The sequence below is a fragment of the Oryctolagus cuniculus genome, chromosome 12 (genome assembly GCF_964237555.1).
Source record: "Oryctolagus cuniculus chromosome 12, mOryCun1.1, whole genome shotgun sequence".
In the NCBI taxonomy this organism is placed as follows: Eukaryota; Metazoa; Chordata; class Mammalia; order Lagomorpha; family Leporidae; genus Oryctolagus; species Oryctolagus cuniculus.
The window spans coordinates 101717263-101850828 of record NC_091443.1 but is presented as its reverse complement, the minus strand read 5'-3'; the positions used below and the strand labels follow the sequence as shown (position 1 = coordinate 101850828).

Genomic DNA, 133566 nt, shown 5'->3' with positions numbered 1-133566 from the left:
CGTCTTGCACTTCAGTGTCAGAAGGGGATTGGGGGCCGGCGCCGCGGCTCACTAGGCTAATACTCCACCTAGCGGCACCGGCACTCTGGGTTCTAGTCCTGGTCGGGGCGCCGGATTCTGTCCCAGTTGCCCCTCTTCCAGGCCAGCCCTCTGCTGTGGCCAGGGAGTGCAGTGGAGGATGGCCCAGGTCCTTGGGCCCTGCACCCCATGGGAGACCAGGATAAGCACCTGGCTCCTGCGTTCGGATCAGCGCGGTGCACTGGCCACAGTGCACCAACCGTGGCGGCCATTGGAGGGTGAACCAGCGGCAAAAAGGAAGACCTTTCTCTCTGTCTCTCTCTCACTATCCACTCTGCCTGTCAAAAAAAGGGGGGGGGATTGGGGAGAACCCCAAAAACACAGCACACAGATCTTCAGCTCCAGCCCAGGGGCACTCAGAAGACAGTTACGGCGTGGCCTACGCATCGGCTCAACAGTGTGCATGACCCAGTGCAGCAGACAGATAGTAGCCAGAGAGTGACTTCAGGTGAGGAAGGCAGAGCAAAGTGAAATGAACCAAAGAGGCCAGCAATGCGGTTCAGCGGGTAAAGCGGCCGCTTGTGACACCGCCGTCCCATATCGGAGCTCCAGTCTGAGTCTGGGGATCCAGCTCCCTGCTAATGCACCTGGGAAAGCAGCAGAAGGCAGCGCAAGTACTTGAGCCACGGCCACCCATGTGACAGACCCGGATGAAGCTCCCGGGTCCTGGCTTCGGCTTGGCCCAGCCCTGGCTGTGAGGGCATTTGGGGAGTGAACCAGCAGATGGAAGATCTCTCTCTCTCTCTCTCTCTCTCTCTCTCTCTCTCTGTCATTCTGCCTTTCAAATACATAAATAGAACTTTTTTTAAAAAGGTGAATTTAACCAGAAGGAGTTTGCTGAAGGAGGTCACTCTCCAGCAAACACACACACACACACATGCACACACGCGCGTGCACACGCACACACACACATGCACACAATGCACGTACACACACGCACACACGCACGCACACATACACACATGCACACACGCACGCACACACACATGGACTGCCCGGCAGGGGGGGAGGCTCTGGGAGGAACGTGGAGGACGCAGAAGGCCCACTCTCCTGCCGGTGCTCTCCCAAGGGAGGCTCCTCCCCCGAGCAGGCTGAGGCACAGCGCCCTGCCCCCTCTTCTCTCCGCTGGCTCCCCAGGGAGCCCGGTGCTACATCTTCACACTCCTACTTGCAATCTGAGCTGTGAGCCCTGCACACGCAGCCGGGGGAATCGCATGCGTGTGCGTGTGCATCCTCACCTTTCAGCGCGTTCCGATCAGACACTGCCCAGCGTGGCCTCTGCTTTCGGCTCGGCGCCGGGGAGCCTGTGCCTGTCTCAGGGCCCAGGGCTTCTGCTCCAGGGAGCCCGGCCACGCACTGGCAACAGACGCAGACGATCGGGGTTTGTGTGGCCAAGATGCCTCTCCGAGGCTCCATTTCCTGACTCCTCACATAAGACGATAATGATCAGTGTTTTGTTCAGCCTGGATCCTAAACTCTAACAAATGTCAGTTGCTTACTGTTTTCCAAACAAATAAATCCAAATAAAACGCTGCTGGGGCCGATTTCAAGCAAACATTTCCTCTACGTCCTGGGAGGACAGCGTGGGCATATGAACCCTGCCCCCCAGTGCTGTTTAGTTTAGATGTTTAAAAAGTGTATTTATTTATTTGAAAGGCAGAGTTTCAGAGAGACAGAGAGAGAGACAGAGAGAGAGAGATATTCCAACTGCTGGTTCACTCCCCAAATGGCCACAATGGCCACAAGGGCCAGGGCTGGGCCAGGCTGAAACCAGGATCCCAGAACTCCCTGCAGGTCTCCCATGTGGGTGGCAGGGGCCCAACTGCCTGAACCATCTTAAGACCACAGCTTTCCTAGGCGCATTAGCAGGGAGCTGGATTGGAAGTGGAGCAGCCGGGACTCGAAACAGCCTTCATTCTGGACGCCGGCATCACAGGCAGCTGCTTAACCGGCTGTGCCACAATGCCGACCCCACTCCTGCTAGCCATTGAGCACTTACCCCATGCCAGGCATCATCTCATTTTATTCTCACAAGCACCCACCTGCTAAGTTGTTATCCTTACAAACAAGGCTTGGAGCTGCGAGGTAACTTGCTCAAGGTCAAGGTACAAGCCTGTGCTTCCTTGGGGAGACGCCTCCCATGGAGCTGTAGTTCTGAGCAGAGGGAGCTGGGGGGGGGCAGGCCGGTCAGCCCTGCATGCTAGAATACAGACGGCCCGTATGTCCTCACCTTGGACACTGCTCAAGCCAGGACTTGGGCTCCTCAGGGGTCAAGAAAAACCATAAAATGATATAAAGGAGACAGGGGGTGCTCCCTTGCTCCCTGCTGACTGCCTCTTTTTTAATGTCCCTCGTGGAGGTGCCGCCAGCGTTTGCCTGCGTCTCGAGCGCCTGCACGGTGTGAGATGCCCACCAGGTCCCAAGCTGTGGGTTCACCCCTAAGTGCCCAGAAGCAGCTCGAACCTCCACAGAAAGCAGGCACCTGCTCCCCAGAAGGCCACATCACCTGGGGCTGAAATATATATCTTCAGGGCGGGAAGTGTGGCACAGCTGTCAAGTTGCTGTGCCTGCACGCGGTTCAGTCGGGACGCCTGCGTTCCATATTGTAATACCTGTTCAATTTCTCTGGTTGCTCCACTTTGTTTCCAGCTTCTTCATGTACCTGGGAAGGCAGTGGAAGATGGCCCAAGGCCTTGAGTCCCAGTAGGAGAATCTGGAAGGAGTTCCTGGCTCCTGGTTTTTATTTTTACTATCCAGTAATTCTCCCTCTGTTCTTCTGCCTTTCAAATAAATATGTTTAAAAATCTATATCAGGGGTCTGTTTCTGTGGCACAGTGGGTTAACACCCTGGCCTAAAGTGCTGGCATCCCATATAGGCACCGGTTCGAGACCCTGCTGCTCCACTTCCAATCCAGCTCTCTGCTATGGCCTGGGAAAGCAGTAGAAGATGGCCCAAGTCCTTGGGCCCCCGAACCCACATGGGAGACCCAGAAGAAGCTCCTGGCTCCTGGCTTCGGATCGGTGCAGCTTCGGCTGTTGTAGCCAATTGGGGAGTGAACCAGTGGATGGAAGACCTCTCTCTCTCTTTCTCTGCTTCTCTTCTCTCTGTGTAACTCTGACTTTCAAGTAAATAAATAAATCTTTAAAAAAATCTATATCAGTGGCTAGCACTGTAGCATAGCAAGTAAAGCAGCACCCTGCAGTGCCAGAATCCCATATGGACGCTGGTTCGAGTCCCGGCTGCTCCACTTCCGATGCAGCTCTCTGATATGACCTAGAAGATGGCCCAAGTCCTTGGGCCTCTGCACCCGTGTGGGAGACCCAGAAGAAGCTCCTGGCTCCTGGCTTTGGATTGGTGTAGCTCCGGCCATTGCAGCCATCTGGGGAATAAATCATCGGATGGAGGACTCTCTCTCTCTCTCTCCCTGCCCCTGCCTCTCTGTAACTCTTTCAAATAAATAAATAAATCTTTAAAAAAAATCTGTATCAAAGGCCTTGAAGTTCCTGCTCTGCCAGCACTTGGGCCCATGTCTGCGTCCCTGCGCCTCTACTGCAAGGCCCTAGAAATTTCTGTTTACGTCCACTTGGATACTTCCCACGGGCAGACCCAGCCACAGCCAGCCATGGCACACAGGCAAGAAGGTACATTTTACTGCAGAGCCTGAAGAATGCAATTTGGATTCTCAGCCAGAGTCACCCCACCTTCAGATGGGGGTGCAGCAGTGCTTGGAGGACCAAAGCCAAATTTCACTCCAAAGACAGCTCGGATAGGGACAGTAGATCCGGGATTGCCTGGGGCTGGGGTGGGGGAGGGGCTGACAATGAATGAGCATGGAGGAGCCTCTGGAGGTGATAATGTTCTTTTTTTTTTTTAATAAATTTTTTGAAAGATAGAGTTACAGAGAGAGAGAGAGAGGGAGAGACAGAGAGGGATGTCTTCCATCTGCTGGTTCATTCCCCAAATGGCCGCAATGGTCAAGGCTGAGCCAGGCCAAAGCCAGGAGCTTCATGTGGGTCTCCCATGTGGGTGCAGGGGCCCAAGCACTTTGGCTATCCTCTGCTGCTTTCCCAGGTGCATTAACAGGGAGCTGGATCAGAAGCGGGGCAGCCGGGACTTGAACCGGCGTCCACATCGGATGCTGACACTGCAGACAGAGGCTTAACCAACCTTCTATTCCACGGCGCCAGCTCTTCCACTAGCCTGTGAATCACCCTTGTAGGTAATTCACAGAGAGGATTTCACTTGGGTGAAACCCCAGGGGGACCGGCCACGGAGCACAGGTGAGATCTGGGCCTGGGAATGCGGAGGGGCAGGAGTTGAGGAAAATCTCCGTGCGCAGACGTGGATGGTGGATCGCTGAGTAATCAGCCTCCTGCCGCGCATCTTGGAAAGATGACAGCCCTAACGTCAGGGAAGGGGCCAGGGCCAAGACTGCCCGCTCCCTCCTCCCCGCGGCGAAAGAAAAGGCTTTCGGGCGCCGGTCCAGAACCAGACTGATTTTAGCAGAGTCAGAGATTAAGAGTAAAAGCCATCGTTTCTTGCTTCCAGGAATCCTCTAAAAATCTATTTGGATTTGTCAATAAATTCTCCACAGGATGAGTGCTTGCAGCTGGAGAGAGACGTCAGGGTGACACTGGCGAGGCCCCCGGGAGCCCTCAGCACCACAATCACCAGCATCTATTTGGAAATGGTGTAAAAAAATAGAACACTCTTCGTGCCTCTGCCTCCCCACCAGCTTCTGTCCATTTCCCCCTCGCTCTCGCTCTCACCCCCTCCCCCTCGCTCTCGTTCTCACTCCCTCCCCCTCACCTGCTTCAGCCTGCTTGAGAGACAAAGCTCAGGAGGCACTCGTGTTGGATACAAGCCCCAGGCCCCAGCGCCGCCACCGACCCCAGGGAGAACGCAATCCTCTCTTCCCACCGATGCCCCCGGGGGCCACGTCTGGCTCTGACCTGGAGGGCTACTTAGGGAACCGTGGCCTCTGAATGCCTCCCCAGCTCAGTCTCTGGCCCACAGTCCTCGGTGTCTCCTACGCACCTGCCAAACAGAATTGAGTTTTGCCAGGAGCAGAACCTGCGTGTCTCAGGCCGTCTTGGTCCAGCGGGAGCTGGAGGCATTCCTGCCCGCGTATCCGCTGAGGGTAAGCCTGGCTGAGCCTTCTGGTCCAGCACCAGCCCCGAGTGAGCGGAGAGAGGGTTGCGGGACCAGGTCTTTGCTTTGCCTTTCATCTGCCACAGCCGACTGCATTCCCCAGGAAGCCCCTCTCCGAGCACTCGCTAGCGAGAGTGCTAGGCAGGCTGTGTGTTCTTTTTGCGTGCCGCAGGTAGTAGCAGCACACGGCCTTGGCTGGATGTAGCGGCTCCGGGAGAGAGCACCACAGCGCTGTCGTGTGCCCATCCGTACAGGAAGCAGGCAGAGGAGCTGCAGATATAAAAGGATGAGTCAGTGGCGCGCAGTTCAGCCCCGATCGTCATTTGCAGCGCATCCTCAGGTTCAATGTCGCGGATAATTGTACTGTTTGGCTGGGAAAGCGTCCTGTCCACCTGTCAGAGCCCTGCTGACAAGGTCACCAGCAAGGAGGACCTCCTCCCAGGCTCCAAAACCCAGGCCTCCCCTTCTCTTGGGCTGTCTCGCTTGGTCTATGGACCCAGACACCCCTGAAGACCCTCCCACCCCAAATGGCTGCAACAGCCAGATCTGAGCCAGGCCGAAGCCAGCAATCAGCACTTCTTCCTGGTCTCCCGTGTGCGTACAGGGGCCCAAGCACTTGGGTCCATCTCCCAGGAGGATCCTCCCAGGCACATTAGCAGGGAGCTGGACTGGAAGTGAAGCAGCCAGGACTTGAACTGGTGCCCATATGGGGTGCCGGTGCTGCAGGCTGAGGCCTTAACCCACTGAGCCACAGCTGCAGCTGCATGCTGACGGTTCTGTCCTCCTCTGCCCACGGCAGGAGGACTTGCGGGTCAAGGTTGAGGAGGCCTTGCTCGGAACTCTCGGCTGCACTTGACCGCTTCTCACTCCGAGGCTCATCCCGTGGACTGTGGCTTTAACTTCACCTCCATGAGTGGAAGCTCCCGCCACTCAGTCATGCGTTTGGGCTTGTTTGTTCTTCTTCTTCTTCTTCTTTTAAGATTTATTTACTTATTTTTTAAATATTATTTATTTATTTATTTGATAGGTAGAGTTACAGACAGTGAGAGAGAGAGACAGAAAGGTCTTCCTTCCGTTGGTTCACCCCGCAAATGGCCACCACAGCTGGCGCTGTGCCAATCTGAAGGCAGGAGCCAGGTGCTTCTCCTGGTCTCCTATGGGGTGCAGGGCCCAAGCACTTGGGCCATCCTCCACTGCACTCCCGGGCCACAGCAGAGAGCTGGACTGGAAGTAGAGCAGCCGGGACTAGAACCGGCGCCCATATGGGATGCCGGCGCCGCAGGCGGAGGATTAACTTACTGCACCACAGCGCCAGCCCTATTTACTTATTTTGAACAGAGTTACAGAGAGAGAGGGCGAGGCAGAGAGAGAGAGAGAGAGAGAGAGAGAGAGAGATTCCATCTGCCGGCTTACTCCCTAGATGGCCACAACCAAAGCCAGGAGCCAGGAGCTTCCTCTGGGTCTCCCACATGGGTGCAGGGGCCCAAACACTTGGGCCATCTTCTACTGCTTTCCCAGGCCATCAGCAGGGAGCTGGATCAGAAGTGGAACAGCCAGGACTCGAACTGGTGCCCATATGGGATGCCAGCATCACAGGTGGCGGCTTTACCTGCTGCACCACAGCGCCGGCTCCCATGGGATCAGTATATTCCGCTTGGCGGTACTCTGCTGCCCCATCCAACAACCCCAGACCCCCTTTCGTCCTGCTGTGTGCTCTGTTCAGTTCAACAAACGTTGATCGCATGTGTCTGGCAGGCGCCTTCCTCAGGCGTCAGGGAAGCAGAGGTCCTATCCTATCTAAGTGACTGCTCCTCTATTTAATTTTGCAGGATTTAGTTTTAATGTTTGCTACCCAGTAATTGTCAGACTCCCTGAAGCCTTAGCTGTCAGCCACTATTCTCTTCCTGGGTCCTCTCTAAGCTCATTCACGACTATGGTTTCGATTTCACAATTTTCAAATACTGCGTACGCGGGGCTCTGACTCCATATCTCACCCGTCTCATTTATGCACATAATGTCTCTTTGTTTCCTTGAAACACACATCTATTGTAGTGTCGGTTAGTGGACCTCAAAAGGCAGGCGTGAACGGGGAAGTAGTTTAGTAAGGTGTGGTCTACCAGTGCAGTGCGTTTTGATGAGCTGTTGAAATGCTACAACTAGAGATCGTGTTTGTGCTCCAAGCATGATCTTATATTGCCCCAACAAGAATCCCTTTCTTTCCTAATCAGGAAAAAAATAAGAGAGCAAACCAGCAACCTGACCCATCATGTCTTAGAGGGTAAGGCTGCCTCGTCAACCCCCCAAAATTTCTCAGACTCCCCCACGTGAGAGCTCTCCTTCTCCCCTTCTCTTAGCTTGGCTGTGAAAGTAGCTGAGATTTTTTTTTTTCCAGGCAGAGTTAGACAGTGAGAGAGACAGAGAGAAAGGTCTTCCTAACGGCCGCCATGGCCGGCGCTGCACCGATCTGAAGCCAGGAGCTGGGTGCTTCCTCCTGGTCTCCCATGGGGTGCAGGGCCCAAGCACCTGGGCCATCCTACCCTGCCCTCCTGCAGAGAGCTGGACTGGAAGAGGAGCAACTGGGACTAGAACCCGGTGCCCCTACTGGGACTAAAACCCGGGGAGCCAGCACCGCAGGCGGAGGATTAGCCAACTGAGCTACAGCACCAGCCAGATGGTTTTTTTTTTTTTTTTACAATTAAAAATTTTAGCTGAAATGCAGAGTGACAGAGAGGGAGAGACACAGAGAGTGATCTTCCATCCCCAAATGGCTGCAATAGCCAGGAGCCTGGAACTCTACCCAGATCTCCCACGCTGGTGGATTCTCTACTGCTGCCCCAGGTGCATTAGCAGGGAGCTGGATCAGGAGCGGAGCAGCCGGGAGGTGAAGTGACCCTCCGATATGGGATGCCGGCATCACAGGCAGCAGCTTAGCCTGCTACACCTCAACACCGGCCCCAGCAGCTGAGACCCCGATCAGCCTCCAAGCAGGAGCCTCTGGTTTGCCTGGACTGAGTTTGCCCAGGGAAATGACTGTATGTGCGCCAAGCCCCTGACACGGTGCGCGAGGCACAGCCTGAAGGAATGGGCTCTACGCAGCTATGGAAACAGAAGGCTCCTTGTGCTCTGTTCTGGAATGACCCCCGTGATCTGTTAAGTGAACACACACAAACACACACACACATACACACACACAGGCTGAAGGCAGAACGGCGTGTGTTAGAGTCTACCCTCTGGGCACAGAAAGGCAAAGAGCTGTCTAAATTTCTGACTACGGGAAGCTGGGTGCCCCTGGAAAGGGAACGGTGCAGTGGGGAAGAGTGCTGTGATATGGGGAGAGATCTTTCACTGCAAAGCCTTGTGGATTTTAACCCTTGTGAGTGTTTTAGTGATTAAAAAAAAAAAATGAGACCGGCGCCGCGGCTCAATAGGCTAATCCTCGGCCTTGCGGCGCCGGCACACCGGGTTCTAGTCCGTGTCAGGGCATCGGATTCTGTCCCGGTTGCCCCTCTTCCAGGCCAGCTCTCTGCTGTGGCCAGGGAGGGCAGTGGAGGATGGCCCAAGTGCTTGGGCCCTGCACCCCATGGGAGACCAGGAGAAGCACTTGGCTCCCGGCTTCGGATCAGCGCAGTGCGCCAGCCGCAGCGGCCATAGGAGGGTGAACCAATGGTAAAGGAAGACCTTTCTCTCTGTCTCTCACTGTCCACTCTGCCTGTCAAAAAAAAAAAAAAGAAACTCAAAAAATATGTTGATCAGAAACAATGCATAAATGCATACAATATTAAGTTGAAAAAAATAAGTTGACTGTATTTGAAATATTCAGAATAAGCAAATCTATAGTGACAGGAAGGAGGTTAGCGCCATCTTCTACTGCCAGGGAGGGGGGCCTGGGGAGTGACTGCCACTTCAGGGTATGAGGTTTCTTTTTGGGGTGATAAAAATGTCCTGGCACTGGAAAGTGGTGGCAGCTGCATATGATTTTGGATGTTGTAAATGCCACGGAATTGTGCATTTTAAAATGGAAGCCGGCATTGTGGTATAGTGGGTTAAGCGGCCACCTGTGACACCAGCATCCCGTGTGAGCACCTGTTCGGGTCCTGGCTGCTCCACTTCTGCTCCAGCTCCCTGCTAATGCACCTGGGAAAGCAGCAGATGATGGCCCAAGTGCTGGGCCCCTGACACCCATGTTGGAGATCTAGAAGAAGTTCCTGGCTCCCGGCTGCAGCCTGGTCCAGCCGCAGCCACTGTGGCACAGCGTCTCGTGGGGAGTGAGCCCGCTGATGAAGATCATTCTTTCTCTCTGTCTCTCCCTGTCTCTCAGTAACCCTGCCTTACAAACAAATAAATAAGTACATCTCTGTAAAAATTGGTCAAAATGGTGACTTTTATGCTATGTGAAACTTACTATAATCAGAATGCATTTGAATGGGTGAACTCATGAATACAACGCACATATTTACAAAAGCACATGAGCTGGGCCAGCGCCGCGGCTCCCTAGGCTAATCCTCTGCCTTGCAGTGCCGGCACACCGGGTTCTAGTCCCGGTTGGGGCACTGGATTCTGTCCCAGTTGCCCCTCTTCCAGGCCAGCTCTCTGCTGTGGCCCAGGAAGTACAGTGGAGGATGGCCCAAGTGCTTAGGCCCTGCACCCCATGGGAGACCAGGAGAAGCACCTGGCTCCTGGCTTCGGATCAGCGCGGTGCGCCAGCCGCAGCAGCCATTGAAGGGTGAACCAACGGTAAAGGAAGACCTTCCTCTCTGTCTCTCTCTTACTGTCCACTCTGTCTGTCAAAAAAAAAAAAAAAAGAAAGAAAGAAAAAGAAAAAAGAAAAAGCACATAAGCTGTCTCTGCTGGGTGGAGATAAATGGGGAATTCCAAACACACGCGAACAGGGAACAGGGGCGGAACCAGAGCTCACCCAGCACCAGGCTCAGCAATCGGCGACACCAGCTAGTCTGACTCCATTTCCACCCGGAGCCACTTCTCCTCCTCAGGGGCTGAGTTATTTGGAAGCAAAGTGTGCATCTCTAGAAGCTAAAGACTCTTTGTCTAAAGTCTCTTATAATACCTCATCATAGCTGCAGACTTACCTTACTCCTTAATGTCGTCAAAGAATTGTGTGGAAATTTCCCAGATGAAGTCACAAACCTTTTTAGAGTTGATTTGTTGTCTCGTCGGTTCTTTTCATTTTTTTTAAACATTTAAGATTTTCTTCTTCTAGAAAGATTTATTTATTTGAAAGGCAGAGTTACAGAGAGAGACAGAGCGCTTCTGTCTATTGGTTCACTCCCCAAATGGTTGCAACAGGGCCAACTCGAAGCCGGGAGCATCTTCTGGGTCCCCCACATGGGTGCAGGGGCCCAAGCACTTGGGCCATCTTCCGCTGCTTTCCCAGGTGCATTAGCAGGGAGCTGGATCGGAAGTGGAGCAGCCAGGACTAAAGCTGGTGCCTATATGGGATGCTGCCACAATACCAGCTCTGGTTTTTCTTTCTTTTTGTAAAGATTCATGTATTTATTTGAAAGGTAGAGCAACACAGAAAAAAGGAGAGACAGAAAAGGGGGGAGGGGGCTGGCACCGTAGCACAGTAGGTTAATCCTCCGCTTGCAGTGCCAGCATCCCAAATGGGCGCCGGTTCGAGTCCCGGGTGCTCCTTTTCCCATCCAGCTCTTTGCTGTGGCCTGGGAAAGCAGTAGAAGATGGCCCCTGCACCCACGTGGGAGACCCAGAAGAAGCTCCTGGCTCCTGGCTTTGGATCGGCGCAGCTCTGGCTGTTGCAGCCATCTGGAGAGTGAACCAAAACCAACGGAAGGAAGACCTCTCTCTGCCTTTCTCTCTCACTGTCTATAACTCTATCTCTCAAATAAATCAATAAAAATATTTAAATCTTAAAAAAAAAATAGAGAAATCTTTCATCTGCTGGCTCACTCTACCAATGCCTGCAACAACCAGGGCCAGACTAGTCTGTTTTTGTTTTTGTTTTGCCCTTTTTTTTTTTTCAAGCAGAGTTAGAGAGAGAGAGAGAGAGAGAGAGAGAGAAAGGTCTTCCTTTTCCGTTGGTTCACCCCCCCAAATGGCCGCTATGGCTGGCGCTGCACCATTCCGAAGCCAGGAGCCAGGTACTTCTCCTGGTCTCCCATGGGGTGCAGGGCCCAAGCACTTGGGCCATCCTCCACTGCACTCCCGGGCCACAGCAGAGAGCTGGACTGGAAGAGGGGCAACCGGGACAGAATCCGGCACCCCGACTGGGACTAGAACCCAGAGTACCAGCACCGCACGCAGAGGATTAGCCTAGTGAGCCGCGGTGCCAGCCCCAGACCAGTCTGAAGCCAGGAGCCCAGAACTCCATCCTGGTCTCCCACATGCGTGGTGAAGTACTGAAGCCATCACCTGCCGCCTCCCGGGACGCAGCAGCAGCGAACTGGGTCAGCTGCAGAGTAGCCAGGACTTGATCCAGCACTCAGATCTGCGTTGCAAGGAGGGCGTGGCTTAACTCGCTGTGCCTCGAGACCCCACCCAAGTCCGGTCTGAGCCATCAGGAGACCCTGAGCAGTGGAGACGCCTCTCTGGAGACGACTGTGGTGAGACAAGATGCTGCTGGAGTTCTGTTCCTAGAGGGTTTCCGAGCAGCCCCTCTGCCCGCCGCGTCCGCTCCGCCGTGCCGTGCCGCAGCGTTCGCCAGCGAGACGGTGCCACCCTGCTGGGAGCCGTCCAGGTCCAGCCCCAGGAGTCGCTGGGTTGTCAGCCTCCCGGGACCGCCGGGGAGCAGCGGGGCCCGCGTGGGCACCACAGGGCGCAGCTAACATCGCCTTCCAGAAAGGGTGAGGGCTGACCTTTCTTTTCCCCTCCACCTTTGAAGATCTTTTGGGGGTTTCTAATGCACTTGTGAACCGCCCAGGGTTGGCCTGATTTTTGCCTTTGCCTCCTTCTCCGCATTTCACACCCCGGCTCCTACCTCTCTGCCCCGCTCCCTGTGCCCAGCGTGCTCTGTGCTCCAAGACAGCCGCAGCTGAAGTGCTGGGCAGTGAAGCCCGGAAGTGGGCTGCGGAACCCCCACTGCCCTAGGGCGCAGTGCCGGGATGACCTCAGAGCAGATCAGGAAGTGCCTGCCTCCAGTCTTCGTCACTGTCTTTGAGACGAGAGACCAAGACTGCCCGTTTCATAGATGAGACCCTTGAGGTACAGGGACGTTAGTTAGCTGAGACTTGTAAGTTAGGGGAGCCCGGACCCACAGTCGCTGCTCAGTGAACCGCTGTGCCCTACTGCCCAACCCCAGGAAGCGATTTTTGTGGCTTTGGAGAGCTGTACCCCTGAAGGGGGAGGTACTCCCCTGGGATCAAGCAAAGTAGCAACCACGTGCTTCTATTCATTTCTTTTCAGACTTATTTATTGATTGGAAAGGCAGAGAGACAGAGAGGGAGAGACAGAGGGTAAGGTCTTCTGTCCGCTGATTCACTTCCCAAATGGCTGCAACAGCTAGGGCTGGGCCAGGCTGAAGCCAGGAGCCAGGAACTCCGTCCTGGTCTCCCCTGTAGGTGGCTGGGACCTGCTGCCTTCCCAGGCAGCACCCCCTTATGGGATGCAGGTGTGGCAAAAAACAGCTGCACCTGCAAGATCCTTGTGGGTCAAGCTGGCTCTGGGCATTAGCATTCTGTATTTCAGCATTTCCTAAAATGTGTTCTCTGGAGAAGAATCCACGCTTTCATTGCGAATAAATTCACTATATTTAGAAAACATAGTACATCACACTCATTTCCTAAGTCTCCACTGACAGGTTTAAAAAAAATAAAAACAGCAAAGAAACTGATTTCACTTGCCCAAACCGGTGTGGCGTGGAACCGCCCCCTGCTGTGTGACACCTGTTGGTGCCCCACGGAACTGGTGCTTTGTGTAAGCTTTCTGGAGTGAAGACAAGCAGGCCCTGGTTCAGAATTGTGTTTTAATTAAAATGAAGCTTTACCGGCTTCTTCAAAAGGAAGACAGTCCCGAATCTCTAGCCAAAGGGCACCTGTTGGCCTGCGGGATGGCGGGGGGAGGGGGTAATTTTTCTGCTTCCACTCTCCCCTCAGCCGGCCTTGTATCAGAAGGGCCCCAAGGTGAAATTTCAGCTCTGACAGTGACTGCTGGTGCCCAGTGTCCAGCTATGAGCTTCCCAATGTAGTTCCATAAAATGACCCAGCTGCGTCTAAAGGTGGAATCTGATGTCACCAGCTCCCGGGAGACACTCCCCGATTCACACCTGGCTGCTGGGTGCCTCACTCTTTGTTCTAAATTCAGACTACATCTCCATGTCCTCCCTCTGTGTGTGTGTGTGTGTGTGTGGAGGCAGCCAGGGGCTGGGGCTGCCAGCACTTGGGATTATCCAAGGCCTTCGACAGAAAAGGTGGAAGTAAGAGGCGGCACAGGGGTGGACACTGGAGGAGGAAGGGCTGAAGGAGCGGACGAACCAGAGGCCTGTGAGGGCTGGCAAAAGCAGCCCACGGCTGGGTGGCATACTGGGTAGAGGGGCTGCTGGTTCGAGTCCTGGCTGCTCCACTTCCGATCCAGCTCCCTGCTAATGCGTCTGGGAAAGCAGCTGAGGATGGCCCAAGTCCTTGGGCCCCTGCCACCCATGTGAAGACCCTGAAGAAGCTTCTGGCTCCTGGCCTAGGCCTGGCCCAGCCCTGGCTGTTGCAGCTATTTGGGGAGTGAACCAGTGGATGGAAGATCTCTTTCTGTCTCTGCCTCTCTCTCTCTCTCTCTCTCTGACTGCCTTTCAAATAAATAAATAAATAGAATCTTAAATAAATAAATAAAGCAGCCCATCAGTGGGAGCAGCCCCTGAGCGCTGGGCCAGCCCCTCCTGCTGGTGGAAGTCTCCAGGCCCCCCTCTCCCTGTGTACCACCCGTGAGAAGTGCCCCAGGCACCGAGGAAACCTGCAGATTCCTACATTGCACTCCAGAAGTGCCCCCAAGGCCTCACGGGCCGAGGCAGTCGGGGAAACACTCCAATGTGCAGGGGGTCTCAGTGGGCAGGCCCCGTGCATTCTCCCAGTGGTTCTGTTTCCCACCAATGAATGTTGTAGTTTGATGTGGGACTGCAGGGGTCTCGTGTCATTTCGGAAGACAGGTTCTTTGGCCTCTCAGCTCCTGTGGCCGTGGTCACATCTTAGGCCTGATGTTGGGCCCCAGTGAAATTCATGTATGCCCTCTTTCTTCTTCCTGGTCAGCCATGCCCTCTTGTTTTAATAAGAAGTGATTTTCAGAGGCCATGTGCAGCCCCGTGTGACGCCGGCATCCCAAATCAGAATGCTGGTTCAAGTCTGGCTGCTCCACTGCTGATCCAGATCCAGCCAGTGCACTTGGGCAGGCAGCGGAAGGTGGCCCAGGCACTTAGGCCTCTGCCACTGCTGCGGGCTATCCGGATGAAATTCCTGGCTCCTGACTTTGGCTTGGACCAGCTCTAGTCGTTGCAGCCATCTGGGGAGTGAACCAGGGAATGGAAAACCGATTCCCGCCCCCGTCACTTTGCCTTTCAATTTTAAAATATAATAAAGAAGTGATTTTTAAAAGCGGGGGTTCAACGGGCTGATATAAGAACAACTATGTTGCCTTTCATGTTAAATCTTTTATCTGTTCCAATTAGCCAAGAATATATATATATATATATATATGGCACATACTTTGTAGAGAACCAAGAACCAAAAGTTAGCTAAGTAGGTCCCTACTTTCTGGACATTAGAAAAAAAAAAAAAAGACCTCGATTGGGTTTGGGACAATGAGGAGTCTCTGAGCACAGTAGCACTGGGAGTTGTACCATGCTGGGTCTGGGCATCCTGCCCCTGAACTTGACACTCAAGAGGTGAAAATGGGAACTGTGTATATATACCTCACCTTAGTTAGCGAAACACAGCTCGTTCAGGAGACCATACGGCCAAGAACCGACTGAGGAAGATGTCGACGAAGCGTTAATCCAGCAAACGTCACGGCGCAGGTGAGATGAAAGTGATCTTGAGCAAAGCCCATCCGACATCAGCCGGACAGCGTCTGGGACGGTTTTGAAGGTGAGAAGGAAGCCCACGAAAGACACGGCAGAGGCACAGAGAACAAACCGATGTAACAGGAGGCAGGTTGCTAAAAGGAAGCGTCTCCCATCCAAGTACTACCCAGGCCTGAGCCTGCTTAGCTTCCGAGCTCAGGCACAGCGCGTTCAGCGTGCTACGGCCCCGTAGACTAAGAGGAAGGGTCTGTGAGAGAGGTGACCTTCACACGGCCATCCAACGGGATGTGGGGAGTGTTTGCTGGGGGCATGAGGATGAGGAACCACACAGAAAACAGCAAAGAGGGAAGTCTCCTGGGTGGGAGATCAACCGGCATCTTGCGTGTGTGAGCAGAGAGGAGCCGTCCTGGTTCAGACGTGTGTCTGGGGCCTGTGGTTGTGGCACAGTGGGCTAAGCTACCTGGGGCGCCTGCATCCCATCTCAGTGCTGTTTCACGCTCCAGCCGCCCTGCTTCAGACCCAGTTTCCTGCTGATGCACCTGGGGAGGCAGCGGAAGGTGGTCCAAGTGCTTAGCCCCTCCACCCATGTGGGAGACCCGGATGGAGTTCCTGGCTCCTGGCTTTGGTCTGGCCCAGATCTGGCTGTTGCAGCCATTTGGGGAATGAACCAGTGGATGGAAGGTCTCTCTCTCTCTCTCTCCCCACCCCTTCCTCCCATCCTCCCTGTCATTCAACCTTTCAAATAAATCTTTCAAAGGAAGATTTTCTGCAAATTGTCTGACATGATGGACAGGAAACTCTGGAAGGCCCTGAGCCTTTGCTGTTGGAGAAATGTTCAGAAACGGCCATCTCCTCGGGGCACTCATTTTTGGACCAACTTCCCATCATGCATCTCTGCCCTGCACAGGAGCTAGGAAAGAGCTGGAGGAGGGAGTTTGCAGCAAAGGCCAAGTCTTATTGAGGAGCCCAGCACAGGCAAGGGCTTTTGTGCACTGCATGGAGCCACAAGCCCGCCAGGAAGCTGCTTGCAACCAACCAGTAGTTTCCGGGAAAGGTGTTACCAGGGGGACTCCAGATTTGCAGAACTTAGCACAGCTGGTGGATCAGCTGGGCCTTGTTGGAGGGAGAGATTCTAGGAACCAGAGCCACTGGGGCCTCCCAGATGGGCTGGGGAGAGAGTGGGAGTGGGGCTGCGTGCCTGATAAGCTCGCCGTGCCAGCCAAGCCATCTGCGGCAAGCCTGGCACGTAGTAGGCGTACAGTAAATATTTGCTCCATCGACGCGCATGGAAACCCCACTCGTTTCTACTTTGTAGGGCTTGTTTGTTTGTTTGTTTGTTTTCGCTTGCCCTTCGTTGCACTGGCAAAGAATTATTTCATTTTTTAAAATATTTTACTCAATGAAATCAGCCTCCCTGTCCACCGCCCGGTGATTCTATCTCCAGCTTCGTCACCTCCCTCTGCTGCTCCAACATGGTCCTCCTGCGCTCAGATACCAGCTCGCTGATGGCTCCCAAGTCTTCCTACAAGCTCTACGCCTGTAATAGCCAACCGCCTACTGGACACCGCCTCTCGGCTGTTCCTCAGATTCCTAGTTCTCAGCATGTGCACCTGCACTCATCAACGCATCCCTCTGCCTCAGCCACTACTGTCCCTCTGGGTTCCACATGCACGTCCAAGGGAGGTACCAGCCATGCCCAGGGTCCCCAGTTGGAACTGTCCACACCACGCACGGTCCAGCTTCCTAAGTCATCACTGGTCTCGTTCATGCACTCAGACACCATTACAGGAGTTCTGGTGTCAGGGTTACAGGAGTAGTAGCAGGCATCTGTGGCTCCGGTCACTAGGGTCTGCGCCAGCTTCTCATGTCTCATGACCATGAAGAATGAGGCACACGGATAAGGAAAGGAGCGAGCAAACTCTCAGGCAGCCAGCGGGGCCTCCTCTGCAAGGGGCTGCATTTCCCACAGGGCTGCTTGCTCCACGCTGCCTCTCAAGATTCCCTGTCTCAGACTTTTATGCAAACCTAAAGCAGGAAGTTCTCCCTGATTGGTCAAGGTGTATGCTAATGAGGTGTTCTACGGGAACCAATCAGGGGGCTGGCATTGGAGTACTCTGTTTTGCACAGAAGTTTGTAGAGTGCTCCACCAGGTCCGTTTGGCAGACGAAACATCGGAAGACTACATTGCACGTTTCTCGCATTTCCTGTGCCTCTCCCTCGGCTGTTGGAGAGTTACATCACGTGTGTTTATTCTTTCCCATCCAAGGGTCCCTGGAGTCCCTATCAGCATGACTGTGGAGTCTGGCCTCTCCTGTCTGACCTTGACCTACCTCAGCTCTTCCAGATAAGCAAACAGGTGCCTCTTTGTTCTGCTGCCAGTCAGAGGCAAGCAACCCACAGCAGTCCAGAGCCTCCCAGTGAGGGCCGGCAGGCTTTAGGACGGATTCTGCCCTGTGCTCGCAGGAGGTGCCCCATCCCTTGGGCCTCCTGAACTCCTTGCATTTCTCACTTCTTCTGTGGAGTCCTAAGTTTCACGAAGCCTGGCCGGTGTGTGCAGGCGTGTTCCTGTCTGTCCCCATGGCTCCCAAACCCTGGTGGCTCCGGGGTTCACAGCTACTTCACTTTGGGCACTCTGAGGCTTAGAGCGGTGGCGAGGAGTTTAAAGGATTACTGGTGCCTGGGCACCCCCCCAGACCAATGAGCTCATTCTCTCCAGGGGTGGGGCCCTGGCACGGGGCCCCCTGGGCGAGGTGAAGTTCAGCCAAGGTTGAGGACGGTTGGTTTAAAGCATGCTTGTCCACACTCCGTGCTGCGTCCCTTCAGCGCTGGCCCTGTCAAACTCTGCTCCAGGAGTACATGAACTTGGACTGACTCGGTCACATCCTCAACCGCCTTTCGCCCAACAGTTCAGCCATCGGCTCTGTGCCTGGCGCTGGGAGACAAACCGAGCTACTTCCAACACGTTTGAGGAGAACAGAATTCAAAGACGCTTCTGTACAAAAATAAATAGATAAATAAAAATCTGTGCATATGCGGGGTCTTCAAAAGGTTTATGAAACGCATACACTATGGAAAAACGCATGTCTCTCAAACATTTTTTGCACCAAAATAATTGTAATGCTGTTTTCCCCAAGCTTGTTGAAGCACCCGTGTATAGCTTTGTGCTTAGAGCAGGCGTCTGTTTTACTTTGGCAACCACTCTTGTATCTATGTCCTTTTGTTTTTCCATACCTTTATTTCATTAAATATACATATTTATTTAAGATGTATATACGTAAGATTTATTTTATTCGTTTAAAAAGCAGAGGGACAGAGAAAGAAGAGAGGAGAGAGAGAGAGAGAGAGAGAGAGAGAGATCTTCATCTACTAGATCACTCCCCAAATGGCCACCATGGCCAGGGCTGGCACAGGCAGAAGTGAGGAGCCGTAACTCCATCTGGGTCTCTCCTGTGGGCAGCAGAGGCCCAAGTCCTTGGGCCATTTTCCGCTGCTTTCCCAGGCACATCAGCAGGGAGCTGGATCGGAAGTGGAGCAGCCGGGATTTGAACCATATGGAATGGCTCCCATATGGAATAATAATGGTGCCCAGTAATGGCCTTACCCACTATGCCACAGCACTAGCCCCTGGTCCGATCTTTATATCACAATGTGCTCATGTCACAAAGATTTTTTCTCTGGCTGCTTGGCAGATACAAAACTCACCACCAAAAAAATTAATTTTTTGTACATAAATCTTTGATCTATTTGAAAATTATTTTGCTGCAAAAGTGAAATAGGCATTATTTTTTTCATATGGCTACTGAGTTGTCCCAATACCAGTGTGAACATTTTGTCCACTTATTTGGAGTGCCATTTCAAACAGTTTCCCGGCGTCTCAAACTCTATTTTTGGTCTGTCTTAAATGTTTCCCTCATGAACGTATTCAGGTGCCAGCTGTAATCTTTCAATATTCCGATTTTGCAGATTATAGCTATTTTTCTATATAAATGTTAGAATCAACTGGTCCAGTTCCAGAAATAAATCTGTTTCTTAAAGATTTTATCCATTTTATTTGAAAGGCAGAGCCACAAAGAGGCAGAGAGAGAGAGAGAGACAGAGAGAGAAAGTCTTCTATCTGCTGGCCCACTCCCCAGATGGTCACAAGGACCAGAGCTGTGCCAATCCGAAGCTAGGAACCAGGAGCTTCTTCCTGGTCTCCCATGCAGGTGCAAGGGCCCAAGGACTTGGGCCATCTTCCATTGCTTTCCCAGGCCATAGAAGAGAGCTGGATCGGAAGTAGAGCAGCCAGGACTCGAACTGGCACCCATGCGGGATGCCAGCACTGCAGGCAGTGACTTTACCCGCTGCACCACAGCGCAGGCCCCAAATCTGTTATTTTTATCAATTATTATTTTTATTGATATTGTTGTACACTTAACCTTTTTCATTAGAACTGATATCATAGGTTGACATTTCTTGGACATGGTGTGACCTCTCATTTGAAGCCTCTTGTGTCTGTATTTTATGCTTTTCTTCATGCAAAACCATCTCCTTGGGGCCAGCGCTGTGGTGTAGCCAGTAAAGCTGCTGCCTGTGATGCTGGCATCCCATATGGGTGCTGCTTCAAGCCCCAGCTGTTCCACCTCCAATCCAGCTTTCTGATGATAGCCTGGGAAAGCAGTAGAAGATGGCCCAAGTGTTTGGGTCCCTGCACCCATGTGGGAGACCTGCAAGAAGTTGCTGGCTTCCAATTTCCAACCAGCCCAGCTCCAACCATTGCAGCCATCTGGGGAGTGAACCAGCAGATGGAAGATTTGTGTGTGTGTGTGTGTGTGTGTGTGTGTCTCTCCCTCTGTACTCTTTTAAATAAATTTAAAACAAAAATTAAAGTAGAGCTAAGGGCTGTGTGCACACAGTTCTTGTGTTAAGAACACAGAAAACCTCTGACAACCACAGCCAGATGTGGCACTGGAACAGGTTGAAGATGGGCAGAAGACGGGAATCTCAGAACTCCCTGCCAGACGGCTGTGTGCGGAGGCTGGCGACGGAGGCAGACCCTCAGGAGCGGCTGCAAAGACTCGAGTGTCCCCAGATCAGTGCCACCTGGGGAGCCAGCTTCAGTGCCCACCGCGCGACCCTGGGCAAGTTCCTCTGCGGTTTGCCCCAGTCCTGTTCCCGGCACGGTCCTCTGTGAAAAGCCGTCTCTACGCCTCACCCCAGGGCTGCTGGTGGCCCGGATTAAGCCACCTGGCCCTTCTGTTCCCCTCATCACGGTGGTGGGCCAATCAGACACAGACTGACTCAATTTTTTTTTTTTGGACAGGCAGAGTAAGACAGTGAGAGAGAGAGAGAGACAGAGAGAAAGGTCTTCCTTGTTCCGTTGGTTCACCCCCCAAGTGGCTGCTACTGCCGGTGCTTCCTCCTGGTCTCCCATGCGGGTGCAGGGCCCAAGCACCTGGGCCATCCTCCACTGCCCTCCCGGGCCACAGCAGAGAGCTGGCCTGGAAGAGGGGCAACTGGGACAGAATCTGGCGCCCCAACCGGGACTAGTATCTGGGGTGCCGGTGCCACAGGTGGAGGATTAGCCTAGTGAGCCGCGGCGCTGGTCAGACTGACGCAATTCTGAGACTGCAGTTTGAGCCGCTTGGCCTGGCAAGGGGCATCCACAACCTGGATGCCCCCCTCCCCGGGTGCGCTTGCAGCCGGCCGGCTACTCATCTGCTCACCTGAGTTCCACCTGTGCCTCCGGAGTTGGCTTTTGCTGGGAGGCGGCCGGTGAGGCGCAGCCTCCATTTGAGGTTGCTGTACTGTTTGATGACGGCCCCTGCCCCACGCAGCCGCAGCTTCCCGTCCGCAGCCCTGCGCTGCAGGAGCTCCCGGCTCTTCCCTCGGAGGCTCCCACACTTACTGGGGGCTCCTCTCCTTCCCTGCTTAAGTCCTCCTAACATTTTCGCACCTCCAGTCTATGCTGTTCCAGACCACTTTCCCCACTGCTGCCCGAGGATCTAAAGCACAAATCTGATCACGCCGTCTTCCCACTGTGAGCTCCCTCTGCATCAAGGCCAAACTGCTTAGCACAACCCCAAGGCCTTCCGTGATGCCGTCTCAACCTCTCGTCCCTGCCACTTCCCGCCCATGGATGTTCCTCTCATTCCAGGCACGGGCCACGCCCTCCGATGCCTGCTGATCTGTTTGCTGGGAAGGCCTTCCCTCCTAGACATCAACACCTTCCCCAGGGGCAGAGAGAAAGATTTATTTATTTACTTGATGGGTGTGTGTGTGTGTGTGTATATATATATATATATAGAGAGAGAGAGAGAGAGAGAGAGAGGGAGAGAGAAAGAGAGAGAGAGAGGTCTTCCATCTGCTAGTTCACTTCTCAAATGGCCACAATGGCCAGGCCAGAGCTGAGCTGATCTGAAGCCAGGAGCCAGGAGCTTCTTCCAGGTCTCCACATGGGTGCAGGGGCCCAAGGACTTGGGCCCAAGGACTACTGCTTTCCAGGCCACAGCAGAGAACTTGATCGGAATAGAGCAGCTGAGACTCAAACCGGCGCCCATATGGGATGCAGCTATGCCACAGGCCTGGCCCCCTCCCGGTACTTTATTCACAGCTCAGCCTCCTTACCTCACATCTGTGTTTGAGGACGTGGACTGGCAGAGTGAAGATTAAACAAGCGGATGGATGCTGTCAAAACTCCCCAGGAAGATGGACTGAGGACAGCCCTGGAGGGAAAAGGCAGAGGACTTGGGCCTGCGGGAGATGGCTCACAACTCCCCTTCCCACCGGCAGGGCCTTGGCTGGATTGGAATCAGAAGGGGCTGGGGGTGGTGCCTCCATGTTGGTCTGGTAGTATCTTTTTTTTAGATTCATTTATTTGAAAGGCAGAGTCTCTGCCTCTCTCTCTCTCTCTCTCTCTCTCTCTCTCTCACACACACACACACACACACACACACAGAATATCTTCCTTCTACCTGCTCACTTCCCAAATGGCTTCAATAGCCAGGTCTGTGCCAGGCTGAAGCCAGGAGCCAGAACTCCATCCAGGTCTCCCACATGAGTCCAGGGACCCAAGTATGTGGGCCACCTTTCCACGCCTTCCCAGGTGCATTAGCAGGAAGTGGGACCAGAACCGGAACCCGTGCTCCTAGAACACGATGCCAGCCTAACCCGCTGCGCTGCAATGCCGCCCCCTGTTGTCATCTTCAAGAGACAGCGACTGTCTTCCCTGCCTCTCAGGGGCCCTGCAGAGCGATCCAGAGGCATTGGAGGGGTCTGGACACAGGTTGGCCCTGTGTCACGTGACAGAAAGTACAGCTGCAAAGGCCAGAGTTTCAGAATCCTCAAACTAACTCAATTTTTTTTGTCTTTTTTTTTTTTTTTTTTTTTTTTGACAGGCAGAGTGGACAGTGAGAGAGAGAGACAGAGAGAAAGGTCTTCCTTTGCCGTTGGTTCACCCTCCAATGGCTGCCGCGGCCGGCGCGCTGTGGCTGGCGCACCGCGCTGATCCGATGGCAGGAGCAGGTGCTTCTCCTGGTCTCCCATGGGGTGCAGGGCCCAAGCACTTGGGCCATCCTCCATTGCACTCCCTGGCCACAGCAGAGAGCTGGCCTGGAAGAGGGGCAACCGGAACAGAATCCAGTGCCCCGACCGGGACTAGAACCCGGTGTGCCGGAGCCGCAGGCGGAGGATTAGCCTAGTGAGCCGCGGCACCAGCCAAACTAACTCAATTTTAAAATGCTGATTATGTAGATACCACTAGGCTCCTACTAAGTCATGAAAAAGAGAAACTCTTGCCCAAGTTCCACCATGATAGCCAGTCATAATGAGAACTGTGATGTATTCAGAATTCACTGTGTCAAAGACTGAACTAAACATTGGCAGGGGGATCGCACTGACTCAGAGAACTGAGGCCGAGAGCTGGCATCCCAGACAGAGCCAAAGGCAGAACCAGGACGTGCGGCAGGGCTGCCTGACCCCAACACGTGAGCTTTTACTCCCTATGGCTTCTGCCAGCCTCATCAGCCACTCCACGGTCTACACTTCCAGGCTTGTCCACATGTACTGATAGTATTTTTAACATAATCACAGCATAGCTGTAACTTGAAATTATTTTACAAACTGGATTTGATAGCCTGGTACACATCCACCCCATCACCAGGGCCTCTGGAGTCTCCCTGGGAAATCCATCTCCAATCTGTAGTCCACTTCCTTCCATCTCTGCCCTTGAGTGTACACCAGAGCCTTCTGCCTGGTCTCCCTGCTGCCCCTCATGTCCCCTTCTGAACCCTGCCCCTCCCAGGAGCCAGAGTTGTTAAACTGGACATTGGACCTTGGAGTTCCTGAACCCATCTGCAGGTTCTCGGAGCATTTGGATAAGACCAAACCCTTCACCGGCTCCAGGCCTAGCCACCCGTGTGCCCTGCTCTCACGCTGGGCTGGGCTCACCGCCCTCTGACCATACCGGCCTCCTCCCAGGCTTCAGGTCTGCCCCTTGGCCACCATCTGGGGCACCGCCCTTCCTCGGGTGGTCCCTGGTCCCCCAGGCTCTCCCAGAAGAATGTCTCTTTGTCTCCAACATCTCTTCCAAGAGATCATTCCTGACCATCCTTCCTGACCACATTAGATCCCTTGATTCACCCAGATCACCATTTATTTGCTTATTTTTAAAAGATTTGTTTATTTGAAAGGCAGAGTTACAGTGATCTTCCATCCATGGTTCACTCCTCAAATGCCTGCAACAGCCAGGGCTGGGTCAGGCCGAAGCCAGGAGCCAAGAGCTCCATCCAGGTCTCCCACGTGGTGGCAGGACCTGAGCACTTGGGTCATCTTCTGCTGCTTTCCCAGGGGCTTTAGCAGGGAGCTGGATCAGAAGTGGAGCAGCCAGGAATCAATCCAGCACTCATATGGGATGCCAGCATCGCAGGTGGCAGTTTAACCTGCTATGCCACAACACTGGCCCCAGCGATTTATAATTGTAGATACACTTGTGTGATTATTTGCTTACTATTTCTCGTACGACCTTGTAGATTCATGATGGAAAGACTGTCTGGTTCTGGTTCTTGTTTTGTTCTTCTTTAAACATTGATTTATTTGAAAAGCAAAGAGAGATTGAAGAGGAAAATGAGAGAGAGAGAGAGAGCGAGCGAGCAAGCTTCCATCTGCTGGTTCACTCCCTAAATGCCTGCAACAGCCCATGCTAGGCCAGGCTAAAGGTGGGAACTGGGAACCCAATCCAGGTCTCTCAAATGGGTGGCAGAAAACTTGACCCCTTGAGCCATCAACTGCTGCCTCCCAGGGTGTACATTAGCTGGAAACTAGACAGGGGAGTGGAGCCAGGACTGGAACCTAGGCACTCTGAAATGGGAAGTTGTGGGGGGGGGGTCCCAAACACCTGCCCCGAATGTATTTTGAGGAACACCCATTCCCATATGCCCAGCACAGTTCCAGAGACACTACCTGTTGATGGACTAAATCTCTACGATCCCATGCGGTCTTCACAAATACAAGCTAATAGCTGCACAACGCCTGGTGGTTATCCATTCCTCACTGGCTGTAAAAAGACAATCGTCTCAGACACGATTGAGAGAACTGACCTTTCATGATTGGCAGAAAACAAGGTTTGAAGTCCCTGGATCAGCAATACCAGAAACCCAAGCACACCAATCATGTCACGATCCAGGCACCTGGTGAGCCTAATTCTGCTGTCGAAAGGAAAAAATATATAGATTACAGGTTTTCAAATCAATGCAGGAGGTTTGTGAGCAGCACCGCTTTCAAAAATAGAACAGAACAATGCGGGCACTGCAGGTGAGGATTGTTTTTTGTAACTTTTGTTCCCATTTTACATCCGTGGAGAGCAGAAACACTTAAGTGGCTGTAGCACGAAACACATGGGGGTACTTCGTTGGGGGAAAAGGGAATAAAAAGATAAGTTTGTTCAGGCACACAGCACGGGGTGGGGGGCATACAAAATGATCAGCTTAAGCATTAGCCTACTATAGATTTATCGGATTTCTGGTCCTGCCTGTGGTTGCCTTGGCAGGTCCGGACAGAATGATCTCGTGGGTCTTACCTTGCCCGCGGGCTGGACATTCCAGACTAATTTTTGGTTGAAGGAAAAGTTGCCAATATGGCCCAGAGAGCCTCTGCAGCCCCTCTCACCCCATCTCCTCTACCGTTAGCGAATCTTCCATCACCAAAGAGCATTTGTCACAGCGAGGGAACCACCCCCGGCACATTGCTGTTAACCAAGACCCAGCCTCTGCTTGGATCTCACCGGTTTCCCTTCGTTCTGCTCTGAATCCAGTCCAGGACGCCACCTGGCACTCAGCTGTCGCTTCTCCCTCGCCTCCCCCAGACTGGGGCGCTTTTTCAGTCTCTCCTCGTACCCGATGACCTTGGCAGCGCTGAGCAGTCCTGCTCACCTGTTTTGCGGACTAGCTCTTGGTTTGGGCTTGCCTGATGTGTTTCTCCTTACTAGACTGGGGCTAGGGGTTTGGGCAAAAACATGTCACAGGTGAGAACCACCCTTGCTGCATGCTCTTGGCAGGAGGTAACGACACACCTGCTGAGGCTAGCCTTGGTCACGTGGGTAAGGCAGTGCGCACCAGGCTTCTCTCTGTAGAGTTACTATTTTTCCCTTCCCTAGGCTCTCCTCCTTGGAAGCCGGTCACTAAGACCCTAAGACCAACCTACCCTCAGGTGGGGGCAAGGGTGAGTGAGTGACTGTGTTGGTACTGGTGTCGAACTGGAGGGCGGAATAGCTACACATACTATTTGGGCTTTTTCTGTAAGAAAGAGATATCTCTTCTCCACTTACTCGTTTACTCAATAATTTACATTAGTGTGAACCCAGATATGTTTATTTGATGCTTGGGGTTATTTATTTTGTTGCTCAAATTGTTCCAGCTTTGGCCATTAGAAGCTCTTTCCACTGTAATACCTTCCACCTGCCCCATCCTGGTTGTGTGTGTGTCTGTGTGTGTCTCTGTGTGTGTGTGCCTGCATGTGTGTGTCTGTGTGTGTCTCTCTGTGTGTGTGTCTGTATGTGTGTGTCTGTGTGTCTCTGTGTGTGTCTGTATGTGTGTGTGTGTCTGTGTGTGTGTGTGTGTCTGTGTGTCTGTGTCTCTGTGTGTGTGTGTTTTACCACTTTCTTTTTTCTGGTTCTACATTCCGGACTCATCTTGTGTTTTCCCTGTCCCAGACTGGAATCAGCCGTTTTCCCAGGAGCCAGCTTCTGAGGGGCAAGACACCAGCCACAGGCCACGAGCCTGTAAGTCACAGAGGGTACACGGCGCTTCTGCGCTCAGGATGCTGGGAGAAGGAGCGCTGAGAAAGCAGAGGACGGGCACACGTGCAGCTGCTGCCCATGTCCTCGGTCTCCCAGCCTTGGGTATTCAAGGACACTTCAACAACTTTGTGAGAAAACAGAATTAGGGGCTGGCGCTGTAGGTTGGGCCTATGCCGGCACCCCATATGGGCACTGGTTGGAGTCCTGGCTGCTCCACTTCTGATCCAGCTCCCTGCTAATGCAACCTTGGAAAGCAGTGGAAGATGGCCCAAGCGCCTGGGCCGCTGCACCCACGTGGCAGACCTGGAAGAAGCTCTTGTCTTCAGCCTGGCCCAGGCCTGGCCCTTGCAGCCATCTGGGGAGTGAACAAGCAGATGGAAGGTTTCTCTGTTTTTCCCTCTCTGTAACTCTGCCTCTCAAATAAATAAAAAAATAAATTTTTTAAAGAAAGAATAGAATTAAATTGAAACCCATGCCTAGTTTGGTTTTTTTTGTTTGTTTGTTTGTTTGTTTTTTTCTCATAGTACGCATTTTCCCATGAACTTCTGGAAGACCCTGCTTAGCTCTCTGGTGAGTTACCCACAGGCACCTGCCCTGCCCTGGCTGGAACACAGAACCACCTCATCCAACCTTCCATACCTGGCGGTCAGACTCTGGATGCCCCTGCTGCCCCAGCGAGTGGCAAGCATCCCAGGTCCCCAGGCTTGTGTGGGTCAAAGTCGGGCCTCCAGTCTCCCGGGGGCACCACCGCCCTGCCCACTCGGAGATCTACACAAACACCACCTAGTATTTCCCCAGTGCCTCCTCTCTCGCAGGCCAGCTTGGTGGGTGTCCGTGCCCCGGGGCAAGAGTCCCTCAGCCCCTCTGGTCCTCCTCTGAGCCGCACCTCTTCCTCTCCAGGGCCAACTCCTCCACTCGGGCCCCTCCTCACGGCCCTCTCTCAGGACCATCGCGGCCGTCTCTCCAGGAATCTTGAAAGGTCATCTCCCTTGACAACTAGGGCTGTGGACACCACAGGGATGGCAGACTGTCCATGGGAAAAGGGTCGCTGGCCTTGGCTTCCATGGAGGGACCCTGGAAGGGGAATGAAACGTCCCTGGCCCGAGGCCGTGCCAGAGTCTGGCTGTGCCGAGAGGCGGGACCAACCTGGGCCAGAGCTGGGGTGGAAGGATGGGCGAAGAGGTCATGCCCCCCCGGGGGGGTGGGGGAGACAGCCAGAGGTGGGGGGAGGGGAGAAGGGACCTCTGTGTCCAGATCTTGTCTGGTCCATCCTTGCCCCTCTTCAGCTGGGGGGAGGGGAGAGAGCCCGTGTCCCCAGGGACAGGCACGTTCATCACAGGGCATCGGACTTCACACGGCTCCCACTCCCGGCATCGCCCGCCGGCCGTGCTCAGCAGCCGAGATGATTCACCACCACCCCTGTCCCGCCTCCTCACCTCTCTCGCCACGGCTGAGCGGGCACAGCCTCTCCTTCATGGGAACAGAAGGCAAAGCCGGCTCAAGGGCTTGGGGGCACGAGCTGGCCCCCTTGGAGCCCAGACGGTACCCTCGGTTCTCCTCCACCAGCACAGCTGGCCCCTCTCCTTGACAGCTTTCCCTGGAGGACCCCAGCACAGGCCTGGCCTTGGGGACTCAGCCATGATACATAATTTCCTCTCGGAGCCTGCCTGTGAGTTCCGCCCCGGCTCTAAACAGACTCACCTGTGCATACAGACCTTGGCTAGTTCTGTACAGCTACGGCCCAGGGCCATTCTTTCTGGCAGGTGCAGGAAGTGGGGGTGCAACCATGAGCCAAAGACAGCTTCCTAAGAGCTTGCCTATGTGTCTGGGAGCCAGCACCAAGGCTGTGGTTCTAGACACACACCATATCACAGTCTTGAGAAATCCAGATGCCACAGCCGCATCCACAGCCTTAGGTAAGGCTTCCAGAGGAAGTGAGAGTTTGAGATCTGGAGGAGGAGTGGAAAGTAACTAACCAAGGGAGCTGGGGAGACAGACAGGAGGGAAAATCTCCCCCCAGCAACACAGCAGCCGGCACAACAGGGAAAGGAGGACCAGCCTGGCGGCTGGAGCGCACCCAGCAGAAGGAGGGTGGTGGAGGAGACAGCTGGAGAGGGCTGGGCCCCATGGGGCAGGACCTGGTGGGCATGTTCTGTGTCTTTGTTGGCATCTCAATGGCAGTGGGAGGTACGCCACTGCCGGGTGACGAGATTGCGTTTGTATTGACCAGTGTGGAGCACAGATGACAAGGGGCTGGTTCCACAGTGAGGTCACTGGAGGTCACCAGGGACCAGTCATGGTCCCAAAAGAGGCGCAGGGCTGGCTTGTACCATCCTGTGATCCTGTGGCTGGGGGAGGTCAGGTTAGCCCCAGGGCCAGTCTGTGTGCTAGGGAGTCGGGACCTGCTACATGCAAAGGGCATGAAGACACCGCTGCCCCCAATCCCAGCTTCCCTTGCTCTAAGAATAGAGCCCCCCTTTCCCCCAATTTGGGCGCTCCCATCTCATCTTTACCCAGCCCAGCTGCAGGGGGCCGGTACCCTAAGCCACCTAGCCCGGGAACCGGTAGGACGACAAGGCCATGCCCAGCTCGGATTCTGCTCTCACTGGAATTGGTGACCTTGGGCAAACCTACAAACCCAAGGCAGCCCCCAGACCCCCACCCCAACCCCCCCCCCCCGCCAGCGGCCAGCGGCACTTCCAGCCTCGCCGGCGGGACGCTCGCTGCTCTGCGCCACGCCCCGGGGTGGGCACGGCGCGGGGCGCGCCCACGCGGGCCGGGCCGGGAGGCGCAGGGGCTGCCCGCGCGGAGGGCGGCGACTGGCGGCCGCCCCGGCCCCCACGCACGCCGCTGCGCCCCTTCGCCTCTCCGCCGGCCCCGGGCCCGGGGGTTACGTAAGGGGCCGGGCGGGGAGCCGGGCAGGGAGGGCGGCGCCCGAGCGCGGCCGCCCAGCCCCCGGCGGCCCAGCCCCCTCCCGCCCGCCTGCCCGCCCGCGCCTGGCGGCGGCGGCGGCGGCGGCGGCAGCAGCAGCGGCGGCGGTGGCGGCAGCAGAGCCGCGCAGCCCCGCGGAATGGAGCGGCGCCGGGGCTGAGCCGGGCGCGCACGGGCCCCGCATGTGCCGCACGGGCAGCGGCTGCCAAGCGGGCGGACAGCGAGCGCCAGAGGCCCCGTCGGAGCGGCCGCCGGAGCAGCACCGGAGATGGGGTGAGTGAGTCTGCACCCCGCGCGCTCCCCGGGACGGGCTGCGGGGCCGAGGCTCGCGCCGCTGGGATCAGGAGCTAGCTCCCCGGGAGCTAGCGCGCGGCCGGCTCGGAGAGCCTGGAGCCGCCCGCTCCGGCTTGCAGACCCCGGGCAGGGGGCGGCCTGGGCGCGGATCCTGCGCTGCGAGCCTTGGGCCCCGGGCCCTCGCTCCCCCACCCCGCGGGGCGCAGGGACACCCTGCGGGGACTGGTGCCCGGTGCCCGGCGGCCTCAGAGCCTCGGCCGTTCCACGCTTCCCCGAGTCCCCGCGCCATCAACTCCCGGGCCTGTGTCGGGGAGTGCGGGAGGCAGTCGGTCGTTCTGCACGCTTGGGCTTCTTAGCAGCAAGATGGAAATCGAAGTTTTCCTGGAAAGGGAGCACAGCGGATCATCTCCGCGCTCCGGCGCGGACGGAGGGCTGGTGGGGTCCCGTGAGCCCCGGGGAGGCTTCGGGCTCTGCATCAGCTGGGCAGATGCTCAGAGGGAAACTGAGGCACCCCCATGGAAGTGAGTAACGCCGCCGCGTCCAGAAAGTGCCCGGGAAGCCGAGAGAGATGTCGGGGAGCCCGAGCAACTCGTGTGAGCGCGCGGCGCCGCCGTGCCTGCCACGCTCGGGGAGTGGCTGCTGTGCCCACTTTGCCCACGAGGAAACTGAGGCCCGGAGGAGTTGGGCGACTTTCCCCCGGGGCTGAGCAGATTGTGCAAGACGGGCGACCCTTGGTGCGTCAGAAGGAGAAGCAGGGCCACCCGCCCACCCCCGGACTGTGCGCCGGCCTGGACCTGCGCGTCCCCTGCTGCCGAACCCAGCGCTTTGCACACAGTTGCTGGCAGGACCTCCAGACTTGTGCGCGGTGGCCTGAGCTGGCCCCGCGGCATCACCCAAGTGTGAGTGAATGCCTTTGGGTCAACACGAGCTGGACATGGCCCTGGACGGGGTGGGGCCAGGGAGGTAGGTAGCCAGCGCAGAGGGCGCCTGCTGGGCACTGGTGCCAGTCAGGGGGTTGCACACCGGCCATACGGGCAGGCACCCCAGCTGGCAGGCAGGTGTTTTGTCTTTTTTTTTTTTTTTTTTTTAATAACATTCCCCAAGATCCCTGAAGAAGTAAGAAAGGGCCCAGCTTGGAGCAGTGGGGACCTTTGAAGCCCCCGGATTTCATACTTTTAAAAGAACAGTGGGAGGAGAAAAACTCGGCCCTGGTAGTCTCAAGACAGAGAGAGAAGGTATATGGTGATTTTAACTCCCTGCCCCTGCCCCCACCCCCAACCAACGCAAAAAGTCACCTGGCCACTGTTACGTGATCAAAAACAAATATTGAAGCTCGTGGCTGAGATCACCCAGCTCGGGATGAAAATGTTTACTCATAAGGGCTTCAGGAAGATGTCAGAAAATCATTTTTGTCAGTGGAGGCACAGGGAGGAGCAGCTTGGGGGTTTTGTTTAAACACAGAAGTATCTTTGCTGTAATGTAACATCACCCTGTACACGTGTATTACTCACTCCTTGTCAGCCAGGGCTGGTGTGTAGCTCCCGCCCACCCCTGCTGTATTTTTTAACACATCCACTTCTCGAACGCAAGTGAATGAACTGTACCCGGAGAGGGAGCTGAGGGGCAGGAGCAGCCTGGAGACGGAGGAGGGGGGACCGAGCCGTTCCAACCGAAAATAGAACCAGTGGCGTGGTTCTGGAGAGTGGTGGAGGGTGGAGGGGGAACAGCCAAGAAGGCAGCCAGCGGGAACCCTTGGCGTGAACCCACAGCGTGTCCACTGCAGAGGGAGGCAACACCCAGACCACCTGCGTGGCGCTCTCCTCGCCTAAAATCCCTTCACTGCCCTTTAGGTGTTCCCTGTTTAAGGGTGTGGCTCCCACGGACTTCCTGCTCTTGCTGTTTCCTGCTGATTCTCTTCACATTCCCCTCCTCACCCCTGCACCCTCTCCCCACCCCATATACCCCTCTTCCCATCCCTGCACCCTCTCTCCACCCCATGGACCTCTCTCCTCACCCCTGCACCCTCTCCCCACCCCCATGCACCCCTCTCCCCACCCCCATGCACCCCTCTCCCCACCCCTGCACCCTCTCTCCACCCCATGGACCTCTCTCCTCACCCCTGCACCCTCTCCCCACCCCCATGCACCCCTCTCCCCACCCCTGCACCCTCTCCCCACCCCCTGCACCCCTCTTCCCACCCCCATGCACCCCTCTCCCCACCCCTGCACCCTCTCTCCACCCCATGCACCTCTCTCCTCACCCCTGCACCCTCTCCCCACCCCCATGCACCCCTCTCCCCACCCCCATGCACCCTCTCCCCACCCCATATACCCCTCTCCCTACCCCATGCACCCTCTCCCCACCCCTGCACCCTCTCTCCACCCCATGCACCCCTATCTCCACCCTATGCACCCCTATCTCCACTCCATGAACCCCTCTCCCCACCCCTGCACCCTCTTCCCACCCCACACCCCTCTCCTCACCCCTGCACCCTCTCCCCACCCCCTGCACCCCTCTCCCCACCCCATGCACCCCTCTCCCCACCCCCATGCACCCCTCTCCCCCCATGCACCTCTCTCCTCACCCCTGCACCCCTCTCCCCACCCCATGCACCCCTCTCCCTACCCCATGCACCTCTCTCCTCACCCCTGCACCCCTCTCCCCACCCACACCCCTCTCTCCACCCCCTGCACCCTATCTCTACCCCATGTACCCCTCTCCCCACCCCCTGCACCCCTGCACCCTCTCCCCACCCCCTGCACCCTCTCCCCATCCCCTGCACCCCTCTCCCCACCCTGATGCATGCCTCTTGCTTCTCTTGCCGTGGACAAGAGCCGCCGACCCAGGGACCCCCCTCCTGCCTCCAGTCTAGTGTGTGGCCATCACCTTCTCTCCACCGTGTGGCTGGATGGCCAGCCCTGCCCCCTGTCCTCCCAGCATCCGCTCCTCCTGGGGCAGCCCCCTCGCACCTTCGCAGAGAGAGTGCGCCTCTCTGTCCCAGCCTCCATGCTCTGCAGGGACTTCTGCATCTGTGTGCTCTACCGTGGCAGCCACCAGCTACCCGTAGCTGCTGGCACCTGCAGTGTGGCCAGGGACCTGAGTGATTAATTTGGATTTTGATAGCCACCCAAAGTTGGTGGCTGCCACATTAGCAAGCACAGCTTTAACTTCTCACATCTCATATTTGTTTATTTATTTATTTGTTTGTTTGTTTATTTAAAAAGCAGAGTGAGAGAGAGAGAGAGAGAGATCTTCCATCTGCTTGTTCACTCCCCTAATGGCCACAGTGTCCCAGCTGAAGCCAGGAGCTAGGAGCTCATCCAGGTCTCCTATGTGGGTGGCAGGGGCCCAAGCACTTGAGCCCTCTTCTGCTGCCTTCCCAGGCGCATTAGCAGGGAGCTGGATCAGAAGTGAAGCAGCCGGGACTCGAACCCGTGCTCTGGTGTAGGATTGCCACCCAGCTGGCCCCAGCTCTCCCTCCAGCCTCCATCCTTCTGCTTCTGGTCTTCGTCTCCACCAACTTTCCCCTGGAAACTTGGCGAAAGCTGTGTCCAAGCCCGGTGTCTCCCTTTGCTTGCACATCCTCCCACCTGTTTGTCCTACCTCTGCCGTCTGGCTGTACCCCCTCCTTCTCCCCGAGACCACCAGGTGACACATCGCCCTGTCTGCCCTCACCTGTCTGCGCCGCTCAGTGGAGGTCCTCACATCTCCCCTCTCAGCTCTTCGGGCCCCCACGCTCTTGGCTTTCCTCTTACTTTCCAGATGGTTCCATGCTGGGTACCCCTTGGCTATTTAGCTCCAAATGGTGGGGTATTTAAGGCCCCGTCCTGGTTTGCTTTCTCTGCCAGTTGTGTCCTTCTTGGGCATGGCACGCCAGCGCCAGCCCCTTCCTCCACCTCTTGCCTTTAGAACCACCTATGGAAGCAAGGTGTTTGAAGGAGCCCAGCGCAGGGAAGCGGTCAATATTTAAGGAAACGCCTCTTACCCTGATTTGATCATCACAGGTTGTGAACACGTGTGGAATGACCACACAGCACCCCATAAATATGTACACTTATATGTCAACTTAAACATTAAATACTACCTCTGCTGATGGCAACCTCATTTTTATTTCCAGCACAGACCTTTCTCAGGGCTTCTGGCCCTTGTCCAAACAAGGAGCTCTTTTAAAAAAAGATTTATTTGAAAGGCAGAGCAACAGAGAGGGAGAAACGCACAGAGAGGTCTTGCACCTAGCGGTTCACTCTCCCAGCAAGGGCTGGGCCGGCGCAAAGCCAGGAGCCGGGAGCTCCATCCGTGTCTGCCACGTGCATGGCAGGAACCCAAGTCCTTGAACCATCAGCCATCACCTCCCAGGTGCGTTAGCAGGAAGCTGGATTGGAAGCAGAGGCCGGGCTTGATCCCAGGCGCTGTGATGCGGGGCGTGGGTGTCCCAGGTGATGGCTCAACCCCCTGTGCTGCTACGCCGGCCCCCACGCGTGGGCTCTTGGCATTTCTTAGTTCTCCCCTTCCCTCCTCTTGCCTGGCCCCAGTCAGCGACCCCACCGCCCACTCCTGTGATTCCTCTTCCTCCCACCCCCACATGGGGGCTGTTGGTTTGTCCCGAGGGCTCTACTTCTGGGACATAGCCGGGGTGCACACACCTCCCTGCCTGATCCTAGCTCCCGCTCTGGTCCTGGCCACCATCTTCCCGGCAGCCTCCCTGCTTACTCTCTGGATCCGTTCTCCGTCCCGTCTCCGCACAGGCATGGAGTGACTGGTTTTGACAATCACCAGTCGGATTGTCTCCCTCTCCTTAGCCCCTCTTCAGTGGGGGAGATGCTGGCCCCTGCCTGTGCCCCCCCCTGTTCTACCAACACACCCTCCTCCTCCTCCTCGCCTTTCCTTTCACTGCCTGGCTGGTGTCCTTGAACTTGCCCTCTGCCTGACCTTGGCCCTACGAATACCTTCCTCCTTCTCTCCCTCCAGATGTCAGCATCAGGGTCACCTGCTCAGGTGTTTTCGTGGTTTTCCACAGTTGCGCACCAGTGCCCGTCTAAGCTCTGTTGGCCCTGCAAGGGTAGCACCTTACCCGTCCCACCAGTGTCTCCCAACTCCTAGCCCTGGGTCTGGCCCCTAATGGGCCACCAGTAAGTTTATTGGATTGAGTTCATGCATGGTGGGGAGGCCGTCGTGGTGACCCCTGGGTTACTCTCTCTAGAGCCCACTTAACTGGGAGACGCAAACATGGAGACAGACATGAATGCTGTTTGCTTTGAGTGCTAAAGCAAGTCGTTGGTTCGGCTTTTATTGTGATGTTGGAGAAGCCTGGAACGATGGTTTTCCTCTGCCTGCTACCTGATGTGGGTGGTGCCTACCGAAGGTCCCTGTGCGACTGTTGGGCTTCGTCTCGCCCACTTTTGTTCAGCTGGGATCACCTTGCAATGTCCAAATGCCACAATCTTGGTGATCTGACACCGCGGGCCGCCTTTCAGTAATCTATACCGATTAGCTTTCTTGCGATGTCCATTCCTTCTTCAATTTTCCATTCGTCCCCAATCACTCCGCACCCTGCAGATCTTACACAACCTGTAGGGTTTTTCTTGGGGAACTGCATTAACTAAAGTACAAAGGCACTTCAGGAAGTTCATGGAGAATGCCTGTTGTGACAAACAACATGCATTTCAGTTTCAAAAAACATTTTGTTTGAGAGATGGCAGGGGATGTGGGGGAGAGGCAGAGAGCGAGCAAGCCAGCCAGCATGCTCTCCCGCCTGCTAACTCACTCCTCAAATGCCCACAACAGCTGGGCCAGGCCAGAGCCACCAGCCTGGATCTCAGTCCAGGTCGCCCCTGGCGTTGGCAGGGGCCCAGGCACTTGAGCCATCACCTGCAGCTGCTTCCTAGGATGAGATTGAAAGGAGGCTTGGATTGGGAGTGGAGCCAGGATTCGAACCCAGGCACTCAGATACTGGATGTGGGTGTTCCCGCTGGTGGCTTAGCCGCTAAACCAAGCTCTTACCCTGATTTTCAAAATAGTTTTGATTTTCTGGTACCTTTTGAAGTCCCCTCGTAGATACAGTTTGTCTGACATATTGAGGTGAACTTGTCTTTCTTGTGATCCTGTTGTAGGGATTTTTAAAACTTCAGTTTCTTTCTTTTCTTTTCTTTTCTTTTCTTTTTTTTTTTTTTTTTTGACAGGCAGAGTTAGACAGTGAGAGAGAGACAGAGAGAAAGGTTTTCCTTCCGTTGGTTCACCACCCAAGTGGCCACCACGGCCGGCATGTCGTGCCGATCCGAAGCCAGGAGGCAGGTGCTTCTCCTGGTCTCCCATGCGGGCGCAGGGCCCAAGCACTTGGGCCATCCTCCACTGCACTCCCAGGCCACAGCAGAGAGCTGGCCTGGAAGAGGGGCAGCCGGGACAGAATCCGGCACCCCGACCGGGACTAGAACCCGGTGTGCCAGCGCCACAGGCGGACGATTAGCCTAGTGAGCCGCAGGGCCAGCCAGTTTCTTTCATTTTTAAATAAGAAGCACACATACACACACATACACACACAGATAGAGCTTCCATTTGCTGGTTCACTTCCCAAATGCCCACAGTGGCCAGGGCTGGGCTGGGCCAAAGCTGAGAAGCGGAACTCCCACATAGGCGGCAGGGCCCTAATTCCTTGAGCGATCACTGCTGTCTCCCAGGGTCTGCACTGGGAAGCTGGGCCAGGGGCCAGAGGCAGGTTTCAAGCCTAGGTACTTAGATACAGGACGTGGGTGTCTCAACCGCTAGGCCAGATGCCCGCTCCTGAACTTGACTCTCCAGGGTTCATCTGATCCTCTCTCTGTAAGGTGGTTGGCATCCAGAAGGGCGCAGGTCTGCCCGTGAGCTCCTTCCCCGTGGAGTTTCTGTGTTTACAAGGGAGAGAAGCCGCAGGCACAGCATCTGTGAAATGCTGTGAGTTTAAACAACACATTAGGATCTGTTTGGGGAGTTCTGGGCAGACGTCCTGCTACGTCTTGGTGGCCAGGAGCCCCCTCCTTATCTTGGATGCCCATCTCCCCGAGTGTCTGAGCTGGAAAAATACACAGAGCTTGGAATAGGGGAGGCGCTAAGTAAGGATGCGTTGAGTGATCAAGTGAACGGGCATGAATGAACACCGGCTTTGGGTTTGCTGTTTTTCTTTGTGGAATATGTGGTTCGTCAGATCATGGTAACGCACAGGGAGGGGGCTAGGGGATGTGGAGGCAGGAAGATGCAGGTGGAAGACCTCACTGAGAACCAGGACGCATCAAAGACCTAAAGGAGGAAGGGGAGTGAGCCGAGTCGGCATCTGAGGGGAGAGGCGCCACGAAGGCCCTGGGGCAGGAGCAGCAAGGAGACCAGGTAGCTGGAGATGTGGCGGTCAGGGAGGTGGCAGTGGCCGGCCCATGGCCCTGGGTTGAGTTCCGGTTTGGGGAAATGCCAGCATTGTTGGAAACAGCGCAGGAACTCCTGGCCTTGAGGGTTTTCTGGGGTGGAGGCGGGGGCACATTGGCTGCTTGTGCACAGTGCCTTGAAGGAGAGCCCCAGGCAGGCAGGGGGTGTGTTTTTTATCTAAAGGAATCCGTGTTGGTGTGAAATTATTAGGTTTGTTTTCTGCAGTGGCTCCCCGGGAGCTCAGAGCCAATGCGTGGTCATCCTTGGCAGATTTGTCAGATCTCTTCCTCCACCTCTGATTTCTGTTTTAATACTCGTTTATTTTCATTTTATTTGAATCGTGGAGAGAGCAAGAAACAAAAAAGAGATCTTCCACCCAAATGAGATTCACTCTCCAAATGGCTGCAGATAGCCAGGGCTGGCTCAGGCTAAGCCAGGGGCCCAGGACTCAATCCAGATCTCCCATGTGGGTAGTGGTGGGGGGACCCACAAGGACTTGAGCCATCACCTGCTGCCTCCCAGGGTGTGCATGGGAAGCAGAGGAGCTGGGACTCGACCCAGGGGCTGTAATTTGGGAGGCAGGGGTGGCACGCCGGGACTTGACCACTGCACCTTGCGCCCGCTCAGTTGTACGGTCCCACCTTGGCTTTGCCATTACCCTTTCTCATCTACCACTTTTTAAAGAACAAAGTGAAGATAGCTTTGCTTTTTTTTTTTTCTAATTATAAAAAATTACATGTCCCTCTAAAAAAAAAAAAGTAGCATCATGGAGAAGGAAGTGAAAAGTCCCTGGCATCCCACGTCCTTAGGGGGAGCCCGCAGCAGCGTGTGTGTCTGTGTGGCCTCCCTTCAGTTCCGTGTGTCTCTGTGGGCCTGGCTGTCTCTCTGCAGAGGACGGCTCCACTGTTAACCCAACGCAGCCGTCTTTTACATCTGTTTCGTAACCTAATTTTTCGACTTTAAACATCTCGAGTGGACAGCTTTCCATGCCCATCACTATAAAAAGACTTCCTCCTTGAAACCCACACCTGCCTGGCATTTGCTGTTTTGCTCAGGTTTCTGCATCTCTGTGAGCCTGCTTAGCTATATCCTTGCTAGAACAAGACAGGTTTTTTTTTTTTTTTTTTTTTTAAGACGTTTTGACAATTCCTCAGAGCCGTTGTTTACCTTAAATGCATTACTGAAAGGGAGACATGGGAGAGGAGAGCAGGACCGCGAGGAGGAGCGGGTAATTGCTGGGGCCTGTGCAATTTTGCGTGAGTCACCGCGCCTTAGTGCATCTTGGTGAGAACAGCGAGGATCCTTGGCGGTTGCTAGGGGTGGATGGCTAGACCGGGGCCCCAGCTGCACACATGGCCTCTCCTTGTTTGGAAAGAGCAGGGCAGAGCTCTGTGCTCCAAGGCTTGGGCCCCAAGGTTCCCTGTGGGTGAAACACACCTGGGAGGCTGCACCTGACACCCCCACCTCCTAGGAGTGCCCTGGCCAGAGGCTTGGCAGGGACCATCCCTGGGAAAGGCTCTTCTGGTCCCTGCTTTAGTTGCAAGGCACATTAAGACAAAACAGTGAAAGAAACAGGCAAACCTGGGTAAAGCCGGCGAAATGTCGCAGGACCCACATAGACATCCGGGACCTTTGGAGTAGGACCTCCTTCCTCCTCTACCCCCCTCCCACTTTGGTGCCTGGGGTGGGGGTGGGGCAGTGCTTCTTCTCCATTTCCCAAGAAAAACCTCTTCAATGCTTGTGACAGTGGGCAGTGAACAGATTTCAAAGAACCGACAGAGAAGGGGGCAAAGGCATTTTTGGAGAAAAGCAGCGACCTCTGGGGTACCAGATCCTGATCTTACAGGATCCCGAGGTTTTGACTACCCATCTTGTTTTGTTTTCCTCGCAGCGTGAAAATAAACTGAGCTGAACGGAGCTCCAGGATGGCCTGGGGCCCGAAGCCGCTCATCTGCCTTGGTTCTGCGTTTCCTAGGCCTTGCCCACGCAGCCGCCCCGAGCCGAGTGGGGTGGGGGCGCCCGGGGCACACCGAAGGCTCCCGTGGGTAGCTCTGCCACCAGGGTGCTGTTAGTCATACGGTGCCTGCTCTGCTCCAGTTTATTCAAATTATATTTCAAATGAGCTCGTTAGAATAAAAATACGCTTGTGGGGAACACATTTAGACATTTGTCAAAGACTAGAGAGATTTTTTTTTTAAACATTTTTATTCGCGAGTCTGGTTTGATAGTCGTCTTCTTAGGATTCCTCCCGGGAGTTGGGGATGGTGGCGTCCCGACCATGCACAGACGAGCCCCACGGGAGGCATTGCCAGGCATTGCCAGCCGTGAGAGCTGGGCGTGAGCGAGGCCCTTGGTACAGAGGTGTCTCCCGGGCAAAGGAGGGCTGGGCTGGGTCCCAGCGGCATGGGGAAGCCCACAGGCCCCCTTCTCTGCCCGCCTCGGGAAATCTTGCTTCAGCCCCGCCGTGGGAGGTTGTCTGAGCCCAGGCTGCCTTGAGGCCACCTGCGGCTCTGGTTGTAGGTTAAGGGGTGGCGGTGTCCACAGGGACCTAATTAGGAAGAGGGCAGACCCCACTGCCTAGGCCTGGATCCCTTTTGCGATCGTTAATTGGGGAAGCTTTCCCTTGGGGTCATTCAGGTAGGTGGAGGAAAAGGGGGGTGCTTTGGCCGCTGTGGTCCTGGGGGAGGAGGGGTGACGGAGAAGGTCCTCGTGGGGAGAAGGAGCAGGGCCTGTTCCAGAATGTTCCAGAGGAGCCCTTGGTGGAGGTGGCACCGAGCATCCTCCAGCCCAGGTGGTGTGCAGGAGCACCCTCAGCCTCCTTCACGGGGGGCCGCTGAGCACGGGCTGCCCATCCCCGCCAGGGCCAAGATCCACCTGTCGGGGTGGCCACGTAGGACAGGTCGGACCCCAGCCCTCCCGGTGGCTGTGTGAGCTTGGATGGGTCATTTCCTCCCTCTGAGTGTCCCTCTCTGCTGAGGGACGGACCTGGTTAGATAAAAAATGTGTGTAGAGCGTTTAGCACAATGCCCGACACATAAGCACTCCATGGCCAGTTTACTGTCGTTGTCATAGTTTCTGCTTTGGGCGGCAGGTTGGCCGGTGACCCCTGGGGTACCCGCTGGAGCAGGTGGTCAGGGCTGAGTGCTTCCATCCCCTCTGAACCCTCCCAGGCCACCCCCTGAGCCCTCGGCTGCTCCGGAGCAAAACCTCCGAGACTACCCAGCACGGGGCTCCCAGCCTCACCAGTGCCAGAGCTGGCTCCCTGGCATCCGGTGGCTCAGACAAAATGAGATCTGTCCCCAAGACTCTCGGCTGCTACAGGTGGAGGAATGACACCAGCTAGAGGGCTGGAGAGATCAGGGGAGCCACCCCTTGTAGGCCAGGGGCCAGCGCTGTTGCATAGAGGATAAAGCCGCTGCCTTCAGTGCTGGCATCCCATATGGGCACCAGTTAGAGTCCTGGCTGCTCCACTTCTAATCCAGCTCTCTGCTATGGCCCAGGAAAGCAGTAGAAGATGGTCCAAGTCCCTGGGCCCTTTCACCAGCGTGGGAGACCTGGAAGAAGCTCCTGGCTCCTGGCATCAGATTGGTGCAGCTCCAGCTGTTGTGGACAATTGGGGAGTGAACCAGCAAGTGGAAGACCTCTCTCTCTCTCTCTGTTTCTCTGCCTCTCCTTCTCTCTCTGTGTAACTCTGACTTTCAAGTAAATGAATAAATCTTAAAAAAAAAAAAAAAAAAAACAATGGCCATGGAGAGAGGCGAGTGTGAACCAAGGATAAGGGGTTTCTACCCATTGGACTAGGGATTTGTGTTGCTGATCTTCATTTGATTGTCCTGCCTTCATTCATTCATTCCCTCATTCACTCATTCAAGAAATGGGGTCCATCTGCCTTGCGTCAGGTGGTTAGTCCTGCATCAGAGAAAGAGGCCTGGCCTGGGTCATGGGAGGCAGTGGGCTTGGAGGGGCACAGGGCAGTTGGGGTGGGAAGCAGGAGCCTGCTGTAGCGTGGACGTCAGTCTCTTGGCGGTGGAGGCACGGCGTCAGTCGTGGGAAGAAAATGCTCGCTCCAGAGTTGGCGATGAGGAGCAGGGTGGGGAGTGAGGTTGTGGGACAGAGACTGGTGGGACACAGGCCGGGCGACAGGTGTTGAGAGCAGAGACGGAGCAGGGGTAGCGTTGCCCGGCTGGGTAACGGATCTGATACAGCCTCCAGGAAGGTGCGAACCATGGTAAAAGAGAAGAAATACAAGTACGGACTTCGCTGGGGATGAGTAGCGAGCTAGAAGCGCTTTTCTGTGTAAGGATGGTGGCTGAATGCGGACACGATTGAAGCCGTGGGTGAGTGAGAGCTTGGAAGGTTTGCCGTGCTGTCTGGACTCTCAATCTCCTTTGAGTCGTAAGCAACCCCCACTCCCGTAGCTGGGGGCTGGAGAGATTCAGGCCCTCAGCCAGGATGTGGCAGAGTTAGGGATCAAGCCCCAGCCTGGAGCCCCCGGATCAATGCGGGAGCAGGGCCCACAGCCCTGGATCTTTGGGATGAGAGGAACGGAGGGGCTGGGCGTGGCCAGTGCGGGTACTTGGAGACCGGCGGCAGTGATGTTGACTGACATGGGGAACAGAAGAGGAGGTGCAGCTTGTGGGGGGAGGGGGGCAGTGATCAGAGTAGTTTTTTTTGGGGGGGAGATATGGTGAATTTCCACTCATGGGGGCTGTCCAGCTTGGCAGGGGATGGAGGTTGCTCTCTAAGTGAGCATTCAGCCCTAGCAGGCAGCAATTAGGGGGAGAGTCAGAGATACAGACCTGGGAGCCAGCACCTCGGAGATGTGTTCGACCACCCAAGGAGAGAGTAGGTTAAGAGACAGGACACAGATGGGCGCTGGCGAAGGAGACAGCTGAAGGGCAGGTAGAGAAGCCAGCGAGCGAGGCTGAGAGGTGAGGGGACGCAGAGGAAGGTCGGGGGAGAGAGGTGCGGAGGAGGGAGGGGAGGCTGGAAGTGGAGATGTCCTTGGCTGGGTCAGAGGCCTTGGAAAGCTTAGAGGAGGAAGCCCGGGCACTCAGATGCAGTGGGGGCAGGGCGCTGGGGCACTGATGGATTTTGAGGGCAGCCTCAGGTCTGTTTGCAGGTGAGTTTCACTTAGGGAGTGCGAGTTGGGGGCGGGAATCCAGCGTTTGGGGGCGGGAATCCGGCGTTTGCGGGGAGGGAAGGTCAGCTTGAGCGGGAGTCAGGGCAAAGGAAGGTGTTTTTCAACTTACTGTTTTATGTGTCGTTTAAAAGGCTTAATGCCGCCACTGCATAAAGAGTTCAAGGAGACCACAGCCTAGCAAGGGCTACGCCCAATAATCAAAGGAAAAGACATTCAACTTCACTCATGTAAAATTTTTTTAAGATGTATTTATTTATTTGAAAGAGTTACACACAGAGAGAAGGAGAGGCAGAGAGAGAGAGAGGGAGAGAGAGAGACAGAGAATGAATCCGCTGGTTCATTCCCCAGTTGGCCCCAACAGCTGGAGCTGCACCCATCTGATACCAGGAGCCAGGAGCTTCTTCCAGGTCTCCCATGCAGGTGCAGGGGCCCAAGGACTTGGGCCATCTTCTACTGCTTTCCCAGGCCATAGCAGAGAGCTGGATTGGAAGTAGAGCAGCCCATATGGGATGCTGGCACTGCAGGTGGCGGCTTTACCCGCTAAGCCACAGCGCCGGCCCCCACTCATATAGATTTTTAATCACAAAATCACTAAAACCGTAGTAGTATGAAATTCCTGTCAATCTGTTTGATTGACAGCAAAGTCAGAGAAAGCTCTGTGTTTGCGGCAAAACCCAGACACACAGGCTCGATTTTTGTTTCTTAAGTCAAGCGTGTGGGGAGTTGGCGGTTCACCCCTAGGGAGGTGGAAGATGCTGGAGCAAGGTGCACAGCAGTGAGGTCGGCGGCAGACGGGCCCCAGAGCAGGAGATGGAGAGGAGGAGGTGAAGGGCCCTGGCGGGGTCGTCCTCAGATGAGGTGCAGGTATGGAGGGGTTTTGAGGCTGTGGCAGGAAGGGGAATGAGGGAACTGGGTCAGCTGGATTTTATCTTTCGTTGTGAGCTGAGGAATCCGTCTGGGAGCCAGGGGCAGGTCAAGAACACAGGAAATGGGTGATCCAGCTGCCCGTAGGAGCTGGGGCAGGACCTCAGCAGGAGCCGGCTGGAGACTCCAGGCTGGGAGTTGGTGAAGATGGTGGTGGCCTCACCGGCAGGCCGAGCGGCGTGGGTGTGGGAGCAGAGGCGTAGGCAGTCCCAGACCTAGCTGGTGGGTACCGGGGGACGGTCACTGTGGTCGCTCCCAGTGCTCTGCTGTCCACAGCCCTGGGGGACCCCGCTCCATCCCCCGTGCTCACCTCTCTGCCCTTGCCTGTCTGAGTAGCAGTCATTGTTCTGTTGTTAATAATTCTTCCCAGACCTTTTCTAAAAAATGCATTAAAATTCTGGCCAGCATGACCCCTTTGAGTAATGAGATCTGTAAGTTTATTAACCTCTGCAAGAAGTGGATTTCTTTGCTCCATGGGAGCGGATAATCCCTTACAGGGAGTGAACATTAATGAGCTGACCTGGGGGTGGGGGTGGGGAGTGGTTTGCCCGATGCCTGAGGGCAGAGGCTGTGTGGGGGAGGCTTATCTGCACCCTCCTCCATCTGACTTGGCGCGTGTCCCCTGCAAGATGGGCTGGTGGCTTCTGCCCCTCAGCCCACACACTGGGTCCAGCTGCAGCCCAGAGTTGAGATGGTCAGAGAAATCCAGCCAGAAGCCCTTGTTTCTCTCTGGGTCTGATTCTCCGCATACAAGGGGAAAATGGGAAATGGGGACATTGAGTCATGTGTTGACAAGAATATCTAGACTGTGTCTCACAATGGCCTCTGAGTACCCAGAGAGGCGGGGAGAGGCAGTGGGATTTTGCTGTAGGACCTGATTGAAACACCTGCCCTGCTACCCTCCTGTCACCCTTCAAATCCACACAGGTGGTGCCCATTTGATGCTGGCTACTTGAAGGTGTCCCATGAAGTACCCGTGGCTCATGGCTTCATTCTCATTCATTTGATACGTCAGGCCCGCTATACCCTAAACCCATCTTCCCTGTACTTACCTGCCCAACCTACCTGTACATTCTGGACCCCTGAACACCTCACCCATGCCCCTCTGTGTCGTTTACCCTGTGAAACCTGTAATTACAACATGAAGTCACGTCAACGTCTTGTCATAACAGGCAGCACTCCCAGCTCTTGGCAACCTGGCTAGCATCGTGCAATAGAAGTTTAAGAAACACGAAGTATTTTACATTTTCTAATACCCGCATTATACATATGAAAAGAAACAGATGAAGTTAAACTTTTAAAATATCATTGTTTCCACCTATAATCAACGATGACTAAAACAGACACGGATTCTCCTACACTCCAGTGAGGGAGGTAGATGCCACTTGCCTCCATGCTCCCAAGTCCCCTACTTCTCAAATAAATAAATAAATAAACAGTGACCTATGGTTTTTCTTGCAAATTAATTCACTGTGTGTTGTGCTTGGTGCCAGAGTGAGAAGGCGTGGTTGTGGGACAGATGCCTCTGCCTCTTGTGGAACATGGGGCGCAGCGTTGCAGGGGGAGGGAGCAGCAGGTGCAGAGGCCTCCCTGGGAAGGTGCTGTCTGTGATGTTTGAAGAATGAATGTCGGACCTGCCCTGCAGGCTTGCTGCCAATCAGGGGTTGGGGAGAGAGGTAGGCTGGGGAGACTGATCGAGGTTGAAGGGCCTTCATGGGGCTGTAATGGGATCCTTCTTAGGTTTCATCCCCCGAGGGAGAGCAGATTGGAAGGGGACAGAGTTGAATCAAGGAAAAAGTGGTGCTGGCGGAGGCTAAGGTGACGGAGGAGATGGGCTTGGTGGCGCTTGCTGATGGGTGGTCCCTGGCGTGTGGGGTGGGAGAGAGGGGGAGATGACACCCTGGTGATAGGTTGGTGCTGCCGGTGGATGGGGGGCAGCCTGGAGGAGGCACAGGTTAGGAGCCAGGGCGGGAGCCAGGTGCAGTAGCAACCTGTTCAGCGGGAGGGAGGGAGGGAGAGGAGCTAGGGAGGAGGCAGCTGATTCCAGGAATCTGGGGCTCAGCAGGGAGGTCAGATCAGGCTAGGTGGCTGGGAAGGAGAGGGCAGGCTGAGGGGACAGAGGACGGGACTGCAGGAATGCCCATTCTTCAGCTGTCAGTGGGGGAGGGGCGTGGCCAGGGGAGGAGCCTGGGGTGGCATCGGGGTGTCCACGGAGAAGTGTCCCTGAGAGGGAGGCTTGGAGGCTTGGCCACCGGCTGCTGGGAGGAGGCGGAGGGCGGGGGCCTGCTGGGCTGTTGGCCTGCATGGAATCGGTGAGAAGCCAGGCTGGGAGCAGGTGGGCTGGACGGTGGGCTAGGAAGCGGGAGTGTGTGAAGTGTGGACTGCTTTTTTAAGAAGCTGAGTATTGGGGTAGGCATTTGGCGTGACTTTTATTTTTTTTTTTTTAAGATTGATTTATTTATTTGAAGGCAGAATTACAGAGAGAGGGGGAGAGATGGAGAGAGATCTTCTACCTGCTGGTTCACTCCCCAAATGGCTGCAATGGCCAGGGTTGGGCCAAGCCAAAGCCAGGAGCCAGGAGCTTCGTGCAGATCTCCCACGTGTGGGTGACAGGAGCCCAAGTGCTTGGGCCATCTTCTGCTGCTTTTCCTAGGCCATTCACAGGGAGCCGGACAGGAAGTGGAGCAGCCAGGACAGAAACCTGGTATTGTAGGCAGTGGCTTAGCCACTGTGTGACAACACGGGCCTCTGGCATGCTTTTTACGACATTGCTTGGGATGCCTGTACCCCATATTGGGATGCCTGGGTTCAAGCCCCGGCTCCACTCCTGACTCCATCTATCTGCTAATGCCCACACCAGGTGACAGCAGATAATGGCGTAAGTACCCAAATCTCTGCCACCCATGTCAGAGAACTGAATTGAGTCCCTGGCTCCTGGCTCTGGCTTGGCCTACCCTTTGCCATTGTGGGCATTTAAAGAGTGCACCAGCAGGTGGAGAATATCTCTCTCTGCCCTTCAAATAAATAAATAAATCATACAAAGGTAATGAAGTTGACTGTCATTGGAGCAGGGAAATGGGACAATAGCACGAGAGGCTGTTTGTAAAGGAGAAGACAGCATGTGTGTGTGTGTGTGTGTGTGTGTTGTGTGTGTGTGTGTGCGCGTGACGTGTGTGTTCATGTGCTTTGGGGGCTGCTGCCTGGGGGAAGAAGGGTGACAGAGAAGCAGAGGCCTTGGGGAGATGGGGGGTGGCGCTCAGAGCACTGGGGTGGGCAGTTGTGCTTTAGAGAGGGAAGAGGGAGGCTGCCTCTCCTGGGCAGGAGTGGGTGTGGTGGGAACATCCTGTGCTCCCAGCCCCGTGCACCTGCAGCAGTGCGGAGGGCAGGGTGTGAGGCGTTGGAAGAGGAGACGTGACGTGAGCGTGCTGTCTGGGAGTGGGTGGCGAGGCCTGGGAAACACAGGCCCGCAGGCCTCTGCAGACTGACAGTTTGAGGTCGGAGCCAAGGCTTTGAAACTTGTCCATCCGGTTCTGCCGGGGTGTGGGCACGGGAGCAGGTGGAAGGCAGGTGCATCAGCTTTGGGCTCTACCGGGATTTGTAACAGTGGCGGGTGTGGGATGGACATGGGTGTGGGGAAGAAGGCCTTGGGCAGGGGAGGTCGGGGAACCGAGTCCGGCGTGTTGGACAGTGACAGGAGGTGGGTGGAGGCAGAAGCCAGGCCAGGAGCTGAAGCCCGTGGTCAGTGGCAGGAAATGACGCGAAATGACGCGGGGGCAGGTGAGGGTGGAGGGAGGCAGGCGGCTGCATGCCGGAGCTCCCTCTGTGTTCTGTGTAAGTGTGGGGTAGGTGGACTCCCCCGTTGCGGGGCTGGGGACAGTGTTGTCCTCAGGGCTGGTCTCAGCTAAGGCATAAAGGGAAAGGAATTCTGTGGCCAGGGGCTGAGGCCCGCTGCTTCCCAGAGGAGTGCAGTGAGCTTGGGAGTGTAGAGGCCCTGGATTTGGGAGTGTACTGAGCGGGGAGGCCCCTGAGCGACCCTGGGGTGCACATAAGAGTGGCCTCCTGGCTGTCCCCGAGGTGACACGGCAGTGTTCTCTCCTTGGCTGTGGGAGTGGGGTGGTGAGAGAGGCTTGGAGGTTTGGGGTGCATGGAGAGCTCTTCGGGAGCCAGTCTAGGGGTGTGGAGCAGTCGGCCAGGAGCAGTGGCATCCTACGTTTGGTTCTGGGTGCCAGGTCACCCACGTGTTGGTGGGTAGGACCTTTGCAAGTGCCCTCATAGGCCCAAAGGGCTCCTTTGAACGACCGACCAAAGCCACGGACGCCGTTCCCAGCAGAGCTGAGCCATATGCATCCACACTGTCCACGCAGTCGGCGGCTGCTCACACAGCCTGCACCGAGCCCCTCCCTCTTCCCATCTTCATGGTTCTTCGCCCGGGCCCCTGCTGTGCCATGTGTTTCTCCAAAAGCCCATGTAGCTGAGGGGTCTTTATTTTTTTTTTTTTTTAAGATCTTGTTTGTTTATTTATTTGAGAGGCAGAGTTACAGACAGAGAGGAAGAGACAGATCTTCCATCTGCTGGTTCACTCCCCAAATGGCTGCAACAGCTGGAGCTGGGCCTATCTGGAGCCAGGAGCTTCTGCCCGGTCTCCCATGCGGGTGCAGGGGCCCAAGGACTTGGGCCGTCTTCTACTGATTTCTCAGGCCATAAATAGAGAGCTGGATCAGAAGAGGAACAGCCAGGACATGAACTGATGGCCATGTGGGATCCTGGTGCTGCAGGTGGAGGATTAACCTACTGTATACAGAGCCAGTACGAGGGGTCTTTAGTGTTTGGAAAAACTATGCACAGATCTCAGAATTTTTTTGCACCAGGGACAAGCATCGTGGTACAGTGGATCAAGCCTCCTGTGACACCAGCATCCATATGGGTGCTGGTTCATGTCCTAGCTGCTCTACTTCTGATCCAGCTTCCTGCTATGCACCTGGGAAAGCAACAGAAGATGACCCAAGTGTTTGGGCCCCTGCACCCACGTGGGAGACCTGGATGCAGTTCCTGGCTCCTGGTTCAACCTGGCCCAGCCCTAGTGTTTTTGGTCATTTGAGGAGTGAACCAGTAGATGGACGATCTCTGTCTCACTGTCTCTCCCTTTGTCTGTCACTTTTGCCTTTCAAATAAATAAATAAATCTTAAAATTAATTTGCACCTAACTATGAACATATTTTACTGCATTTTGCATAGACTTTAAAAAATTAACTCATTTATTTGAGAGGTGGAGAGAGGAGAGAGAGAGAAACTTTGATCTGCTGGTTCACTCCCCGGATGCCTGCAATGGCCGGGGCTGGGTCATAGCTGGGAACCTGGAACTCAATCCAGGTTTACAACATGTAGCAGGGACCCAGCTGCCTGAGCCATCACCGCGTTAGCAGGAAGCTGGCATCAGGAGCAGAGGCAGGCATTGAACCAGGGGACCTCCTGCATGGGATGCAGGCATCCTAACCACTAGGTCAGACGGCTAGCCCTCCACAAGCTTTCGAAGCCCCTGTGTGTTCATCCGAGAGAACAGAGAACTTGGCCCAAGAGGCCAGGCTGGGGCGGAGAGAGCCAGCTCCATGGACACAACCAGCTGCCCCTAGGTTTGGGGTTGCTCAGCGCCTGATCAGCGGGTGGGGCTCTAGTCAGTGGGAGGGAAGCCTGGCTTGAGGCATCTGGGGGGAGGCTGAGGGTACCTGTCGCAGGTGGGGTTTGCACGGGGCAGATGGCAGAAGGAGGTGGCCTATGATGCTAGCAAAAGCTTGGTCCAAACCTTGTTCTGAGGCGTGAACACCGTAGGTGCCGCAGGTTTTCCTGGTCCTTGGGGAGACTCCCGGGGGAGTGAGCAGCCTCTGCACCTGCTCAGGGGTGAGGCCCCTGGAAGCCTGCCCACCTTGAGGATGGCCTCTCCTCTTGTCTTGGGGCCTCAGTTTGCTCTACTGTGAAATGGGAATAATGTTCGTGAGGGCGATGCTGTGGGGTCCGGACAGCCCCTGTGTCTTAGACCCACCTCCCTGGTCTCTGGTAGGGGGATCTCTCCCAGGCTGTGGAGTTGGGCGGGGCGAGTGCAGAGCTGGCTCACCAGGCCTGAGGTGAGTCAGGCTTTATCTCCTGCCAGGGGGAGGGGCCTGTAAGTATGCACCTGCCCTGCCAAGTGTCAAGGTGACTCCCGTGCCTCAGAACTGCTGATTAATCGAGTTTGGCTTTGTTGGAGCTTCCTCTTGGTGTTTTTTTTTTCCCCCTTCTTTCTCTCTCTCTCTCTGAAGCAGGCATGCCTTACCAAGGTTGGAATATTCTGGAAACTAGAATTGGACTCCCACAGCCTGATTGAAAGCCTTATCACTTGTTTCAAGGGAGAGAGCTAAAAAAAGCCGCTCCTTGGCGTCCCCCATGAATTTTAAATGCTCTGAGAGCTTCGCCCCACGAAGGAAACAATGCCTTGTGTCTTCAATAATTCAGTGGTGAACACTGAGAGGGGCTGTGCTGACCCGGGCCTGGCCATACCGGAGCCCCGGGCCGGCCTCTCTCCTCTGTCTCCCCTGTTTCTCTCTCACAAGGGCAGAGCTGGGTGGGGCCCGAGAAGACTGTCCTCAACAAAAATTGATGCAGCTTCAGATAGCCACCTTTTATTTTATTTAAAGTTCTATTTATTTATTTGAAAGGCAGAGTTAGAGAGAGAGAGAGAGAGAGCACGAGATCTTCCATCCACTGGTTCATTCCCCAAATGGCCAACAACAGGGCCAAGGCTGGGCTATCTGGATCTCACACATGGGTAGCAGGGGCCCAGGAACTCAGGCCATCTCCCACTGCTTTCCCAGGCACATTAGCAGGGAGCTGGACTGGAAGCAGGGTAGCTGGGACTGGAACCGGTGCTCCAGTGTAGGACGCCAGCGCGTCACAAACAGTGGTTCAGCCCCTGTGCCACGACGCCCACCCTCACCCCCACTGTCAAGTTCTAAGTTGGTCTGTCTTTCCCTCCACTGCCACGTGGCTGTCCATGAGAGACGACCATGGCCTTGAGCCAAAGTCTGTACCTTCTCAACCACAGTAGCACCAGCGCGAATTTCTCCAGGTCCTCGGTGGACGTTTCTGGAGACGGCAGAGGCCCCTCCCTTCATGGGTGGTTGTCAGAACCGGCACATTCTTCCTGGCCGTCTGCCTGTGTGCGATCGCCCAGGGTCTCTGTGTCTGAGGCCACAGAGTGCGTGTGGGGTCTTGTCCACGATCCCCCTGCCCCCACCCCGACCTCTGGCTTGCTTTCGGTGGGAGAGAAACTAAACCGGGGAAACTAATAGTTAGGGGTTATCTGCTCGCACGACTTCCTTGAAGCTTCGCGTTCCGCAGATAGGGAAGGTGGACTGCGGAGACCACAGGTTGCTTGGTGAAGGTCACACAGCCAGGATGCAGACTGGAGCTGCCGGTTAGACCTGCCCTGCCCAGCCCTATCTGTTACAGACATTTGGTGTCGCTCTCTCGCTCACTCGCTCTCTCTCGCTCTCTCTGCCACTCACCCAGGGATGTCGTCTGATGTCGTACCCACACAGCTCTAAGAATCCTTGTGGGAGCTGGTGCCGTGGCTCACTAGGCTAATCCTCCGCCTGTGGCGCCGGCACCCCGGGTTCTAGTCCCGGTCAGGGCGCTGGATTCTGTCCCGGTTGCCCCTCTTCCAGGCCAGCTCTCTGCTGTGGCCAGGGAGTGCAGTGGAGGATGGCCCAGGTGCTTGGGCCCTGCACCCCATGGGAGACCAGGAGGAAGCACCTGGCTCCTGGCTTCGGATCAGTGCGGTGCACTGGCCGCAGCAGCCATTGGAGGGTGAACCAACGGCAAAAGAAAGACCTTTCTCTCTGTCTCTCTCTCTCACTGTCCACTCTGCCTGTCAAAAAAAAAAAAAAAAAAAGAGTCCTGTGGGTCTCGTGTTTTCACCCCTCTGCATCCCGGTTTGCCCCTGGTCCCCTGTCTGGGGATTGCAGTCGCGATCCCAGAATGACCTTGTTCTTCCGTCTCGTTGCGTCGCTTGCCGTGATCGCATGAATGCAGATATTTATCCAGAGAGCACACTGGGAGTCTCAGTCTCAGCCCAGCAAACCTGTTGGGCTGGATCGGCACGAGCAGGTGCGTCCATCTGGGTCTCGGCAGACAGGACTACAGGCCCTGCGCAGCCCACATTGCGGCCCTGCTTAACTTTTGTCCACGAAGCAGAACCCCATCCTCCTTGGTGCCCTCCCTAAACTGTTCACCTGCCTGAGGGCTCGAAAGATTTATTTCATTTGTTTGAAAGGCAGTTACAAAGAGAGAGAGGAAGAGACAGAGACGGATCCTCCATCTGCTGTTTGACTCCCCAAATGGCTGCAATGGCCAGGGCTGGGCCAGACCAAAGCCAGGAGCCAGGAGCTTCTTCCGGGTCTCCCACGTGGGTGCAGGGGCCCAAGCACTTGGGCCATCTTCTACTGCTTTCCCAGGCCACAGCAGAGAGCTGGATTGGAAGTGGAGCAACCAACCGAGACTTGAACCGGTGTCCATATGGGGTGCCGGCCCTGCAGGTGGCAACTTTACCCACTACGCCACGATGAGAGCTCATTTTTTTCCTGCCAGTCATTGCACTGCTTTGTGGCAGCTGGGGTGCTCCCGGCTGTGGTAGAGGGACCCACTCACTGGGAGCACTGGGAGGGGAAGTGCTTTGGTGATATGGTTCCGGGACTGGTTTCCCAGTGCTTTCTGTCTGCAGAAGCTGTGGTTTCAAGCCAGCCGGGGTGAGAGGTCAGACTGACTTGGAAGTCATGGAATTTTCTTCTCTTTGTGTATCTCATCTGATTGATTGATTTGTATGCCCTTTGTCCCAGAGCAAGTCTTTTTTTTAATGTTGAAAAATTACTTTTCATTTAGGATTTAAAAAAAAATATTTCTTTATTTACTTGAAGGGCAGGGTTATGGGGTCGGGGTCGGGGGCTGGAAAGAGAGAGGTCTTCCATCCTCTGGTTCAGTCCCCGAATGGCTGCAAGGAGCCAAGAAGTCCACCCTGGTCTCCCATGTGGGTACGGGGGCCCAAGGACTCAGCCCATCCTCTGCTGCTGTCCCAGGCCATTAGCAGAGAGCTGGATCCGAAGTGGAACAGTCGGGACTAGAACCGGTGCTCATACGGGATGCCGGTGTCACGGAACACCAGGTCCCTAGGCAAGTCTTAAGCACACGAAAAGCTAAAAGTAACTCAGTGACTCATGGATGCAGCTTGGTGACGAAGTCGTAGACTAAAACTGTGACCTGAAACCTAGCCAGGCTCTTGTTCATGGGTGAGGTTTCTGGGTGACCTGTTTTTAGCAGGAAACTGCTCAGGCCGCCCCTGGAACTGTTCTTGCGAATGTCTGCATGTTGGAGGCAGAAACCTCGGCGCGTGCTCAGCCCTCTGATGTTCTAAGGATGCCTGGTGCTTTGTGCTTGGACTCTCAGAATCAGAGGCTCTATTTAGGTCACCAGTGTGAAGGTGACAGCCAGCGGGAACAGAGGTTGAGACAAGGAGTCCAGGTAGAAGGCAGTCTTGCAAACTTGAGTTTGCACTTCATTTTTTGTTGTTGTTTATTTATTTACTTATTTGAAAAGCAGAGTTACAGAGAAGCAGAGAGAGAGAGAGAGAGAGAGAGAGAGAGAGGTCTTCCATCCACTGATTCACTCTCCAAATGCTGTAATGGCCGGAGCTGAGCCGATCCCAAGTCAGGAGCCAGGAGCTTCTTCCAGGTCTCCCATATGGGTGCGGGGGCCCAAGGACTTGGGCCATCTTCCACTGCTTTCCCAGGCCATAACAGAGAGCTGGATCAGAAGTGGAGAAGCCGAGACTCGAACCGTTGCCCATATGGGATGCCGGCACTGCACGCGGCAGCTTTACCCACTGCGCCACAGTGCCAGCCCCATGTTTGCGCTTCTGATATCCTCACTTGGCTCCTCCATTCACTCAGTTAAAGAATACTTGCCAAGTGCTTCGAGGATGGCTAAGACAGATAGGGCCCCTGTCTTTGTAGAACTTGCAGTAGAGAAGATGGGTATTGAATAACTGCAAAAATAACCCCTCAGTTATACGCCATTCATCCCGGGAATATCTGTGGAGTGTCCAGTGTGTGCTGGGTGCCCTGTTTATGGAATTGGGGGTATCAGTGAGCCAGACAGATTCCTGCCTTCAATTAAGTCAATGTGGTGGCATATCAGAAGGTGACAGGTAGGACCGGTGCTGTGACATTAGCAGATAAAGCTGCCACCTGCAGTGCTGGCATCCCATATGGGAGCCAGTTCGAGTCCTGGGTGCTCCACTGGCAATCCAGCTCCCTGCTAGTATGCTTGGAAAGGCAGTGGAAGATGGCCCAAGTCCTTTGGTCCCTGCACCCGCATGGGAGACCTGGAAAAAGCTCCTGGCTCCAGGCTTCAGATCGGCGCAGCTCCGGTCATTGTGGCCATCTGGGGAGTGAACCAACGAATAGAAGACTTCTCGCTCTGCCTCTCTGTAACTCTGCCTTTCAAATAAAAGAAATAAATCTTAAAAAAATAATAAAGGTGACAGATGTCTTGGGGAGTACCAGAGGCAGGCAAAGGTGATATTGCAAAGTATGGAACAGGCTGGGTGGGGGTGTTATATGTGCTGTGGTCTGAATGTTTGTGTCCCTGCAAGATTTGCATTAAAATCTAAGTTCCAACTTGGTGGTAACTAGGAGGTGGGACTTTGGGGTGGGGCACGATGAGGTCATGAGTACAGAGCCCCCAGGGGTGGGGATCGTGCCCTTGAGAGTGCCTTGGCCCTTTCTCCATGCACACACCAGACAGCATGCTGGCCTTCGCCGGCCACCGCACCTGCTACCACCTTGAGCTTGGCCTTCCCGGCTCCAGCACTGTTGTTTGAAGCTACGCAGCCAGCACAGACTAGGACGACGTTGTTGGAGTCGGCGAGTGGGATGTGTGAGATGCAGATTCCCGGTGGGAGAATGACAGGGTATGATGGGTAGAGGGGCTGAGGGACAAGGGACGTCAAGAGCTGAAAGGCCAGTCGGGAGGTCGTCTATGTGTGTTACTGAAATCAAGAGAAGCAAGACAGACTGCGACCGAGAGCTGAGGAGGAGCAACGTGGGCGCTGGTGGTTGACACAGCAGTGAGGGGTAGTGGCTGACGGATTCTGGTGACAGGATGTTGAAGGTTTCCGGAGAGTTCCTTTCAGGAGGCCTGGGACGGCAGCCTTGGCAATGAGTGGACAAGGATGGACCTCTGTGCCCCAGAGACCAGCTGAGCGGTTCAGAAGAAACTTCAGCGTGAACCTCGTAGAAGGAGATGGGATGGGTGTAGACAGAGGGCTGAGGTGGCCTGGGCGGACAGCAGGCACAACAGGTGTGGAGCAGGCCCTGGCGGTGTCCACAGCGACAGACCAGAGGGAGCCTGGAACGCTGCGTCAGGCTCAGATGGCTTGGCTGCCGATTGGGTGGCCTTGGGCGGCTACTGAATCTTCTTGTCCTTCCTGTGTCTCTCTGTACAATGAAGACATTGATGCTGATTTCTCCAGGTTGCTGGGAAAGTACGATGCCCAGCACATAACAGATGATCAGTAAACATTACGATCTCCAGGAAATACCTCTCCCGGGGCGCCACGGAGACCTCGGCGGGGTGGGGTGGCTGGATCTTGGCATTAACGCACAACGCTGGAGAGGCTTTTCCTATGCAACATCAGATTCCTTAGGAGGGAGGACCAGGGATTGCTGGGCAGCCTGAGCCGTGGCTGTGCATGGAGACGTGTGGATCCAAGGATAGAAGCTTGAGACACAGCACACGGAGGGGCTGAAAGCGAAGTCTGCACACAGGGCCATCTGGCCTCTTGGAGGAGACGGGCGAGGTGTCCTTGGCACACGGGAACAAGCATGTGCTGTTCTGGGCCAGACTCGGGGCTGGCGCACAGGGGCCCCAGCTGTCTGGACACCTGCCGGTGGCCTTGTTCTGTGAGAAGTCGAGCATCAGGGGAGAAGGGAGAAGGAACTCTACAAGAGCCGGTACAGGGCCCATGGCTGACCGAGCTCCACCTGTTACACTCACAGCAGCCGGGGCAGGGTGACAGGAAAGCATGTGCTTATCCTGTTAGCCAGCGCTCTGCGCCCTGAAGACCCACCCAGGCCCTCTCCTGTCCCGCCCAAACCCAAGCACATAGAAAAGGAACCGGGCTGGGTGTTTGCGCCTGCTCCTCTTCTCTTCCCTCTCTGCCCACCCTTGTGGGGACACATGCTTGGCCTCAATTCTAGCGGCGACGCCATACCTAAGATGTAGTCCCAGCCTGCAAGCTCACCCTGGTGGGTGTTCCAGCCAGGGGCAGGGTGAAAGGTCACTTGTGCAGCTCCCTGGGGCTAATACAGGAGGTTGCAGGTAGGGAAGTAAGCGTTCAACTATGCGTGCCCCTGCTGTGCTGGCCCTACCTGCAGCTCAGAGGGTCAGATACCTTAGCATGTGTGTGCACATGTGTGTGTGTGCACATGTGTGTGTGTGCACATGTGCCTGGGGAAGAGCACATTCCACAGCAGCCTGCTGTAGAGGGGCTTCCCAGCTGCCACTCCTGTCCCACCTGTCTGTCTCCTCTCGACATCTCGCGGGGTCCCCGCAGCCAGCAGCCGGTCGCCCTTGAGTCTTCCGAAACTTGAGGTCGCTCAGAGCTTCTGGCCAGGACATCAAGTGCTTCCTCTGTGCAGGCACTGCCAGGGCCCCCCACATGAAGACCTGGGCCTGCCCTGCGGCAGACTGATAAACGGGAGCCGTAGAGGACACACAGAGGGAGCTGGCCTCCAGTGGCTGTGACAGACACTTGCCCTTGAAAGACCGTGGGAGGCCAGCTCCTGGGAGGTGCAGGTGGAGGCAGCAGGAGCTCCCATCGCAGGCCTGGGGGTTGGTCCGGTGCAGGGGTTGGTGGGGAGGAAACTGGGAGGGTGGTGTAGATGGAGGCTGGGTGGGGACTTGGATCGCAGGTCAGGGGGCTGTCCTCACAGCCTGCTTTATGAATAGCTGGACAGGGCCGGCGCCCGCGGCTGGTTTGAACGGGGTGCGTGGGCATGACCCAAGGGAATGGAGCGCCCGACCGGGTCTCCCTTCATTCGCATCACAGAGGCTGACTTTGAGGCGAGGTTGGCCTCTGGGCTCCCGGTGCGCGGGCATCCACCTGGTGCCGTGGGGCTCTGTGGGCATGCACTATTTTTGTGCTTCTTCAAATGCCTGTGTTTATTTTTAAACCCAAGCCTTTGTAGCACTGGGATGTATCATGCAGGCTTTGCTTTTGAGTAAAAAGGCTCTCTTGGGCAGAAGGAAAACTGAAAAGGGTGTTCTTGATTTAAAGTGGTGCATTCTGTCCGCTTCATGCCTCGCTGCGTGTATGCTGGCCTTAGAGGGAAGAGCTAATTTGCTTTATTAAAAAAAAAAAAAAACCTGGAAAGAGGAAACCCACTTAGAGGCCAGGTGGGCAGGGCTGCACGAGGCAGTGCCACTTGCACAGGGGTCTCTGGGCATCTGAGAGGGGTGGCTGTGCAAGCCGGGATGGGAGTCTGAACCCACCAACGCCTCCCCTTCGATCCCCCAACAGGAGCCCACGGACAGGGCTTAGAACGGAATGTCTGTTATCTCCCAAGCGTATGCAAGGTAGCATTGAAAATGAAAGGGATTAACCTAGAGTTCAAGGTGGAGGCTGCCGTTCTCTCCCCAGAACCTGCTGAAATGATAATAATGAGATTACGGATGTGTCATCCTGGGGCAGGGGAAGGAAGGGGCGGTGACGGCCGCAGCTGGGAGACTGCCACCAGTTTCTGACGACAGAAAGCCCAGTGGAGGAGTGGTAGTGCCAGGAACACAGCCCTGGTGGAGGAGGCCAGGCCACCTGCAGGGCCCCAGAGCCTCCGGGAAGGAGAGGCCGTGCGGGAGCCGGGGCTGTCGCTAGAGATCCTGGGGACTGTGTTTATGGAGGGAGGGGGACAGGTGGATGTCACTGCTGGGAGTGTGGTGTTGGCGGTTTAGAACAACATCTTCATCTGGCATGAATCCATGTGTTCAGGCAGGTGTTTTTAATTAATTAGTAATTCGAAAGGCAAAGTTACGGAGAGAGAGATCTTCCATCCACTGGTTCACTCCCCAAATAGCCACAACAGCCAGGGATAGGGCAAGCTGAAGCCAGGAGTTTCTTCCAGGTCTCCCACATGGGTAGCAGGGGTTTAGGGACTTGGGCTATCCTCTGCTGCTTTCCCAGGTGTATTAGCAGGGAGCTGGATCAGAAGTGGAGCAGCTGGGACTTGAATCGGCATCCACATGGGATGCCAGCCTGGCAGGCAGTGGCTTAACCCGCCACGCCACAGTGCCGGGCCCGGCCCCCATGCGGATGGTGTTGAAGCCGTGGGTATCAGGCCAGGTTAGCTCAGGAGGAGGTGTGGAGCACCTCCACACAGCACAGTCAAGAAGAGGAGGAGGTGCCTACAGAATAAACTTCTCCACGGGTAAGAAGACCATGAGGCAAGGCCTTCCAAGAGGCTCACGCAGGCAAGGCGGTTTTTAACCGTTTAAAAAATTGTTTGGGAGCTGGTGGTTGGCATGGCTGTTGGCGCTGGTTGGTTAGGATGCCTGCATCCCATACAGGAGTGCCTGGGTTGGAGGCCCGGCTCCACTCGCGATTCCAGCTTCCTGCCAACGTGCACCTGGGAGGCAGCAGTGATGGCTCCAGTAGTTGGTTTGCTGCCACCCACGTGGGAGACCTGGATTGCCCTCTGGGTTCCTGGTTTTGGCCTGGCCCAGCTCCACTGTTACAGGTATTCCGAGAGAGAACCAGCAGATGGGGGGTTCTCTGTCTGTCTGTGTCTCCCTGCCTCTCAAACAAATAAATTTACAGAAACAAATCCTAAAAACGGAGGAAGCACTCGGGGCCAGTGTTTGGCTCAGCAGCTAAGGAGCCACTTTGGATGCCCTTGCGCCATGGCCGAATGCTTGGTCTAAGTCCCAGCTACTCCACTTGTGGTTCAGCTTCCTGCTAATGTGCGCCGTGGGAGGCAGCAAGCGATGGATGGCATGGTTCCTGGCATCCATGTAGGGGCCTTGGATCAAGTAACCAGCTCCTGGCTTCAGCCTGGCCCAGCCCTGGCTGTTGGGGGCATTTGGGGGAGTGAACCAGTAGATGGAAAACTTCTGTTCTTTGCCTTTTGAGTACAGTGAAAATAAATAATAATAAAGACAAAGCAAACCAACAAAGAAACACTCAGGGTCTGAACTGGAACCGGAGGCCTTTGGCTCTGAGAACAGGACCCAGAGTTGGCAGATCCCAGGCAGCAGACTGCCTGGGCTTGGGGACGATGGCCATGTTTCTTTTCAGGAGAAAGAGGGAAAAAAAGGCAATCGGAAAGCAGCAGACAAAACTAAACGCTCTCAGGAGCACGTTCCGTCCGTTCCAACTATGAAGCACACGCCCGTGTCACCTGACTTGGAGCAGCTGGGAATGCACTGGGGAGACCTGCGTGGAAGAAGCCTTTTCCGTTGAGCTGTGCACGCTCCTGGCGTGGGGCCTGCGTGGGGAGAGCTCCGGCCCGGGCGCCTTTTCTTACCTCTGCAGGCTGACCAGTATGGATAGAGTCACCATCATGTTTTCTTTTCTTTTCTTTTTCTTTTTTTTTTTTTTTTTTTGACAGGCAGAGTGGACAGTGAGAGAGAGAGACAGAGAGAGAAAGGTCTTCCTTTGCCTTTGGTTCACCCTCCAATGGCCGCCATGGCCGGCGCGCTGCGACCGGCGCACCACGCTGATCAGATGGCAGGAGCCAGGTGCTTCTCCTGGTCTCCCATGGGGTGCAGGGCCCAAGCACTTGGGCCATCCTCCACTGCACTCCCTGGCCACAGCAGAGAGCTGGCCTGGAAGAGGGGCAACTGGGACAGAATCCAGCGCCCCGACCGGGACTAGAACCCGGTGTGCCAGCGCCACAGGCGGAGGATTAGCCTAGTGAGCTGCGGCACCGGCCCATGTTTTCTTTTCAAAGGGGTCACACAGAGCCCTATTGTGAGTTTTATTGATTCTTCCTGGTGCTACCCGTTCCAGGTCATTACTGGTTGGCTTTCTTTCTTTTTCTTTTTTTTTTTTCTGTAAATAATGCTGGAATCTGAGGTCAATTTGACCCTTGAAGTCTGCTGGAACCCTTGGGGAACTGAATTCTTACACTAGGGACAGGTTACGGGGAGGAGCGCCAAGCGTAAGAGCGATGGCTGCATGCAGAAGGCTTGCAGGTGGCTGATTGGTTTTATCCGAGGCTTGGCCTTCTCGGTGGGCTGAGCTGTTAGTGCCGGGGGTCTGGCCTCCAGGCCAGCCTGTTCTTGGTCATGCACAGACCAGGAGCCTGGCGTGACTTCCCCCAGCAGGGCCCGCGGGACCTGCCACCTTACGGGTCAGGTACAAGTGGGAGAAACCTGAGCTTGTTTATCTGCTCACGGAAAAGATCCCGAAACTGCGAGAGGCTATTGTTGTAATCTAGGTCAGCGTTTCCCAATCTTTCTAGTGTCATGAACACGTGGAAAATATTTGTCCAGCACACAGGACTGCTCAACCTTGGTGCCCTGCCCTGCGGCTCCAGGAGCCCAGGCCTGGCCCTGCACCTGAGCAGGTAGGAGGTCCCGTTTTCTCTTTTCCTTTAAGATTTATTTATTTGAAGGGCAGAGGGGGAAAGAGAGAGTGAGGGATCTTCCATCCACTGGTTCACTCCTTAAATGGCAGCAATGGCTGTGGGTGGTCCAGGCTCAGGCCAGGAGCCTGGAACTCCATCCGGGTCTCCCACATGGTTGTTAGGACCAAGCGCTTGGGCCATCTTCTGCTGTTCTCCCAGGCACATTAGCAGGGAGCTGGATCAGAAGTGGAACATCCGGGACTCACATTGTTGCTTAACCCCCTGCACTGGCCCCAAGGTCCCCCTTTCAACTGGACACTTCCTTCCAGCTCAGATGACATTTTTGAACAAATTAAGAAAAAAGCCATTACTTCCTCATGACCCTGTCCCCTGCTCTCTGCCAGGTGGTTGACCCGAGGCGTACGCAGATCTTTCTTTTCTTTTTTAAAGATTCATTTGTGTATTTGAAAAGCAGAGTTACAGAGAGGGAGAGACAGAGATCTTCCATTCACTGGTTCATTCCCCGAAGGACCTCAACAACCTGGGCTGGGGCCAGGAGCTGGGATCCTCTTCAGGGCCTCCCATGTGAGGGCAGGGGCCCAAGCACTTGGGCCATCCTCCACTGCCCTCCCAGGTACATTAACAGGGAGCTGATTCGGAAGTGGAGCAGCTGGGACTTGAACCGGCGCCCACATGGGATGCTGGTGCTGCAGTCAGTGGCTTAGCCCACCATGCCACGGTGCCGGCCCCTGCAGATCTGTCAAGCGTGTGCTGTAATTGACACCCAGAGCTGTGCACGGTGCAGCCTTTGGTTGAGCTGGGCTCACCTGGGGCCCACGGCAGGACACTGCAGGCAAGGAGGCTGATGGCCTGGGCCGCTGTGGGCAGGGTAGAGATGGGTGACATTCCTGCCCTGTGCTGCTTGACTCCCAGGATCCGGCCGAGGAGACAGCTGATGGTGAGAGTCACTGTTGGGAGTGTGTGGGGAGGTCCTGGCGGGGGACACGGCGCAGGGTGCGGTTCAGGACAGACGCCTGGCCTGGAGGTATACATTCGGCTGTGGTGGAGACGTCCTTGAAGCTGCAAAAGGCAGCCTCGTGGGAAGGCCCCGTGGAGTAGAACTCAGGGAAGAAGCCCCCAGTGTGACACCCACCACCCACTCAGCTCGCCTGCCTGGGATCGGGGGTGGGTAGAGGGCAGATGTTTGAGTACAGAGCAGAAATGAGGGCCCAGGAGAGGGCAGTCTGAGCACTGAGGTGGCCTTCCTGTCATGACAAGGTCACACAGCAGTGGGCGCCTGGCCGAGGCTGCAAGACCGGAGCCTGACAGTGCCCACGGGTGCTGGGGTTTCAACACCCAGGGCCCAGGGCCGGCGCCGTGGTGCAGCGGGTTAAAGCCCTGTTTTGCAGTACCAGCAACCCATAGGGGCACCAGTTCGAGACCTGGCTACTCCACTTCTGATCCAGCTCCCTGCTGTGGCCTGGGAAAGCAGTGGAAGGTGGCCCAAGTCCTTATTGGAGACTTAGAAGCAGCTCCTGGCTCCTGGCTTCGGATCAGCTCAGCTCTGGCCGTTGCAGCCATTTGGGGAGTGAACCAGTGGATGGAAGACCTCTCTCTGGCTCTACCTCTCTGTAACTCTGTCTTTCAAACAAATAAAATAAATCTTAAAAAAAAAAAAAAAACCCACACCCAGTGTTCATCCCGTGTCACTGCCTGGGGGTGCTTTTTGGGAGGGACGGCGTCTACCCCTTCTTGCTTCCCTGTGGCCAAGTGTTTGAATCTGGAAGGGCTCTTACGTGGGTAGAGGCTAGGACTTTTATCTGTTTGTTTGTTTATTTATTTATTTATTGTTATTTGGAAGGCAGAGCCTGACACAGAGAAATCTTCCATCTGCTTGGTTTACTCCCCAACTGCTCACGATAACCAAGACTGGGCCAGGAGGAAGCCAGGTCTCCCATGTGTGTGGCAGGGACCTCACTGCCTGACCCATCACTGCTGCCCGCCCAGGGCGTGTGTGCTTGTCAGCAGGAGGCTGGAGTCGGAAGTGGGGCCAGGACTCAAACCCAGGTGCTCCCAATATGGGATTCTGGTGTTCCGAGCAGTGTTTTAACTGCTGTACCTGACACCTGCCCTGAGGCCAGGACTTGCATTTGTCCATGGGGCTCTGAGCCCTGCCTACCTCTGTCTGGGACATTCTCTTTCTAGGTGTTCTCCAGGTGTTCCCTGCTCTGAGCTGTTCCATGGAGCATTTGCGAGCTGGGACCAGGCTGGCCCAGTCTCTCAGGGCTCTGTCCTCAGCAGCTGCCCCACCCCGAGGGACAGAAGGAGGCCTGCTTTGAGGTCACCGTATCTGTCCTTTTGGACCACATGAGCTGGTTAACGTCTTTACCCTTGACATTGCAGGAAACAATCGAAAGCAAGCTTGCTCTTGCCCTTGCACTAGTGATAGAATTTCCATGTTCCATCAGAGCCCAACCGTCTAATGCCTTGGACATGCTGCCTGTGTGGGGCTGCAGCCAGGGAGGGCCTGGTGCAAGACAGCCCGTTTCTCCACATCAGGGGGAGCTCATCGCGGCCCTAGAACAGTGAGTTTAATCTCATCGACTGGGGTTCTTTTCCTAAGTGCTCCAGCCCCGTGATGTTAAATTCTAAACACGTCACTTCTCCCTTCCAGACACAGTGGGGCTTGCTGCTTTCCCCCAGGAGTTGGATTCTCTCTGCTTCCTGGTTCCTGCGTGTGACCTTGGTGCCCTGTGCCATGTCCCTGGGGACCATGGAAGTGGCTGTTCCAGCAGTTCCCACTCTGGGGCCTGGGCCAGCAGGACAGGTGCCCATGTGATTTCCTCGTCTCCCCCAGACAAAAGGGCACTGTTCTTCCAGGCTGCTGGAGCTGGTAGCTAACCCCGCTGCCTCTGGAAGCCGCCTTGCTGGCTTCCTGCAGCCGAGAGCTGCTTATCTGTTCTCTCTGTGCCTTGGGCCGAGGAAGACGTGAAAGAAAAAAAAATGACTCTTTCTTAAAGACTGCCTGCAAGACCTAAAATATTTCAATAATGGAGGCCGTAAGGAAAAGGCAAATAATCGCTGGGAGGATTTTAGCCACCAGCGGGGAAACCAGTGGGCTAACTGTGAGGTGGAAACAAAACTGAACAAGAGTGAAAAACCGGGCTTCCGGCTCTTTCCAAAGCGGCCTGTACTGTTGGGGTATGGAGCCCGCAGCCTGGGCCCCGAGCGGGTGTCTGGCGGCCCGGTCTGTGGGTGCCCTTGGGAGCGTCTCTCTCCTTCCTGCTACCTGGCATCTGGGGCTCTCTCAGCCCTGCTCTGCGTGGGTCAGGTGGTTCTGCACTTGACCTGGGAAGCAGGCACACTGGCCTGTCTCTCGCCCGGACACTGTGTCATGTGACAGCAAGGCTCCCTGCCGGCACCCTGGGTACCTTCAGCAGGCCCGTTCCCTACCCTGCCAGAGAGCACCCTGGTTGTATGCTCAGCCTTCTGTGCCCCTGGCCAGGCTCACCCAGCACCTAGCCAAGCATCCATAGGCCCGGGGCCCCCTGGGTCCTGAGTCAGAGGCCACAGCTGCCTTGTTTCCGGGCCTATTCTGAGCACCTGGAGCAGCTCTGTCTTGTAGTCATGTGCTGAACAGTTGTGAGATTTGTCTACAGGAGGGCATTTCGCAAGTTCATGGAAAACTGGGATTTAAAGTCTATTTTGGTGCAAAGACTTTTTGAAACCCGTGCTGCTGTGGTTTGGATAATAGTTTGGGAGTCCCCCAGAGGTTCACCTGATAAGGGCTTGGTCCCCCCAAATCTTATGTTCATGGTTTAATGGGTGAAGGGGAGAGACTTGGTCTCTTTATGGGTCTAGAAGGCGGACCCTGTGGGTAGTTTTCCACGAACTTCTTGAGGGCTCTCTGTGTGCATAGGTTTCAAAATTCTTTGCATTGAAATAAACCTATCTTTTAATTCTGCTTTTCCACAGACTTTTAAAAGTCCCTCATATTAGTATACATTCTCCCTAGATTAATATATACATTTTCTTTTTTTCTTTTCTTTTTTTTTTTTTTTTGACAGACAGAGTGGACAGTGAGAGAGAGAGAAACAGAGAGAAAGGTCTTCCTTTTGCCGTTGGTTCACCCTCCAATGGCCGCCACGGCCGGCGCACTGCGCTGATCTGAAGCCAGGAGCCAGGTGCTTCTCCTGGTCTCCCATGGGGTGCAGGGCCCAAGCACTTGGGCCATCCTCCACTGCACTCCCTGGCCACAGCAGAGAGCTGGACTGGAAGAGGGGCAACTGGGACAGAATCCGGCACCCTGACCGGGACTAGAACCCGGTGTGCCGGTGCTGCGGGTGGAGAATTAGCCTAGTGAGCCGTGGCGCCGGCCCAATAAATGAGTATCTTAAAAAATATTTGTACTGTTATTTTCCTGGCTCTCTTCTTGTCTCTCCAATACTTTGAAAAGCCTTGACAACGTGCTCCTGGGGAGAAGAGACCCTGCAGTAGGCAGCCTCATGGGAGGTCAAGAGCCTCTGTGCCAGCAGTGATCTCGGCAAGGCAGCGGGGACCCAGCGCAGGTGCACTCCCTGCCGACCCCGGGGTGCAGGGCACCTTCAGTTAGGTCCACGACGGTTCCCGTGGAGATGTGCTGAGTGTCGCTTACCCTCCATGTCACACCCGCTAGGGTGGCTGTAGGAAAAGGACGGATAATAGCACGTGTTGGCAAGAATGTGCACGCTTGGGAGCGTTGTCGGTGAGGATGTAAAACGGTGCAGTTGCTTTGGAAATCAGCCTGGCAATCCCTGGGAAGGTTAAACTTGGAGACCCCACGTGCCCCAGCCACCCTAACTTCTAGCTGAAGACCCAAGAGTAAGAGAAAACATGGAGTCCCCCGACATCTGGACTCTTACTCTGCTTTTCAAATAGATAAATAAGTCTTGGGGACAAAAAAAAATTTGCTCAAACTAGCACTAACTTACCAGTAAAGGAAAAAAAAACAACTCCCAGATCTTACATGTTTCGACTTGGAAGATTTTGTTTTAATTATGAAAGCACATACTCATTTTGGCTTGCCGCTGATAGTGGAGAGCTGGCTTCCCTTCGTGCAGGCTGAGCGCGGAGGGACGTCTCTCCCTGCAGTGGTATCTACGCCTGTAATTAATGTATTGTAGTATTCCCTTAACAGGTTACTATTAATAACACACAGTGGCACACGTCCACATTGTCTTTTTTTTAAAGATATATTTGTTTCTTTGGAAAGCAGAGTTAGAGAGAGAAGCCGGCGCCACAGCTCACTAGGCTAATCCTCCGCCTTGCAGCGCCGGCACACCAGGTTCTAGTCCCGGTCGGGGCGCCAGATTCTGTCCTGGTTGCCCCTCTTCCAGGCCAGCTCTCTGCTGTGGCCCGGGAAGGCAGTGGAGGATGGCCCAGGTGCTTGGGCCCTGCACCCCATGGGAGACGAGGAGAAGCACCTGGCTCCTGGCTTCGGATAGACGCGGTGCACCGGCTGCAGCGCGCCGGCTGCAGCGGCCATTGGAGGGTGAACCAACGGCAAAGGAAGACCTTTCTCTCTGTCTCTCTCTCTCTCTCACTGTCCACTCTGCCTGTCAAAAAAAAAAAAAAAAAAAAAGAGAGAGAGAGAGAAGAGAGAGAGAGAGAGAGAGAGAGAGAGAGAGATCTTCCATCTGCTGGTTCACTCCCCAATTGGCTGCAAGGGCCTGGGCCAGGACAGAGCCAGGAGCTTCATCCATTCACCTGGTTGGCAGGGGCCCCAACACTTGGGCCATGCTCTGCTGCTTTCCCAGGTGCATTAGCAGGGATCTGGATCGGAAGTGGAGCAGCCGGGACTCCAGCCAGTGTTCTGTATGGGATGCTGTCACAGCGAGTGGCTGAACCTGCTATGCCACCTTCTGGCCCCTACTGCTTTCTTAGCCTTTTGCAATAAAGGTGGCAAGGTGGTGGCTTTAAGATGAAATGTATCCACAGGGTTTTGGAAAGATTGAACCTCCGGAGTGATCTTAAGACTCCTGAGTCCCCGTGCTGTCCCAGCTCTCCCATTACGATCCAGCTCCTTCCTTCCACTCTGAGGGCGGCTCCTCTTCCTGTCCCCGACCCTTGCCTCCCGAGTATGGTGCTCCCTCTCCTAGCTTCTTCTCGAGGATCCTACCCCTCTGATTTTTGTCTCGGACCCCGCAGGTCAAGAGTGCCCCTCTGCCGCCGGCTTCTCTCCAGGGCGGTGTGTGGGGGTGGGGAGGAGCCCACTCAGCCAGACCAGCTCCTCCTCCTCCATGTGCCTTGGCCAGGAGACTTATGTCCCCCTTCATCCTCCACATTTACTCTTTAAAAAACAAACGGGGCCGGCGCCGCAGCTCACTAGGCTAATCCTCCGCCTGCGGCGCCGGCACACCGGGTTCTAGTCCCGGTCGGGGCGCCGGATTCTGTCCCGGTTGCCCCTCTTCCAGGCCAGCTCTCTGCTGTGGCCAGGGAGTGCAGTGGAGGATGGCCCAGGTGCTTGGGCCCTGCACCCAATGGGAGACCAGGAGAAGCACCTGGCTCCTGCCATCAGATCAGCACAGTGCGCCGGCCACAGCGCGCCGGCCGCGGTGGCCATTGGAGAGTGAACCAACGGCAAAGGAAGACCTTTCTCTCTGTCTCTCTCTCTCTCTCTCACTGTCCACTCTGCCTGTCAAAAAATTAAAACAAACAAACAAACAAACAAACAAAAAAAACAAACGGGCTGGCGCTATGATACAGCGGGTAAAGTCGCTGCCTGCAGTGCCGGAATCCCATATGGGCGCCAGTTCGAGCCCTGCTGCTCCACTTCTGATCCGGCTCTCTGCTATGGCCTGGGGAAGCAGTAGAGGATGGTCCAAGTGCTTGGGCTGCTGCATCCACATGGGAGACCCGGAAGAAGCTCCTGGCTCCTGACTTTGGATCAGTGCAGCTCCAGCCATTGAGGCCATTTGGGAAGTAAACCAGCGCATGGAAGATCTTTTTCTCTCTACCTCTGCTTCCCTGTAACTCTTTCAGATACATACATTTTAAAATGACAACAACAACAAAATAAATGATTTAAAAAATTAAAAAAAAAAAGCCCAGATGATTTGAACAGAGAGCAGCTGGCAGGTTGCGCAGCTTGGGGAGCCGGAGGAGGTGCAGAGCACACAGGGTGCAGACAGTGGACACTGCTGGGCCAGGGGCTGAGGAAGGAAGGGCACAGCGGGCTGGTCACTGTGCGGAGGTGAGAGCAGCCTGGGCGTGGGGTGGTGTCTGTCCAGGACCATGGCCCAGCCAGAGCAGCCAGTGCCAGCTGGGTACCCTGGGCCTCCACGTGAGCGGTTCCCTTGTGGCCGGGTCTGCTGGACCCTAATGCCTGAGCTCAGTCCAGCCCAAGGTCCTCCGGTGGACACAGCTTCACTGGACCTGATTCATATAACACACAGCTCACTTGCGTAACATATGCATTCCTTGAGGCTTTTTTTCTAGAATCAGAATTCGTGTAACCATCACCACCATCTAATTTTAGATCCTCCATTGCCCCTAAAATAAAGCTAGAAGCCATTAGCAGTCACCCCTGGTTCCCTTACTCTGGCTCCCCGCCCCCAGTCAGCTACTAATCTACTTCCTGTCTATAGCTTGTCTGACAGGTGGAATCCTCAGTATGCTTTCTTGACGGCCACCTTTCACTGAGCCTAATGCCTTCCAGTGTGTCCCTCGTCGCCTTCATTTATATTTTGTTCCTACTTGTATGGGTGAATAATGGCCCAGTGTATGGATGTATCATATTTGTGACTCTCCCCTCCCGATGGATGTTTGCCTTGTTTCCACCCTTTGGCCCTATAAATCCAGCTGGCATGAGCCTTCCCGGGCTGGGCGTATGTGTTCTTGGCTCTTGGGTGTACGCCTAGGAGTGGAACTGCTGGGTCTATGTTTAACCAGCCGAGGAGCTGCTGGGATGACTTCCAAAGCAGCTGCACCACGTGCCTTGCCACCAGCAGCGGGTGGCGGCTCCAGTGCGTCTGCATTCTCACCAGCTCTTGTCATTGTCTCTGATTAGAGCGTACTAGGAGGTATGAGTGGTGGCTCACTCTGGGTTGGATTTGCGTTTCCCTGAGAGTAATGGTGGTTAGCATCCTTAGCGTGGCTAGTTGTGTGTCTTCTTTGGGGAGTGTCTGTTCAGATTACTTGCCTATCTTTAAATATATATATATTTAAAAATTTGTTTTGAATTAGAGAGAGAGAGAGAGAACGCTCTCCCATCTTCTGCTTCACTCTCCAGGTACCTACAGCTGCCCAATCCAGGCTGCAACCAGGAGCCAGGAACTCAATCCAAGTCTCCCATGTGGGTTGCAGGAACCTAACCACTTGAGCCATCCTGTTGCCTTCCAGAGTGTGCATTGGCAGGAAGCTGAATTGAAAGGCAAAGCTGGGACCCAAAGCCAGGCACTCCAGCATGGGATGTGGGCATCGTAACCGCTAGGCTAAACGGTCATCCCTACCTATTTCTAAATCATTTTTTCTTTTATTATTTAGTTCTAAGAGTTCCTTACATATTCTGGATACAAGTTCATTATAAACCACATGATTTGCAAATATTTAATTTTGTGGGTTATCTTTTCATATCCTTGATAGTATTATTTTTAACCTAAAAGTTTTAAATGTTAATGTATGGTTATTTATATAGTCCATATGTTGCTGCTTATGCCACATCTGATCCCTTTTTAAAAAAGTATTTCTTTATTTGAAAGGTAGAGTGACAGAGAGAGGGAGAGAGAAAGAGAGAGAGTCTCCTGTCCTCTGGTTCGCTCCCCAAATGACTGCAATAGCCAAGGCTGGGCCAGGCTGAAGCCAGGAGCCAGGAATTCCATATGCGTCTTCCCAGGTCATTAGCGGGGAGCTAGATAACAAGCAGAGGGGACTCAAACCGGCGCTCGGATACGGGTGCTGGTGTTGCAAGCTGCAGCTTAACCCGCTGCACAGCAACGCCAACCCCACTTCTGATCCTTTAACCCATCCTTTTTACGCCTCTTTTCTTTTTCAGTTTCCTTTTTACATTAATGTTATTTTTAAGAGCAGTTTTAAATACACTGCAAAATTGAGTGGGAGGTACTGAGAGTTCCCATAGACCCCCTGCCCCCTTCCGGTTTCCCCCATTAGCAACATCCTGCTCCAGACTGGTGCATTTGTTACAACTGACCAACCTGGTGCCCGCAATGTAGCACAGCAGGTTAAGCCGCCACCTGTGACGCCAGCATCCCATAGGAGTGCTGGTTCGAGTCCCAGCTGCTCAGTTTCCCATCCAGCTCCCTGTAATGTCTCTGGGAAATCAGCAGAAGGTGGCCCAAGGACTTGCCACCCACGTGGGAGACCTGGATACCATTCTAAGCTCCTAGTTTTGGCCTGGCTGGCCTCAGTTTCTCTCTCTCTCTCTCTCTCTCTCTCTCTCTTTCTCAGTAACTTTGCCTTCCAAATAAATAAATAATTTTTTAAAATCGATGAACCCACACTGATCATCACGCAGACGCTGTGGTTGGCACTGGCGTCCCCCCCCCCCCCCCACGCAGTGCAGGCTGTGGTCTGGACAAATGTTTAATGACGCCAGCATCAGCCAAAGCAGTTTCACTGCCTAGAAGCCCTCTGGGCTCTGCCTGTTCCTCCCTCTCTTCCCTTCCCCCTGGCAATCGCTGATCTTCTCATATATTCTCTCTGTAGTTTCGCTTTCCAAAAAATATACTGGAGTCATACAACATGTAGGGTTTGCACATTGGCTTTTCTCACGTAGCAATAAGCATCGGAGGTTCCTCCGTGCCTTTTCTCGGCTGGCCAGCTCACTTCCTTCTAGCTCGGAGCGCCAGTCCACCATGTGGAAATTCTACACTCTATCCACTCATCTACTCAAAGACATCTTGGTTGCTTCCAAGTCTTGGCACTGCCCACGTTTGTGTATGGACCCAAGCTTTCGATTCATTTGCGTTAAGTGCCAAGTAGCGTGATTGCTGGATCCTATGGTGAGGGTTTGTTTAGTTTTGAAGGAAGCTACCAAGCTGTTGTGCGAAGTGGCTGTGCTGTTTTGTGTTCCCAGCAGGAATGGGTGGTACGTGAGAACTGCTCTCTTGTCTTGTCTTTTTTTTTTGTTTAAGACTTATTTATTTGAAAGTCAGAGTTACATAGAGAGAGAAGCAGGGGCAGAGAAAGAAAGAGAGAAAGAGAGAGAGAGAGGTCTTCCATCCGCAGGTTCACTCCCCAGATGGCCACAATGGCTGGAGCTGCACCCATCTGGAGCCAGGAGCCAGGAGCTTCTTCTAGGACTCCCACGTGGGTGCAGGGGCCCAAGGACTTGGGCCATCTTCTACTGCTTTCCCAGGCCACAGCAGAGAGCTGGATCAGAAGTGGAGCAGCCGGGATTTGAACCGGCGCCCATATGGGATGCTGGCGCTTCAGGCCAGGGCATTAACCCGCTGCACCACAGCGGCGGCCCCAAGAACTGCGCTTGCTCTGTGTCCTCACCAGCGTTTGCTGTTCTCACTATTTTGGATTTCGGCTGTTTAATGGTTGTGTCGTGGCATCTTGTTGTTTTCATCGGCAGTGTCAGAGCTTTGTAGTTTTCCTCATATGGAGCTTGTACATATTTTGTTAGGTTTATGCCCAAGTCTGTCTGTCTCTTTCTCTCTCTCAGCTGCTAATGTAAATGGTGATGTTTTTAATATCAAACTCTCTTTACTCATTGCTCATACGCAGGAAAGCAGCTGGCTTCGTCCATCAGCCTCGTGTCGTGCAACCTTGTTCTGATTGCTCATTGGTTTCAAAGCTTGGAGCCTTTGTGTTTATTTGTTCTTGCCTGTTCTTTCAGATTTTCTGCATAGACAAGAATGTCATGTGAACAAAGTTTGGCTTCTTATATATGTATCTATAATCAATTACTTTGTTAATTTCCTTTTGAACATAATGTTAGCTATTAAATAAATTAAGGATGGCCGGCGCCGCGGCTCACTAGGCTAATCCTCCGCCTAGCGGCGCCGGCACACCGGGTTCTAGTCCCGGTCGGGGCGCCGGATTCTGTCCCGGTTGCCCCTCTTCCAGGCCAGCTCTCTGCTGTGGCCCGGGAGTGCAGTGGAGGATGGCCCAGGTGCTTGGGCCCTGCACCCCATGGGAGACCAGGAAAAGCACCTGGCTCCTGGCTCCTGCCATCGGATCAGCGCGGTGCGCCGGCCGCATCGCGCTGGCCGCGGCGGCCATTGGAGGGTGAACCAACGGCAAAGGAAGACCTTTCTCTCTGTCTCTCTCTCTCTCACTGTCCACTCTGCCTGTCAAAAAAAATAAAAAATAAAAAAAAATAAATTAAGGATGACAAAAGTAAGTTTTGGGGCCACTGTTGTGGCGTAACAGATTAAGCCACCACCTGCAGTGCCAGCATCCCATATGGCACTGGTTCGACTCCCAGCTGCTGCACTTCTGATCCAGCTCCCAGCTAATGGGGTGGCAAAGCAGCCAAAGATGGACCAAGTGCTTGGGCCCCTGCCCCATGTGGGAGACCCGGAAGAAACTCCCCAGCCATTGTGGCCATCTGGGGAGTGAACCAGTGGAGATGGAAGACCTCTATCTTCTCTCTGTGACTCTGACTTTCAAATAAAGAATTCTACCTTTTTAAAAATGAGTTTTAATTATTTTACTTTCATCTGCTTATTCTCTGATACTTTACGTAGATCCAAGTTTCTGACCCGTTTTTCCTTGTCTCTAAAGAAAGTTTAACATTTCTTGCAGTGCAGAGGTACTGGCAGTAACTCCATCCTTGTCTGAACTCTTTTTTTTTTTTTTTTTTTTTTTTGACAGGCAGAGTGGACAGTGAGAGAGAGAGACAGAGAGAGAAAGGTCTTCCTTTGCTGTTGGTTTACCCTCCAATGGCCGCCGCAGCCAGTGCGCTGCAGCCGCACTGATCCGAAGGCAGGAGCCAGGTGCTTCTCCTGGTCTCCCATGGGGTGCAGGGCCCAAGGACTTGGGCCATCCTCCACTGCACTCCCGGGCCACAGCAGAGAGCTGGCCTGGAAGAGGGGCAACCGGGACAGAATCCAGCGCCCCAACCAGGACTAGAACCTGGTGTGCCAGTGCCGCAAGGCGGAGGATTAGCCTAGTGAGCCGCAGCGCCGGCCTCCTTGTCTGAACTCTTTATCCTTCCTTCTCAAGGACAGTTTTGCTGGTTATAGAATTGTAGGCAGCTGTTTGCCTTTTTTTTCCCCTCAGCATTGTAAATATTTCACTTTCCCTTCTCCCTTGCATGGTTTCTGAGGAGAAGTCAGACGTGATTCTTTTTAAAAAAAAAAAAAAAAGATTTATTTATTTATTTGAAAGTCAGAGTTACACAGAGAGGGGAGAGGCAGAAAGAGAGAGAGAGAGAGAGAGAGAGAGAGTCTTCCACCCAATGGTTCACTCCCCAACTGGCCGCAACGGCCGAAGGAGCCAGGAGCTTCTTCCAGGTCTCCCACATGGGTGCAGGGGCCTAAGGACTCAGGCCATCTTCCACTGCTTTCCCAGGCCACAGCAGAGAGCTGGATCAGAAGTGGAGGAGCCGGGTCTTGAACTGGCACCCATATAGGATGCCGACACTTCAGGCCAGTGCGTTAAACTGCTGTGCCACAGCGCCAGCCCTGGAGGTGATTCTTTTTTTTTTTTTTTTTTTTTTTTTTTTTTGACAGGCAGAGTGGACAGTGAGAGAGAGAGAGAGACAAAGAGAAAGGTCTTCCTTTTTCCGTTGGTTCACCCCCCAATGGCCGCTGCGGCCGGCGCACTGCAGCTGCACTGATCCGAAGCCAGGAGCCAGGTGTTTCTCCTGGTCTCCCATGGGTACAGGACCCAAGGACTTGGGCCATCCTCCACTGCACTCCCGGGCCACAGCAGAGAGCTGGCCTGGAAGAGGAGCAACTGGGACAGAATCCAGTGCCCTGACTGGGACTAGAACCCGGGGTGCCGGCGCCGCAGGCGGAGGATTAGCCTATTGAGTGGCCGCGCCGGCCCTGGACGTGACTCTTATCTTTGCTCCTTTACGGGTAAGGTGTTTTACCCTCTCTATTTTTCTCCTAAAGTTATTTTACTTTAAAAAAGTTTTGATTTCTTTATTTTATTTGAAAGACAAAGATACACAGAGGCAGATCTCCTATCCATCGATTTCCTTCCCAGATGCCTGCAACAGCTGAGGCTGGGCCAGGCCAACGCCAGGATCTGGGAACTCCATCCAGGTCTCCCATGTGGGTGGCAGGGACCCCAAGTACTGGCGCTGTCATTGCTGCCTGCAGGGTGTGCATCCGCAGGAGGCTGGCATCGGGGAGGGACCCAGGTACTCTGATATTGGATGTGGGTGTCCCGGGAGGCACTTTAACCGGGATGCCAAATGCCCACCCCCTAAAGATTATTTCTCTATGTTTGATTTTCTGAAGTTTGATGTATGTGCCTGGGTGTAGCACTTTTTGGGTTTTGTGCTTTATCTGCCACACTGGCTCGGTTTTCTCTGATCTGTCCATTTGGCTTGGTATCTGGCATTTGTTAGGGGGAAATTCTTGGGTATAATTGCTTTGCATGTTGCCTCTCCTCTCTCTCCTCATTCTTCTCATACTCCCAGGATGCATTTGTGATCCATGTTGTAGTGTCCCCACTTTTCTGGGATATTCTGCTGGTTTTCTTCCCAGTCTTTTCTCTTTGCTTGCCAGGTTTGGAAATTTCTGTTGCCACATCCTCAGGTTCAGAGCTGCTTTCCTGTCCAGTCTGATAATGAGCCCTTCAAAGACGTTCTTCATTTGTGCTACAGTGGGTTTTGCAAATTAATTCATTCGAGAGGCAGAGAGACAAGAGCAGTAGCTCCTTGCCCAAATGCTTGCAGCTGCCCAGCCCAGGCTGAAGCCAGGAGCTCAAATCTCGGTCCAGGTCTCCACGTGGGTGTCAGGGACCCAACCGTTTGAGCCGTCCCTCTGTCTCGCGGGATCTGCATTGGCAGGCAGCTGGAGCCAGGAGCCGGCGCTGGGAGTTGAACTCAGGCATTGGATGTGGGATGTAAGTGTCTTAACCGACAGGCCGCACGCACCCCTTATTAACAGTGTTTTTGAGCTGTACCACCTCCGTTTTAGTCTGAGAATTTACATCTCTCTGCTTACATCCGCACCTGCGTGTTACCTACCGTTTTGGTTAAGTCCCATAGCAGACTACTGAGTCAGAGGTGCTGCAGTTTTTCAGTCCCTGGTCTGATGATCCACGTACCCTGTCTGACTCCATTCTGGTGTCTTTCTTGTCTTTAACTTTCAGGATACCCTGTAATTGTTTTGTTGACGTGTGATGACCTGAGTTAAAGGAAAAACAGTTGGAGGCCTTCAGTGATGTGGCGCTCAGGTGTGGGGGTGGGAGTGGGTGGGGAGGGGAGTGGGCAGCATCCTGAGCCCTGTGGATGGGTAAAGTCCTGTGCTGAGCCTGTGCCCCTGTGACCATCCCCAGTGCCTCTTAAGTGGGGCAGGAAGGGGTGGAGTTGAGTGTATCCAGTCTCCCTTGTCAGTTAGGCTCTGCTGACAGCTCAGGTTCTACTAATTTACCAGGATCCCAGTGCACCTGTGTGTTTAGAATGTTTTGGTTTTATTTATTTAAAAGGCAGAATGATCTGCCATCTACTGGTTCATTACCCCCCCAAATGCCCACAACAGCTGAGGCGGGGCCAGGTTCAAGCCGGGAGGCCAGAACCCAAGCCCGTCTCCCACATGGGTAGCAAGGACCCAGTGACTTAGGCATCTCCGCTGCCTCCCAGGGTGCCCATTAGCACAAAGTGGGCATCAAGAGCAGAGCTAGGACTCGAACCCAGGCTCGCTGGTATGGGATGCCAGAGTCCCAAGTAGCATCTATTTTTTTTAAAGATTTTTATTTATTTATTTGAGAGGTAGAGTTACAGACAGTGAGAGGGAGAGGCAGAGAGAAAGATCTTCCTTCTGTTGGTTCACTCCCCAAATGGCTGCAACAGCTGGAGTTGCCGATCCGAAGCCAGGAGCCAGGAGCTTCTTCCAGGTCTCCCACACAGGTGCTGGAGCCCAAGGACTTGGGCCATCTTCTACTGGTTTCCTAGGCCACAGCAGAGAGCTGGCTGGGAAGAGGAGCAACCGGGACTCGAACTGGCGCCCATATGGGATGCCGGCACCACAGGCGGAGGATTAACCTACTGTGTCACGGCACCACCCCCCAAGTAGCATCTTAACCTGTGCACCAAACACCTGCCCCTTCTCCCATCTGCTCTCCCCTCCCCACCAGAAGCCCGAGAGAGGTTTCTCCAGTTTTCACTGGGAGAACCTGGGCAGGATCCTCTAAGTAAATCTCACAAAAGTGCGACAGCCTCAGAGTTGTGGAGTAGTGGGTTAAGCCACCGCCTGCAAGGCCGGCATCTAATACAAGCACTGGTTCACATCCTGGCTGCTCCACTTCTGATCCAGCTCCCTGCTAATGCACCTGGGAAAGCAGCAGAAGATGGCCCAAGTGTTTGGAACCCCTGCCACCTATGTGGGAGACCTGTATGGAGTTCCAAGCTCCTGGCTTCAGCTTAAGCCAATCCTGCCTGTTGTAGCCACCTGTGGAGTTAACCAGTGGACAAAACCCTCTGTCTGTCTGTCACTCTCTCTCGTAGCTCTGACTTTCAAACATACAAATAAACCTTTAGAAAAAGAAAGTGTGGGGGACTGGTACTGTTGCCTTGGGGCTAAGCCTCCACCTGCAGCACCGGCAACCCATATGAGCGCCAGTTCGTGTCCCGGCTGCTCCTCTTCCTGTCCAGTTGTCTGTCTATGCCCTTGGAAAGCAGTAGAAGATGGTCTGGGTCCTTGGGCCCCTGCACCCTCATGGGAGACATGAAGGAAGCTCCTGGCTCCTGGCTTCGGATCAGCTCAGTTCTAGTTGTTGCAGCCATCTGGGGAGTGACCAGCAGATGGAAGACCTCTCTCTTGAATCTCCCTCTCTCTGTCTGTAATCTGCCTCTCAAGTAAATAAATAAATAAAATCTTTAAAAAAAATTGTGGAGGCCTGTCTATGACTGGGTTCCCCCTAAGTTGTTTTTTTTTTAATTTTTAAGATTTACTTATTTTATTTAAAAGCAGAATTACAGAGAGGCAGAGGCAGAGAGAGAGAGAGAGAGAGGTCTTCCATCTGGTGGTTCACTCTCCAAATGGCTACAATGGCCAGAGCTGCACCAATTCAAAGCCAGGAGCCAGGAGCTTCTTCCAGGTCTCCCACACAGGTGCAGGGGTCCAAGGACTTGGGCCATTTTATACCGCTTCCCCAGGCCATAGCAGAGAGCTGGATTGGAAGTGGAGCAGCTGGGACTTGAACCAGTGCCCAGATGGGATGCCGGTGCTGCAGGAAGCAGCTTTATACCACTATACCACAGCACCAGCCAGCCCCCCATTCCCACCCCCGAGTTTTTAACTCTCAGATTTGTTCATACTGAGCCTCCAGCAATTTGCTCAGGTTTGGCTGCCCTGGGGCTGCTTCCCAGAGAGGCTTGTGCTTGTGGGCTTCTGCCCAGTGTGTTGTGGGTCTCAGCTGGCTTTCCACTTTGGGAGGCAATGGTTTGTTCTGTGACTTAGCTAGGGGAGTATTTTTTTTAAAAACATAACTGTTTCTTAAATTTTTTAAAAAAATTATATATATATATGTATGTATATATAGTTAATTTGAAAGGCAAAAAGAGACAGAGAAAGAGACACGTATGGAGAGATTGTCCATGCACTGGTTCACTTCACAAATGCCCACAACAGCTAGGGGCTGGGCCAGACAGAAGCCTCAAGCCAGAACGTAACCTGTCAGGGACCCAAGTACTAGAGCCATCACCTGCTGCCTCCAGGTCTGCAGTAGCAGGAAGGTGGAGCCCGGGATGGAGCCAGGCCTTGAATCCTGGTCCTCTGATATGGGAAGCAGGTGTCCCGGGGGCGTCTCAGCTGCTGTGCCCAGAACCTGCCCCAAGAGCGGTTGATTGTTCTGTTTCTCAGCGTTTTTCTTGCGAGGGCAGAGTGGTGACTTGTTCCATGCTCTTCCTATGCAGGACCAGTAACTGACATCCTCCTGAGTCTCATAACCCATTCTCATCTTCCTGTGCTCGCTGCTGTCAGCCAGGCTCGGAGCCAGAATGGTGGTGTAGGGCCTCCTTCATAGCTTCCAGTCTCTTCTCCATGCATTCCATTCTTAGTGCAAGTGACACAGTTATTCCACTGAACTGTAGTCTTGGCCATGCTACTTCTTTGCTCAAAAATCAGCGTTATCTTAATTTATGTTCCCCCAGGACAGATGAGCCACTTTGCTATCTTTGCGAGAAATCAACAGATCATAAGACGTAAGCTACCTTTAGATAAAATAGGCAACCAGCTAAGATCTCGCAGCTGAATTCATTCCTGCAGGCTGCTTCCCATTTGTATCTGAAGGCTTTTTAACTTCACAGAATACGACATCAAAGGAAATTATGCCTAGTTGTTCAGGACATGGTGGTTCGTTTGTGCCATCGATGAACACAAAACCTGTCAACAGTTAACACTGAGAACATTTGCTTTTCCAGCCCTTGACAAAAGTCGTGTCTGGTCAAGATTGGCAATGACGACGCCATGTCAGGTGCTCGTTGAGACGTGCCGTCGCCCCTGTTTCGCCTCATTGCGGTAGAATATGAAAATCTGTGTGCAGATGTGTCGCCGTGAGAGGGGGAAGACAAACTGTTCCTTCAGCAGGATTTCGCACTCTCTTGCATTAGGCTATCCCAGAACTCATTAGTCGGTTAGCTCAGGGCGGTCACCACCTGGTTTCTCAGAAATCATCGCTTTGATGTTTTCCAGTGCTTGGCCTGTGAGGTTCAGATTGCACAAATCCCCAAAGTCTGCTACTTTAAAACATCTGTTCACTACAAATTCAGGTGGAATGAGTTCTTAATAGTGTAAATGTGCGATATGCCTCCTACAGAATAAAATCATGGGGCCAGCACTGTGGTGCGGTGGGTTAAGCCGCTGCCTGTGACCTGGCATCCCATCTGAACACCAGTTTGAGTCTCAGCTGCTCTACTTTGGATCCAGCTCCCTGCTGGTGTGCCTAGGAAAGCAGTGGATGATGGCCCAAGTACTTGGGCCCCCAGACCCATGTGGGAAACCTGGATGGAGTTCCTGGTTCATACCTTTGGACTGTTGCAACCATTTGGGGAATGAACCAGTGGATGGAAGACCTCTCTCTCTGTCTCCGTCTTTCCCTCTTTTTCTGTAACTCTCCCTTTCCAATAAATAAGTCCTAAAAAAGAAGAACATGAATATATGAGAAAGCTGATGGAAAATTGAATTAAAAATTACAAGATAAGTTATTTTAGCACAGAAACCTTTTGAAATCCATGCATAGTTTTTGCATTAAGGAGCATTTTTGGCAAACCTTTTGGAGATCCCCGTATGCATGGGTTTCAAAATTTTTTGCAACACAATCAACTTTTAATTCCATTTTCTATTAACTTTGTGAAGCACCCTCCTGGCTCACTGCCCCACCCCAGAACCCATGAAATCTACATGGTTTATCGGATGTGGGGGAGATGCCTGTCTAGGCACCAGGGGTGCAGACAGAGACCAGCAAGGGCTACTGGGTCCTGCTGGAGGGGGTTGGCAGGAGATGAGACCCTCAGAAGGGCCAAGGCTGACAGCCAGGGACCCTGAGGGCCGTGCTGGGGTGATCAGTCTCCCAACTGCGCTCTGTAGAAAATTTATATCAAAGCTATTTTCCTTTCAAATATATTCATGTGCATATATATATATATGGAGGAAAAATGTTAAATGCATTTGGAAAGTTGTCCAATTATGCAATAGCATCTTTTTTTTTTTTTTTTTTTTTGACAGGCAGAGTTAGACAGTGAGAGAGAGACAGAGAGAAAGGTCTTCCTTCCATGGGTTCACCCCCAAAATGGCTGCTATAGCCGTCGCGCTGCGCCAATCTGAAGCCAGGAGCCAGGCGCTTCCTCCTGGTCTCCCACGTGGGTGCAGGGCCCGAGCACTTGGGCCATCCTCCACTGCACTCCCAGGCCACAGCAGAGAGCTGGCCTGGAAGAGGGGCAACCGGGACCGAATCCGGCGCCCCAACCAGGACTAGAACCCGGGGTGCCGGCACCACAGGCGGAGGATTAGCCTAGTGAGCTGCGGCGCCGGCCTGCAATAGCATCTTTAAGAAGTAGCATTCTCAACCCAAAACTGCTGGGGAACAACCCAGAGGTTGCAGGGTACCTGTCCTGGGAGCCGCACACAGGTGTGTAAGCCATACCTTCAGACTAGCCATCACGGATGGACACCTGCCGCTCACAACCACGATGGGCTGTCTGTGGAAGGACTCCCATCTTAGGATCACAGCAGTCGAAAGCGCTTCCAGAAGTTCGTGGAAGATGGAATTAACACATCTGATATCGCCGAGAAGGCGGCTTTGCCGGGACTCCCGCCACAGACTCCTTGGGAGGTGTCAAAGCCCAGCCCTTCTTGCAGCCGAAAGGTGATGCTGTGAGTACCCGGCCTGCTGGGCTGGGGGGAGGCTCTGCACTCCGCTGTGAGCGCCCGAACCTGGAGCTGCATCCCCCCCCCCCCCCCCCGGCTACGTGTGGTCTCGGCATGCGGTGCTTGCTCCCTTGGACCACACCAGCGCCTGGAGGGGTTTGCAGCAGGTGCACCCATCCTGCCACAGCGTGGACCACGTAGCAGGCGAGTGCTACATGGAAAGGATGAAGCCAAGGTGCCGGCCGAGGAGGTGGAGGTTCAGGGAGGCCCCAGCGAGGACAGGGAGTTGTTGATGCGACCAGGGGAGCTGTCAGACAACTTCCCAAAACCCTTCCCAAACCCTGAGGCTGCTGTAGCTGCTGAGACTGCAGCCTACCCCCCTCCCGCCCCGCCCCGGCCCCTGACCTTGGCTACATCTGCTCCGGGGCCTCTGCGAGCTGGGAGATGGGCTCCACTTCAGCCGCTGCTTCCCGGGCCGGGCTGTCGGCACGGCCCTGCCATCTAGTTGAGTCTTGGAGGTCTCCAAGGATGTGTGCACCTTCCTGCACTGAGCATCTGAGCCAGAACAGGACCACCGCAGACGCATGGGGCTCGAGACGTCGATGGTGGTGGGCTGCTGGTGTCCCTTTTGTACCCCATGGAGTGGTGCGAGCGGTCAGTCCCGAAGAGCGGGAAGCTGGCGTGTGGGCCACCCAAGGGACCTGTCCAGTGTCATCATCTCACCTGGGTAGACCCTTGAGCCCGGGAGCTACCCCAGGCCTGCGGAGGCTTCAGCTGGCCCACCTGGCCACGCCCTCTTCATCTGGGACAAGACGGGAGAGGCAGGAGGGCCAGCTCCAGAGCCTCACCTCCGCCCGTCGTGGGAATAAATTACAACTTCTCAACGTTAAAGAAACAGAAGCAAAACCAAACACCTTTGAAATCTGTGCATGCAAGGAGTCTTCAAAAAGTCGATAGGAAAAGCATCATGAAAGAATCCTGCCCGGGCAGGCCTCCGGAGCAGCGGCTGAGTTGTCACTGGTACTGCCCGCATCCCAGGTCTGAGCGCCTGACTTGAGTCCTGGCTCCGCTTCCGATCCAGCCATCGGGGGCGACCCAGGGGGTGGATGATCTCTCTCTCTTTCTCTCCTTCCCTCCCTCTGTAACTCAGCCTTTCAAATAAATGAGTAAATCTTAACAAGACAACCATTTCGTGGCTTTCTTCACATATTGAGTTTTCTACATAAATATATGGCCCTAATTCTAAGAATCGGTCTGCTGATTTGTAAAAAATGTTTATTTATTTTCATTTACTTGTAAGGCAGGGGAGACAGAAAGGGAGAGGGAGAGGGAGGGGGAGGGAGAGGAAGATGGAGAGGGAGGGAGAGAGGTTCCTTTTGCTGGTTCATAGTTCAAGCCAGGAGCCTGGGGCTCCATGCTGGGCCTCCCACATGGGAGGCAGGGACCCAGAGCCTTGAGCTGTCTTCGCTGCCTCCCAGGCACATTAACAGGAAGCTGGATGGGAAGGAGAGGAGCCAGGACTCGCATCTGCGCTGTGCTATGGGATGCAGGCATTCTCACAGCCCTTTAACCACTGCACCCCAGTGCCCACCGCTGCTGCTGTTTTTCTGGTATTAAATGTATATATTGCCAGCCCCGCGGCTCACTAGGCTAATCCTCCACCTTGCGGCGCTGGCACACCGGGTTCTAGTCCCGGTCGGGGCGCCAGATTCTGTCCCGGTTGCCCCTCTTCCAGGCCAGCTCTCTGCTGTGGCCCGGGAGTGCAGTGGAGGATGGCCCAAGTGCTTGGGCCCTGCACCCCATGGGAGACCAGGAGAAGCACCTGGCTCCTGGCTCCTGCCATCGGATCAGCGCGGTGCGCCGGCCGCGGCGGCCATTGGAGGGTGAACCAACGGCAAAGGAAGACCTTTCTGTCCGTCTCTCTCTCTCACTGTCCACTCTGCCTGTCAAAAAAATAAAAATAAAAAAATAAAAAAAAAAGAAAGAAAAAGAAAATGTATATATTAATCTGGGGAGAATGGACATGTTTACATGGACTTTTCCCATTTAAGTCAGAAGGTTTTGTTAACATCTTCTTTTGTGTGTCTTAAAAGTTTTCATTTAAAAAAATACGTATTTTGCATTCTTCTGAGATTCCTAGCAGTTGTATCCTTTGGGTTGTGGCTATATATGGCATTTAAAAAAATCTATTATATTTTCTTGTGGTTGTGTATATGAGAAAGCTATTGCATTTACTGAGTTTTACTTTTCAGTTGATTTTCTTGGGTGCCCTGGAATGTGATCATATTACCTGTAAATAATGACCTTATCAGGTAGATCTTCTGTGGGTGTAGGATACGATGTTTCTGAGTTAGACTCTTAGCATGGGAGAATGTGTGAGAAGACCTCCTGTCTGCACCTCCTTTTTTTTTTTTCATTTTTAAGATTTTATTTATTTATTTATTTGAAAGGCAGAGTTACAGAGAGGCAGAGGCAGAGGCACTGAGAGAGAGAGAGAGAGAGAGAGAGAGAGGTCTTCCATCCACTGGTTCACTCCCCAAATGTTTGCAATGGCTGGAGCTGCACCGATCCGAAGCCAGGAGCCAGGAGCTTCTTCCGGGTCTCCCACATGGATGCAGGTGCCCAAGCACTTGGGCCATCTTCTACTGCTTTCCCAAGCCATAGCAGAGAGCTGGATTGGAAGTGGAGCAGCCGGGACTTGAACTGGCGCCTATATGGGATGCCAGCACTGCAGGCAGTGGCCCCCTGCATCTCCTTTTTTTTCTCCCAGTTCTGTGTCCTAGGCTCTGGGGCCTGGCCTGTCGACCATGTAGAGTGTGGCCCTGAGACCATGTGCATCCCTGCTCACTTGCAGTGGGCCCATGTCCCAAGAGCACCAGGCTGACCTCACCTGAGGCTGGGGGTGGCTCTCAAAGGCCGCGTAGGGATTCTCCGGGCCAGCCACGGGGAAAGGCTGTTTGTGCGCAGGGACGGCCGGTGCCAGACTCTGCTGGGAGAAAGTGCAGATGACTCAGAGATGCTGGAAGGACAGCAGCAGCCTTTCTGGTGAGCGTCAGGGCCGGGTGCTCAGGGGCCTGACCCTGGAGGTGGCCCTGCAGGGGGCCAGAGCTTGGAGGCCAGGTGGGCAGTGCCTTCCCCCTCCGGGCGGGGGGCCAGCTCCCTCTGAGTGCCACCTGAAAGCCATCTAAAGGACCTCAAGACTCAGGGCAGGAAAACTGCCACGGGTACCTTATGAGACTTGGAGACGCCGTCTGAATGCCCGCAAGATAATGTCCAGATGGTTTGTTTTAATTGCAATCAAATGCAATCAAAAAGAGCTGTGCGATGGTACAGGCTCGGGTCAGAAGCAGCCTGAACTGCACCTTGCAGGTGAAGGCTTGGGGCGGGCTCAAATGTACTTTTTTCTCTTTTCTGCCAAAAAAAAAAAAAAAAAAAAAAGCAGCTCACTGTGCCAGTTCTCTGTAGAAGCGTTTTCATGTGGAGCCAAAATCGTTGAAGGCAGGAGGAGCGGCCCTGCCGAGCGGTTTGCGTGTTCTGAACTCACAAACGTCGCGCGGGGACGATGGCTGTCAGGTTCCAGAATGCGCTCCGTGAGCAGCGCCTGGCGTCGGTTCAGCTTGAAGACGACCGTGCATGGGCACATCTGCTTTCTATTTTGAGCACTGCAGAAAAGAGGGGAGTGGATCGGAAACACACACTCCCTGAGCGCTGGACACCAGAGAGAAGAGGTTAAAATTGGATGTGAAGGCAGTCGCAGTTCTCTGAGGCACACGCACTCCTGGGAAGGCACCACAGCCTCCAGGGCTCCAAGTTCTGATTCCCTGGAATCCTTCTATTTATACTGATTCGCACACCTGCAGGACCAACGTCGGTGTCCCAGTTCCATCTCTGCTTTCTCCAGCGAGGCGCAGTTACTCTTTCAAAGCCGGGTTCTACTCGTCTGAATTTGGCGGTGAGGTTTAGAAAGTACTCAGATTTTGTCCAGAAAGATGTCAAGATTTTTTTTTCTTTCCTTTTTTTTTTTTTTTTTTTTTTTTTTTTTTGGTATCCAGGATGTGTGAGCCTCACTTTCTTTCCTGTGTGGGTAGCACTGTCCATCCACAGCCCCGTGAGGAGGAGCAAACAGAATAGGTGCACCTGCTTGGCGTGCACCTGCTTGGTGTGAATGGGACACTGCGCTGGTTCCCCCATGGCTGTGTGCTCCTCCGGCAGTTGAAGGCAAAACCAGTCTCTGTGCTCAGTGAGGATCTGGTGTGGCTGCTAGGGCTGGAGTCTCGCCTGTAGGCTGGACTTCAGGATTCAGTCCCTCCCAAAGGGGATGGACCAAGGGCCTCCCAGTTTCTGGCCGTTGGCCTGCGTCCTCCCTGAATTCCCTGCCATGTGGCCTTGCTTCCATAAAGGCAGTGAGAAGACAGCTAAGAAGATGCTAGCCCCTAAACGAGGTCCGCATGACCCTGGCCGTAGTCTCCAGAGTCACAGGTCCTGCTGCACTCCTGGGGAGGGGCTCGGGTAGGGGTGTGGGCACTAGGAGGCTAGGCTCTCTGCAAGCCGCATCAGATGCTGCACTGATATTTGGAAGTGGGTGACTAAGAGAAAATAAAGTTTGTTGGGATCTTGAACATTTTGGATAACACTAACAAAAAATATGCACACACACTGGGGTGGTGACAGGAGGCGTCATCTTGGGCCTGTGACACACGGCTGCTGGGTGACGGCTGCCGCCCGCGGAGGGGCTGTCAGGAGAGCACGGGGGGCAGGGCCGAGGCTGGCACGTGTTGCGCTCACCCTGTAGAGGCGCGTGGCTGTCAGGTGTCACGGACGTCGGTGGTGCTGGGCCTGGTCCGCGAGCGAGCTCGGGCTACACGGAGTGGGACCAGAAGCGAGCGATGCAGCCTGCGGGCGTCTGGTCACGCGTTCTGCAGCAGGGACGTCGCTGGGGCCATAGCGGGGGCGGTGGACAGGCATGCGTGGGCAGGCTTTCCCTGTCACCTAGGATTGACTTCACATCTCAGCTCTGCCACTCACTGTGCACCCCAAGGCAGGCTACCTGGCCTCTCTGGGCCCCCGTTCCCCTTAGGATTGTTGCGATTTGGGAGATCACAGAAAGCTAACGGCAGTAATGCACTCAGTGAATGTCACCTGCTGGCGTGTTTTCTCATCCTTGCCTTTTTTCTTTTTAAAAGACTTATTTATTTATTTGAAAGAATTACAGAGAGGCAGAGAGAGAGAGAGAGAGAGAGAGAGGCCTTCCATCCGCTGGTTCACTCCCAAAAGGGCCACAATGGCTGGAACTGAGCCAATCCGAAGCCAGGAGCTAGGAGCTTCTTCCAGGTCTCCCACATAGGTGCAGGAGCCCAAGCACTTGGGCCATCTTCTACTACTTTCCCAGGCCATAGCAGAGAGCTGGATCGGAAGTGGAGCAGCCAGGACTCAAACCAGTGCCCATGTGGGATGCTGGCACTGCAGAAGGCAGCTTTACCCACTGTGCCACAGCGCTGGCGCCTTGTCCTTGCCTTTTTTTTTTTTTTTTTTTTTGACAGGCAGAGTGGACAGTGAGAGAGAGACAGAGAGAAAGGTCTTCCTTTGCCGTTGGTTCACCCTCCAAAGGCCGCTGCGGCCGGCGCACCATGCTGATCCAAAGCCAGGAGCCAGGTGCTTCTCCTGGTCTCCCATGGGGTGCAGGGCCCAAGCACTTGGGCCATCCTCCACTGCACTCCCTGGCCACAGCAGAGAGCTGGCCTGGAAGAGGGGCAACCGGAACAGAATCTGGCGTCCCTACTGGGACTAGAACCCGGTGTGCCGGCGCCGCAAGGCGGAGGATTAGCCTAGTGAGCCGTGGTGCCGGTCTCGTCCTTGCCTTTTTTGCTTGTTCTTGAAATACTGTTAGACTTTCTGAATTTAAGAACAGCACGCAGGTCCCTGGTCCCGTCAGGTGCAGTTATCTGTGGGGGCATCGTGGTCCTGGGCCCAGGGCTTCCACCAGGCTGGCCGTGAGGTCCCTCTGCAGGTCTCTGGCCTCCGCAGGGTGGTTGCTCCCTCCCAGGTGCCTGCCCGGGGACTCCCTGTGGACTCCCTGCAGTGCCTCCCCATGGAGGGCCTGGCCACCAAGCGCGCTGTGCCCTCCCCACGTCCTGCCTTTCTTGTTGGGGTCCTGACAGCAGTGCAGTGACTGCAGTGAGGACAGAGCCTCTGAGCTCGCCCTGGCCTGAAGCATGCCAAGCCGTTGTCCCCACTATCTGTTCTGTGTCCTTCTCCTTCCCTCTTGGTCTCTGCTCCGCCCACATCCTCTCTCCTGTTGGCCCGAGGCCCCTGCTCAGCTGGCCCACACTGCTGCCCGTCTCCACCCTCCTGTCTCCTTGCACCCCTCTTCATGACCTCTGCACCCGGATATCTGGTTCTTGGCTCTGCTGCCGCCCTCCCGACCCCATCACCCTGGAGCTGTGGGAGTGCTTCCCAGAGCCATTCCATGTCACTGGAGTCAGCTGTGTCACTGTGGAGCCCAGGTGCTGGCTGGCGGGGCCACTTCTTCCCTCCTGGTCCAGCTCCTCTGATAATGTCCCAAGCGAGTGTCCCCCCAGGAGCCGTTGTTACCAGCAGCGCCCCCAGCCTCCGGCCCTGGAGAGCCGGGTTCCTGGAGAGAGTGTTGGGGTGGGGTTGCCCATTTGCATTTCTAATAGATACCCCAGCACCATGAGGTTTAGGAAGCCTTGGTCCAAGACTGCTGAAGTTCTGGGGTCTGGCATGGTGGCACAGTGAAGTCAGCCACCACTGTGGTGCCAGCATCCCCCTGTTTCAAATCCCAGCTACTCTGCTTCTGATCCAGCTCCCTCATTAATGCGCCTGGGAAGCAGCAGAAGATGGCCCATAGCGCTGTGGCACAATGGGTTAAAGCTGTGACCTGCAGCACTGGCATTCCCTATGGGTGCTGGTTCAAGTCCCGGCTGCTCCACTTCCGATCCAGCTCTGTGCTGTGCCCTGGGAAAGCAGTAGAAGATGGCCCAAGTCCTTGGGCCCCTGCACCCACGTGGGAGACCTGGAAGAAGCTTTTGGCTCCTGGCTTCAGATCAGCTCAGCTCCGGCTGTTGCAGCCATTTGGGGAGTGAACTTGTGGATGGAAGACCTCTCTCTCTCTCTCTCTCTCTCTCTCTCTCTTTCTCTCTCTAACTTTTCCAAATAAATAAATCTTAAAAAAAAAAAAAAGAAGAAGAAGAAGAAGAAGATTGCCCAAGTCTTTGGGCTCCTGCACCCACATAGGAGACACAGAGTTCCTGGCTCCTGGCCTTGCCCTGGCTGTTGGAGGAGTGAAGCAGCTGTGTGTATGTCTGTGTCCTTCTCTCTATAACTCTACCTTTCAAATAAATAAAATAACTCTTAAAAAAAAAGAAAAAAGAGAAACCCAGACCTAGACCCTTGTGACTGTGGGGAGAAAGCCTAGGCCCCTTCCCTGGCCTGGGGCCTCAGCTCCACACACTCAGTGCTCTGGGAGGAAGCAAAGCAGAGATTTTAGCATAATTTGATTCTTCAGAAACTGTTCGATACTTGCTGCCCTTTAAATGCTTCCTCTTGCATATGCAGGAGGAGCTGTGTGAGGAAGGTTTGTCTGTGCGGGCTTGTACAGCGCTGATTAGCAAAACCGCGGGCCCAGCTGGGCCAGCTAGACGGCAGGCTTCCCCACGTGGCCAGGAGCCGCGGGGCCCACGGGCCTGGGCACGAGCTTCCCGCTGCCAGCCCCTCATGACAGCAGATGCAGGCTCCGGCACCTGCAGTCCGCCGGCCACTGCTGGGGTTGGTGTAGGATGGGGGGGTGGGGAACGACTTGGTCCCTGTTGGGACATGGGACGTGTTCTACTGACCTGCACCCCCGAGGGACCCGCCCTGCTGGAGGAGTGCTGGCTTCCAGAAACAGCCGTGTGGGAGCCGTGTTGAAGGCATGCCCTTGGAGGAACAGCCTTGCAAAGTCTCTGCGTTTCTCTGAAGCCACGGTTGATGGCTGATGCTGAGATCCACGGCCGGCTACCCAGGGTGTATTGCATGAGGGTCAACTGGAGCATTGTTTTCCAGGAAAAGTTTCTTTCCCTAAAGCTTTCTCTCCAGGAGTGAGGATTCCATAGTCAAGATGGGGCAAAGACTGTCGTGCCTAGAACCAGCCCGTCGGGATACCAGAACACTAAAGATTTGCTTTTCCCTCTTTTTTTTATTATTATTATTATTATTATCATCATCATCATCATCATCATGATTATTGAAAGCGTGACAGAGAGAGGGAGAGAAAGAGATCTTCATGCCTCTCCAAATGGCCGTGATGGTTGGGACTGGGCCAGGCTGAAGTCAGGAGCCAGGAACTCCATCCAAGTCGCCCACATGGGTGCAGGGGCCCCAAGCACTTGGGCCATCCTACTCAGCTTTCCCAGGCCACAGCAGAGAGCTAGATTGGAAGTGGAGTGGGGACTCGAGCCGGCGCCCATATGGGATGCCGGCACTGCAGGCAGAGGATTAACCTGTTACACCACAGCTCCGGCCCTCTTTTTGGCTTTTTATATATACTAGGGTACTGTTTTATGTCTTTTCTTGGCATTGTAAGGACTTAAAAAATTAATCTGCCAAACCAAAATGAAATTTTAAAATTTTGTGTCTTTTCTAAGTAGCTATTGAATCTGTGGCATTTTCTGAATGATGAGATGATTTTTACATATTGGTGATTTTTTTCCTGTTTTATCTCATTTGAACACTCAGAATTTTTAGCCTGTTTGCTTAGAATACCTTTCTTCAAAAATAAGTATATTGTGTAATGATTCTGTTTTATTTTGTGTTCCTTTGTGGGTTGCTTTGTAAAGTAGATACCTTAAAATATGAAATGTAGTGAAGTGTATTTATAATTTTAATTAATCTACTTTTTTTAAAAAAAGATTTATTTATTTGTTCGAAAGGCAGAATCACAGAGTGGGGCAGAAACAGAGAGAGAGAATCATCCATGCTCTGGTTCCCTCCCTAGATGACCGTAACAAACAGGGCTGGGCCAGGCTGAAGCCAGGAGCCTGGAACCCCATGTGGCTCTCCCACGTGGGTGGCAGGAGTCCAGGCACTGGGGCCATCATCCAGTGCCTCCGGGGCACATGATCAGCAGAGAGCAGCGTAGCTGGGACAGAAGCTGGGCGCTCCAACAGGGGGAGCGGGGTGAGGGTAGGGGTGGGGGTCCCCAGTAGCATCTCAACCTGCCGGGCCATGCCTGTCCCCTGCGTTATTTCTTGATGTCTACTGTCAAGGTCTATCCATTCCCCACTAAAAGGAAAGAGACATAGACAATGTGCTGTGAAAGAAAACAGCAATAGCCAAAGAGGTGGATTTGATCAGCTTTCCACAAAGCTCCGAAGGTGGCTAAGCTGGCAGACTCGGTCAGCAAAGTCGTTAAGTGGTTCTGAACATAAACTAGAGATCCTCCCCAAGGAAAGACGATAATTCCCGTCAATCCCCCAAACATGCTGTGAAGTTGAGCGCTACTTAACGGAAGCCCAGGGATCCTAGGCCGGTTCATGGATAACGCACACTTTGAAAAAGCTAAGCTGGGATTTTGGAGTGATTTGTACCACTAACTCCACTTGTCCCTGAACTCTCTGGGGAACCTTCATATCACAGGAGGCTGCAAATGGGTGGCGGAATGCTCCCTCCCCCAGACAAATTAGTTGCAAAAATTCTAGGTCCCAAATCCTAAGCAGGATGGGGGGGGGCGTGGAGAAGGAGCTGGTGGGGACCCAGAGACACGCCCCCAGGAGCTGCCTTGTAAGCAGATTGCTGGGTGGGCTGGTTCCCCTGCAGCCTCAGGGTGCTGACAGCTAACAGGAGTGTTGGGGGGGGGGGGTGGAAACACTCCTGGTGTCTCCTTTCCCTCCTCTCTCTCCTTGTCTTATTTTAATTGTGCTCATGCATATGCATCATTCCCTTTAAGGGACTGGAGGTGGCCTAGAAACCCTCAGTGACACCCAGGGTCCTGTTCCATCAGCTCACACGCCCGTCTCTCCTCCTGCAGAGAACAGCCCATCTTCACCACCCGGGCACACGTCTTCCAGATCGACCCCAACACCAAGAAGAACTGGGTGCCTGCCAGCAAGCAGGCGGTCACCGTCTCCTACTTCTACGATGTCACCAGGAACAGCTACCGCATCATCAGCGTGGATGGGGCCAAGGTACGCGGGCGGAGTTTAGCGTCCTCTGTCACTGTGTGTCCCACGCAAAAGCAGAGGGAAGCAATGCACCCGGCTCCTACCATTGCACACACAAGTTAATAGTGAGGGCAGTGTCTATACAATCGCACATCCTGCTCTTTGCTTCTTCACTTAAAATGAGGACAAATATAAAAAAAAAAAAAAAGATTTCCTTGTTACCACACTGTCTTTTTTTTTTTTTTTTTTTTTTTGACAGGCAGAGTGGACAGTGAGAGAGAGAGACAGGGAGAAAGGTCTTCCTTTTGCCGTTGGTTCACCCTCCAATGGCCGCCGCGGCCGGCGCGCTGCGGCCAGCGCACCGCGCTGATCCGATGGCAGGAGCCAGGAGCCAGGTGCTTTTCCTGGTCTCCCATGGGGTGCAGGGCCCAAGCACCTGGGCCATCCTCCACTGCACTCCCGGGCCACAGCAGAGAGCTGGCCTGGAAGAGGGGCAACCGGGACAGAATCCGGCACCCCAACCGGGACTAGAACCCGGGGTGCCGGCGCCGCAGGCGGAGGATTAGCCTAGTGAGCCGCGGCGCCGGCCTTTTTTTTTTTTTTTTTTTTTTTTTTTTTTAAGATTTATTTATTTATTTATTTGAAAGAGTTACACAGAGAGAGGAGAGGCAGAGAGAGAGAGAGAGGTCTTTCATCCGCTGGTTCACTCCCCAATTGGCTGCAACAGCCAGAGCTGTGCCAATCTGAAGCCAGGAGCCAGGAGCTTCTTCCGGGTCTCCCACGCGTGTGCAGGGGCCCAAGGACTCAGGCCATCTTCTACTGCTTTCCCAGGCCATAGCAGAGAGCTAGATGTGAAGTGGAGCAGCCAGGATGTGAACTGGTGCCCATATGGGATGCTGGCACTGCAGGTGGCGGCTTTACCCACTACGCCACAGCACCGGCCCCAATAACACTCTTAATTTCTCCCTTATGGTTGGATATTTAAGTGGTTTCAGTGCCTTGCTGTCATGGGTACCTTTAGTTGTTCTTCACCTACCTGTTGCTTGCTTTTGAAGCTGTCCTGTTCCTAGAAATCGTATAAAATATGAACACTTTGTGGCTCCTGATGCTCGTGGCCAAATCACTTCCTAAAAGAGTTGCTTCTCCTGGCGTGCGGGAGAACAGCAGATTCTGCACCCTGGCCAGCACGGGGCGGTACCTCTCGTCCGGTCATGGCCGGCACGGGGCAGTACCTCTCGTCTGGTCATGGCCGGCACGGGGCAGTACCTCTCGTCTGGTTTGGATACTGTTAGGCATGGGAGTTGGTTTAATCAAGTGGTTTGAGAGGATTTCTTGAAATATTTTTTTTCCTGGTGCTTTTATTTTTCTTCCATCTTCCCCGATATTTTTGCCACCTTATTGTGGGAGCAGAAAGAAGAAAGGATGACAGCCGAAGTCTCAGCGAGTCTCTAACAAAATGGACCTGCCGCTTCGTCATCTCTGTCTGTAGTCTCTCCTCATCCTGCTGGGTGCTTAAAAAAAAAAAAAAAAGATTTACTTATTTGAAAGGCAGAGTGAGAGAGAGGGAGAGGCACAGAGAGAGAGAGAGGGAGAGAGAGAAAATCTTCCATCTGCTGGTTCACTCCCCAGATGGCCAGGTTGAAGCCAGGAACCCCATCTGGGTCTTCAGTGCTGGGCATTAGAATGGCCCGGGTGTCAGCTTCTGCCCCACCCCCAGAGCAGAGGGCATGGAGGCCTGTACCCGAAGGTCCCCCAGGTGAGTCCCCAGAGCCTGTGGGTGCCTTTCAGCCCCTCACATGGCCACTTCTCCCTTCAGCACCACGGACCTGCGGATCAAGCAGGCTCGGCCCCACCATCCTCTTTCTCTTCCTTCCAGTTGTTGCAACCCCTCCTCCTACTCAGAAAGGAAGCCCGGAAGTCCTCATGTGATGGCGAAGGTCTAGGGAGAGGCGGTGGCCTGGCGGAGGACACGCCGCCGGAGAGGCCCAGTTCCTTGGACACCAGCTCCCGGCTCACTGGGTTAGAAGCGCGTCTCGGGAGGCCTAGGGACAGGCGTTCCCAGCTCAGTCCGCCAGCTGATGGTGTGTGGCGGGGCCTGGTGGGCGGCGAGGAAGTGTGGAAACCCCTGGCGCACAGTAGGTCAGGGCCTTGTGTTTGGCCTTGGCTTCTTTCCCGACTGGGAGACGTGGCGATGCCGCAGTGCTAAACCCCCCTTCTCTGCACCTCTGAGCTGGCCCCGCCTGGGCTCTGTCCAGGAGGCCCCGCTGGTGCCTGGGAGTCCAGCCGCCTTGTGTTCCCTGATCCTCTCCGTTCCTCTGTCGGCCCCAGATGGGTTTTGTCAGCTGAGTTATCCCAGGGTGTACTGGGCTTACGTGTAGATAAAACGGCTGCTTGGAGCGAGTGCTTTAGTCCGATTAGCTGAGCTGTCGGTAATTCATCCAAGTGTCAGCTCCTGTGTGGCTCCCGATCTGCAGTCCTTGAAGGCAGTGGTGACGACGTGGGGGAGAAGTCAGTGGGGCATGGGAGGGTGGAGCTGACTCAGGCTCCGTGCAGAGTGGGATGCATTAGAGAAGTCACTTGGGAAGTGGGGATCGGAAACCCCGACCACACAGAGCCCCTGAATTCAGACGTCCAATCGGGGGCTCCCGGGGCCCCCTCCTGTGTGCCCAGCGCCTGTGGTTCCTGAAACCACGCCCCCACCCCCACCCCCAAGCCCCAGCTTTACAACTGCAGTAGAACCCTTGTTCTGTAAGAGGGAGCGAGCAGAGGCGGGGGGAGCCAGTCCGTGGTATAATCCCCGTGACTGTCACTCGGGGATTGGGCGCCCAGGGACAAGTTTCCAGAGGACTGGAGCACGAAGCACTGAGCTGTGGCCCCATCACCCCCTCGCTCCTGCTGGACACCGGTCAGAGCCTCCACCTCCAGCTGCTCCGTGAGATGGAGAGGACCCCAGAGGGCTCACAACTATCGCCACTGCCCCGTGCCCCGCGGCTTGCCCTCCCTACCCTTTGCTGGGGCCCTAACCTAGCTTCTGGCAAGGGAGTCCCTGCTGTGGACTGCCCGGCACGCTGAGTGACCCTGGCACATCGGTACGGTGACTTCCTGCCTGGCATCCATCTGATGCCTTTGCCCGCCCTCCTGCTGCCGCACCCCTGTCCACTCAGCTAGGATCTCATTCCAAGCCTGGGGTCCCTGCTGCCTGTCCCACACAGCCCAGGTCTCGGGCGGGCTGTGGCACCTCCACCAGGTGAATTAGAAGATGCCGACACGGGCTGGGGCTGGGGGCTGGAGGCAGGGGTCCCCGTCTGCCTCCCCCGGCATTGTGTTCCACTGCACTGGGACAACCCCACTTCGGTTTGGACCTTTGTTCCCGATGTGGATCCAAACTGAGACGACGCCTGGTCGGATGCTTTCAGCCCTTGGGGCCATGGGTGGCCCTGCTGGGACCATGAGCAGGTCTCGGCCTGGGTCTTGCCCTTCTGGCAAGAGGTTGAGCCTCTGGTTGGCACTCCCGGGCATGTCTGAGCCTCTCCAGGCAAGAGGCTGTGGCCGGCTAGAAGGGGGACCCTGCCCCACTTGTCCCAAACACACAGAGGAGTTGCTGAGTTCAGTGGCCATTGCTGGTGTGGAAGGGACTTGGAGGTGGCCGTGGGTCAAGGCCGCACTGGCCTCAGCCGCCGTGTGAGCCACAGGTGCACCACGGGCAGTCGGGGGAGCAGAGGCGGGGTCACGGCTGGCAGCATTGGAGGCTCTTGCCCCACCCTGGGTACAGCAGGCTGCTGTGCCGTCCCGCGTTTGTTTTACTCTACTTGGACACCTGCAGGCAAGGCCTCCCCTTCCCCGACAGCAGTGGGCGCTGCTCACATGGGAAGAGCCCGTGGTCAGCCGTCACAGTGTGGCGGGGGTTCCTTCTTCTCGGGTTGGTCCCAAGTGCCACTGGAAGACCCGAATGGTTACATCAACATTTCCCGAGCTCCAGGGGGACCTGTGTGGATCCCTGACTGCGGGAGGCTGCCAGCCCTTGTCCAGGAGGGGGACCATGCCTGGCTCATCTCAGAGTGGACAGTGCCATTGAAGAGGACTAGGGAGTTGTGATGAGGTCACTTCTGGCCGCGTGCTCTGCAGGCCTGCAGCAGGTGCACCACGTCCACAGACTCAGAGTGGGCAGAGGCCGGGGTCACTGCCAAGGGAAACCCAAGGACCAAGACCTTCACATGGGCCCGGGGTTGGCAGTGTTCACGGACAGATGGGAGCCCCAGGAGGGCATCCGCCAGCTTGCAGCTTCTCAGTGCACTGCCGGGAGCCATACGGTACACGCCGGCAGCCGCGTGATTGATCGCAGGTCTTTGGGCAGAACAGCCAGCTCCATCAAGGGGGAAACTCCATTTCTGGAGCATTTGTTAATTGAGCCGTCACGGCGCTGTTGGCTGTAGTACAGGCCAAGTTCATCACCGCCACCTCGGTGAGAGACGGCCTGCGCTTGTGGCAGGTGCTTCTCCCGGGTGCCTGGATGACTCTGCCGCCCTTGGTTCTCGGTGATTCACCGGTTTACAGAAACCTCAGAGGTTTGACAGACCTCAGAGGTCAGCTCTTGTGGGAACACCAGCAGCACCTGCTGTGTCTTGAGCCTCCCTCAGTCGTGGTGGCTGACAACCCCAGAGTGCCTGTGTTTCCTTCTGGGGATGTAGACTTGCTTCCAGGGACCCTTCCGGTCCCCCTCCTCCACCCTCTGCTGTTGTTTCCTCTTCCGATCACGCGTGGTGCACCTGTGGTTATGACAGTGAGTGTGGGGATGGCTCCTAGCACGCGGGAGGTTTTCACTGGCTTTGAAAACAGCATCATCTGTTTCACCACTGTGCTGGAATCAGGCAGCGTGGCTTGTCACGGCTGTCACTCAGCCCCAGCCTCTCACGGGAAACTCTCCCTGGCTTCTGGGAGTCAGGTGCGACTGGAGGCCCCGGGACCTGAGCTTCCCGCTTCGTCCAGGTCGCCCCCAACGGCAGGTGCTGTAGGCACTCTGTGCAAACTCACTTCCGGCGCTCTGGAGGAACTGGCGCCTTGGCTTGGGGGTGTCTTTCTCCCTGGAGCTGTTGGACCCAGGAGGAGGGGGTGAAGTGCACGCCCAGCACACCGAACACGGCAGCCTCTTCTCCATGCTGGGCTGCGGTTTCTGCCCCCAGGTCTTCCCAGGTGCCCTCCTGCTTGTGCCCGCCCTTGTCCTTGTCCCCGGGACATTGTGGGGGTGCAGACTTCCCTCCTCCGTTCCCTCCTGTCTCCCTCTCTACCCCTCCACTCCTCCACCTGCTCCTTTGGATTGCTTCCTAGCCTGGGACCCTCTGCCCAGACCCTTAGCTCCCCACCCCCTTCCTCCCACTGGGCGACGTCCTCCTCTCTGTGACCTGGGCCAGCACCCCACTTCTGCAAGGCTGGAACCTGCAGGTCCACCACCTCCTGCGTCCCCAACACAGCCCCCCGCCCTGCCGTAGGGTCGAAGGGAACCCTTGTGTACACGCCACACCACTGGACAGGTAGGTCTGCCACCAGTCCAGGTGCTCCTCTGTCTGAAGTTGAGAACAGGAGCTGTGGCTGTGATATAGCAGGTAAAGTCGCCGCCTGCAATGCTGGCATCCCATATGGGCGCCAGTTCAGGTCCCAGCTGCTCCCCTTCTATTCCAGCTTCCTGCTAATGGCCTGGGAAAAGCCCCAGAAGATGGCCCAAGTGCTTGGGCCCCTGCCACGCATGTAGGAGACTCATAAGTAGCTTTGGCTCTTGGCTTTGGCCTGGTCCAGTCCTGGCCGTTGCACACACACACACACACACACACTCCTACTACAGGAGAGGAGAGGAAAGAGCTAGGCCGTTGGCTAGGGGTTACAGAAGCTGGGAACAGTGTAGCTTGCAGTCATCCCATGATTGACATGCCTGAGCACAGTCTTGCTTAACTGATAAAAGCAGCATCCCAGAGCCGGTGTCGTGGGGTAGCAGGCTAGGTTGCTTCTTGCAACACCAGCATCTCATATCAGAGCGCGAGTTCAAGTCCTGGCTGATCCACTTCTTTTTTTATTTTTATTTTTTTAAGATTTATTTATTTGAAAGTCAGAGTTATACAGAGAGAGGAGAGGCAGAGAGAGAGAGAGAGGTCTTCCATTTGATGGTTCACTCCCCAGATGGCCGCAATGGTCGGAGCTGTGCCAATCAGGAGCCAGGAGCCTCTTCCGGGTCACCCACATGCGTGCAGGGGCCCAAGGACATGGGCCATCTTCTGCTTTCCTGAGCTGTGGCAAAGAGCTGGACAGGAGGTAGTGCAGCTGGGTCTTGAACCGGCGCCCATATGGGATGCCAGCGCTTCAGGCCAGGGCTTTATCCCACTGCACCACAGCGCTGACCCTGCTGATCCACTTCTGATCCAGTTCCCCGCTGATGTGCCTGGGAAAGCAGCAGAAGATGTCCCAAGCGCTTGGACACTTGCCACCCGCATGGGAGACCTGGATGGAGTTCTAGGTTCTTGGCTTTGGCCGGGAACATTCCTGACCATTGTGGCCACTTAGGAGAGTGAACCAGCAGATGGAAGCATGCTCCCATCCCCCAACATGGTCTTTAAATAAACAAGTAAACTTAAAAAGCCAGCATCCTTCTGTGGGGTTACAGGCATCCAGACACATCACAGAAAATTCTCGCTCAAGGCACGTGGTGAATCGCATCTCTGTGAACCTTTACAGATTCAGTGCTTGGACTCTCCAGAAGACACATGAAATCCAGCAGGCTGGTGTTCCCTCTGACAACATCTAGGGGGGGGAAAGTGGATAAATACCATGTACAAGTACCAGGCAGCTGTGGCAGCAGCGATAACTGGCCAACTCACAACTCCAGAGAGGCGGGGACCAATCTGAGATGATCAGTAGCCCTCGTGTCGCTGGGAGCATTTGCTCATTCTGGGCACAACCTGAAAACTAGGGCCCCACGGCCACTTGGAGGGATGCTGCAGGGGGAATGAGACACAGCCGAGAACCTAGAATTGCACGGGTTGCAGTGCGACAAGATTGGAGACCTGAGGGGCTTCAAACCTACCACAGGTGGTTTTCCCCTCAAGAGTTTTTGCTGCGTCCCAGATCAGGGCCCAAGTGTGAAGCATTAGACTGTGCATTTCTGGAAGGCAGAGTACCGTTCTCAGATTTGCAACATAAAGGAAGCAAAGACCTGCCAAGGGGCCAGGAAACTCAGAAAGACTTGAAGGCCCCAGCAAGAGTGGGGGAGTGGACGCCAGGGCCTGTGTACCCTTTCCGCTGGGCACGTGCTGGGGCTGGGAGCAGCTAGAGGCTGAGCAGCCAGGCATGGACCGTGGGAAAGGCTGCTGCTGGCCGGTGGAGAACCCAGCAGAGAGTTTGGTATTGCATGAAGCCTCACTGACAGAATGGGAGACTCAGTTGGCTCCGAACACATGGCCAGTTCCCCCTCCAGTTTTGCCACACCGGGAAGATGCATTGATTTAGAAAGCTACAGATCTGAGCTAAAAACGTCTCTCAAGGACAAAACTGGATCTCTGCATTCTTTCAGGTCAAAGAAGATAGTTTTTGCCAGGGTCTCATCTGAAATTCCTAAAAGGCCCACTCTAAGTACAGAGGTCAACTAGAGGTTGACTGGGTTTTGTTTTAAGATTTCTTTTATTTGAAAGAGTTAGAGGAGAGAGAGAGAATGAATCTTCTGTCTATTGGTGCTCTTTGCAGATGGCCGAAATGGCTAGAGCTGGGCCAGGCTGAAGCCAGGAGCCAGGAGCTTCTTCCGGGTCTCCCACGCGGTTGCAGGGGCCCAAGGACTTGGGCCATCTTTTGCTGCTCTCCCAGGCCATAGCAGAGAGCTGGATTGGAAGTGGAGCAGCTGGGACTCGAACCGGTGCCCCTATGGGATGCTGGTGCTGCAGGTGGCAGCTTTACATGCTGTGCCACAGCGCCAGCCCTGTAGATTGTGATTAGTGGACCTGAAACCCAGCCCTAACCCAACTGCAGCCCTGAGTGTAGCATGGATTCCCTGTCTTCCCTGCTTGCTTGTCAAGGGGAAGAAGGTTTTCTGGTAGATGACAATGTTGTGTGGAGTTTTAGCCATTCTTTTATAGCCACTTTCCAGCACACAGTAAAAAATTACTAGACACCCAAAGGCAAGACCGTGTGCCTGGAGTCAAGAGGGAAAAACACCCAGATAGTAGAAATGGAATCAGAGCTGATCCAGATGTGAGAGTTTAGCACCAAGGATTTTAAATTCACTATGATTCGTACAAGGGTACTTCAAAATGTTCATGAAAAAGTGGATACGTTTATGGGCCATCACTTGGCCTACTAGTTAAGACAGTGCTTAGCATGCTCACATCCCTCGATGCAGTGTCTGGATTCAACTCCCAGCTCTGGCTCCTGATTCCAGCACCCTGCAAGGTAGCAGCGATGGCTCAGTTGGGGTCCCTGCCACTCACATGGGAGACCTGGATTGAGTTCCTCGTTCCCGGGAATTAGGGGATACACCAGTTGATGGGAAGTCAGTCTCTTTCCAGGCCCCCCCCCCCAACAAATACAATTTTGTATTAGCCACGGCTCACTTGGCTAATCCTCCACCTGCGGCACCGGTACTCCAGGTTCTAGTCCTGGTTGGGGCGCCGGATTCTGTCCTGGTTGCTCCTCTTCCAGTCCAGCTCTCTGCTGTGGTCCGGGAAGGCAGTGGAGGATGGCCCAAGTCCTTGGACCCTGCACCCGCATGGGAGACCAGGAGGAAGCACCTGGCTCCTGGCTTCAGATTGGCACAGCGTGCCGGCCGTGGCAGCCATTTGGGGGGTGAACCAACGGAAAAGGAAGACTTTTCTCTCTGTCTCTCTCTCTCTCTCTGTCTAACTCTGCCTGTCAAAAACAAAAAATATTGGACATCCCTTAAAAGTCTAGCACATGTGAGGTCAGAGTCGTGGAAGGAGAGATGAGAAGCAAGGTTTAGAGTGAATACCTGAGAATCTTCTGGAAACTGTCGAGTCCACAGAATAAGAAGCCGAATGAACCCCTAAACAGGATTTTGCTCTTAAAATCGTGAATCTACATGCATTGCACTCTGTTTGATCAAGCTAAGTTTGTAGCTTTGAATTCATCACCCACCCTCCTGTGCCTCTGTATCCTTGTATGTAAAGAGGGAGAGTAGATAAAAGAATATGAAAAAATGCCTTTGCAATGGTTAAGTTCTAAAGAAACGCCAGTTTAACGGCCCCTGGGGCGGCCTGTGTGGGGTGAGCTGGAGAGCTGTGCCCTGTGCTCTGGTCAGCCTCCATCCATTGCCCCCTGAGTTGGGGGGGGGGGGGGGACTGAGCCAGGGCTGCAGGGCTGCGGGAAGACAGCAGCGAGACCCATAATGAGGATGCTGGTAATTGAAAAGCAACCAGGCTTGGCTTCCTGGGACTGTGCCATCCCTTCTGGTCCTGCCCCCAGCCTCCACCTTCCCTAGGTCTGCCTGGGGCTGATCCAGGGTCCCACTGTTTCCCCAAGACCAAATCGTGTTGGCCTGGACCGTCCATGGCTTAGCTCTGCACTGTCCATCCCCTGCCCCCATTTCTGAGAGGCGTCCAAGGACAGCAGGTGGATCCCTTTACTGTGTTGTATTCTGCGTTGCAGATGGAAAACGTTTGATAAAGCGTCTCCACTCGCACAGGCACTGATATTGGAGGAGAGGTAGAGAAAGGGAAAGGCCCTGGGCCGGCCGTGGAGGCTCCGAGCTCCTGGGTGGGGGAACAGGGCCTGGGGGCTGGGTGTGGAGCATTGCTGAGAGGTGGTGGGGAGGCGTGGTCCTCACTGTAGCACAGCTGGGTGGAGGCACCCCTGTGAGAGGTGGGGCCTGGAGGGAGGCAGTTAGGTCACTGGGACGCTGCCCCTGGAAGGGACGGCTGTGGTGCTGCAGTGAATATTCCTGGGGGGTGGGTTCTGGCTGCTGATCTTTGTCACCCCCCCCCCACCCCATGTGATTGCTCTGACGCCGTCATGGGGAGGCCCTCCCACTCTTGGACTGCAGCCTCCACAGTGGTGAACTAAATAAAGCCCCTTTGTTATAGTAACAGAAAAATAGATTAATCAAGAGGTGATCAGATTCACGGTCTTCATCAGGGATCCAGCGAAAAGCAACGTGGTGTAGAAGTTCAGAAAGTAGGGGCCTAGCAAGCATCCCATGTCGGTGCTGGTTCGAGTCCCGGCTGCTCTGCTTCCAGTCCAGCTCCCTGCTAGTGGCCTGGGAAAGTCCTTGGGCCCCTGCACCCAAGTGGGAGACCTGGAAGAAGCTCCTGACTTCGGGTCAGCCCAGCTCCGACTGTTGGCAGCCATTTGGGAAGTGAACCAGCAAATAAGATTCTCTCTCTGTCTGTCTCTCTCTGTCTCTCTCTCTCTCTCTAACTTGCCTTTAAAATAAATTAATAAATCTTTACAAGAAAAAAAAAAAAAAGAAGTTCAGAATGTAGGGTTTAGAGTCCAACCACCTGGGCTTTAGCCTGTGGACTCTGCTACATACCCCGTGTGTTACCTTGCTTGAAGCTTCCCTAAACCTTCATACTTCATTACCTCGTTGAGGTTTAAGTGAAATAATGTAAGTAAATCAGACACTCTGCCCAATAAGTAGCAGTTGCTGATACCCATATTCACTTCTAAAAATTATGTTATCATCAAGCTCAGGTCTCTTCTTGATCTGATGCCTCGTTGGCAAATTCAGTAGGCTCGTCATCCACACAGGGGTCTTCAAAAGTGTTTTATGAAAAAAAAGTGGGGTCGGCCCCATGGCATAGCAGGTAAAGCCACTGCCTTCAGTGCTGGCATCCCATATGGGCACCGGTTCGAGTCTCAGCTGCTCCACTTCCAATCCAGCTCTCTGCTGTGCCCTGGGAAAGCAGTAGAAGATGGCCAAGGTCCTTAGGCCCCTGCACCTGCGTGGGAGACCCGGAAGAAGCTCCTGGCTCCTGGCTTTGGATTGGCACGGCTCCAGCCATTGTGGCCAATTGGGGAGTGAACCAGCAGATGGAAGACCTCTGTCTCTCTCTTTCTCTGTGTGTGTGTGTGTGTGTGTGTGTGTGTGTAACTCTGACTTTCACGTAATAAATAAACCTTTTTTTTAAAAAAAAAGGAAGAAACTATGTGTGGACTTTAAAATATTTTTTCCTGGGGGCCAGTGTTGTGGTAGAGCGGATTAAGCTGCTGCTTGCAATGCCAGCCTTCCACATCGGAGCACTGTTCGAGTCCCGGCTGCCCCACTTCTGATCCAGCTCCCTGCTAATGTGCCTGAGAAAGCAGCGGAGGATGGCCCAAGTACCTGTGGCCCTGCCACCCATGTCAGAGACCCAAAGGGAATCCAAGGCTCCTGACTTCAGCCTGGACCAGCCTTGGTCATTGCAGCCATTGAGGGAGTGACCCAGCAGTTAGATCTCTCTCTCTCCCTCCCTCCCTCTTTCCCTCCCTCCCTCTCTCTCCCTCTCTCCCTCCTTCTATGTCATTCTGCCTGTCAAATAAATAAATAAATAACTCTTTTTTTTTACAAAATAAAAATATTTTTGTACCAAAATAAAGTTCTATTTTAAAAAAAGATTTATTTCTTTATTTGAAGGCAGAGTATCAGAGAGAGAGAGAAAGAGAGAGAGAGAGATTGTCCATTTGCTGGTTCATTCTTCAAATGGCCACAACAGCCAGGGTTGGGCCAGATGAAGCCAGGAGCCAGGAGCTTCACCCAGGTCTCCCACATGAGTGTTCAGCTGCTTTCCCAGGTGCATTAGCAGGGAGCTGGATGGGAAGTGGGGCAGCTGGGACTTGAACTGGCACCCATATGGGATGCCAGCACTGTACGCGGTGGCTTAACTGGCGCTGCCACAAAGCCAGCCCCTAAACTTATCTTTCAAGTTCCATTTTCCAGGAACATTTTGAAGTTCCCTTGTGTATGTATGAATCTATCTCGGTGGCTTTTATATCACTAGTGACAGCTGTTACTGCCTTTTATTATTCTAAAAAGAAGATAGATAGATAGATAGATAGATAGATTTATTTATTTATTTATTTATTTATTTGAAAGAGTTACAGAGAGAGAGGGAGAAAGAGAGCTTCCATCTGCTGGTTTACTCTCCAGATGTCCACAATGGCCAGGGCCGAGCCTGGACCTTCTTCCGGGTCTCCCATGTGGGTTGCAGGGGCCCAAGAACTTGGGCCACCTTCTGCTGCTTTTCCCAGGCCATAGCAGAGAGCTGGATTGGAAGTGGAGCAGCCGGGACTCGAACCAGCGCCCATATGGGATGCTGCCGCTGCAGCTGCCAGTTGCTTCGTTTTCCAAGGCAGCTTGTTCCACGTGGCTCTGCTCCTCCAGGACCTGCTGCCTCTCCTTCCCCACAACCCTTTGGGCCCAGGAGAGAGGTGACAGCTCATCCTAAGCTCCCACACTGTCCCTTGCAGCTCCCTTACACCTGTTCGGCCCTGTGTAATCAGGGCCTGTGAATTAACCCTCTACAAAGGATCTTCCTTGGAGAGGACCTTCTCGTGCCTGTTGGAAGCAGCAGGTGTCATTTGCCCGTGGAGCTTTTCAACAGTTTGAGCTGGACCCTGGGGCTCCGGGGGCTGGAACAGGCACGCGGTACAGTTTTCAGAGGATGCATAGCAGGGCCACCTTGGGGAAGTGCATAGCTTAGAAACCATAGGGTGTTGAGTAGGGACGTTTGCCCCTTGGTGACCAGGGAGATCTTATTTTCCACTGGGCATCTGTGAAGTCTCTCGAGCCCGCCCCTTCAAGTGGCTGAGAGTCCGACTCGGCGTGCGATGGCTTTGCTGCTGGAAGACGTACCCAGGGGTGCCTTTGGCGTGCGACTCACGGTTTGCCCTGTGGGCTCTCTCCTGCAGGTGATCATAAACAGCACCATCACACCCAATATGACCTTCACCAAGACGTCGCAGAAGTTCGGGCAGTGGGCCGACAGCAGAGCCAACACGGTGTTTGGTTTGGGGTTTTCCTCCGAGCAGCAGCTGACCAAGGTAACGTGGTCCCCGCCGTGGCTGGTGGCTGCTTGCCCAGGGGAGGGAGGCGTGGGGGCACTTGGTGAGCAGGGTTCCTTTCTGAATTCGATTTCACCCCCTCTGGCATCGCAGGGCTGCCAAACCAGGTGCCCTTTCAGAAATGCCAGGTCCTGAGCAAATTCAGCAGTCATGTGGAGAAGGGAAATCCATCTCCAAGTGTCACTGCATTGGCCGGGGCCTTGAGGTTGCAACACGAAGAAGCAATGGGGACAAGCATTCCTTCCTGCCCCGCCCCCGCCCCCACCAGCATCAGCCCCTGCCCCTGTGCCCAGCGGGGTCCACAGACACTCAGAGAGGGCAGTTTGTTTGTTGAGCTCAGCTCCGTTAGAATCGCAGGACTCCAAGCAGCAGGTGACCTTCCCCAGCGAGGGGTGGGTTATTCCCTGGTGCACCTGCCGATGTTGGCCGTGCGTCCTGGTGATAGGAGCTCACTTCGCTGTTGAGAGGTTCACGGTTTGTCCCCAGCAGCCAGCAGTGTTGGTGACTTGTTTGGAGGACCAGAGAGGGAGTAAGGGGAGGCACAGTGGGCGTCCCTCACCCCCTAGAGAGCCACACACAGGACTGTGTGTTGGTTTTCAAGGAAGAGATTCATGGCTTAGATTCGATTCTTCAAGGGGTCTAGGACACACCTTTGGGGGGGATTGAAAGGTGTTGGGAGCAGATCCTGGCTGATCACTGACCTAGGGAACCCCCAAGCACTGAGGGGGCGACCTGGTCACTCGGGAGCGGCCTCCTCTGGCAGTTTGTCGGGGGTAAAGGCCAGCTTTGGAGAGGGGAATTCCACGCAGGCTGGTGGGAGAGCCCTGTGTGGTACTCCAGGAAGTCGTGGGAAATGGAATTAAAAGAGAAGTGTAGGGGCGGCTTTGTGGTGCAGGGGGTTAAATGTTTACAATGCGCCAGTTTGAGTCCCAGCTGCTCTGCTTCTAGTCCAGCTCCCTGCTAATGCACCTGGGAGAGCAGAGGAGGGTGGCCCGAGTGCTTGGACCCCTGCCACCCAGGTGGGAGACCTGGAGGAAGCTCCTAGCTCCTGGCTTCAGCCTGGCCCAGCTCCAGCCATTGTGGCCATTTGGGGAGTGAAGGGGCCCAAGCATTTGGGCCATCTTCTGCTGCTTTCCCAGGCCGTAGCAGAGAGCTGGATGGGAAGTGGAGCAGCCAGGACTTGAACCGGCGCCCATAAGAGATGCCGGCACTGCAGGTGGAGGCTTTACCCACTACGCCCCGGCACCAGCTTCCCAGCTTTTCTTTTAATCTGAGAGACAGACACACACAGAGATCTCCCACCCTCCGGCTCACTCCCCAGACACCTGCAACAGCTGCGGCTGAACCGAGGCCAGAGCCAGGAACCAGGAACTCCATCCAGGTTTCTCACGTGGGTGGCAGGGACCCGAGAACCGGAGCCATCACCTGCTGCCTCCCAGGGTGCGCATTGGCAGGAAGCTGGAACTGGGAGCCGGAGCCAGGACTCGAACCCAGGCACTTGCTGTGGGATGTGGGCCTCTTAACTGCTGAGCTAAACGCCAGCCACTCCATACCCCTTGAGGTTCCCAGGGGGCAGCCCTGCCTGCCGCCTGCTTCGAAGAATTCTGTTTTGCTGTGAAGGGCGGGGACCTCTGAAGAGCATCTGTGTGGTGGCTCTGGTATTGCTTGGGCCCAGTAAGGTGGCCTGCGCCCCGTCTGTCTCACTGAGCATCCAGCTTGGGAGGCTGCTGGGGACCAGCCCGTGGGAGGCCTGATGTCTGGGCTTTAGCCTTTGGCCTCCAGTGGATTTTCAGCCCAGAAGGAAAATGATCAGGTTTGCATTGTGTGTGGGTCCTCGCCCTCCCCAGCGGGCAAGGCAGTGCAGGGCAGAGCCGAAAGAATGCCCCGGGGAGGGGAAGCAGGCACAGAGCTGGGGGCGGGCTGGGCGGGCTGGGCGATGCTGCCTTTTCCTGAGCTGGGGACGAGGACCGAGTGTGGTGAGGAGCAGAGGCTACCGTGTGCTGGTGAGGTGGACGAAGGGGTTGCTGGGACCTGTGTCTCAGGTGCGCGCTGGGAGTGCTGGGGCGGTGGCTGGCGGGGACCTGGTCGGGCCCGTCTCAGCGCTGTACCCTGGGTGCTGTCCGGGATGGCGTCCGAGCATCCCTGACCGCCTGCGGCCCAGGGTGCTCTCCAAAGCCCTGCCGGAACCCAAGTCACTGGGCAGGAGAAGGAGAAAGGTTCCTTTGGAAGGAATCGGAGGAAGGAGACCTCCAGGGGCAAACTGGAACGAGTCTCCTGTGTTTCGAAGGAGCCCAGAGACCCGGGGATCCGTGCCTGCTTCCCCGGGCCCCCCCCCCCCCCCCCCCCCCCGTCCCTCTCCCAGACAGCGGGCAGCGTCCCGCCTGCCTAGCGGCTCAGGCTCCGCCCCCGCACCTGCTGAGGCTGATTTCTCAGAGAAGCCCTGGGCGTGTCCTTGGTCCAGAAGGCTTCACGGCCATGTTTCCCTCTGCGGATGAGTCGCCCAGCGCCCATTAGCCAGCAGCCGAGGACCGCGGCCCACGGGGAGCCCTGGGCGTGCCCGGGGCACAGGTGCGGCCCCTGTTCCTGCCTCCCAGCTGCCCGCCCACGGCCCCGGAGGGAAGGGCACGGTTTCATTTCCAAGGGTTTTCTCCCAGCTTCTCTGTCCTCCCCGCGGCCGGGAGGTAGATTCCAGGGGCTCACGGCCACGGCACTGTCACCACGGCCATGGCACTGTCACAGTCCCTTCCTGAAGAGAAGGCTTCCAGCCCTGCGTAGCCCGACCCAGGGGTCCACAGGGCCTCGGCCGCCCCCGCTGCGGGGGGACGGGGCATCCGCGCACTGAGGACTGCGGGGGACTTCTTTGTGTTCTCATGAAGGAAGCTTCCCAGAGTTCTGTGCGGTTGTAGGGACATCACCCTACTCCTGGTTTATGGACCAGTTGTTGTTGTTTTTTTTTTAATCTTATTTTTGAGAGGGGGGGAGAGAGAGAGAGAGACAGCGAAAGGTCTTCCTTTCACTGGTTCAGTCCCCAAATGCCTGTGGCAGCCAAGATAGGACCAAGCTAAAGTTCAGAGCCCAGAGCTCAGTCCGAGTCTCCCACACGGGTGGCAGGGACACAGCCAGTTGAGCCGTCTCCATGCCTCCCCGGGGCCACGTTAGCAGGAAGCTGAACTCGAGAGCAGAGCCAGGGCATGGACCCGGGCAGTCTGGCATGGACGTGGGCACTGCACCAAACTCCTGCCCCTCGTCTTTAAAACAGAGAACATTATGTATTCCCTTGGTATGTTGTATGGCTGTAAGTGGCAGAAAAAAACCGAGTCACAGTGGTTAAACAAACGGCTCATTCTTCTCAGGGGAAAGAGATGTGATGCTGGGTCTGAGGGTTCTTCATGTTTTGTTTGGTTTTTTGTCCTTTTAACGGCCTTTCCCTCATGATGGCAACACGGCGTCTCAAGCTCTATCCATCACATGTGCATTCCTCGTGAGAAGAAGGAGGTAGAGAAGGCTGATACCACCACACGTTCTTGGGCTCCCCCATTAGCCTTGGCTTCTTGGATTCCCTCACCCCACCCCACCCCCAAAACCTGAACACAGGGCATTGGGTTGCTGAGGTCAGCTTTTTCTCCAGACCCGTCCTGCTGCTGTCAAACGTGAGATCCTGTTAAGCTAAGAGAAAAGAAAAACTCGGTTTTGAATAAGCAAATGACGCTGTCTGTCCAAGTCTTCAGGAGCCAGATCCCCAAAAAGCCACAAACAAAATCAAGCAATGATAGGCAAATCATCTCCTGTTTTAAAAAAGAAAAGATACATTTATTTATTTGAAAGTCAGAGTTAGGGAGAGACAGAGAGAGATCTTCCATCGCTGGTTCACCCCCCCCCCCCCCCGCAAGATGGTGGCAATCGCCAGGGTTGGGCCAGACTGAAGCCAGGAGCCAGGAGCTTCTTCCAGGTCTCCCACGCAGGCGCAGGGGCCCAAGGACTTGGGCCATCTTCTACTGCTTTCCCAGGCCACAGCAGAGAGCTGGATTGGAAGTGGAGCAGCCGGGACTTGAACCAGCACCCATATGGGATGCCAGCCCCAACTGTTGTGGCCATTTGGGGAGTGAACCACTAGATGGAAGATCTCTCTCTCTCTCTCTCTCTCTCTCTCTCCCTCTCCCCTCTGCTCTCTCTCTCTGTAATTTTGCCTTTCAAATAAATAAATATTTAAAAAGAAAGAAGGGGATAAGGAAGGAAGAAGAGAAGAAACCAGGCATGGGCGGGGTTAAACACACCAGCGCGCCCCTCGGGGAACCGCGTGTGGCTAAGGTGAAGACCGCCGCTAGCAAGGGTGAATGTCATGTTGTGCTTTCAAGGGCAACTAGGATACGAGGCGTCCAACACCAGGCCATTAAAAAAAAATGAACTGTGGGACACGGGTGCCTTTGTACAGGTAGCCGCGTGTTTTGGGTGCCTGGCTGAGGGTGCTGGCGTGTGGGCTTACAGGGAGCCTGGCTCCTAAGCCCAGCTCTTCAAGCGTATGTGCTTGAGGGCGAGAGATCCGAGCGCCGAGGCTTGGAGGGGGATTTTTACCGCGGGGAGGGTCATTTGGTGCCCAAGAGGAAAGGGGGCTCTCTCTGCCCCCGCGCAGGGCCCTGTGTCCCCGCCCGGCCTCTTTGGCTTTTTCGTAGCCTACTGTTTGCACGCCGGGTTTTCCCAGCAGCGGGGTCCCTGGGCCCCGGCCGGCGCCCGCATCTGGCTCTTGCACTTGATGCAGATTTCCAAGTTGCCTCTCGGCGGGGCCAGGCCAGGACACCGCGCCACCCCAGAGGGATCCTTGGGCTTAGTGCTCGCTGCTTTACCAGGCGAGGAAAATGCCTCCTTATTTTGATCTGCATTTCCAGCCACGCCAAACGTTGTCGGGCGATGGTATTGTCTGTGAATCTTGCCATTTATCGCTTGGGGTTTTCATATTTTTCTTTTCGGTTTGCATCAACTCTTCCTGCGCTAAATATAACGGCCTTTTCCTGTTGCACCAGAAAAACTGCAGATAGATAGCTTCCCCAGCCTCTTGTTTCCCTTCTGGTTTAGGGTTTTCTTTTCTTTCTTTCTTTTTATATTCCAAAGCTTTAAATTGTTATGTACTCAAGTCTGTCACTTTCATGATTGTTTTTTACTTCTTCCAAGTTTAGAAAATTGTACTCCTACCCTTGCAGCACAAGCTTGATAAATGTCCCATTCTGTTTGCATCCAGATTTTTTTAAAAATTTAGTTGAAATGGGGAGGGGGGGAGAGGAAGAGGAGAGAGAGAGAGAGAGAGAGAGAGAGAGAGAGAGAGAGAGAGAGAGAGAGATGGAGATTCCATCCTCTAGTTCACTCCCCAAATGTCTGCAGCAACCCAGGCCAGGCAGGCCGGGCTAAAGCCGGGAGTCTGGAACTCCCTGCCGGTCTCCCACGTGGGTGGCAGCAGCGCAAGACCTTGAGCCATCACCTGCTGCCTCCCAGCCTGGGCAGTGGCGGGGAGCGCGCCCTGGGAGCGGAGCCAGGACTCCAAGCCGGGCACTGCAGCCTGGGCTGCTGGCGTCCCAGGGGGTGTCCCACTCAGCTCGCGAGATGCCTGCCCCAGATTCTTTCCAGGTTTGATGTTTTTTTAATGCCCCTTTAACTGATTGAAAATGTGCCAGGCGCTGCCTTGCGGTAGGGATTTCAGTTCCTTCTCCTCCCCAGTTTCCTGGAGTTGACCTCGGAGCTTCAGCGCTGCATAGCCTTTCTCATTCTGTCCTGAGCCCTTCATCATAAGCTGATTTCCTTAGTAACGGCTGGCTCTGTTCCATCGTGGGAGTCTACTAACAGCACATGCTTCACAATGGTTATTCAGTTATAACGTATCTGATAGGATTCTCCAACTCCATTACCTGATTTGCTGACATTTTCTTTGCAATTCCCGCCTGTTTCAATGGCAACCAGGCCCCCTGCACACCGGAAGCAGGCTCGCCTCTGATCGGATTGTTCAGTTTCCTAGTGGGCGGGGCCGTGCAGGCCTGAGCCCAAAGCTCATGGGTCCTGGATCGCGCCTATTGGCGCTTCTGCCAGGTTGGGGGTGGGCTGGGACCAGGGTGCTGGGGTCACCGGGGGCTGTGAATCCTCATAGCTGTCTGGTTGGGAAGACATCCGGGGAATGGCTTCAGCCCACCAAGCGGTAGGTGCTTAGCAGGAGCACAGAATTGCTCTCCCACTTAGCTGTCTTTCCTTGGGACACCTGCCTTACCTGTCGGTTCTCCGTCCACTGTGTGGGTCTCCGTCCACTGGGTTTGCCAATTAAGATCGTGGCCTTGTCCGTGAGTATGAGCCTGAAATGGGTATGACTGCCCTGGGATTAAAAAAAAAAAAAAAAAAAACTCTTATTCCAGAAATAGGAAAGCATTAAGAGCAGTGGGGCCGGGGCTGGGGCTACGGCGCAGTGGGTTAAGCCGCTACATCGCATACGGGAGCACCAGGTCTCAAGTCCCAGCTGCTCAGCTTCCAGTCCAGCTCCCTGCTGGGAAGGCAGTGGGCGACGGCCCCAGTGCTTGACCCCCTTCTCCCAGACAGGAGGCAAGGATGGAGTTCCAGGCTCTTGGCTTCAGCCTGGCCCAGCCCTGGCTGCTGTGGATTGAGCCAGCAGATGAACGATCCATTCTCTGTCTCTCTCTCACTCTCTCTCTTTCTCTCTCTCCCCCACCCATTGCTCTGCCTTTCAAATAAGTAAATAAATCTAAAAAAAAAAAAAAAAAAGGCAGAGGGCCTAGTATAATGAGCTCCCCCCCACACAACCCTGTGATGACATCACTGTGACATCATCCCTATGATGTCACAGTTAACATTTGCCGTGTGTCTTCGTCTATTTCACTGCTGTTGCGAAGGACTTTAAATTACGGTGACATTTCACCCCAAATGGCATTCACCTCTTAAAGAAATGACATCTTCCAACATAACCATGAAGGTCGGTAGGGTTTCCAACAGGACCAATAATCGCCCGTTGACAACAGTCTCTATTCAAATAGATTGCCCACTTGTGCCCCCGGAAGTTTTTGTAGTTGGCTGGTTTAAAACAGGACCCAGCTGGGAGCTCTGGGACTCTGGTTCCCTCCCCCTGACTCTTCAGGTCTTTTTCTGTATTGTGACATCGATTTATCAAGGTTCTTGGCTCTTTTCCGTAGGGATTTAGCTAAATTCCTTCAGTTGCTTTTGTATTAGTTACTGTTAACCTGAGGTCTTTGTTTTTACTTTCTTCGAAAGGCAGAGTGACAGAGAGAGGTCGTCCATCTGCTGATTCACTCCCCAAATGCCCACAACAGCTAGGGCTGGGTCAGGCTGAACCCAGAACTCCATCCGGTCTCCCACGGGGTGGCAGGGGCCCCGGCACTTGGGAGGTGTCACCTGCTGTCTTCGCAGGCACATCAGCAGGGAGATGGGCTGGAAGCAGAGGAGCTGAGACCACAGCCGATGCTTTGGGACGGGGTGCTGGCTGCACAGGGGTGGCTCGCCCTGCCGCACCGTCTGTGTCCCCTGCTTCATCGTCCAGCTGGCTTTAGCAGTGCAGACACTGGTCCTGACCTTGGCCCAAGGTTGTTTCTTGGGGAAAAAAAAATCCCTTGGGTTCATTGCTTTTTCATCTCAAATGAAGTTCGTCTGGGTGTACACGGAATTTATGAACTGAAAACGGATACGAAATGATGCCGAGTGCTCTAGCTGTCAGCCGTGAGGGAGGTTAATAATAAAAACCTGCGTAACCTCTGCCTGCGTTCAGTTTGCAGAGAAATTCCAGGAGGTGCGAGAAGCCGCCAGGCTGGCCCGAGACAAGTCCCAGGACAAGGTCGAGACCACGAGCAATCATTCCCAGGTGCGTCCTCTGCCTCCCCCGTCACGGAGCAGGGCTGCTTCAGTGGGAGGGCCCACAGCGAGCTGGACCGGGTGTGTTTTGATGAGACTCTTGAGTTTTTCAGGATGTGCTGTTGTGTTCTCGATAGAAAACAGTGAACGGGATTAGAGTGGCAGCATGTACCCCGCGCCCCAAGAGACACTGTGCTTAAATGCCAGTGGCGGCTGGCGCCGTGGCTCAGTAGGCTAATCCTCCGCCTTGCGGCCCCCGCACACCGGGTTCTAGTCCCGGTCAGGGCGCCGGATTCTGTCCCGGTTGCCCCTCTTCCAGGCCAGCTCTCTGCTGTGGCCAGGGAGTGCAGTGGAGGATGGCCCAGGTGCTTGGGCCCTGCACCCCATGGGAGACCAGGAGAAGCACCTGGCTCCTGCCTTCAGATCAGCGCAATGCGCCGGCCGCAGCACACCAGCCGCGGCAGCCACTGGAGGGTGAACCAACAGCAAAATGAAGACCTTTCTCTCTGTATCTCTCTCTCTCACTGTCCACTCTGCCTGTCAAAAAAAAAAAAAAAGAGTTCCAGTGAGACAGCCTGGTGCTCCCAGAGGGAGGAGGCAGGGCCGGAGGTGCCCAGGTCTGTCAGTCGCTGTTCCTGACCTTCAGGTGGGAGATTAAGTGGTTTAGGGGCTCCCGAAGGAAGCACCCGATGTCTGGCCTGAGTTATATGTCCAACACCTGCCCCACTGTGGGTTTATAGAAACAGATTAACAGAAGCTTCCCCAAATCTTTCTCAGTGATCATTAACACCATCTTATTATATACTTTTTTTATTAAAAAAAAAAAAGATTGATTGATTGATTTTAATGGCAGAGTTACAAACACATAGAGAGAGAAACAGAGAGAAAGGTCTTCCATCCACTGGTTCACTCCCCAAATGGCCACAATGGCCAGAGCCAGGAGCCAGGAGCTTCTTCTGGGTCTCCCACCTGGGTGCAGGGGCCCAAGCACTTGGGACATCTTTCACTGCTTTCCCAGGCCACAGCAGAGAGCTGGATCAGAAGTGGAGCAGCCTGGACTTGAACTGGCGCCCACATGGGATGCTGGCGCCACAGGTGGAGGCTTAACCAGCTATACCACAGTGCCGGCTGCATATATACTTTTAATTCTAGAAATGATTACTGAGCAGTCTCTGAGGATCTGTACAGCTGGGTGCCACCACGGTCACCGTGGCCAGAGAGTCTCTAACACACCATCTTTCTCCAAATGTCAACATATGTTGCTGATCTCTGTAAACCCTTATATCTGAATTTCTCTATGTGAGGTTTTCCTTTGAATATTTTTCCTTCCCAAAAGTATTTTTTTCTTAAATGAACCTCTCAGGGTTTTTGTTTGTTTGTTTGTTTGTTTTTGGTAAGGCTTATTTATTATTATTATTATTAATTTGAGAAGCAGAGTGACAAAGAGAGGAGGGGAGAGAGATCTATGTGCTGGTTCACTCCCCAAATGCCTGTAATAGCCAGGGCTGGGCCAGGCTGAAGCCGGGAACCCAGAACTCCAACCAGGTCTCCCACGTGGGTGGCGGGAGTTCAAGTGCTCGGGCTGTCATCTGCTGCCCTCCAGGGTGCACGTTAGCAGGAATCTGGATAAGAAGTGGAGTAGCTCGTCCCGTCCCCCTGGTATGGCAGGCCAACATCCTAAACGCTGGCTTACCCCTCTGCACCACAGTGCCCTCCCCGCAGGTATTTTGAACCTTAACAAAATCAAGTCTACCTAACAGGATGTGAGTTTGAGGATAGGCAATACTTTTTGTCTCCAACCCTTGTCACTCTTTCTGGTACTTTCCCAGATCTAGAGATGATCACACAATTTTCTCTTTTTGTTAGAAATCACAACTGCTTGGTTTTCCCAAATCTCTTAGGGCACGAACACTTTGGCCAGTTTTCCAAAAAAAGTTGGAATTAGCCCAATAATAAAGCCACTCAGTGTGGTGTTTTTTGTGACTGCGAAGGGAACACTTGCTCGTTGTGAGAAGGAAAACATACCCCACTGCAGAGGAAGCGAAGGAGAGCCACCTGTTTCTCAGCACTCAAAGGCGTCGTGTTGGTATTTTGGAGTGTCACGTTCTAGTATGATTTTCCAGTATATTTCCAATGTTGTATTTTTTTAGAAAGGAGATTTTATTTATTTATTTATTTGAGTGGTAGAGTGTGAGAGAGAGACAGAGAGAGACAGAGAGAGAGGTCTTCCATCCACTGGTTCACTCCCCAAATGGCCACAAAAGCTGAGATCTGAAGCTAGGAGCCAGGAGCTTCTTCCTGGTCTCCCACACGGGTGCAGGGACCAAGCACTTGGGCCATCCTCCACTGCCCTCCCAGGCCACAGCAGAAAGCTGGCCTGGAAGAGGGGCAGCAGGGACACAGCCCAGTGCCCATACGGGATGCCGGCAGCACAGGCCGAGGCTTAGCCCCCTGTGTCACGGCGCCAGCCCAGTGTTGCCCTTTTTAAACCATTAATGTTGTGATCAATTCCTCACAGTTTCAAAGATTCCTGTTCAAAAATGTTTTCAGGCTAAACCGTACTCCGGAAGTGGTTCTTATCGGAGCTGTAATTTGGGGCGCCTGCATTGTTTCTCCTTTGTGGTGTATATAAATAACACTGGAGTGCACCATAACACTGGGGTGCGCCATAACACTGGGGTGCACCTTCTCCATTTCTCTGTGCACCGAGTGGCTTCTGCTGGATACATTCTTGACCTGAAATCGCTGGGTTGAGGTCCAGACATTGGGAAGGATTTCATGCATACCTCAAACGTGGCCTGCAGAAATGTACAGCTCTAACTCCCACCAGCCTTTTAGAATGAGCCTTTTTCTTCTAAACCCTCATCAACAAAGCTCTGTTGATTTGACAGATTAAAAAAAAATGTATCTGATTGGAGATTTTTTTTTCCTTTTGTCTTTCTTTCTAGTGAGATGAAAATTTTCTGCTTATTGATTGGATCCATTGCTCCTTTTGTAGTATCAGTTGTCTATTGTCTCCTTTTGTTGCGAGATCATTCCTGCTTGACTGTGTTGATTCCTGAGAGCTTTGTTTTGTATCCTGACACTTTCAGCCTCCGCAGAACAAGGCGGAGTTAGGTATATTGTACCATTGTACTGAGCCTCCCTGTACAGGCGGGCCAGCCCTGAGGAGGAGGCAGCTGTGACCACCTGTTACGTCTTCCCTCCCCCGCCCCTCCTCGTGTTGGAAAGCAAATTCCATACACCTTGTCACTGCCTCCATCAATGTTTCCATGTGCTCTGACAGATGAGACCTCTGAGAGTTTTTTCAATCTAGGAAAGATACCAACATCTTGTTTCTTTAATATCTGCTGCCTATATTCCCTCCAGGTTTGTGTTTGCATTTTAATTTTGTATGGGAATTTTTTTTTTTTTGCAATGTAAAAATTTAAAGTTAGTCAAATCGATGCCTCATGCTCTTCATGGTGCCTCCCTTTGCCTGCTGGAGGCTAACTAAGGGCTGAGTTCTTACTCAAGACCAGAAGAGGGTTCACCCCCTCGTGGAGTGACTGATTCTGGAAGTTTCCTTGGGTTTTTCAGAATAATGCTAAATAGCGATGGAACCAAGAAATCTCCTTCTCTGGTTCCTGGTTGTCAAATGAGTGTGTTGATCTGGCTCTCTGTAGCCGCAGGATATTTTTTTATAAGTTATTTATTTGAGAGCTAGGGAGAGAAACAGACAAGGCAGACAGAGCTCCTCTGTTTCACTCTGCAAATGCCCATAGTGGTTGGGGCCCAAGCCAGGGATACAGTTTGGTCTCCCATATGGGTGGCAGGAACCCAGTGACTTGAGCCATCACCGCTGCCTCCCAGGGTCTGCATCAGCAGGGAGCTGGAGTGGGGAGCCGGCTCGGAGCTGGGCGTGGAACCCAGGCACTCTGGTGTGGGATACTGGAGTCTTAGCCACTGCTCCACACACCTGGCCCAGCCCCAGGATTTCTCAGTGTTCTCAGCTTGTGCTGCTTTGTCCTCTGTCTCCCCTGCGGGTCCTGGTCCCTGGCTTGTATAACAGCTCCTCCTCCCGTCTCAGCTGTGACACCTGACATACCTGTGAGCCCGGGTTTCAGCAATGGTCCCAGGTGTGCTCTCTCCAGGCAGGTGCACAGACCAGATGCCCACCCCTCTGCCGGGGGTGGAGTGGGGGGGACTTTGGGTGCAGATGGTCTGTGTTGGTCTTCTCCAAGTGTTGGTCCCCGTGGGCTCTGGTTGGATGGGCACACATGACCTGTCGTCACTGCCTGGTGCCCTGCAGTAGAGGGCGAGCAGTAGCGTGTGGAGAGAATGCATTCGGCCAGGGATCTGGCCGTGAAACCCCGTCTCCCACCTAGGCATCCAGCGTCAATGGGACGGACGACGAGAAGGCCTCTCACGCCGGGCCGGCAGACGCACACCTCAAGTCTGAGAATGACAAGTTGAAGATTGCGTTGACACAGAGGTGAGGGGTGTTTAAAATCCATCCTGTCTTCCCCGCCGCCCTGGGGCCTCCCTGCTGAGCAGGGACCAGGAAGTGGGGAGAGAAAACTGGGTACTACATGGAGCATCCCGTCTTGTCTCCTGGTCGATGCAGGCGCACCAGCTGCACGGCCCTGCTCTCTCTGACCATGCACGTGTGTGTCTGTGGGAGCCTGACCTTGTTAGTGCAATAATGCTAGTGTGAGTGTTCATGTGAGAGTACTCGTGTGTGTGAGCACGTTCGTGTGAGCGTGCTAGTGTGAGCACGTGTGAGTGGGTTCATGTGAGCACACAAGTGTGAGCAGGTTTATGTGAGTGTGCTCATGTGTGAACATGTTCATGTGCACACACTAGTGTGAGTGTGTTCTTGTGAGCGTGCTAATGTGAGCATGTGTGAGTGTGCTATTATGTGTTTGAGCAAGTTCATATGAGCACACTAGTGTGAGTGTGTTCATGTGAGCGTGCTAATGTGTGAGCGTGTTCATGTGAGCACACTACCGTGTGTTCATGTGAGTGTGCTAATGTGTGAGTGTGTTCATGTGAGCACGCTACCGTGTGTTCACGTGAGCGTGCTAATGTGTGAGTGTGTTCATGTGAGCACGCTACCGTGTGTTCATGTGAGCGTGCTAATGTGTGAACGTGTTCATGTGAGCACGCTACCGTGTGTTCATGTGAGCGTGCTAATGTGTGTTTGAGCATGTTTATGCAAGCACACTAGTGTGACTGTGTTCATGTTAGCCTGCTAATGTGAGCATGTTCATGTGAGTGTGCTAGTGTGTGTTTGAGCAAGTTCATGTGAGCACACTAGTATGTGTTCATGGGAGCATGCTAATGTGTGAGCGTGTTCATGTGAGCACACTACCGTGTGTTCATGGGAGCATGCTAATATGTGAGCGTGTTCATGTGAGCGTGCTAGCCTGAGCAGGTTCACGTGAGCAGGCTAGCATGTGTTCATGAGAGCATGCTAGTGTGCACGTGTTGTGTGCAAGCATGCAGTCCAGGAGTGTGTGAGGAGCACGTGGTACCTCCTTTTTTTTTTTTTTTGACAGGCAGAGTGGACAGTGAGAGAGAGAGAGACAGAGAGAAAGGTCTTCCTTTGCCGTTGGTTCACCCTCCAATGGCTGCTGCGGCCGGCGCACCGCGCTGATCCGATGGCAGGAGCCAGGTGCTTCTCCTGGTCTCCCATGGGGTGCAGGGCCCAAGCACTTGGGCCATCCTCCACTGCACTCCCGGGCCACAGCAGAGAGCTGGCCTGGAAGAGGGGCAACCGGGACAGAATCCGGCGCCCCGACCAGGACTAGAACCTGGTGTGCTGGTGCCGCAAGGCGGAGGATTAGCCTAGTGAGCCGCGGCGCCGGCCTGTGGTACCTCCTTTTGCTTCCACTTTGGTGTCTAAGGAGCTGAATCCATCATCGACTCGCATAGGATAAAGATGAGGCCCCACACACCCAAGGAGGGCATCGCAAAACCCAAGAAATGATGGGAGATCACACAAAATCGCCAGCTTTTTTATATAGCAAAAGCCTCAGGTCGGGTGTGTGGTTGAAGAAGATGGCGCACGAGATGCCCAGGAATGAATTCAGCGGCACCGCCTGAGCACCCTGTGTGGGACCAACTCGGGGAGGGCGTCGGGGACCCCAGTGCAGTCGTGTAGCAAACGGAGCCGTCCTACCGCGAGGCTTCATGGATGAAATACCACACCCGCCCGTCCTGCTGCGGGCGGCACCGCACCCACGGCGCTCGTGCGTCTGTGCCAGGAGAACGCGGCCCTCCCCCGGACGCCGGGCTGGCCTTGGTGTGGCCGGCTCGCCCTGCTCTCTCCGGCAGAGGAGCTGACCGCCTCCGCTTCCTGCTGTGGAGACACATCACTCAGCCGGTGGCTGGGGCCACAGCTCACTAAGCTAATCCTCCACCTTGCGGCGCCGGCACACCGGGTTCTAGTCCTGGTCGGGGCACCGGATTCTGTCCCGGATGCCCCTCTTCCAGGCCAGCTCTCTGCTGTGGCCAGGGAGGGCAGTGGAGGATGGCCCAAGTACTTGGGCCCTGCACCCCATGGGAGACCAGGAGAAGCACCTGGCTCCTGCCTTCGGATCAGCACGGTGCGCCGGCCGCAGCAGCCATTGGAGGGTGAACCAAAGGCAAAGGAAGACCTTTCTCTCTGTATCTCTCTCTCTCACTGTCCACTCTACCTGTCAAAAAATAAATAAATAAAAATAAAAATAAAAAATCACTCAGCCAGCCCAGCTGCAGGCACAGAGCAGGCTGAGGGACTAAAACAGCCTGCCCTTACTCCTCACTCCTGCAGGCTCAGGTCCCGGATCCAGGCAGCAGGCGAGGGCGTGTCCTGGTTCTTGGACCACAGTCTCCTCACTGTGACCTCATGCGCTGGGGACAGAGACCCAGCCCTCTAGGGACACCTCTGAAGACATTAATCCCATTCATAAGGACTTCATCCAATTCTAATCCCCGCCCCCCCCAAGACCCCCTTCTGAGCCCATCACCTTGCGGAGTGGGGTTTCCCTGGAGGCACTGGGACCGGACACAGCATTCAGACTGCAACAGGAGCCAACATGTTGAAATGAAATGGCCCCATTTCACAGACCAGGAAACTGAGTCCCAGGCTCAAGCTGCACTTGCCATTTGTTCTCACTTTTCAAAGCTGGCGCCAGCGCAGGGTGGACACCACCTCCTCCAGTCAGCGGGCCTGCACCTGGGACTCGAGGGGCCCCCTGCCTGTGGACTGTGTGTCTCTGTCAGGTGCACTGTGGAGGATGAAGCTGTGACCCCTCTCATCTTCAGCAGGCGAGGTCTATTTTTGGATGTTTAGAGTCAGACGGAGCCGCTCGGATGAAAATATTTCACCCCTAAAAATAAAATGTCTTCCAATCCGCCTTTAATGAGCAACTGAATTACAGGGGTGGACGTGAGGCTGTTTCCCTAAATCAGCTCAAGTCCCCAGTGATCAGCTCTGAAGTTCCTCCCATAATAGCATTCTGCTATTTTGTTTCACTCCCTAGTGTTTGGAACGGAAGGCACTTTTTTTTTTTTTTTTTTTTTTTTTTTTTTGCCAGCCCCATTCCTGCACCCTTGTAAGGTTGTGACATGAAAGATAACAGTTTGTTCAGGCACTATTGCACTGACTCAAAAAAATGTAAGAGCCTTTAGGAAATAGGCTCCCCACAGCCAGGCAGAAGCCCAATGCATTTGTCCTGTGCAGCTCTGTCTTGTCACCTCAAGTAACAACCAGCGCTGCTTATTTGTGGACGCTTGGCAAAAGTTCATGGAAAAAAGGGAATTTAAAAAAATTGATTTTGGTGCAAAACAGTTGTTGAGATGCAAGCATAGTGGTTTTTCTAATAGCTTTTTTTTTTTTAAGGTTTATTTATTTGAAAGGCAGAGTTACAGAGAGAGAGAGCTTCCATCTGCTGGTTCACTCCCCAAATGGCCATAACAGCCAGAGCTGGGATGATCCGAAGCCAGGAGCCAGGAGTTTCTTCTGGGTCTCCCACGCAGATACAGGGGCCCAAGCACTTGGGCCATCTTCCACTGCTTTCCCAGGTGCATTAGCAGGGAGCTGGATCAGAAGTGGAGCAGCTGGGACTCGAACCAGCACCCATAACAACTGTTTTCCACCAGCTTTTTGAAGACCCCACATCTGTGGGCCCAAAGCCAGGAGACTGAAGGAGGGCTGGCAGGGAACTGGTGGCTGGTAGGGTTTTGATTTTTTCCTCACGGACCTCAGAATCAAAGACCCAAGACCTTTGTGGTGACAGCAACGCTGAGTCTGGCGTAGCATGGGTCAGCCAGGCTCCCACACACCGTGGCCAGAACCCCCGTTCTGCCCCCGGCGGATCTAACCCCCATCACTGGTCACTGTCTCCTGTGTCCCCAAGCCCTCAAACCAGGATTCATAAAGGCTCTGAGGCGGGGACAAGGACACACAAGTTAGCGCAAGGGATCATGGGAAGGCTTCCTGGCTCCGGAGAGCTGTCCGTGGCTGCTACTGATTCTCAGAGGCTGCAGTCACCCAGCCATTCAGGGCCTCTGTGCTTGAAGCTCAGGTCAGGAAAGAACAGGGTGGGAGGGTCCCATGGCCGGCGGTCGATGGGGCAGGAGGCGCTTGTTTAAGAACAATGCCCAGGCCGGCGCCGTGGCTCAGTAGGCTAATCCTCCGCCTAGCGGCGCCGGCACACCGGGTTCTAGTCCCGGTCGGGGCGCCGGATTCTGTCCCGGTTGCCCCTCTTCCAGGCCAGCCCTCTGCTGTGGCCAGGGAGTGCAGTGGAGGATGGCCCAGGTGCTTGGGCCCTGCACCCCATGGGAGACCAGGAAAAGCACCTGGCTCCTGGCTCCTGCCATCGGATCAGTGCGGTGCGCCGGCCGCAGCGCGCCGACCGCGGCGGCCATTGGAGGGTGAACCAACGGCAAAGGAAGACCTTTCTCTCTGTCTCTCTCTCTCACTGTCCACTCTGCCTGTCAAAAAAAAAAAAAAAAAAAACAATGCCCAGTGCCGTGATGTGGTCCCGCTGGCGCGGTGCCAGTCCCCTAGGGCTCAGTCCATGCAGCAGGCCCACCAGTCAGTGGGGTGGGGGAGGGAAGGGGTGCCCCCAGGGCGGGCTGCAGGTGGCCTGATGGCACAGCAGGGCGGCCCACACCCACCATCCCGGTCCCCCACCTGCCCCCTGCACGCAGCGCCGCCAACGTGAAGAAATGGGAGATGGAGCTGCAGACCCTGCGGGAGAGCAACGCGCGGCTGACCACGGCGCTGCAGGAGTCGGCGGCCAGCGTGGAGCAGTGGAAGAGGCAGTTCTCCATCTGCCGTGATGAGAATGACCGGCTCCGCGCCAAGGTGGGCTGCGGGGACCCCAGGCGGCCACGGGGGACAGCAGGCAGCGGGAGGAAGGGCCCAAAGCCAGCCATGACAGCAGTGGAGCTGGGGCCACCCTGGGCCTTTGTCTCCTGTCCCCCATCCCTGCGGACAGGAGGAAGACTTGCTGCCTCTCCCCTTCTGTCATTCTGCGTCTCCCTGTCTTAGGAGGAGTTTAACCATGGATATCCCTGATGTATTACTTCTACTGACCTAAGTGGTTGGGTTTTTAAAAATTTATTTGGGGGTTTGAGAGAGAGAGAGAGAAAGCTCCCATCTGCTGGTTCACTCCCCAAATGCCTGCAGTGACCAGGGTTAGACTAAGGCCAGAGCAGAGAGCTAGGCACTCCCTCCAGGTCTCCCACATGGATGGCAGGAACCCAACGTCTTGAGTCACCCCCACTGCCTCCCAGTGTCTGCATTGGCTGGAGTCAGGGACTGGAGCTGGGGCTCGAACCCAGGCACTCTGATGTGGGACACAGGTGTCTTCAATGGGACAGGGACCCCCGAGGGTTGGGGAGAAAATACAAAGACTCCAAAAAGTTTGCAAAAAGTGGAATGAAAAGATAAGTGTATTTTGGTACAAAGATTTTTGCAGTCCATGTGCAGTGTTCTCCTAACACACAGTTCCCACAGACTTGTCCAAATCCCCTGCTGGACTTGGGAGATGGCAAGTGTTTGCCCAGAAAGCCTGCCCCGCTCACATCAGCGTGTCTAGGGGTGTAGATTTGGAGGCAAGAAAAGGAACGTGGGGCTTGCGTGAGCTCTGACCGCTGCCCTGTGCCCTTCCTCTCCCACCCAGTCCTGGGACCAGTCTGCCTCCTCCTGTGAGGGCCTGCGGGGTGGCTGAGGCAGTTCAGGGGGCCAGAGACTCCCCGGTTGAGGCTGCTCCTGCCCCTCAGGGTCCCGGAAGCTGCTCCGTGGCTTCAGGGGACCCGTGGCGGTCAGGATGGTTGGTGTCGCCCACTCCGACCCCCGTCATCCCTGGTTTCTTTCTTGCTGTCTTCTTTCGTGCCTGTGACACGGGGCACTGCCTTGTGGCATTTTCCCTGTCTTAAAGCCAGTCAGGGCCCCGGGCACACGGCTGACTCCACTGCATCCCGCCCCTGGCCTGGCACAGCCGCCTGCCCAAGGGACCAATTGCCCTTTCTTTCCTCAAGCCGAGAGCTGAGTCGCCGGCTTTGGGCTGAGCATGAGAACCAAACAGTAGGGGAGCACCCCCCAAACTGGCTCCCTTGGGGGAGTGTGGGCTTCCGGGGGGCTGCAGGTGGGAGTTGGTGAAGCTGCAGCCACTCTGGGCGGGGGTCCAGACCCTGAGGTGGGCGCAGCTGCTCTGCACCCTCACGTCGAGGGCTGTGCGTGGGGGCTTTTATCTTTCCCAGTGGTCCCTCCCGCCGTGCGCTCTGCACACACATCCTGTCTGTCTCCCCCCGGAGAGGCTCACGGCTGACGGCAGTGCTGGCGGGGGCCTCCTCGCGCCTCTCTGTATTCTCATTCCCCCGTGGGAGCCCCTTGTGAGGGGTCTGTCTCGGGGAGGAAGGGGGCCCCTTGAGAGTCCAGCATCTCAAATGTCATCCTGTCCCCTGTGCTGTGAACTCTGAGATGAAACAGAATCAATCACTCGCAGCGTTCTGGGGAGAAGAGATGCGTGCCGGAGACATCTGGCCCCTGCTCCGCAGACCTGACGCTGCTCCCCTCCGTGGCCAGGGAGGGCGCCCCAGGGTGCGAGCAGACACCCCCACCCACCCCCCCGCCCCGCGTCCAGGGTTCCCGGCCACAGAGGGCAGTGTGTGAGCGTGTCCATGTGTGGTCTGTGGGAAGGCCGGCCCCAGCCCTGGTGGCCGCGTTGTGGGGCGGCTGCCGTGGCCCGGCGGCCGGCTCTGATGCGCACTGTTTGTCCAAGCTGGAGGAGTTGCAGGAACAGTGCAGCGAGATCAGCAAGGAGCGGGAGAAAAACACGGAGCTGAGGAGCAGGATCGAGGAGCTGGAGACCGAGCTGCGGGAGAAGGAGACGGTGAGTGACCGCCTCCCTGGGGTGGCGTGGGGCGGCGCTGGGGTCTCCACCGCAGGGAGCCTGGGGCACACGTCCACCCCGCAGCCGCCTGGACGCCCGTGTGGGTGACAGCCACACCACACACGGCGCCAGCACCAGAGCAGAGGCCTCCTTGTGGTTATCAAGTTCATGGAAATGGAAATGGGTCCGGTCAGCAGGGTCACTGCTGTCATTGACGCGCAGACGGCGCAGGTTCCGAGAGCCAGCGCGGTTGGCAAGCCCGCATCTCACTTGTGCCTTGACTGACGTCTGCTTCCAATGCCTGTCTCCCGTAGGAGTTGAAAGATCTCCGGAAACAAAGCGAAATCATCCCGCAGCTCATGTCGGAGTGTGACTATGTCTCGGAGAAGTTGGAGGTGAGTGGGCGCCGTCTGTCCTGGCTCCGAGGAAGAGGCGGAGTCCTCTGCTTCCTCCCACCGCCACCTTGCGAGCTTCCGTTCCTAAGAGGCCCACGGCAGCTGCCTGCCAGGTGCCACCACTCTTCGCCATCCCTGGCCCCTGGGGCCGGCCTGGCTGCGTCTCTCTTTTGGATTTTTCAGGTCTTGTGCATAAGCATAGGGTGGGCAACTGACTTCCCGCTCACCAAAGCCCCTCCAGAACCACAGTGGAGTGGAGAAGGGCTGGGAGCAAGCCCACCTCAGCCACTCCGTAGCAGGTGCCCCTGGGCGGCACTGGCCTTGGGCAGGCCTCCCCCGCTGACCTCACATTGCTGACCCACTAATGAGGGTTTCCAGGCTCTCCCTGAGTGCCTGTGTCCCAAACAGTCCCTGTTGGGAGGGACTCGCAGCCATCCTGCCTTGGGGAGTTCATGGATGGCTTCCCGGGGCGGGGGGGCTCAGCTCCATGGCCACCGTGTCCCTGAGTTCTGTGCCTCTCTCTCAGAGAGGGGCTGCAGGGTCACTCTGCGTGCTGGCTGTCAGGTCCCTGCACGGTGAGATCTCTCGGGCTGGACTCTGAGCAGGCCGTGTCTGGCATCGGGGCTTGGTTCTCAGGCGGAGTGTCAGAGCCCCCTTGGCCTGCCGGCCCCTCTGCCAGGAGGGGAGGGCACACACGTGCCGCTCCAGGGCGGTGCCATGGAGCCCGGCCCAGGCCCGCGAGTCGAGTCTGAGAGCAGTAGCAGGTTTCAGCAGACCGACGGCTCCCGTCCAGACCCTTCCAGACCCTTCTCCCTTCTGTTCCGCTAGGCGGCCGAGAGAGACAACCAGAACCTGGAGGACAAAGTGCGGTCCCTGAAGACGGACATTGAGGAGAGCAAGTACCGGCAGCGCCACCTTAAGGTGGAGTTGAAGAGCTTCCTGGAGGTGTTGGACGGCAAGATAGACGACCTACACGACTTCCGCAGGGGCCTGTCCAAGCTGGGCACGGACAACTAGGGCCGCCCGCCCACCCGCCCGTGCATCCCCAGTGTGGTGCGGTGCAGTGCGGTGCGCGCGCGTGTGTGCGCGGGAGAGCAAGTAGGGCCGGGCCGGCGTCCTGGGCGTGGGGGTGGGGTCGTGTTTCCACGCCGGCTGTGCCGTCCACTCGCTCCTCTGCAGGATAGAAGTCTCCTCTCGCTTCTCTGGCCTTGTGAGGTTGCGGACAGCTGGAAGATTCTGACTCAGGAACCAGAACTAGGTCTACCTTACACATCTACGCAGTCAGGGTAGGGGTGTTTCTATCTTTTCTAAGGGCTGTTGCAACCATACGAACCGAAAACCTTGTTTTGTAATCCGATGACCGGTAAGCCTCGGCGCCAGGCCGTTTTGCCCCTGTTAACTGAGTAGCGTTCAGAGGGTGTGGGTGTCCGCCAGGCTCCCCGTCCCCGGGCGCCCAGAGGACACCTCTTGCCTCTCAGACAAGTTTCCAGCAGAGACTGGAAGCCAGAGCAAGAAAATGAGTTTCTGGCAGGTGCATCTGTGGGCATGGGGGTCGCCTGCACCCCCGCCACCCCGGGCCACCTTGCGCCCCAGTTTGCGTGGTTGCGACAATGTTTCTTCTCTTCGTTTTAACTGAGCAGATGCTGTGCTGTGGGAGCAGCACTCAGTGAGGCTGCCTGGCCCCATGCCTGGCTCCACGTAGGTGCTTAATAAATATTTGTTCAATTAAACAGATAAACAGAATTTAGTGTTTTAATGAAACCCCACGGCAGAGGCCAGGTCCCTTACTGTACGGTCCACAAGACGAGTAGTTATCCAGCGTGACTAAGTGGTCAAACCAAGGCTGGCTCTGGGCCCCTGGGAGGGGGCAGGGGGATCAGCAAGGGGCTGATGGAAGTCCCCCTCCCAGAACCCATCCGTGATGCTGGGACCACCTTGCTCTCCTGGCCTGAGCATATTGGGACCCCTGGCTGCCCAGGACTTGGGGTCTATAGCGGGGTCCTAGGATGGGTTTGAACATCTGAGAGGGAGTCGCACGGGTCCACAATGAGGGGTAGGGTCTCGGCTTCGAGCCCTGGCCTCAGCGACAGGCCCAGGGCTGCCCTTGACTTTCTCAGTTCCCGCTGAGCCACCAACCCCTCCTGTCTCACAGAGCAGTGTGGTGGGCAGCCTGCACGGGGAGAGGTTGTGACCACGAGATGTTTTGAGTCTGGGGGCCTCACGCATTTGTAAATGCCTTGAGCGGGGAGGACCTTGACCCCTGAGACGCTCAGACCCACCCGAGAGAACCTCTCTCTGTAGACCAGGGGTGGGGAACTCCAGCCCTCACCCTACCTCCCCACCCCCATCACTTGGTCTGGCCCTGCCAAGGCAACCACAGGCAGGAGCTTAAAATTCCATCAATCAACTACAGGCTGTTGATTAAGTCGATAACTCTGTGTGGTCCACCGATGATGTCATAAAGATCCAAAAGGCCCTTGGCGGGAAAAAAAAAAGTTCCCCATCCCTGTTGCCGATTCTTCTTCTACAAGGGGTGGGATTCCTCTCGCCAGCTTTGGGTTCCTGAGCCAGTAGCCAGACGGACAGACAGATGGGAGGCAGGCCCCCAGGTGAGTGCCCCATCCTGCGGCCCCCTGTGCCCAGCTGAGACTGCCTCGGAGCAGGAATGAGTCCTGTCTGTGATGGGAAAGGAGTGGGGGCAGGTGGTTCCCAGCGCCCAGGCACTTTAGGGGAGACCCCCCCACACCATGGGCTCACGCACAAGGAAATGAAAGTGGGCTCAGTCCTTGGAGAGCCTGGCTCGGGTGCTGCTGGCCTGGCACCTCCCACAGAGCTCCCGAGGGCTCTGGAGACTTTGGTGGCATCTCCCAGCTGGCTGTGCCAGGAGAGTGGAGAGCTGAGCTGGCCATGAGCTGGCCTAGGGCCCCGCCGCGGGGTCAAGGGTAGCTGGTCAGCCACTGGGGGAGACAGGCCTGCAACTGCCCAGGAGCCAAGGACGCTGGGATCGCAGATGCTGTCGACTCGGGTCCCCTGCTAATTGCCAGCTCATCTGTAGGGACCCTTCTGACCGCCTGGGGCTTGCTCAGGTGCCGTAGTCTTGGGAGGGTGGCTGTGTTCCCGAAGCTGTGCTGGGAGGGGCTGCGGGAGGGCTGGGCCCCGCCAGAGGGGCCTCCAGACAGGGAAAGGTAAGTTGGGGTCCACAGTGGAAGTTCAGCTGGATGACAGCCCTGCACTTCCGGTTCCTTCTGCGCTTCTCTGAAACTCTTAGTGCTCCCTCACCTACTGTCTTGTATAAAGAACAGTGGCTGTGCCGTCAGCAGCGGCTACTCTGCCTCCGGCACGGGGCAGGGTGGACTTGACGCCGTGAGATCGATCCGCTCAGTCCATCCCGCCTGTCCCTTGAGCCAGGGTAAGCTGCCCTCATTTGTCATAACGTCCAGCTCGGGCTCGGTGCCATTGGCAGGGCCCCGTGCCTGGTGCCAGCAGGTCGTCAGCCTGTCCCTGTGGCTGCCACAGCCACACGGTGCAACGTGGGAAACGTCAAGCCTGCACTGGCAGTCTCCAAATGAGGTCTCCCGGCTGTATCGTTTATTTGAGGGTTTTGAAATGTATGTATTTATTTTAAAGATTTATTTATTTATTTGATAGGCAGAGTTATAGAGAGAGGGAGAAACAGAGAGAGACATCTTCCATTTGCTGGTTTGCTCCCCAAATGGCCAGAGCTGGGCCAGGTCAAAGCCAGGAGCCAGGAGCTCCTTCCAGGTCCCCCAAGCAGGTGCAGGGGCCCGAGGACTTGGGCCATCTTCTACTGCTTTCCCAGGCCATAGCAGAGAGCTGGATTGGAAGAAGAGCAGCTGGGATTAGAACCAGCGCCTACATGAGATTCCAGCGCTACAAGCGGAGGTTTAGCCCACTGTACCACAGTGCCGACCCCTGTTTATTTATGTATTTATTAGAGAGACAGTTAGAGCTCCCATCTATTGGCCCTCTCCCCGATGCCCAGGAAGGCTGGGGCTAGGCCAGATCAGAGCCAGGAGCTGGGAACTCAATCCAGGTCTCCCATGTGGTGACAGGAACCCCATTACTTGAGCCATCACTGCTGCCTGCTCCCAGGGTCTACATCAGCAGGAAGCTAGCTAGAATCAGAAGCCAGAGCTGGGAATCGAACGCTGGGCACCCCAAAGTGCAACACAGGCGTCTTGACCGGCATCTTATCTGCTGGGCAAAACGCCTGCCCAAAACCGGCTCCTGGTTTTGACATCTCTGAGACTGGTGTCTATACCTTGATCAGTCTCCTTTCTGCCTGCATGAAACGCAGGTCTAAAGGAAGCCTAGGAAAACTTCAACCAGCACGACCCCCGAGGACCCAGCTTCTCATTCCAGCCCAGACCCGACTGGCTGCATGACAGAGCTGGGGGTGGTTAGTGGACGTCTCCTGGGGCCCAGGAAAGGTGAAGCCACCAGGGTGCCCGGCAGGGGGACGGTGTCAGGCCTTGAATGGCAAGCAAGCCACACCCTGGGCCACAGTCTCTGTCCCGCCTGCTGTCACTTTAGACCGGAATCGGGGAGAGAGCCGGGCACAGGTTATGCAGACAGGAAGTGAACCCAGAGACAGGCACGTGTCCAAGCCTCTTTATGAACCATAGCGCTGTTCTCTCTTTAGTGACCCTTGGGTGCAAAGAGAAAAAAGCCCCCCCGTGTCCCGATAAGGACACAGTGCCCACTGCAGTTAACACGGCTTCTGCGTGTGTCCACCCTGAGTGAATGGGAATTATACCAGGTCCCGTTTCCCCGCCATTCCGGTCTGCAGGGATCTTTCCCACGGGAAGGTGACCCCAGTTGTGTGCAGCACAGACCTGCACAAGGAGCCTGGTGGGGCCCCACAAGCGGCCAGGGACACCCCCAGAGCTTGAGTGACGTAGCCTAAGCCCCGCCCTGCTGATGACCGGAAGCGGAAGTAGGGTGTTGCTGTCATTGGTATTCCCTTGAACCGTGTCGCTGGGCTTGAAGCATTTGCCACAGAAACTGGGCACGTGCCTATCAGTGCCCATGCATGTTTGCGAAAGGATGTGTGTGGCTTCCCCCGAGAAATCATGTGTGGGCTGGGGCGGGCTTGCGGGTGACAGGCTCCTGGCGCTTTCTCCACACGAGACTTTGGGTTTCCAGTAAACACGGCCCGGGGCCACAAGGTGACTGTGGTACGCATTTTGAGCTTGATAAAGAGTTCCAGTGAACATAGGACTGTGTGTGAGGGTGCACGCTTGTGCACGCACGGGGGTGAGGGTGGGAGTGGGGGAGCAGCCAGCTTCAGAAGCAGGCGAAAAAAAATAACGACAAATTTTCAGTAAAACCTAAGTGCACCTCAGAGGAGTTTTCTTTGCCAATCCCGTTCTGGAATCCGTTGGCAAGGCGAGGCTGTGGGGCTTCTGTCTCATGGTGGTTGCCAGCGGCGCAGAGCGTGGCCGTGGGGACCCCGTGTGTGCACCTGCCCGGGAGCACACACTCACCGCGGCCCGGTCCAGCGGCGGAGCGTCCTGGCCGGGGATGGACAGTAGCGGGACGTGGACCCGTTTCTGTCCTCCTGTCCCGCCCTTCACAGCAAGTCTGACTCTGGCTCAGCTGGGGCAGCTGTGTCCTTTGGTGTCACGGGCAAGCTATTTCCTGCATCAGATGTTAAGAGCGTAATGATAAGTATAGGGTGGATGAGGAGACTTCTCCCAAGAGTGCTGGGTTTCTCTTTTTTTATGCTTTTTTAGTACCTAAATAGTATATACTTTTTTTTTAGAAGAAAACTACAGATGAGTGAAAAAAAATCTGTTGTTGTCATACTGTCTGATTATAACCACTGTCTACACGTTGTAAGATATGTTCAGCTTTTTTTCTGCATCTGTATTCGTTTTATTTCTTTTTCCGTAAAACAGATCCATGTTTTGGATCTGCCTTGGCGTAGCTTTTTCCGCTTCGCACATTGTGTCTTTCTCCATCACTAAGTAAGTGATGACAGCTGTTTTAGCCTCTGTGTGAGGTGGCACCGCGGCTGCTTAGCCTGTTACCACTTTGTTACCGTCGTGGCCTCGAGGACATGGTGGGAGGTATGTACTGAGGACGACTTCCTGGAGTTGGACGTGCTGGCTCAAACACGGGTGCCTCCGTGTCCGGGCGCCCTTCCTTCCTGGGGTTCGGTCAGGGTCCTGGGGCAGTGAACGTGAGCAGAAGTCATGGGGGAAGCTGCAGGCTGGGACCGAGCCCCTGCGCAGGCGGTTGGCCCAGGTCGGCATCCCTCCGCCTCAGCCACTGCTGAGACCCCAGGCAAGGAGCCTCCCCAGCCCTCCTCCCTCCCCTCCTCCCCCAGCCACCAACCTGCTCAGTGTCCTGAGCAAACATTGAACCTTACAGGGGGCACCCCTGAGATGTATTTATTTAAAAGGCAGAGTTACAGGGGATGGGGAAGAGAAACAGAGAAAGATCACTGGTTCACTCCCCGAGTGGCTGCAACAGCCAAAGACGAGCTGATCGGAAGCCAGGAGCTTCCTCTGGGTCTCCCACGTGGGTGCAGGGGCTCTAAGACTTGGCCCATCTTCCACTGCTTTCCCAGGTGCATTAGCTGGGAACTGGATGGGAAGTGGAAGAGCTGGGACTCGAACTGGCGTCCATATGGGCTACCTGCTGTGCCGCAGCGCCGGCCCTGGTGGTGCTTACTTTCCTGCAGCATAACAGCCTGTCCTGACTGTGAGACGGTACGCACGTGTTTAGGACTTTGAATATCAGTTGCCTGGAACTGCCTTCCAGAAAGATCCCAAATTACAGTCCCACCGGAAGTGTGTGAGACGCCGCCATGCCCTGCTCAGCACTGGTGTTGCTGTGGGGGCAGGAGCCCAGAAAATAAATGTGGGGTTGTTGTTTTGGTTAACATGTGGCCCTCACTAGCGAATGAGAGCTCTTGAGCTGTGCTTTGTTTTCTGGCTTTGCGACCTCGTTTGGTCACTCATTGATTTCTGAGAGGTTGTGGGTGTTTTTTTTCCCCCGAAAATATCCTACAATCAAACTTTAAGTTGTACACATGGCTTTTTAACTACGAGCAGACATTAGACAAAACCCTTTGCAGTCAAACCTGTCTTTTTCCTTTCTGGTAGCTCTCTTTGCTGCCCTGCAACCCCAAGACTGTATCAACGGTAGCCAGTGTTGTCTTCTTTACCTTCCTGGTTTCTTCCGAAACAGTTCAGTGACTGGGAAATCCCTGCTTTTCTCTACCGATAGCAAATCACATTTTCCCTTGGTGCCCCGCGCTGTTGGGAGCCGAGATGAGCACCCTCCCCGCTGTGTGCCCCCGGCACTCTGCCAGTTTAGACTGGCTCTCATGCCACCCTGGTTTGCCCTACGTGTCCCCTTCCATTAAACCTTTTCAAAAATTCCCCTGTGTACGTTTTGCATATTGACATGTCCTAAAGAACTGTTGAGGAGAATTGGAAGTTGTATAAAATTTACATACTATGCCATGGAGAGAATTAGCATCTTTGTAATATTTAACCTTTCAGGACCTTTGTAAGCTTTTACGTCTCGCACGCTGGTTTTCCCTAACGCGGGTCATTTTTCTGCTTGGGGTTGTTATTGTAGATTAGACTGTTTGTCCGCTGCCTTCTCCAGGGACTTGTTCTTAGCATATGGGCTCACCGCCCATGCACATCCAACCTGTTGCTTTCTGATAGCAAACAGCAGAGTGATGTACATTTAGCCATCATGCAAAGGCATCGTGTAGAAAGTGAAAGACCCCACCGCGCCTAGATTAAAATCCTTCTGCCTCAAGGTGACGTTAGCAAGCAATGGAGAGTCCTGTCCTTCTCCCTGGAGTGTGTCCTGTGGTTTGGACTGCGTGTTGCCCACGCTTCTGCTCCTGGCATTTTGCAGCCGGCAGACGTCTTAGACACCTTCCTGCGTCAGTGCACATCAGTCTACCTCATTCTTGCCTCTGCCTAGGAGAGCAGCGTGCGGCCGTGTCCTGGCTTATTTAGCTTGGCAGTTGGTGATTTATTTAGTAGCTAGCCAGTGAGTGGATTCTCTTCGTTCTAATGGTTTTGTGGCTTATTTCTTTTTGCCTTTTCCAGGTAGGTGATAGTTGTGGGTGAAAGTGATCCTTTTACCTCCGTATTTTTAGCCATTGCCATTCACTATGTTGTCCCAGCACATGGAGCAACGTTAACTCGTATGTAGTTGGGCTGGTGTTGTCCACTCTTCTTCCACAGATATATATTTTAAGCTGGTGTTTCTCCAGATGGATAAATTTGATTCTTAGTATAAACTCTTCTTCTTAATGTTTGAATTCATGTATTCAAGTGACGTCCTATTTCTAGTCTGCTGAACCTTTTATCAGTAACGGGTGTTGGATTTTTATCAAGTGGCGTCTTTCCACATCTGTGAAGGTGATGAGGTTTTCTCTATTAAGACCTAAGAGGAATCGTTCTCCAGGGTGTGCCTGTGGGAAGCCCCTCTGCATTTCCACAAAGCCCGGATGTGCCGCAGTGTGTCAGTCTCCCAGCCGGTCCTCCCACCTCCTGGCAGTGGTAACAGTGGTCATTCATGATAGGTCAATCTGTTTTGCATTTCTCATCTGTATTTTCTGATTTTTCTACAAAGAGTGTGTATGACTCATACAATAAAAATAAGAGCTTTAAATTGAGTAAATTATCATTCTAGATATGGCTTACTATTCTTTTGGGATTTTTTCTGTATCTTAATCAGAATAATAGTGTAATTTTTTCCCCGCTGTCTGTCAACTATTAGTGTTGAGTTTATGTTAATTTCTTTTACAAAAATTAAGGAGAACTTGGGAAGCTCTTTATCTTTTTCTACACCCTGGAACAATTTAAAAAATATTGAGAATTTTTTGCTCTGTGAAGTTTTTATAACATGTATAAAACTGTCCAAATCTAGTGCCTTTTTAGGAAATAATTCTTTGATAATTTTTTCAATTTTTTCCATGCTTATTATTGGTCTCTTCTGAATTTCTTCCTAGTCTATAAGTTTTTGACAATTTAAATTTTTTAAATGGTTCTCTATCGAAATTTAAATATGTTTGCATGCAGTTACATTATTCTCTTTTCTTATTCTTAATGTTGATGTCTCTGCTTTCTTTTTTATTCTTAGTTTTTCCAGATTTAATCTCATTTTATTGATGTTTTCAAAGAACCAGCTCTGGGATTGATGTTTTCAAAGAACCAGCTCTGGGATTTCTATCTTAACTTACTGACTTGCTATTTTATGAGGGTTTTGTTTCTGTTTGTATTAATTTCTTTCTTTATTTTACTATTACTGTTATACCTTCTCAAGTTGAATACCATTTTAACTTTTTCTTGTTTTAATAAAAACAGTAACTGGCAATGTCAGGCTATGATTTCTCCTCACTACATATCTTATCCATATCCTTTACATTTTTGTGTATGCTGCTCTAAATTATAAATAATTTATAATATCAGATTTGAATTTATTTTTAACTGAAGTTATTTGAAGTTACACTTTAATTTTCAGATAGTTTGGTATTTGTTGTTTGTTGTTGTTTTTAACATTTGTTATAAAGTTATATATTTATTGCCTTTTTGTCAAAGAGGGTGTGGCCTATACAATTTCTGCATTTTAGAGTTTATTGATGGACATTTTTAATTTTAATAAATATCCCCAGAAAATAGAGATGGTGTATTCTCTGAAGGTAAAAAAAGTCGATCTATATGTATTGATGTGACTTTATTAAGTAGACTATAACCTTCAATTTCTACTTGATTCATTAGAGACTAAGAAAGGTACATTATTCCCATGGCTGACGTGTTTCTGTTATTTCTCTGTATTTCTATTTTTGCTTTGTGTTTATGTTATATGATCTTTTTATATTCAAGGGAGAAATTATTTTCCTTTAAAGACTTGTTGTAGACCTTTGTGAATTTTACCTGGTTTTGTTGTAACAGAGTTGTTTATGTAGGAATAAATAGTTCAGTAAAATGTTTCTGTGTGTTTTTTTTTTTTTTTTTTAAGATTTATTTATCTGAAAAGGCAGAGTTACAGAGAGAGAGGGAGTGACGAGAAGAGAGAACAATCTTCCATCCTCTGGTTCACTCCCCAGATGGCTGTAATAGACAGGCTGGGCCAAGTTGAGCCCAGGAGCCTGGAGTTCCATCCGGGTCTCCCATGCAGGTGCAGGGGCCCAAGCACTTGGGCCATCTTCTGCTTTCCCAGGCCATTAGCAGGGAGCTGGATCAGAAGCGGAGCAGCCAGGACTCGAACACGGGATGCCGGCATCCTAGGCAGCTGTGCCACAGCGCTGGTCCCTTGGGTCTGTTTTTAAATCTTTCAGAAGCCCTTTGTGAGTGGATAGGATATTGCAAAGTCCTGGATCTCCCCAAACAGGCTGCTGTCCCGTGGGGCCACTTCCTGCATGTGTCCCTGTGGGTCAAGTGCTGAGGCCGACCCCAGTGCCTGCTTCAGGGCGGCCCCATGCAGGTGGATGTCCGGGGGACTGCCCCTGGGCTGTCCCCTGCTCGGCTTTTCCAGATTGCCGCTTCTCTGCAGGGCTCAGAGCCCGCGTTCCCCACACGCGTGTGGGAGGCGTGACTCCCAGCCCTCAGCTCAGCTGTGGAAGGAACATGACCCTCTCTCCTTTCCCTTCATTCAAGTTCATTTCCGCTGGGAGCCCCGTTCCACCAGGCTGGTGCAAATTGATCTCAGAAAATTCTGTGACACCAGTCCTTTCTCCAGAGGTGAGTGCATGAAGGTGTTGGGGGGCTTGGGGGTGGGCTCGGATTCCCAAAGGGTTGGGGGCAGAGGCCCCCATTGCCTGCCTGTCCCCCGTGCTGCTGTCCCTTCTCGCCACTGCGCCTACACGGGCTTTTGTGCTCGGGAACAAGGGAGCTGTGCAGTCTCCATGCTGCTGGCCCCAGCCCCAGCTGCCAAGACCCCCTGTGCAGCCACGGGGACTGGGGACAGCAGAGACTTCAGGCTGGGGGTGACTCGAGGGACCAGATGTGTGTGCCCAGGGGAAACAGACGGCAGAGTGGGAAGCGATGCAGTGGCCGCCACCAGCATGGATGTGCTGTGCCGAGGGTCACCGGCCTCAGGCGTCAGGTTTTCCTTCCCAGTGTTTGTGTCGCCTCTGACTGATCCTCCTCCTTCTCCTCTTTGTGCTGCCCCATCCTGGGCCGTCTTCCTTGGAGCCTCCCTTCCCGGGCAGTGCCAAGGTCTCTGCAGTTGACTGTTAGCCACTGCCCGTGTCCTGGCTTGCACCCAGCGTGTCCCTTTTGCATGGACACCTGCTGCTCGAGGGCGTCTCCGCCCCACCGCATCCTGGTACCCAGAGCCCCAGCTCACACGCATGTGTACAAACCACCTCTTCCTCCAGCGCTGGCCCCCCCACCTCCCCATCCTGGCAGGGCCCCCACCTCACCTCCCAGCATAGGCGGGCTCCATCTCTACCCTTTCCCTTACT

At 54.5% G+C, this 133566-nt stretch overlaps 1 protein-coding gene and 2 long non-coding RNA genes across 6 annotated transcripts; all 3 read left to right on the top strand.

Moving 5' to 3' along the window:
- Positions 1–23001: 23001 nt before the first annotated feature.
- LOC138844746 (uncharacterized) lies at positions 23002–27243 on the top strand. Of its 4 annotated transcripts, none has more exons than XR_011381061.1 (5): positions 23002–23170; positions 24625–24995; positions 25837–25901; positions 26392–26460; positions 27003–27243. It is a non-coding gene; the product is annotated as an uncharacterized lncRNA (long non-coding RNA). The 4 variants fall into 4 exon arrangements; XR_011381059.1 differs by having other exon boundaries at positions 23005–23170; positions 25837–25889; XR_011381060.1 differs by lacking the exon at positions 25837–25901 and having other exon boundaries at positions 23032–23170; positions 24630–24995.
- Positions 27244–29467: 2224 nt separating this feature from the next.
- Positions 29468–123837, top strand: HOMER2 (homer scaffold protein 2). The gene is made up of 9 exons (XM_051834264.2): positions 29468–29682; positions 89323–89479; positions 102332–102463; positions 110253–110345; positions 114703–114809; positions 119516–119672; positions 121594–121704; positions 122019–122099; positions 122928–123837. The coding sequence occupies exons 1-9, from the start codon at positions 29678–29680 to the stop codon at positions 123114–123116; spliced, it is 1032 nt and encodes a 343-aa protein (XP_051690224.2). The 5' UTR covers positions 29468–29677; the 3' UTR covers positions 123117–123837.
- LOC138844745 (uncharacterized) lies at positions 32463–41318 on the top strand. The gene is made up of 2 exons (XR_011381057.1): positions 32463–34059; positions 38227–41318. It is a non-coding gene; the product is annotated as an uncharacterized lncRNA (long non-coding RNA).
- Positions 123838–133566: the final 9729 nt, after the last annotated feature.

Bases quoted from the DNA above. Each gene is read 5' to 3' on its own strand.
- HOMER2 (XM_051834264.2), top strand. The intron at 119,673-121,593 runs GTGGGCTGCGGG...TGTTTGTCCAAG, and splicing joins ATGACCGGCTCCGCGCCAAG to CTGGAGGAGTTGCAGGAACA. The intron at 122,100-122,927 runs GTGAGTGGGCGC...CTGTTCCGCTAG, and splicing joins ATGTCTCGGAGAAGTTGGAG to GCGGCCGAGAGAGACAACCA.